This window comes from Ranitomeya variabilis, chromosome 1, assembly GCF_051348905.1.
Source record: "Ranitomeya variabilis isolate aRanVar5 chromosome 1, aRanVar5.hap1, whole genome shotgun sequence".
Lineage (NCBI taxonomy): Eukaryota > Metazoa > Chordata > Amphibia > Anura > Dendrobatidae > Ranitomeya > Ranitomeya variabilis.
This window is the reverse complement of record NC_135232.1, coordinates 658,598,710-658,740,846: the sequence shown is the minus strand read 5'-3', so window position 1 is coordinate 658,740,846 and position 142,137 is coordinate 658,598,710. Positions and strand designations below refer to the sequence as shown.

Below are 142,137 nucleotides of genomic sequence, written 5' to 3'. Positions count from 1 at the left end.
CTCTACTGTTCCAACCTCTGAACCTATGCAAGTGGATCGAGTTAAAATGGCGGAACAACGCCGCAAAGAGAGACGCACCCAGGGCCTCTGCTTCTATTGTGGTAGTGCAACCCATGTACTCCGCAGTTGCCCTGACAGACCGGAAAACTCTTCCGCCTAGGACAGGTAAGAGAGGCCTCCCTAGGTGCCCGCGTTTCCTCTCAACCTTTGACTCTTTCCATTCTTTTTTTCTCTAACCAGCATCAATCTTCCGAGGTGGCGTATGTGGATTCTGGAGCGGCAGGCAATTTTATCAGTCTTGAGGCGGTTCGGAGGCTTCGCGTACCAGTAATCTCTTTGGACACCCCCCGTCTAATCGCCTCTGTGGATGGAAGACCTTTACAAGATGCAATTTCCCTCGTCACTGAAGAGGTGGAGATACAAATTGGGGCCCTTCATCGCGAGAAGATCGCTTTTTATGTTCTGCCTAACCTTTCCTACGCCTTCCTGCTGGGTCTCCCTTGGCTTCGACTACATGAGCCCACACTGAATTGGCGCACTGGAGATGTACTTCGGTGGGGTCCTTCGTGCCATGATCGTTGCCTTCGGTCTGTATGTCCGGTTTCTCGTACCCAGCCTGCTGAAGTTCCTGACGGGTTACCTTCTCCTTACTGGTCTTACGCTGACGTCTTCAACAAGCGAGAGGCTGAGAATCTTCCTTCCCATCGTTCTTACGATTGTCCTGTGGAGCTTCTTCCCGGCCGTTCTCCACCTAGGGGAAGGATTTACCCGCTTTCTGCAGCTGAGACCAAATCTATGTCTGAGTACATACAAGAGAACCTAGCTAAAGGATTCATCCGGAAATCCTCCTCCCCTGCTGGAGCAGGGTTCTTCTTTGTGAAGAAGAAGGACGGTTCCTTAAGACCTTGTATAGACTATCGGGGTTTGAACAGCATCACGATTAAGAATCGGTATCCTCTGCCCCTTATACCGGAGCTCTTCGATCGCCTCCGTGGCGCTCGTATTTTTACTAAGTTGGATTTACGAGGCGCTTACAATTTGGTCCGGATCCGCTCTGGTGATGAGTGGAAAACAGCTTTTAACACCCGGGATGGACACTACGAGTATTTAGTCATGCCTTTCGGTCTCTGCAACGCTCCTGCGGTTTTCCAAGAGTTCGTTAACGATGTGTTCCGGGATCTTCTGTACTCTTGTGTTTTGGTTTATTTGGATGATATCCTTATTTTTTCTTCTGATCTTCCGTCACATCGCAGGAGTGTCCGCGAGGTCTTGCAACGCCTAAGAGAAAACCACTTGTATGCCAAGATAGAGAAGTGCTTGTTTGAGCAAACCTCACTACCTTTCCTTGGTTACATTGTCTCTGACTCCGGCCTTAAGATGGACCCTGAGAAGGTGAATGCCATTATTAACTGGCCACGGCCCTGCGGAGTGAAAGCCATTCAACGCTTCATCGGATTCGCTAATTACTACAGGCAATTCATCCCACATTTCTCCTCCATGATTCGTCCTCTCTCTTCTCTCACTCGCAAAGGTTCCTGCTCCAAGGATTGGTCTCCTGAGGCCGAGAAGTCCTTTGTCCTTCTCAAGAGATCTTTTTCTTCTGCCCCAGTCTTGCATCACCCGGAGGTGAACAAGCCTTTTATTCTGGAAGTTGACGCCTCCTCTACCGGAGCTGGAGCTGTGCTCTCACAAAAGACTCCTGAGGGTCTAACGGCACCGTGCGGCTTCTTCTCAAAAGCCTTTTCACCCTCTGAACGAAATTACACAATTGGAGATCGAGAATTGCTGGCCATCAAATTGGCTCTAGGCGAGTGGAGATATCTACTGGAGGGCTCGGTGCACCCGTTTGTAATCTTCTCCGATCACAAGAATCTTACTTACCTACAGACTGCGCAAAGATTGAATCCACGTCAAGCTAGATGGTCCTTGTTCTTTGCTCGCTTTGAGTTCGAACTTCGTTTTCGGCCCGACAACAAAAACATAAGAGCTGACGCCCTGTCCAGGTCCTTCCAATCGTCAGATACCGTAGAGGAGCCAGCTTACATCATTGACCCTACTAAGATGGTCACCGTAGCCCCTTTACGGATGTTCCAACCTCCTCCGGGCAAAACTCTTGTCTTGGATGAAGACACTAAGAGGGTCTTATCTTGGGGCCATTCTTCCAAATTGGCTGGTCATGCCGGTATTAGAAAGACTTTTCTTCTCATTTCGCGTTACTATTGGTGGCCTACTTTACGTCAAGACGTAAAGGACTTCGTAGCCTCTTGTCCTTCTTGTGCCAGAAACAAGGTACCCAGGCGACTACCGCATGGAAATCTCCTTCCTCTTCCTGTTCCATCCGCACCTTGGCAACACATCGCAATGGACTTCATCACCGATCTACCTTGCTCTTCCGCCTGCACGGTCATCCTCGTCGTTGTGGACAGATTCTCTAAGATGGCTCACTTCATTCCATTATCCGGTTTACCTTCAGCTCCTGAGTTGGCTAACATTTTTATTCTTAACATCTTCAAATTCCATGGTCTTCCTCAGCACATCGTGTCAGACAGAGGGGTTCAATTTACTTCCCGCTTTTGGAGAGCTTTGTGCAAACTTTTAAAGGTGAATCTGGACTTCTCTTCCTCGTATCACCCTCAAACTAACGGTCAAGCAGAACGTACCAACCAAACCTTGGCTGCTTATCTTCGGCATTTTTCTAATGCTCACCATAATGACTGGGTCGAACTACTTCCTTGGGCGGAGTTTGCCTATAACAACCATTCCAGCGAATCTTCCGCAAAGTCTCCATTTTTTGTTGTTTTTGGATGGCATCGAAGTGTTCCCCTACCGGTTTCTCCTGCCTCTGGTGTTCCAGCTGCTGACTCTACGGCTCTCAACTTTTCTTCCATCTGGAGCGAGGTCAAAGGGACCTTAAATCTAGCTTCTTCTAGAATGAAGAGACAAGCAGACAAGAGGCGTTTAGACTCTCCTCCTTTTTCTCCTGGTGACAAAGTTTGGCTTTCTTCAAAATTCATCAGACTCAAGATTCCTTCCTACAAGCTTGGTCCACGGTTCATCGGTCCTTTTGAGATTCTACGTCGAGTCAACGATGTCGCCTACAAGCTGAAATTGCCTGCTTCGCTGCGTATACCCAATACGTTTCATGTCTCTCTTCTCAAACCAGCCGTCTTTAACCGTTTTCATTCTCCCTCTTGTTCCTCTTCTCAACCTGCCAGCACGGACAACATTTTTGAGGTTAAGGACATTTTGGCTGTTAAAAAGGTTCGGGGAAAAGAGTTTTTTCTGGTGGACTGGAAGGGTTTTGGTCCGGAGGAGAGGTCCTGGGAGCCCTTGGAGAACATTGATGCTCCTCGTATTCTCAATAGGTTTTTTGCTACTCTTCGTAAAGGGGGGTATAAGAAGGGGGGTACTGTTACATCCTCCGCTACGCTCCAGCGTCCTCGTTCCATCGCTCCAGCGTCCCGGTCTGCACGCTCCAGCGTCGCCGTTTCCACCGCTCCAGCGTCCCGGTCTGCACGCTCCTCTGCAGGTGTTCTTTCTCTGCGCAGGCGCTCTAGCTTCCCTGTAGCTCGCAGGCCCAGCGTCTCTGTTACCTCCTCCTGAAGTCACATGTTCTTTCCACCCAATCCTGTTCCTGCTCCTCCTATAAAAGGTAGTTCTTCCTGCTTCCTGGTGCCTGATTGTTTTAGCACGTTTGCTATTACGTTTGGCCCTTCATATTCCCTGCTCAAGTACCTGCACTCTGTGCCTTACCGTGCTACCTTCCGGTTCTCTCTGGTTCACTCCGTTTCCTCCTTGTTGTTACCTGCAGTCCCCGTTCTTCTTTTCCTGTAGTTTACCTATGGTCTTTGTTTTGTTTTCCTTCCCTCAGCTCAGCTCCATTCCTGCCTCCCAGCCCTCCGGGCTCTCTAGCTGCTTCCCGTATTCTTCCTCAGTATCCTGCCTTCGTTTATCTCTCTTCCTGGAGCCGTCCCTACTGGTATCTCACCGTGGGTAAGTGACCTCTGGGCTTGCTCCTTGCGGTCCCTGTATAGGGGTCGTTATCTCCTAGGTCGCTCGCCCAGGGGTAGGGCTCCCCACGGTCCAGAGGGTCCACTCTTGTCTCTCCTAGTTCGCTATAACGGTCAACCAGGCTGCGCAAGTCCTGCCGGTCCGATGGCACCTCCAGAATTTCCTTTGCAGGTGGAAATCTGTGCCTACCTTCTAGCGCTTGTGTGTTGTGGTCCTCCCCTGCTGTGCTTACGGGATAGTCCCCACAACTGTTGTGTCTGTTTCTCGTGTTCCCTCACAACTCGATTCTGATGTTCCTCTTCGTCCCCCAGATGATATGGCTAGGACGCACCCGTATGACGGGTAGGCTCGGAGCTCTTCCTGGACCCTAGTGTCGCCCTGCTCCTGTTGTTGCCCCCTGTGTCTTCGTAGGTGATTTGTGTGAGACAGCCCGCCTATAGCTGACTGTCCTGCCGTAGGTTTGAAGTATTGCTTGGAGCCTAGTACTTCTTCGGCGTTCCGGCCACCGGCTACGCGCCTCAGTAGGATGTTGCCTCGTCTTACAGCACGACTCCTACTGGTATTTCTCCTTGTTGCGTTGATCTCGTTTCTCACTCAGCACAATATACCTCGCTTATTGTCCTTTCTTAGGGTACCACCGCGATCAAGTGCAGGCGCGGTCCCATAACGTTGTCTCTGTGCGCTAGGCCTCTGTCAGGATCCCACCCCTGACAGGGACCCCCCCTGAGTCTCTCCCAGCAACACCCTCTGCCACAGGGTGTTGCCTGTTCGATTCCCAGTCAGCTTCTCCCTAACTTCCTATCCAACCCCCAGTTTTACCAGATTGTGAGGAGTGGCCTAATACATAGCACCCTTAGCTCCCCCTGGAGGCCAGACTGTGAAGTGTATTGGTGACTGTGATACCTGGTCAGGTGAACTCCTTCAGTGCCATCAGATGTACCATAGCCCCCCTTAGCGGCGGAGCATCAGTACTGCAACGACCAGGACTCTGGGGCGCTGCACTCCCCCCCCGGTTAAATCCAGTACTCCTGGACTGGGAAGAAAACAACAATACATGTCAGCAAAAAGACATACAATTTTGGAAATGCAATAACAATAAGTAAATTTGAACAGAGCTTCCCTTTATGGGAGGTGAGGACACTTGAACGTTACAAACATGGTTAAATACTTTAAATAACATACTATAAATAACTTTTCTTACACAACCGGGTATTCTACTTAGTGCAAATTTCTGAACAATAATTTAACATTGCCTTTAAGGACGTATACGCTGAATCCACTAAAGACCTTCTTATAAAACATTATAAGGCTAATCAACTTTTTCTTCATTTTCCATCTTTACATCTGCAGGACCGCCTGTCTATCTGCCCCAGGCCTACTGCCTCTCGTTCTGTTGCAGGACCGCCCCTTTCCGCCCGGGCCTACTGCCTTTCTGCTACTATACACAGTATAGAACATATCATCCATCTCTCAGTTCAAGATCTCTGAGCCATCTCTGTATGGCTCCTAGGAGGACTCACCGATTAACCCCGTATGGGTTCACTTCCTGTCCTCATTCTTCTAGCAACATCATTAAACATTTCTCACAATTAACTAGCTCACTACATATAACTTTTTATACGTAAGCATTATTAATACTTTCTTTTAAAGCATCATCATTCTTTAAGTGCTATCGATGAACGTTCCCTTTAAGAAGGAACCAAGTCTCTATGAGGTAGTGCAACTTCTCAAGCTGCAAGTCCGTACGCAGCAAGGACTCCGGTACTGCTTCCAGGAACAGTTTCTTCGCAAAGAGTCCTTTCTTTTATAAAACCAGTAGAGGGCACCTTTAAGAAGGTGCAAACTATTTACAAGGAGTTTGTAATCATGCAGTGTTCATGATCCAGCAGTTCTTTCAACAATGATAAAACAGGAAACAAAAACAAAAAGCAGAAGAAGGGATCCCGGGTAAACAAAGGGATCCCTTTAAGAGTTACCCTGATCGGGTCATAGCAGCAAGAGGACAAACAGTTAACTATTTACATTCGATGAAGCATTCTTGCTTACTCAGTTTCTGGCTGGACAGGAGGCGGCCTCCTTCCGGGCCTCACCGGACAAACGGGTCGTGATGGTGTAGCAAAGACCGGTCCCAGTAACGATAGGATCCCTCGTCGGGACACCCTCCTCGCTCGTGGGTGAGCACGACCCGTAGCCACACGGTGGGCCTGGATTCCCTGGGGTTCCGCGGGGGCAGGTTCCGGCACCTTCCCTGCAGGAGGCTCGTCCTCCGACGTTCCGGCAGCAGCCTGGAGTGCGACGCACCATTGGACGCCCCGAGCTATCCAGACAGTTTCCCTCCTCCATCGCGTGTAGGTTACTGCATCCCCGGGCTCCAGGTCGCGGCCATACCTTCCTCCGCAGGGCTCCACTTCTTTCCGGTCAACACGGACCTGCAGTGGCTCTCCAATTTCTTGGATGACTCCCCTTCCTTCCCGGGAGTTGAAGAACACCACCACACCCCAGTGTGATGGCGGAGCCTCCTCACAACTCGTCAGGTCGACCTGGGCTGCAGGTTGGGGTCTGTTCCGCCATGCCGCCATCAGGCGCCGCAGGTGTTCTGCCTCCGGCAGGATCCTCAGGCCCTGTGCCTTCAGCTCACACTCTGCCGCGGCCGGGATGGAGGAAGCAGGGGACACCGGAGTTAGGCGGACCTCCGTAGGCTGGCCCAGTCGAGCGGTCACAGGAGCGTCGGCCTCAAGGCGACGTGCTATCTGCCGGGCCTCGGCTATGGCCACACACTCCTCAGACGGCGGCCAGTTGGGTCTGCCCATTGGTAGCTCCGTAAGGGCCAGTCCCTGCAACGATGGCGCATCTGGGGCTGTGTCGGGTGGTGCAACCTCATGCTGGGTCGGGTCGTCCCCACGCGGTGCTCCCGGCGTCGCCATCTTTGCTTCCTCTCCAGTGTCTTCTTCCCGCGGTCTCTTTCGTGGGCGGCCCCATCTCCATGGTCCCCACTCTCCAAAGAGGATGAGAAGGCGGACCTCGGCTGCTGACGGACACGTCCTCAAGATGCAAAAATGTTTGGACTGGGCGGCCATTGTCTTTCGCGCTCTTCAGCTGGTCCACGCCTACTCCACGCCCCTCTTCTCCTCCCGCGCTCTCCTCAGCGCTGTAATGGCTGTTTTTTGGCGGCAAGTGGCACTGCACAGTCTTTGCAATAAATCACAGTCCAAGCACAATAAAGCACAGTTCCAAGGCACACATGACCCGATTCTTCAGGCTTAAGTAGATCCTGTTTGTGACGCCAAGTTGTAGCGCCCCCACTGCCGCAGGGCCGAGGGGTACCCGGTACCGGGCCTCTGAGTCTCTGCTCTGGGATTGTCACGGTGGCTAGACCCGGTCCGTGACCCTGCTGAGGGGCGCTCAATAATAGGTGTGGATGGTGGTGGTAGTGCAGTGCAGTGCCGGTCACAGTAAATAACGAGGACACCAGGTTGCAGTCTCTTTACCTCTTTACTGAAGGCTTCAGGATCCTCAGTCCGGAATACGGTCAACCAGGCTGCGCAAGTCCGGCCGGTCCGATGGCACCTCCAGAGTTTCCTTTGCAGGTGGAAATCTGTGCCTACCTTCTAGCGCTTGTGTGTTGTGGTCCTCCCCTGCTGTGCTTACGGGATAGTCCCCACAACTGTTGTGTCTGTTTCTCGTGTTCCCTCACAACTCGATTCTGATGTTCCTCTTCGTCCCCCAGATGATATGGCTAGGACGCACCCGTATGACGGGTAGGCTCGGAGTTCTTCCTGGACCCTAGTGTCGCCCTTCTCCTGTTGTTGCCCCCTGTGTCTTCGTAGGTGATTTGTGTGAGACAGCCCGCCTATAGCGGACTGTCCTGCCGTAGGTTTGAAGTATTGCTTGGAGCCTAGTACTTCCTCGGCGTTCTGGCCACCGGCTACGCGCCTCAGTAGGATGTTGCCTCGTCTTACAGCATGACTCCTACTGGTATTTCTCCTTGTTGCGTTGATCTCGTTTCTCACTCAGCACAATATACCTCGCTTATTGTCCTTTCTTAGGGTACCGCCGCGATCAAGTGCAGGCGCGGTCCCGTAATGTTCTCTCTGTGCGCTAGGCCTCTGTCAGGATCCCACCCCTGACAGGGACCCCCCTGAGTCTCTCCCCGCAACACCCTCTGCCACAGGGTGTTGCCTGTTCGATTCCCAGTCAGCTTCTCCCTAACTTCCTATCCAACCCCCAGTTTTACCAGATTGTGAGGAGTGGCCTAATACATAGCACCCTTAGCTCCCCCTGGAGGCCAGACTGTGAAGTGTATTGGTGACTGTGATACCTGGTCAGGTGAACTCCTTCAGTGCCATCAGATGTACCATAGCCCCCCTTAGCGGCGGAGCATCAGTACTGCAACGACCAGGACTCTGGGGCGCTGCATAGACATCCCCTTTAATGCTCCTAACAGAAATAAAAACATGAAAGTTAGTCAGTATCACAAATAACATTTATATCCAGGTACCTTTATAGATGACGTCTTCTCTGGAGCCGTTCTCCTTCTTTTCTTCATCTTGTCCAGACCCCATGATGAGTTTTCTCATCTACAGCCGTCTCTGCAGATTTCCATCTTCTCCGCTCTTTTGCAGAAAATTTCCACATGATACCCCTAAAGATACAAGTGTCATTAAAATGCTCCTGAATAAAAAATTGCCCCTCACTATATTGTCTGCACAAAATATGACCCCCACACTGTCCCTCTTATGGTACATGCTCTTCACACTGTCCTCTCACACTGTGTTCCCCCTATGGGGCTCAGTATTTATACTGTACTCTCTCAACACACTCCCCCTCCTTGGTATACTATCCCGTCCTGGCTGTGCCCTTACACTGTCCCTCCATGCTACGCCCTCACTACTCAGTTTCTATTTTGTGCCCACTCACTTTTCTCCAAACATCCTGGCGCCCTAAGAACCTGCCCTCAAGTGCCTAGTGAACTGATAATTTTGTGGGGGCACCACAGAAAATAGTACCCTGGGATCCTATCCTTGACCTAAAAAATGCATAAGCACTAAGAAACAAGACACAGAATAGGCCATACAAAATGGGGATCACCAGAACGCAAGGATTAGACCAAAACAAAACAACTTTATTACAATATCACACAGGACATGAACATTTAAAATCAATTAAAACATTTAAATACACAAAGCCTGCAATAAGGCAAGCACCTGTGCTAGACACATGGGGAAAATAGTTTAGGATATCATGGGCTTCTATATGGACAGCATACTCATAATGTGCAAAAAGATATAGCAGCAACAATAGCAGAATATAACTCAAAAATTACATAAAAGCCTAGTACATATAGACAAGAGCAGATATATAGGCTCTAAAAATGAAAACCGATGTAAACAGTGTAAGCCTAACAGACTCTGTCAACCAAAGACCTAGTTATCACCAATACAGCACCTGGGTCCCTGTTAGACCCATAAAAATGATGTAAAGATTGGGACCCCTCTAGCAGATAATACAGCTATAATGCCAAGTTGCACAAGAACACAATATTGGTCTATACAAATACAGTTATTGAAAGCAGATGGTCCCCCAGCATTTTAAGATTATAAAGGAATAGTAGACACAGTAATTATATTAATATACGTCTATATCTTTAAACCAGACCTATGCATGTAATACACTAACTAATACACCAGCCAATACCATAGCCCAAAATGTTTATACATAATACCCCATACTCGCAAGACCAGGCACTAAGAAAGCGGATGCCCAACGCGTGTCGCCACACAGCGGTGGCTTCGTCAGGGGTTCTATTCTGCCAGGAATGCCTGTGTATAAATATCTGAATCCATCATTGAACATGTAATGCAGCTGTGCTGTTAGTCTTAGCCACGTGGAAAGCCATGGAAGGTGTAACGCCATTATGCCAGGAACATCGGTAGATGCGCATGCGCCGACGTCTATGCACCGGAAATGACTCGCGCCTAGCAACAAGTATACACATACATGCAGGCGCAGAAGCGGCGCCTGCGCGTGAGACAAGGTCAAGATGGCAATTGAACACACATTGTCATCGGTACAGGCGCATTCGCCGGCGTCCATGTACCGGAAATAGCTGGCGCCTAGCAACAAGTGTAAATTGAAGGGCACAAAATCAGTGCCTATGCATAAACCAGAGGCCTAATAGCCTCAATGAGCGGCTTACACCAGCGCAAAAAATCACCCAGCAATAAAGCAGCTCTATTGCTACCCTCTTTGATAACATAAGAAATACATATAGATTAAGATACCATCACAGCTGTCACCTCAATAGGCAAATACTTAACATAGTTAACATAGCAACAAGTTAGGCACCAAGGCCAAGATGAAAGCGCATGCGCAGTGACCAGTTTTCTTCCTTAGAATAATGTATACTAACACTATAAAGAGGGACTTGTCTATGAGGTGCAGGTAACCAACCATGTACTCCCTGCTAATAGATCATTTCTAGATCCCATATACACCACACATATAAGGAGGGTTAGCCAGACACTTTTCGTGACAAATAATTATGTTGAAAGCATAGGTGAGTATACATATGTACATTGATATATTCCCCATATGGTGATATTAAACACCACGCATTTTCACCGTTCCTTATTATACACATAATGGGCATAGAGATTCACAGGGCTCAGAGAAATTACCCTGCTGCGCAATATAGCAAGAATCAAGCATGCCTCCTAAATGTGGAGAAATGAAGACACCGACCAAATGCCAGTACTCACTAAACAATAGTGAGCACAGGCTAATATGCACAAATCAAGGTGTAGAGAGTTACATGCTGTACATTGCGCAGCCCACGCAGTACATTGCGCAGCCCACGTAGTACATTGCGCAGCCAACGCAGTACATTGCGCAGCCCACGTAGTATATTGCGCAGCCCACGCAGTACATTGCGCAGCCCACGCAGTACATTGCGCAGCCCACGCAGTACATTGCGCAGCCCACGCAGTACATTGCGCAGCCCACGTAGTACATTGCGCAGCCCACGTAGTACATTGCGCAGGCCACGTAGTACATTGCGCAGCCCACGTAGTACATTGCGCAGCCAACGTTGTACATTGCGCAGCCAATATGCTAAATGACTTTTTTTCATCAGTATTTACAAAAGAAAATCCCATGGCAGCCAATATGACTAGTGATAAAAATTCCCAATTAAATGTTACCTGCTTAACCCAGCAGGAAGTACGGCGGCGTCTAAAAATCACAAAAATTGACAAATCTCCGGGCCCGGATGGGATACACCCCCGAGTACTGCAGGAACTAAGTACAGTCATTGATAGACCGTTATTTTTAATCTTTAAAGAGTCCATAATAACAGGGTCTGTACCACAGGACTGGCGTATAGCAAATGTGGTGCCAATATTTAAAAAGGGGACAAAAACTGAACTCGGAAATTATAGGCCAGTAAGCTTAACCTCTACTGTGGGTAAAATCCTGGAGGGCATTCTAAGGGATGCTATACTGGAGTATCTGAAGAGGAATAACCTCATGACCCAGTATCAGCACGGGTTTACTAGGGACCGATCATGTCAGACTAATTTGATCAGCTTCTATTAAGAGGTAAGTTCCGGACTGGACCAAGGGAGCCCAGTGGATGTAGTGTATATGGACTTTTCAAAAGCTTTTGATACGGTGCCACACAAAAGGTTGATACATAAAATGAGAATAATGGGGATAGGGGAAAATATGTGTAAGTGGGTTGAGAGCTGGCTCAGGGATAGGAAACAAAGGGTGGTTATTAATGGAGCACACTCGGACTGGGTCGCGGTTAGTAGTGGGGTACCACAGGGGTCAGTATTGGGCCCTCTTCTTTTTAACATATTTATTAATGACCTTGTAGGGGGCATTCAGAGTAGAATTTCAATATTTGCAGATGACACTAAACTCTGCAGGGTAATCAATACAGAGGAGGACAATTTTATATTACAGGATGATTTATGTAAGCTAGAAGCTTGGGCTGATAAATGGCAAATGAGCTTTAATGGGGATAAATGTAAGGTCATGCACTTGGGTAGAAGTAATAAGATGTATAACTATGTGCTTAATTCTAAAACTCTGGGTAAAACTGTCAATGAAAAAGACCTGGGTATATGGGTGGATGACAAACTCATTCAGTGGCCAGTGTCAGGCAGCTGCTACAAAGGCAAATAAAATAATGGGATGTATTAAAAGAGGCATAGATGCTCATGAGGAGAACATAATTTTACCTCTATACAAGTCACCACACTTAGAATACTGTGCACAGTTCTGGTCTCCGGTGTGTAAGAAAGACATAGCTGAACTAGAGCGGGTGCAGAGAAGAGTGACCAAGGTTATTAGAGGACTGGGGGGTCTGCAATACCAAGATAGGTTATTACACTTGGGTCTATTTAGTTTGGAAAAACGAAGGCTAAGGGGTGATCTTATGTTAATGTATAAATATATGAGGGGACAGTACAAAGACCTTTCTGATGATCTTTTTAATCATAGACCTGAGACAGGGACAAGAGGGCATCCTCTACGTCTGGAGGAAAAAGGTTTAAGCATAATAACAGACGCGGGTTCTTTACTGTAAGAGCAGTGAGACTATGGAACTCTTTGCCGTATGATGTTGTAATGAGTGATTCATTACTTAAATTTAAAAGGGGACTGGATGCCTTTCTGGAAAAGTATAATGTTACAGGGTATATACACTAGATTCCTTGATAAGGCGTTGGTCCAGGGAACTAGTCTGATTGCCGTATGTGGGGTCGGGAAGGAATTTTTTTCCCCATGGTGGAGCTTACTCTTACCACATGGGTTTTTTTTGCCTTCCCCTGGATCAACATGTTAGGGCATGTTAGGTTAGGCTATGGGTTGAACTAGATGGACTTAAAGTCTTCCTTCAACCTTAATAACTATGTAACTATGTAACATTGTGCAGCCCACGTTGTACATTGCGCAGCCCACGTTGTATATTGCGTAGTCCACGTAGTATATTGCGCAGCCCACGTTGTATATTGCGCAGCCCACGTAGTATATTGCGCAGTCCACGTAGTATATTGCGCAGCCCACGTTGTATATTGCGCAGCCCACGTTGTATATTGCGCAGCCCACGTAGTATATTGCCCAGCCACGTAGTACATTGCGCAGCCCACGTAGTATATTGCGCAGCCCATGTTGTACATTGCGCAGCCCACGTTGTATATTGCGCAGCCCACGTAGTATATTGCGCAGCTCACGTAGTATATTGCGCAGTCCACGTAGTATATTGCACAGCCCTCGTTGTATATTGCACAGCCCACGTAGTATATTGCCCAGCCACGTAGTACATTGCGCAGCCCAGGCAGTAAATTGCGCAGCCCAGGCAGTACATTGCGCAGCCCACGTTGTACATTGCGCAGCCCACGTAGTATATTGCCCAGCCCACGTAGTATATTGCCCAGCCCACGTTGTATATTGCGTAGCCCACGTAGTATATTGCGCAGCCCGTTGTATATTGCGCAGTCCACTTAGTATATTGCGCAGCCCACTTAGTATATTGCGCAGCCCGTTTTATATTGCGCAGCCCACTTAGTATATTGCGCAGCCCACATAGTATATTGCCCAGCCCACGTAGTATATTGCCCAGCCCACATAGTATATTGCCCAGCCCACATAGTATATTGCACAGCCCATGTTGTATATTGCGCAGCCCATGTTGTATATTGAACAGCCCACGTCGTATATTGCGCAGCCCACGTATATAGCGATGTGCGCATGATATCCCTGTTAAAAAAATTAAAAATAAATTAAAATAAAAAATAGTTATATACTCACCTTCCATTGGCGCCTGGATCCAGGAAGCGGTTACCGACGCTTGCAGGGCCGGACTGGGACTAAAATTCAGCCCTGGCATTTGAAGTTACACAGGCCCACTTGTCACATGGTGACTGTATAATATCTTTGTTCACTTGTAGGCAGAGCCGGTTTTAGGCAAAGTGGGGCCCTACGCCTAGACAAAGTTTAAAATGGGGCCCAAAATGCTAACATATTGCACATCACACAAAAGCATTTCGGTTATATTTACATGCGCTGATCTCAGGCCGCTAAATGAGTTTGATCGACAATACTGAAGTTGTTCAACACTTGTTTCCCGGCCTCTTTCCACCAGCTGAGGAATAATGATTGGACAGAACGATCAATAATAGATCCCTAACAGATCACTATACAGTATCATGTTATCAGCTGCACATCTACAGTTTACACCGGCGATGTGCTGCTGAGTACAATGATTTTTGTTCCAGCAAAGACAATCTGAATATGCAGCATTTTACTTGTTTAGTAAAATACACCCCATAGTCCTCCATATATTATAATGTGCACCACAGTCCTCCATATAGTATAATACACTCCCTATAGTCCTCCATATATTAAAATACACTGCTCAGTCACTCATATAGCATAATACACTCCTCATAGTGCTCCATATAGTATAATGCACCGCCATAGTCTTCAATGTAGTGCAATTCACTTCCCATAGTATAATGCACCCCATAGTTCTTCATATAATATAACGAATTCCCCATAGTCCTCGATACAGTATAATGCAGTCCACATATAGTATAATGCAGCCACCACCCTACAGAATATAATGCAGCCACCCCAGAAAAAATGCAGCCACCCCATAGAATATAATACAGCCCACCTCCCCATAATATATAATGTAGCATCCATAGAATATAATGCAGCCCCCATAGTATATAACACAGCCTCCCCCATAGAATATAATACACCCACAATAGTATATAACACAGCCACATAGTATATAACACGGCCTCCCCCATAGAAAATAATACACTCCCCATAGTATATAGCACAACCCGCATAGCAGATAACACAGCCTATGTAGCAGTATACAGCACAGCCCACATAAGCAGTATACAGCACAGCCCACGTAGTATACAGCACAGCCCACTTAGCAGTATACAGCACTGCCCACACAGTAGTATGCAGCACTGCCCACACAGTAGTATACAGCACTGCCCACACAGTAGTATACAGCACAGCCCACATAGTAGTATACAGCAGAGCCCACACAGTAGTATATAGCACAGCCCACATAGTAGTATACAGCACTGCCCACACAGTAGTATACAGCACAGCCCACACAGTAGTATATAGCACAGCCCACATAGTAGTAAATAGCACAGCCCACACAGTAGTATACAGCATAGCCCACACAGTAGTATATAGCAGAGCCCACTTAGCAGTATACAGCAGAGCTCACACAGTAGTATACAGCACACCCCACTTAGCAGTATACAGCAGAGCCCACACAGTAGTATATAGCACAGCCCACATAGTAGTAAATAGCACAGCCCACACAGTAGTATACAGCATAGCCCACACAGTAGTATATAGCAGAGCCCACATAGTAGTATACAGCACTGCCCACACAGTAGTATACAGCAGAGCCCACATAGTAGTATATAGCACAGCCCACACAGTAATATACAGCAGAGCCCACACAGTATAGATAGATAGTATATAGCACAGCCCACAGAGTAGTATACAGCAGAGCCCACACAGTAGTATATAGCACAGCCGACACAGTAGTATACAGCAGAGCTCACACAGTAGTATACAGCACACCCCACTTAGCAGTATACAGCAGAGCCCACACAGTAGTATATAGCACGGCCCACATAGTATACAGCAGAGCCCACATCTCTCCTCCCTCCCTCCTAGAATGGCCCCACAGTCCAGTAAAAAAAGAAAAACACACTCCTCACCTCGTGCCCGCGTTGCTCCCTGTTTCTGTCTCGGCGGCACCGCTGCACTGCCTGGGACACAGTGAGTGCGCGCGCGTGGGGGGAAGGGTGAGTTGGTGCGCAGCGGCCCACTACTGGCATCGGCCCTTCTGGCATTTGCCTGAACTGCCGATGGCCAGTCCGGCCCTGGACGCTTGGGATCCACCGAAGCTCCGCCGAGCTGCTCGCGCCGGCCGCCATCTTCCGTTTCCAGGATGAATTGCGAAATTACCCAGAAGACTTAGCAGTCTCGCTAAGTATATGCTGTGATGGTATCTTAATCTATATGTATTTCTTATGTGAGCAAAGAGGGTAGCAATAGAGCTGCGTTATTGCTGGGTGATTTTTTGCGCTGGTGTAAGCTGCTCATTGAGGCTATTAGGCCTCTGGTTTATGCATAGGCACTGATTTTGTGCCCTTCAGTTTACACTTGTCACTAGGTGCCAGCTATTTCCGGTACATGGAAGTCGGCGCATGCGCCTGTACCAATGATAATGTGTGATTTCTTCGGTCATCTGGACCTTATCTCATGCGCAGGCGCTGCTCCTGCTATTAGGCCTCTGGTTTACATATAGGCACTGTTTTTGTGCCCTTCAGTTTACACTTGTTGCTAGGCGCCAGCTATTTCCGGTACATGGACGCCGGCGAATGCGCCTGTACCGATGATAATGTGTGTTCAATTGCCATCTGGACCTTGTCTTACGCGCAGGCGCCGCTTCTGCGCCCGCATGTATGTGTATACTTGTTGCTAGGCGCGAGTCATTTCCGGTGCATAGACGTCGGCGCATGCGCATCTACCGATGTTCCTGGCATAATGGCGTTACACCTTCCATGGCTTTCCACGTGGCTAAGACTAACAGCACAGCTGCATTACATGTTCAATGATGGATTCAGGTATTTATACACAGGCATTCCTGGCAGAATAGAACCCCTGACGAAGCCACCGCTGTGTGGCGACACGCGTTGGGCATCCGCTTTCTTAGTGCCTGGTCTTGCGAGTATGGGGTATTATGTATAAACATTTTGGGCTATGGTATTGGCTGGTGTATTAGTTAGTGTATTACATGCATAGGTCTGGTTTAAAGATATAGACGTATATTAATATAATTACTGTGTCTACTATTCCTTTATAATCCTAAAATGCTGGGGGACCATCTGCTTTCAATAACTGTATTTGTATAGACCAATATTGTGTTCTTGTGCAACTTGGCATTATAGCTGTATTATCTGCTAGAGGGGTCCCAATCTTTACATAATTTTTATGGGTCTAACAGGGACCCAGGTGCTGTATTGGTGATAACTAGGTCTTTGGTTGACAGAGTCTGTTAGGCTTACACTGTTTACATCGGTTTTCATTTTTAGAGCCTATATATCTGCTCGTGTCTATATGTACTAGGCTTTTATGTAATTTTTGTGTTATATTCTGCTATTGTTGCTGCTATATCTTTTTGCACATTATGAGTATGCTGTCCATATAGAAGCCCATGATATCCTAAACTATTTTCCCCATGTGTCTAGCACAGGTGCTTGCCTTATTGCAGGCTTTGTGTATTTAAATGTTTTAATTGATTTTAAATGTTCATGTCCTGTGTGATATTGTAATAAAGTTGTGTTGTTTTGGTCTAATCCTTGCGTTCCGGTGATCCCCATTTTGTATGGCCTTTTCTGTGTCTTGTTTCTTAGTGCTCAAGTGCCTAGTGGCAAATATAGCCCTGAGAACAGCCCATCGGAAGACACCTATCAACAAAAAGTCCTGTGTCCCAAAAACAGCCCAACATATGCATGCTATCAGGGTGTACCGGTAGTAAGCGAAATGCCGCCTCTATGTCTGTCTTTGCTAACCATGCCCCCACTCCACACAACTGTACCCAATCCATAGCTGCATCAAACTTTGTATACAACACAGAACACAGCTGAGGATCTATCCCATCATTCACTGAGGAACCGTTAGGAAAGGATAGGTGATCAATTAACCTAAATTTATTGGGCTCCTTTTTGGGAACGACACCCAGTGGAGAAACCCTCAAAATACTGAGTTGAGCCACCGTAAATGGACCTCCCTTAGCAATGCAGCCGCCGCTGCATCAGGATACCTGCTTAGATATCCCTCCATCGAGTTCAGCGAACTGGCGTCACTCCTTTTTTCAGTGACGTTGCCCCCTCTTTGTTTGCTTCATCTCAAACACTTCACTGCTCCATGTGTGCCCCCACAAGCTGAACTTGAATTCACATTTGTTACCAAATTTACATGACCCCTCATTGAACGTGAAACACAGTCCTCTTTGCATTGCCACAGAGTGTCCTGACTGACCCGAACCCCCTGTGCACCCTTTAAAAGGTTGACTGCTCTAACCCATCCAAGATGGGTCCATAACCCTCATCCACAAATCTAGGATCCCAACGTATACTAGGCCGAACTGCTTTCAGCTGACAAAACTGCTCGTCGTATCTTAATTAACCCTGGCTGCCATACACCTGATAATCCTCACCTATGGCATCCATATAACAAAAAAGGCCAGAACAATCTTCCAGGGCCTTCTCACTGATCACACTAGCTAAAATAGCTAACGCCTGTAACCGGTTAGAGAAGGTCCTGGGCAGGGCCGGCTCCAGGTTTTTGAGGGCCCCGGGCGAAAGAGTCTCAGTGGGCCCCCTCTTTAACACATACCACGATTCATGATGCACAGATACAGCACAGAAATATAGCACAGCCACGTAGCATATAACACAGCCATGTAGTATATTGCACAGGCCACGTAGCATCTAACACATCCCACATAGCATATAGCACAGCCACGTAGAATGTAACACAGCCACGTAGAATGTAACACAGCCACGTAGTATATAGCACAGCCACGTAGTATATAGCACAGCCACGTAGTATATTGCACAGCCACGTAGTATATTGCACAGCCACGTAGTATATTGCACAGCCACGTAGTATATAGCACAGCCACGTAGTATATTGCACAGCCACGTAGTATATTTCACAGCCACGTAGTATATTGCACAGCCACATAGTATATTGCACAGCCACATAGTATATTGCACAGCCCATGCAGTATACAGCACAGCCCATGCAGTATACAGCACAGCCCATATAGTATACAGCACAGCGCTTGTAGTATATATAGCACAGCCCACGTAGTATACAGCACAGCACATGTAGTATAGCACAGCCCCGTGACGTAGTATATAACATTACACCGCCCACGTAGTATAACACAGCCAGCCATTTAGAATATACAGTAGTCTATGACAAGTCCCAGCCAGCATAGCTAACATACCATATGGTAGCTGGCTGCACACAAGTCCCAGAGGACCCAGACAGTACTGTCTTGCAAGTAAGTTGCAGAGACCATCCACTCCTGCCGCCACCTGTACGGTACGGGTCGTACTCGTACCTTGTCCTCAGGAGTCGGCTCCCAGGCAGCAGGCTGCATCCCCTCGCCCCCGCAATGCGTTGGGACCGAAGACTCACTCACCCAGTCATTGCTTCACGTGGCGCCGCTGCCCCCTTTGTGCATGCACCAACCATGCTCCTGACTGCAGCTGCTGCTCGTCTTCTGCTTGGCGCTGCCGACTGCCGCCGGACCTGTCCTGGACGGTGGACGTGGAATGGATGATCCTCTTTTGAGCTCTTGTTGCCTCTTAGGATGACAAGCTCTAGATATTCTCACCCGCCCGAAAGTGACAGGACAGATGACCGCCGGCCCGGAAGTGACTCTATGTATCCATGGTGATGGCGGAGGTGAGTATTGCGCAGCGCCAGGGAAACCCTCAGAGACTCTGTGCCGCCTGCTGCCGGGGCTCCGGCGCGGCGGGGATGATTGATGTGCTGTCACCTAAAGAGTCACACACAGCAGGGATGTAGTCCAGCTGCGGGGCCCCAGGAGCGCGTGTGTGTACAGTACTTGGATGTTACTGCCATAAATGGGCCCCCCCGTCTCGCCAGGGCCCCGGCACTTGCCCGGGTACGCCGGGTGCTGACGCCGGCCCTGGTCCTGGGAATTAAACAATACCTCCTCTTCTCGTCCTCTTTTTTGTTATCCTCCCTCCTCAACCTGTCTAAATTAAAACGTTCCAATTGCAACAAAGAAAATATTTCAATATAATCCCCTTTCCATATCTTCTCCCCAACCTCTTGCTTCAGATGAGCCCCCAATGGTCCCTCGAAACACACATATAAATGCCCTTTCGCTGCATCATCCAAATGCACTGTATCCATCTTTTTCCCCGCTAGCCGCTTGACCCAAACTTGCCGAGTTACACTCAGGTGTACTAACGCCTGATACGCCACTCCTCTCTCCCACAGACAAAGAAACCCCTTCCCCTGCACCCATATTACCGTACCCACCAACACTTCCTGTTGCGTTCCCGTGTGGTCGGCGGCCGCATCAAAACAATACATTCGCATGTCCTGCATACCCAACGTTAAAGATAGGTACACGGGACACATGCAGAAATATGCAGAAGTAGGTGGGGCTTAACAGAGCCTTTCACAAAGCCCCTGAACGCGAATGTGAACTTAGCCTAACACATATATGCAGGAGTATACTGACACATATAAGTGCTTCTCACTAAATTAGAAAATCATCAAAAAAAGTTAATTTCAGTTGTTCAATACAAAAAGTGAAACTCATATGTTTATAGAGTCATTACAAACAGAGTGCTATATTGCAAGTGTTTAGTTCTTACCAAAACCCCATAGAGAAACTATGGGGAATTGTCAAAAGGAAGATGAGAGACACCAGACCCAACAATGCAGACAAGCTGAAGGCTGCGATCAAAGCAACCTGGGCTTCCATAACAACTCAGCAGTGCCACAGGCTGATCGCCTCCGTGCCACGCCGCATTGGTGTAGTAATTGATGCAAAAGCAGCCCTGACCAAGTAATGAGTGCATTTACTGAACATACATTTCAGTGGGACAACATTTTTGGATTTTAAAATGGGTTTTCATTGGCTGTAAGCCATAATCATCAACATAAACACCTGAAATAGATCACTCTGTTTGTAATGACTCTATATAATATATGAGATTCACTTTTTGTATTGAAGAACTGAAATAAATTAACTTTTCATAATATTCTAATTTAGTGAGAATCACCTGTATGTAACTGACTGTACTGTAGTTTCATCCTGCAGACACTAGATGGCGCAGTGGTTACCAGTGACGTCAGGGGTCCTGCAGCCTCTAGTCAGCAATAGCAGCAGTAAACTTTGCCGGGTGCGGTGGCGTGCGCCTGTAATCCCAGCAACTAGGGAGGCTTAGTCTGGTGGATCGCTTGAGTCCAGGAGTTCGAGGCTGGCTGCACTGGGCTATGTCAATTTGGGTGTCTGCACTAAGTTAAGCAATTAATATGGTGGCTGTTGAGAAGAGAGCTCAAAGCTTGCCAGGATATGGAAGAGGGGTGAACACCGGCCCAGGATGGAAAGGGAGCACGGTGAAACCCACATGATGATAAGTAGTGAGACTACGCCTGTGAATAGCCAGTGTATAACAGCGTGACACAGACTTTTTATGCACACAGAAAATATTCATTTTATCAGGGAATGATGTATTATCTAAATAAGACTTTTTTGGTCAATATTTTCTTTTTCCAATGTTTTTATTCCCCATATAACAATCTGTATTTAAAAATAAAAAGTAGTAATATAATAATTATTATTTATACTTAGAGCACCATTGAGTCCATGTAAGGGGTTACATACAGTGTACAAATGAAAAAAACACGGTGAGCAAACTAATAATGACAGACTGGTACAGAAAAGAGAGGGCCCTACCCTTGCAGGCCTACAGTCTCGAGGATAATGGGATGGAGACAGTAGGGTAGGGGGTCTCGGCAGCTTAGGTGGTGGTGAGGTGATAGTAGGGTCGTGTCAGGCTGTAGGCCGTCCTGGAGAGGTAGGTTTTCACGTTCCATCTGTGGCAGATAATCAAACATGTTGAGGTACAGAGTTCCAGAGGATGGGGACACTCAGGAGAAGTAGAAGGCAAAGTGAGAAACCAGCTCACCTGATGCGGCTTGCGGTGTGGAGAAGCACGAAGCATGTGTAGTTGCACGCTTATAAGATCAAACTAAAAAAGGATTGTTCCAGCTTCCAAATAGTCCAAAAAGAGTAATGCATATAAATGTAACACCTGCACTGGGAACTGTTATACTGGTATACTGGGATTTACAGACACTAAGAAGAGCTTTGCAGCTGCTGTTATACCTGGACCTACAGACATTAGCAGATTTTCCTCTGAGCTGCAGTGGACTACAATTCCCAGGGATCCTTGTTTCAGTCAGATGACACAGCCTGGATTGGAGGAGGAGGGACTTGGAGGCAGGAGCTGGGGAGAAAGTGAAACTAAGAATTCAGAGGAAGGGAAGAGCGTGGTATCTTGCTGTGAGAGACGGAGCACGGGGGACTTGCCTGGCCCCATGCTGCAGGGTTGCTGTCCCCTCGGATATACTCACGCTGCTGGAGAGAGTGCGACTTTGTTTTACCCTCTGGAGCAAGTTGGATCAAGAACTTGGAGAGTTCTGCCTGCACTCCCACCGTATAAAGGACTGAATCCGGCCGCCCCCAGCTGGTGTCCAGAGAACCATCCGACCGTTAGAGAAGCGCCGTGAGTGACTTTCTGAGACTTGTGGTCCTACCAGCGTTATTTACAGTGAGTACATTACAGCCCAGACTATTGCCAGTTATATTCGTCTAAGTGCACCAACTGTTTTAATTTGAGCGCCAACATCTGTGGCAACTGGGCCCCAACGTTTGGACTGAGTTAAACTAGAAGAAACAAACAAAAACCCTACTACGTTATACTTGCAGGGTGGAAGTAGAATTAGAGTGAAATGTGTATATGACCTTGACAGAGCACAGTTATTTGTATTTCATGTTATTCTTTTAAATCCATCTAAGTTATGCTGCATAGCAATAAACCTGTTAAACTGTTTTACTCCTGATCCCTGTGAGTGTGTACTGAGTGTGGCAGGGGCTTCCCGAATCAGCCCCTGGCAGAAGATAATAGTCCTTCTGCAGCCCCAGAGAGAGAGCTCCAATCAAGATTCGGGTGGAGGCACTGCGCCCTTGAGAGGTGAGACCCCCCCCCATAACACCCAGTGTACCGTGGTAGCCCTAAAGGGGTGTTACATAAAAAACAGACTTGTAAAGGCAAGTTCACATGACCAAATAGCAGCGTTTAGCAGCTACACGTTTCAAACACACTGGGTGTTCTTTGTCAAAGCTATACTACAGATGAAATAACAAGTATTTAACTAGATGGGTATTTCCTGAAGGAACTACAGATAGTGCTTTGGAATGGTGCCCGGGCTGCCCCTGCAAGACTTTCACACTTGGGTGCCCCTCAGGCGGTCCGATTTGGTGGGTTGGGTCAATCTGGGTCTGATTTTGTGGGCGGGGTAAATCTAGGTCCGATTCGGTGGGCGGGGTCACTCTGGGTCCGATTCGGTGGGCGGAGCCACTCTGGGTCCGATTTGGTGGAAGGGGTCACTCTGGGTCTGATTTGGTGGAAGGGGTCACTCTGGGTCTGATTTGGTGGAAGGGGTCACTCTGGGTCCGATTTGGTGGGCGGAGCCACTCTGGGTCCGATTTGGTGGGCGGGGTCACTCTGGGTCCGATTTGGTGGGCGGGGTCACTCTGGGTCCGATTTGGTGGGCGGGGTCACTCTGGGTCTGATTTGGTGGGCTGGGCACCTCAGGGTCCGATTTGGTGGGTGGGGTCACTCTGGGTCCGATTTGGTGGGCGGGGTCACTCTGGGTCCGATTTGGTGGGCGGGGTCACTCTGGGTCTGATTTGGTGGAAGGGGTCACTCTGGGTCTGATTTGGTGGAAGGGGTCACTCTGGGTCCGATTTGGTGGGCGGAGCCACTCTGGGTCCGATTTGGTGGGCGGGGTCACTCTGGGTCCGATTTGGTGGGCGGGGTCACTCTGGGTCCGATTTGGTGGGCCGAGCCCCTCGGGGTCCGATTTGGTGGGCCGGGCCCCTCGGGTTCCGAATTGGTGAGCGGGGTAATCTACTATATAATTGTCTAAGGGCACTTCCGTCTTTCTGTCTCACAACACCGCTACGTCATCATCTCGTGAGACCGCAATGCACTCTTGGGACCGGAGCGCGCAACAAGCATCGTGTACCGGCCGCTCTAGGAGGTGCAACAACCATCAGATACCGGCCGCTCCAGGAGGTGAGTATGTAACTTTTTTATTTTAATTTTTTTTTTTTTTAACAGGGATATGCAGTATACTATGTGACTGGACAATATACTACGTGACTGGGCAGTATAACTACGTGGCTCTGCGCTGTATACTGCGTGGCTCTGCGCTGTATACTGCGTGGCTCTGCGCTGTATAGTACGTGGCTCTGCGCTGTATACTACGCGGCTCTGCGCTGTGTACTGCGCGGCTCTGCGCTGTGTACTACGCGGCTCTGCGCTGTGTACTACGCGGCTCTGCGCTGTATACTGCGCGGCTCTGCGCTTTGTACTGTGCGGCTCTGCGCTATATACTGCGTGGCTCTTCGCTGTATACTACGCGGCTCTGCGCTGTGTACTGCGCGGCTCTGCGCTGTGTACTGCGCGTGTCCGTGCTGTGTACTGCACGTGTCTGCGCTGTATACTGCGCGGCTCTGTGCTGTGTACTGCACGGCTCTGCACTGTGTACTGCACGGCTCTGCGCTGTATACTGTGGGGCTCTGCACTGTGTACTGCGCGGCTCTGTGCGGTATACTGCGCGGCTCTGCTCTTTATACTGTGCGGCTCTGCGCTGTGTACTGCGCGGCTCTGCGCTGTGTACTGCCCGGCTCTGCGCTGTGTACTGCGCGGCTCTGCGCGGTATACTGCGCGGCTCTGCGCTGTGTACTGCACGGCTCTGCGCTTTATACTGCGCGGCTCTGCGCTGTGTACTGCGCGGCTCTGCGCTGTGTACTGCGCGGCTCTGCGCTTTGCCCTGCGCCGCTCTGCGCTGTGTACTGCGCGGCTCTGCGCTGTGTACTGCGCGGCTCTGCGCGGTATACTGCGCGGCTCTGCTCTTTATACTGTGCGGCTCTGCGCTGTGTACTGCGCGGCTCTGCGCTGTATACTGTGGGGCTCTGCACTGTGTACTGCGCGGCTCTGTGCGGTATACTGCGCGGCTCTGCTCTTTATACTGTGCGGCTCTGCGCTCTGTACTGCGCGGCTCTGCGCTGTGTACTGCCCGGCTCTGCGCTGTGTACTGCGCGGCTCTGCGCGGTATACTGCGCGGCTCTGCACTGTGTACTGCACGGCTCTGCGCTTTATACTGCGCGGCTCTGCGCTGTGTACTGCGCGGCTCTGCGCGGCTCTGCGCTGTGTACTGCGCGGCTCTGCGCTGTGTACTGCGCGGCTCTGCGCTTTGCCCTGCGCCGCTCTGCGCTGTGTACTGCGCGGCTCTGCGCTGTGTACTGCGCGGCTCTGCACTGTGTACTGCGCGGCTCTGCGCGGTATACTGCGCGGCTCTGCTCTTTATACTGTGCGGCTCTGCGCTGTGTACTGCGCGGCTCTGCGCTGTGTACTGTGCGGCTCTGCGCTGTGTACTGCGCGGCTCTGCGCTGTGTACTGCGCGGCTCTGCGCTTTGCACTGCGCCGCTCTGCGCTGTGTACTGCGCGGCTCTGCGCTGTATACTGCGCGGCTCTGCGCTTTCCACTGCGCCGCTCTGCGCTGTGTACTGCGCGGCTCTGCGCTGTGTACTGCGCGGCTCTGCGCGGTATACTGCGCGGCTCTGCTCTTTATACTGTGCGGCTCTGCGCTCTGTACTGCGCGGCTCTGCGCTGTGTACTGCCCGGCTCTGCGCTGTGTACTGCGCGGCTCTGCGCTGTGTACTGCGCGGCTCTGCGCTGTGTACTGCACGGCTCTGCGCTTTATACTGCGCGGCTCTGCGCTGTGTACTGCGCGGCTCTGCGCTGTGTACTGCGCGGCTCTGCGCGGTGTACTGCGCGGCTCTGCGCTGTGTACTGCACGGCTCTGCGCTGTGTACTGCGCGGCTCTGCGCTGTGTACTGCGCGGCTCTGCGCTGTGTACTGCGCGGCTCTGCGCTTTATACTGCGCGGCTCTGCGCTGTGTACTGCGCGGCTCTGCGCTGTGTACTGCGCGGCTCTGCGCTTTGCACTGCGCCGCTCTGTGCTGTGTACTGCGCGGCTCTGCGCTGTGTACTGCGCGGCTCTGCACTGTGTACTGCGCGGCTCTGCGCGGTATACTGCGCGGCTCTGCTCTTTATACTGTGCGGCTCTGCGCTGTGTACTGCGCGGCTCTGCGCTGTGTACTGCGCGGCTCTGCGCTGTGTACTGCGTGGCTCTGCGTGGTATACTGCGCGGCTCTGTGCTGTGTACTGCACGGCTCTGCGCTTTATACTGCGCGGCTCTGCGCTGTGTACTGCGCGGCTCTGCGCTGTGTACTGCGCGGCTCTGCGCTGTGTACTGCGCGGCTCTGCGCTGTGTACTGCGCGGCTCTGCGCTTTATACTGCGCGGCTCTGCGCTGTGTACTGCGCGGCTCTGCGCTGTGTACTGCGCGGCTGTGCAATATACTACGTGGACATGCATATTCTAGAATACCCGATGAGTTAGAATCGGGCCACAGTCTAATAATCATAAGACTACGGATAGTGGTTTGTAATTGTGCTGTACTGTCACTTTAAGAGCTGATATTATCTGACAAAACTTGTGACCTGGTGAGCTGATAGACTTTATAGGCATTGGCATAGTAACTGGGTCTCACTGCGCATATCAATGAGCTAATCAGCCAGGTGGCAGTTATTTTTAGAAATTGCCTCAGAAATCAGGCCCATTATAAACGTATTGGAAAATTTCTCTATTGAAATGCATTGAAACACTTTTTTCAAACACAAATTGCGCAAAAACTACAAATCCGATCGGCACGAAAAATACTTAGCACACCTCTCAGGAACGCTGGCTTCGAAATGACACCTCACTGGAGTCTGTGAGTGAAGCGGTTCGGGCCGCATTACGTGCGGACTGAATAATAATAATAACTAGATGGGTATTTCCTGAAGGAACTACAGATAGTGCTTTGGAATGGTGCCCGGGCTGCCCCTGCAAGACTTTCACACTTGGGTGCCTCTCAGGCGGTCCGATTTGGTGGGTTGGGTCAATCTGGGTCTGATTTTGTGGGCGGGGTAAATCTAGGTCCGATTCGGTGGGCGGGGTCACTTTTGGTCCGATTCTGTGGGCGCGGCCACTCTGGGTCCGATTCGGTGGGCGGAGCCACTCTGGGTCCGATTTGGTGGGCGGGGCACCTTAGGGACCAATTTGGTGGGTGGGGTCACTCGGTCCGATTTGGTGGGCTGGGCACCTCAGGGTCTGATTTGGTGGGCTGGGCACCTCAGGGTCCGATTTGGTGGGTGGGGTCACTCTGGGTCCGATTTGGTGGGCGGGGTCACTCTGGGCCCGATTTGGTGGAAGGGGTCACTCTGGGTCCGATTTGGTGGAAGGGGTCACTCTGGGTCTGATTTGGTGGAAGGGGTCACTCTGGGTCCGATTTGGTGGGCGGAGCCACTCTGGGTCCGATTTGGTGGGCGGGGTCACTCTGGGTCTGATTTAGGGGGCGGGGTCACTCTGGGTCCGATTTGGTGGGCCGGGCCCCTCGGGGTCCGATTTGGTGGGCCGGGCCTCTCGGGTTCCGAATTGGTGAGCGGGGTAATCTACTATCTAATTATCTAAGGGCACTTCCGTCTTTCTGTCTCACAACACCGCTACGTCATCATCTCGTGAGACCGCAATGCACTCTTGGGACCGGAGCGCGCAACAAGCATCGGGTACCGGCCACTCCAGGTGCAACAAGCATCGTGTACCGGCCGCTCTAGGAGGTGCAACAACCATCAGATACCGGCCGCTCCAGGAGGTGAGTATGTAACTTTTTTATTTTAATTCTTTTTTTTTTTAACAGGGATATGCAGTATACTATGTGACTGGACAATATACTACGTGACTGGGCAGTATAACTACGTGGCTCTGCGCTGTATACTGCGTGGCTCTGCGCTGTATACTGCGTGGCTCTGTGCTGTATACTGCGTGGCTCTGCGCTGTATACTACGCGGCTCTGCGCTGTATACTACGCGGCTCTGCGCTGTATACTGCGTGGCTCTGCGCTGTGTACTGCGCGGCTCTGCGCTGTGTACTGCACGGCTCTGCGCTGTGTACTGCGCGGCTCTGCACTGTGTACTGCGCGTTCTGCGCTGTATACTGCGCGGCTCTGCGCTGTATACTGCGCAGCTCTGCGCAGCTCTGCGCTTTGTACTGCGCGGCTCTGCGCTATATACTGCGTGGCTCTTCGCTGTATACTACGCGGCTCTGCGCTGTGTACTGCGCGGCTCTGCGCTGTGTACTGCGCGTGTCCGTGCTGTGTACTGCGCGTGTCTGCGCTGTATACTGCGGGGCTCTGCACTGTATACTGCGCGGCTCTGCGCTGTATACTGCGCGGCTCTGCGCTTTCCACTGCGCCGCTCTGCGCTGTGTACTGCGCGGTTCTGCGCTGTGTACTGCGCGGCTCTGCACTGTGTACTGCGCGGCTCTGCGCGGTATACTGCGCGGCTCTGCTCTTTATACTGTGCGGCTCTGCGCTCTGTACTGCGCGGCTCTGCGCTGTGTACTGCCCGGCTCTGCGCTGTGTACTGCGCGGCTCTGCGCTGTGTACTGCGCGGCTCTGCGCTGTGTACTGCACGGCTCTGCGCTGTGTACTGCGCGGCTCTGCGCTGTGTACTGCGCGGCTCTGCGCTGTGTACTGCGCGGCTCTGCGCTGTGTACTGCACGGCTCTGCGCTGTGTACTGCGCGGCTCTGCGCTGTGTACTGCGCGGCTCTGTGCTTTGCACTGCGCCGCTCTGCTCTGTGTACTGCGCGGCTCTGCGCTGTGTACTGCGCGGCTCTGCGCTGTGTACTGCGCGGCTCTGCGCTGTGTACTGCGCGGCTCTGCGCTGTGTACTGCGCGGCTCTGCGCTGTGTACTGCGCGGCTCTGCGCTTTGCACTGCGCCGCTCTGCGCTGTGTACTGCGCGGCTCTGCGCTGTGTACTGTGCGGCTCTGCACTGTGTACTGCGCGGCTCTGCTCTTTATACTGTGCGGCTCTGCGCTGTGTACTGCGCGGCTCTGCGCTGTGTACTGCGCGGCTCTGCGCTGTGTACTGCGCGGCTCTGCGCTGTGTTCTGCGCGGTGTACTGCGCGGCTCTGCGCTGTGTACTGCACGGCTCTGCGCTTTATACTGCGCGGCTCTGCGCTGTGTACTGCGCGGCTCTGCGCTGTGTACTGCGCGGCTCTGCGCTTTGCACTGCGCCGCTCTGTGCTGTGTACTGCGCGGCTCTGCGCTGTGTACTGCGCGGCTCTGCACTGTGTACTGCGCGGCTCTGCGCGGTATACTGTGCGGCTCTGTTCTTTATACTGTGCGGCTCTGCGCTGTGTACTGCGCGGCTCTGCGCTGTGTACTGCGCGGCTCTGCGCTGTGTACTGCGTGGCTCTGCGTGGTATACTGCGCGGCTCTGTGCTGTGTACTGCACGGCTCTGCGCTTTATACTGCGCGGCTCTGCGCTGTGTACTGCGCGGCTCTGCGCTGTGTACTGCGCGGCTCTGCGCTGTGTACTGCGCGGCTCTGCGCTGTGTACTGCGCGGCTCTGCGCTTTATACTGCGCGGCTCTGCGCTGTGTACTGCGCGGCTCTGCGCTGTGTACTGCGCGGCTCTGCACTGTATACTGCGTGGCTGTGCAATATACTACGTGGACATGCATATTCTAGAATACCCGATGAGTTAGAATCGGGCCACAGTCTAATAATCATAAGACTACAGATAGTGCTTTGTAATTGTGCTGTACTGTCACTTTAAGAGCTGATATTATCTGACAAAACTTGTGACCTGGTGAGCTGATAGACTTTATAGGCGTTGGCATAGTAACTGGGTCTCACTGCGCATATCAATGAGCTAATCAGCCAGGTGGCAGTTATTTTTAGAAATTGCCTCAGAAATCAGGCCCATTATAAACGTATTGGAAAATTTCTCTATTGAAATGCATTGAAACACTTTTTTCAAACACAAATTGCGCAAAAACTACAAATCCGATCGGCACGAAAAATACTTAGCACACCTCTCAGGAACGCTGGCTTCGAAATGACACCTCACTGGAGTCTGTGAGTGAAGCGGTTCGGGCCGCATTACGTGCGGACTGAATAATAATAATAACTAGATGGGTATTTCCTGAAGGAACTACAGATAGTGCTTTGGAATGGTGCCCGGGCTGCCCCTGCAAGACTTTCACACTTGGGTGCCCCTCAGGCGGTCCGATTTGGTGGGTTGGGTCAATCTGGGTCTGATTTTGTGGGCGGGGTAAATCTAGGTCCGATTCGGTGGGCGGGGTCACTTTTGGTCCGATTCTGTGGGTGCGGCCACTCTGGGTCCGATTCGGTGGGCGGAGCCACTCTGGGTCCGATTTGGTGGGCGGGGCACCTTAGGGACCAATTTGGTGGGTGGGGTCACTCGGTCCGATTTGGTGGGCTGGGCACCTCAGGGTCTGATTTGGTGGGCTGGGCACCTCAGGGTCCGATTTGGTGGGTGGGGTCACTCTGGGTCCGATTTGGTGGGCGGGGTCACTCTGGGCCCGATTTGGTGGAAGGGGTCACTCTGGGTCCGATTTGGTGGAAGGGGTCACTCTGGGTCTGATTTGGTGGAAGGGGTCACTCTGGGTCCGATTTGGTGGGCGGAGCCACTCTGGGTCCGATTTGGTGGGCGGGGTCACTCTGGGTCTGATTTAGGGGGCGGGGTCACTCTGGGTCCGATTTGGTGGGCCGGGCCCCTCGGGGTCCGATTTGGTGGGCCGGGCCTCTCGGGTTCCGAATTGGTGAGCGGGGTAATCTACTATCTAATTATCTAAGGGCACTTCCGTCTTTCTGTCTCACAACACCGCTACGTCATCATCTCGTGAGACCGCAATGCACTCTTGGGACCGGAGCGCGCAACAAGCATCGGGTACCGGCCACTCCAGGTGCAACAAGCATCGTGTACCGGCCGCTCTAGGAGGTGCAACAACCATCAGATACCGGCCGCTCCAGGAGGTGAGTATGTAACTTTTTTATTTTAATTCTTTTTTTTTTTAACAGGGATATGCAGTATACTATGTGACTGGACAATATACTACGTGACTGGGCAGTATAACTACGTGGCTCTGCGCTGTATACTGCGTGGCTCTGTGCTGTATACTGCGTGGCTCTGCGCTGTATACTACGCGGCTCTGCGCTGTATACTACGCGGCTCTGCGCTGTATACTGCGTGGCTCTGCGCTGTGTACTGCGCGGCTCTGCGCTGTGTACTGCACGGCTCTGCGCTGTGTACTGCGCGGCTCTGCGCTGTGTACTGCGCGTTCTGCGCTGTATACTGCGCGGCTCTGCGCTGTATACTGCGCAGCTCTGCGCAGCTCTGCGCTTTGTACTGCGCGGCTCTGCGCTATATACTGCGTGGCTCTTCGCTGTATACTACGCGGCTCTGCGCTGTGTACTGCGCGGCTCTGCGCTGTGTACTGCGCGTGTCCGTGCTGTGTACTGCGCGTGTCTGCGCTGTATACTGCGGGGCTCTGCACTGTATACTGCGGGGCTCTGCACTGTATACTGCGGGGCTCTGCGCTGTATACTACGCGGCTCAGCGCTGTATACTGCGCGGCTCTGCGCTGCATACTGCGTGGCTCTACGCTGCGTACTGCGCGGCTCTGCGCTGTATACTGGGTGGCTCTGCGCTGTGTACTGCGCGGCTCTGCGCTGTGTACTGTGCGGCTCTGCACTGTGTACTGCGCGGCTCTGCGCTGTGTACTGTGCGGCTCTGCGCTTTATACTGTGCGGCTCTGCGCTCTGTACTGCGCGGCTCTGCGCTGTGTACTGCGCAGCTCTGCGCTGTATACTGCGCGGCTCTGCGCTGTGTACTGCGCGGCTCTGCGCTGTGTACTGCGCGGCTCTGCGCTGTGTACTGCGCGGCTCTGCGCTGTGTACTGCGCGGCTCTGCGCTGTGTACTGCGCGGCTCTGCGCTGTGTACTGCGCTGTGTACTGCGCGGCTCTGCGCTGTGTACTGCGCGGCTCTGCGCGGTATACTGCGCGGCTCTGCGCTTTATACTGTGCGGCTCTGCGCTCTGTACTGCACGGCTCTGCGCTGTCTACTGCGCGGCTCTGCGCTGTTTACTGCTCGGCTCTGCGCTGTGTACTGCGCGGCTCTCCGCTTTATACTGCGCGGCTCTGCGCTTTATACTGCGCGGCTTTGCGCTGTGTACTGCATGGCTCTGCGCTGTGTACTGCGCGGCTCTGCGCTGTGTACTGCGCGGCTCTGCGCTGTGTACTGCACGGCTCTGCGCTTTATACTGCGCGGCTCTGCGCTGTGTACTGCACGGCTCTGCGCTGTGTACTGCGCGGCTCTGCGCTGTGTACTGCACGGCTCTGCGCTTTATACTGCGCGGCTCTGCGCTGTGTACTGCACGGCTCTGCGCTGTGTACTGCGCGGCTCTGCGCTGTGTACTGCGCGGCTCTGCGCTTTATACTGCGCGGCTCTGCGCTTTATACTGCGCGGCTCTGCGCTGTGTACTGCACGGCTCTGCGCTTTATACTGCGCGGCTCTGCACTGTGTACTGCACGGCTCTGCGCTGTATACTGCCGGGCTCTGCACTGTATACTGCGGGGCTCTGCGCTGTATACTACGCGGCTCTGCGCTGTATACTGCGCGGCTCTGCGCTGTATACTGCGTGGCTCTACGCTTTATACTGCGCGGCTCTGCGCTGTGTACTGCGCGGCTCTGCGCTGTGTACTGCGCGGCTCTGCGCTGTGTACTGCGCGGCTCTGCGCTGTGTACTGCACGGCTCTGCGCTTTATACTGCGCGGCTCTGCGCTGTGTACTGCACGGCTCTGCGCTGTGTACTGCGTGGCTCTGCGCTGTGTACTGCGCGGCTCTGCGCTTTATACTGCGTGGCTCTGCGCTGTGTACTGCGCGGCTCTGCGCTGTGTACTGCGCGGCTCTGCGCTGTGTACTGCACGGCTCTGCACTGTATACTGCGTGGCTGTGCAATATACTACGTGGACATGCATATTCTAGAATACCCGATGAGTTAGAATCGGGCCACAGTCTAATAATCATAAGACTACGGATAGTGGTTTGGAATTGTGCTGTACTGTCACTTTAAGAGCTGATATTATCTGACAAAACTTGTGACCTGGTGAGCTGATGTAGATTTCATAGGAGTTGGCATAGTAACTGTGTCTGACTGCGCATATCAATGAGCTAATCAGCCAGGTGGCAGTTATTTTTAGAAATTGCCTCAGAAACCAGCCCATTATAAACGTATAGGAAAATTTCTCCATTGAAACGCATTGAAAGACTTTTTTCAAACACAAATTGCGCAAAAACTACAAATCCGATCGACACGAAAAATACTTAGCACACCTCTCAGGAACGCTGGCTTCGAAATGACACCTCACTGGAGTCTGTGAGTTTAGCGGTTCGGGCCGCATTACGTGCGGACTGAATAATAAGAATAAGAAGAAGTTTACCACGGTGGAATAACAGTATAGTGCTTTGTTCCAAAGCACTATAACTAGATGGGTATTTCCTGAAGGAACTACAGATAGTGCTTTGGAATGGTGCCCGGGCTGCCCCTGCAAGACTTTCACACTTGGGTGCCCCTCAGGCGGTCCGATTTGGTGGGTTGGGTCAATCTGGGTCTGATTTTGTGGGCGGGGTAAATCTAGGTCCGATTCGGTGGGCGGGGTCACTTTTGGTCCGATTCTGTGGGCGCGGCCACTCTGGGTCCGATTCGGTGGGCGGAGCCACTCTGGGTCCGATTTGGTGGGCGGGGCACCTTAGGGACCAATTTGGTGGGTGGGGTCACTCGGTCCGATTTGGTGGGCTGGGCACCTCAGGGTCTGATTTGGTGGGCTGGGCACCTCAGGGTCCGATTTGGTGGGTGGGGTCACTCTGGGTCCGATTTGGTGGAAGGGGTCACTCTGGGTCTGATTTGGTGGAAGGGGTCACTCTGGGTTCGATTTGGTGGGCGGAGCCACTCTGGGTCCGATTTGGTGGGCGGGGTCACTCTGGGTCCGATTTGGTGGGCGGGGTCACTCTGGGTCCGATTTGGTGAGCCGGGCCCCTCGGGGTCCGATTTGGTGAGCGGGGTAATCTACTATATAATTGTCTAAGGGCACTTCCGTCTTTGTCTCACAACACCGCTACGTCATCATCTCATGAGACCGCAATGCACTCTTGGGACCGGAGCGCGCAACAAGCATCGGGTACCGGCCACTCCAGGTGCAACAAGCATCGTGTACCGGCCGCTGTAGGAGGTGCAACAACCATCAGATACCGGCCGCTCCAGGAGGTGAGTATGTAACTTTTTTATTTTAATTCTTTTTTTTTTTTTTAACAGGGATATGCAGTATACTATGTGACTGGACAATATACTACGTGACTGGGCAGTATAACTACGTGGCTCTGCGCTGTATACTGCGTGGCTCTGCGCTGTATACTGCGTGGCTCTGCGCTGTATACTACGCGGCTCTGCGCTGTATACTACGCGGCTCTGCGCTGTATACTGCGCGGCTCTGCGCTTTGTACTGCGCGGCTCTGCGCTATATACTGCGTGGCTCTTCGCTGTATACTACGCGGCTCTGCGCTGTGTACTGCGCGGCTCTGCGCTGTGTACTGCGCGTGTCCGTGCTGTGTACTGCGTGTGTCTGCGCTGTATACTGCGCGGCTCTGCGCTGTGTACTGCGCGGCTCTGCACTGTGTACTGCACGGCTCTGCGCTGTATACTGCCGGGCTCTGCACTGTATACTGCGGGGCTCTGCGCTGTATACTACGCGGCTCTGCGCTGTATACTGCGCGGCTCTGCGCTGTATACTGCGTGGCTCTACGCTTTATACTGCGTGGCTCTGCGCTGTGTACTGCGCGGCTCTGCGCTGTGTACTGCGCGGCTCTGCGCTGTGTACTGCGCGGCTCTGCGCTGTGTACTGCACGGCTCTGCGCTTTATACTGCGCGGCTCTGCGCTGTGTACTGCACGGCTCTGCGCTGTGTACTGCGTGGCTCTGCGCTGTGTACTGCGCGGCTCTGCGCTTTATACTGCGTGGCTCTGCGCTGTGTACTGCGCGGCTCTGCGCTGTGTACTGCGCGGCTCTGCGCTGTGTACTGCACGGCTCTGCACTGTATACTGCGTGGCTGTGCAATATACTACGTGGACATGCATATTCTAGAATACCCGATGAGTTAGAATCGGGCCACAGTCTAATAATCATAAGACTACGGATAGTGGTTTGGAATTGTGCTGTACTGTCACTTTAAGAGCTGATATTATCTGACAAAACTTGTGACCTGGTGAGCTGATGTAGATTTCATAGGAGTTGGCATAGTAACTGTGTCTGACTGCGCATATCAATGAGCTAATCAGCCAGGTGGCAGTTATTTTTAGAAATTGCCTCAGAAACCAGCCCATTATAAACGTATAGGAAAATTTCTCCATTGAAACGCATTGAAAGACTTTTTTCAAACACAAATTGCGCAAAAACTACAAATCCGATCGACACGAAAAATACTTAGCACACCTCTCAGGAACGCTGGCTTCGAAATGACACCTCACTGGAGTCTGTGAGTTTAGCGGTTCGGGCCGCATTACGTGCGGACTGAATAATAAGAATAAGAAGAAGTTTACCACGGTGGAATAACAGTATAGTGCTTTGTTCCAAAGCACTATAACTAGATGGGTATTTCCTGAAGGAACTACAGATAGTGCTTTGGAATGGTGCCCGGGCTGCCCCTGCAAGACTTTCACACTTGGGTGCCCCTCAGGCGGTCCGATTTGGTGGGTTGGGTCAATCTGGGTCTGATTTTGTGGGCGGGGTAAATCTAGGTCCGATTCGGTGGGCGGGGTCACTTTTGGTCCGATTCTGTGGGCGCGGCCACTCTGGGTCCGATTCGGTGGGCGGAGCCACTCTGGGTCCGATTTGGTGGGCGGGGCACCTTAGGGACCAATTTGGTGGGTGGGGTCACTCGGTCCGATTTGGTGGGCTGGGCACCTCAGGGTCTGATTTGGTGGGCTGGGCACCTCAGGGTCCGATTTGGTGGGTGGGGTCACTCTGGGTCCGATTTGGTGGAAGGGGTCACTCTGGGTCTGATTTGGTGGAAGGGGTCACTCTGGGTTCGATTTGGTGGGCGGAGCCACTCTGGGTCCGATTTGGTGGGCGGGGTCACTCTGGGTCCGATTTGGTGGGCGGGGTCACTCTGGGTCCGATTTGGTGAGCCGGGCCCCTCGGGGTCCGATTTGGTGAGCGGGGTAATCTACTATATAATTGTCTAAGGGCACTTCCGTCTTTCTGTCTCACAACACCGCTACGTCATCATCTCATGAGACCGCAATGCACTCTTGGGACCGGAGCGCGCAACAAGCATCGGGTACCGGCCACTCCAGGTGCAACAAGCATCGTGTACCGGCCGCTGTAGGAGGTGCAACAACCATCAGATACCGGCCGCTCCAGGAGGTGAGTATGTAACTTTTTTATTTTAATTCTTTTTTTTTTTTTTAACAGGGATATGCAGTATACTATGTGACTGGACAATATACTACGTGACTGGGCAGTATAACTACGTGGCTCTGCGCTGTATACTGCGTGGCTCTGCGCTGTATACTGCGTGGCTCTGCGCTGTATACTACGCGGCTCTGCGCTGTATACTACGCGGCTCTGCGCTGTATACTGCGCGGCTCTGCGCTTTGTACTGCGCGGCTCTGCGCTATATACTGCGTGGCTCTTCGCTGTATACTACGCGGCTCTGCGCTGTGTACTGCGCGGCTCTGCGCTGTGTACTGCGCGTGTCCGTGCTGTGTACTGCGTGTGTCTGCGCTGTATACTGCGCGGCTCTGCGCTGTGTACTGCGCGGCTCTGCACTGTGTACTGCACGGCTCTGCGCTGTATACTGCCGGGCTCTGCACTGTATACTGCGGGGCTCTGCGCTGTATACTACGCGGCTCTGCGCTGTATACTGCGCGGCTCTGCGCTGTATACTGCGTGGCTCTACGCTGTGTACTGCGCGGCTCTGCGCTGTATACTGCGCGGCTCTGCGCTGTATACTGGGCGGCTCTGCGCTGTGTACTGCGCGGCTCTGCGCTGTATACTGCGCGGCTCTGCGCTGTGTACTGCGCGGCTCTGCGCTGTGTACTGCGCGGCTCTGCGCTGTGTACTGCGCGGCTCTGCGCTGTGTACTGCGCGGCTCTGCGCTGTGTACTGCGCGGCTCTGCGCTGTGTACTGCGCGGCTCTGCGCTGTGTACTGCGCGGCTCTGCGCTTTGCACTGCGCGGCTCTGCGCTTTGCACTGCGCGGCTCTGCGCTGTGTACTGCGCGGCTCTGCGCTGTGTACTGCGCGGCTCTGCGCTGTGCACTGCACGGCTCTGCGCGGTATACTGCGCGGCTCTGCGCTCTGTACTGCGCGGCTCTGCGCTGTGTACTGCGCGGCTCTGCGCTGTATACTGCGCGGCTCTGCGCTTTATACTGCGCGACTCTGCGCTTTGTACTGCGCGGCTCTGCGCTGTGTACTGCGCGGCTCTGCGCTGTGTACTGCGCGGCTCTGCGCTTTATACTGCGCGACTCTGCGCTTTGTACTGCGCGGCTCTGCGCTGTGTACTGCGCGGCTCTGCGCTGTGTACTGCGCGGCTCTGCGCTGTGTACTGCGCGGCTCTGCGCTGTGTACTGCGCGGCTCTGCACTGTATACTGCGTGGCTGTGCAATATACTACGTGGACATGCATATTCTAGAATACCCGATGAGTTAGAATCGGGCCACAGTCTAATAATCATAAGACTACAGATAGTGCTTTGTAATTGTGCTGTACTGTCACTTTAAGAGCTGATATTATCTGACAAAACTTGTGACCTGGTGAGCTGATGTAGACTTCATAGGCGTTGGCATAGTAACTGTGTCTGACTGTGCATATCAATGAGCTAATCAGCCAGGTGGCAGTTATTTTTAGAAATTGCCTCAGAAATCAGGCCCATTATAAACGTATGGGACAATTTCCCTATTGAAACGCATTGAAAGACTTTTTTCAAACACAAATTGCGCAAAAACTACAAATCCGATCGGCACGAAAAATACTTAGCACACCTCTCAGGAACGCTGGCTTCGAAATGACACCTCACTGGAGTCTGTGAGTTTAGCGGTTCGGGCCGCATTACGTGCGGACTGAATAATAAGAATAAGAAGAAGTTTACCACGGTGGAATAACAGTATAGTGCTTTGTTCCAAAGCACTATTATACTGCGTGGCTGTGCAATATACTTCGTGGACATACATATTCTAGAATACCCGATGAGTTAGAATCGGGCCACAGTCTAATAATCATAAGACTACAGATAGTGGTTTGGAATTGTGCTGTACTGTCACTTTAAGAGCTGATATTATCTGACAAAACTTGTGACCTGGTGAGCTGATGTAGACTTCATAGGCGTTGGCATAGTAACTGTGTCTGACTGCGCATATCAATGAGCTAATCAGCCAGGTGGCAGTTATTTTTAGAAATTGCCTCAGAAATCAGGCCCATTATAAACGTATGGGACAATTTCCCTATTGAAACGCATTGAAAGACTTTTTTCAAACACAAATTGCGCAAAAACTACAAATCCGATCGGCACGAAAAATACTTAGCACACCTCTCAGGAACGCTGGCTTCGAAATGACACCTCACTGGAGTCTGTGAGTTTAGCGGTTCGGGCCGCATTACGTGCGGACTGAATAATAAGAATAAGAAGAAGTTTACCACGGTGGAATAACAGTATAGTGCTTTGTTCCAAAGCACTATAATAACTAGATGGGTATTTCCTGAAGGAACTACAGATAGTGCTTTGGAATGGTGCCCGGGCTGCCCCTGCAAGACTTTCACACTTGGGTGCCCCTCAGGCGCTGGCTTGGTAGTTGTAGCCCCTAAAGGGGTGAGGCCACTCTGGGTCCGATTTGGTGGGCGGGGTCACTCTGGGACCAATTTGGTGGGCGGGGTCTTTCTGGGACCGATTTGGCGGACGGCGCCACTCTGGGTCCGATTTGGCGGGCGGCGCCACTCTGGGTCCGATTTGGCGGGCGGCGCCACTCTGGGTCCGATTTGGTGGGCGGCGCCACTCTGGGTCCGATTTGGCGGGCGGCGCCACTCTGGGTCCGATTTGGTGGGTGGTGCCACTCTGGGTCCGATTTGGCTGGCGGCGCCACTCTGGGTCCGATTTGGCGGCCCAGGTCACTCTGGGTCCGATTTGGCGGCCCGGGTCACTCTGGGTCCGATTTGGTGGGCCGGGTCACTCTGGGTCCGATTTGGTGGGCCGGGTCACTCTGGGTCCGATTTGGTGGGCCGGGCCACTCTGGGTCCGATTTGGTGGGCCGGGCCACTCTGGGTCCGATTTGGTGGCCCGGGTCACTCTGGGTCCGATTTGGTGGCCCGGGTCACTCTGGGTCCGATTTGGTGGCCCGGGTCACTCTGGGTCCGATTTGGTGGCCCGGGTCACTCTGGGTCCGATTTGGTGGCCCGGGTCACTCTGGGTCCGATTTGGTGGCCCGGGTCACTCTGGGTCCGATTTGGTGGCCCGGGTCACTCTGGGTCCGATTTGGTGGCCCGGGTCACTCTGGGTCCGATTTGGTGGCCCGGGTCACTCTGGGTCCGATTTGGTGGCCCGGGTCACTCTGGGTCCGATTTGGTGGCCCGGGTCACTCTGGGTCCGATTTGGTGGCCCGGGTCACTCTGGGTCCGATTTGGTGGCCCGGGTCACTCTGGGTCCGATTTGGTGGCCCGGGTCACTCTGGGTCCGATTTGGTGGCCCGGGTCACTCTGGGTCCGATTTGGTGGCCCGGGTCACTCTGACTGACAGCAGGATAAGGGAATGGCTGATAACAGAGAATAGACTGACAGCAGGACAAGGGAATGGCTGATAACAGAGAATAGACTGACTGCAGTACGGGGAATGGCTGATAACAGAGAGAAATAGACTGACTGCAGTACGGGGAATGGCTGATAACAGAGAGAAATAAACTGACAGCAGGACGGGGAATGGCTGATAACAGAGAGAATAGACTGACAGCAGGACAGGGAATGGCTGATAACAGAGAGAATAGACTGACAGCAGGACAGGGGAATGGCTGATAACAGAGAGAAATAGACTGACAGCAGTACGGGGAATGGCTGATAACAGAGAGAAATAGACTGACAGCAGTACGGGGAATGGCTGATAACAGAGAGAAATAGATGGGTATTTCCTGAAGGAACTACAGATAGTGCTTTGGAATGGTGCCCGGGCTGCCCCAGCAAGACTTTCACACTTGGGTGCCCCTCAGGCGCTGGTTTGGTAGTTGTAGCCACTCTGGGTCCGATTTGGTGGGTGGGGCCCCTCAGGGGCCGATTTGGTGGGCGCTGTATACTGCGCGGCTCTGCGCTGTATACTGCGCGGCTCTGCGCTGTATACTGCGGGGATCTGCGCTGTATACTGCGCGGCTCTGCGCTTTATACTGCGCGGCTCTGCGCTGTGTACTGCGCGGCTCTGCGCTGTGTACTGCACGGCTCTGCGCTTTATACTGCGCGGCTCTGCGCTGTGTACTGCACGGCTCTGCGCTGTGTACTGCGCGGCTCTGCGCTGTGTACTGCACGGCTCTGCGCTTTAAACTGCGCGGCTCTGCGCTGTGTACTGCACGGCTCTGCGCTGTGTACTGCGCGGCTCTGCGCTGTGTACTGCACGGCTCTGCGCTTTATACTGCGCGGCTCTGCGCTGTGTACTGCACGGCTCTGCGCTGTGTACTGCGCGGCTCTGCGCTGTGTACTGCGCGGCTCTGCGCTTTATACTGCGCGGCTCTGCGCTGTGTACTGCGCGGCTCTGCGCTGTGTACTGCGCGGCTCTGCGCTGTGTACTGCACGGCTCTGCACTGTATACTGCGTGGCTGTGCAATATACTACGTGGACATGCATATTCTAGAATACCCGATGAGTTAGAATCGGGCCACAGTCTAATAATTATAAGACTACGGATAGTGGTTTGGAATTGTGCTGTACTGTCACTTTAAGAGCTGATATTATCTGACAAAACTTGTGACCTGGTGAGCTGATGTAGATTTCATAGGAGTTGGCATAGTAACTGTGTCTGACTGCGCATATCAATGAGCTAATCAGCCAGGTGGCAGTTATTTTTAGAAATTGCCTCAGAAACCAGCCCATTATAAACGTATAGGAAAATTTCTCCATTGAAACGCATTGAAAGACTTTTTTCAAACACAAATTGCGCAAAAACTACAAATCCGATCGACACGAAAAATACTTAGCACACCTCTCAGGAACGCTGGCTTCGAAATGACACCTCACTGGAGTCTGTGAGTTTAGCGGTTCGGGCCGCATTACGTGCGGACTGAATAATAAGAATAAGAAGAAGTTTACCACGGTGGAATAACAGTATAGTGCTTTGTTCCAAAGCACTATAATAAGAAGAAGTTATCCACGATGGAATAACAGTATAGTGCTTTGTTCCAAAGCACTATAACTACACTGAGACCAATGAGAATCAGTCAAAAGGTCATGTGACAAACACTAATTAAAATCACAATCAACATATGTGAGAACAACCACAATGCAACAAAACAAAGTAATTCATACAAAATGTATAAATATGTTAACAACAAATTACATTAAATTGCATTAAATGACACCGTTAACCTAGTTTCTAATAATGGTACATGATTTCAGGGCCTGAGCTGTGCATTACAATAGTGTATTTTGTGGACCCCCGTTCCCCACCTATGCTGCCGAAATACGTTACCAAAGTAGTCGTTTTCGCCTGTCAATCAGGCTGGTCAGGTCGGATGGGCGTGGTGTCTTCCCCCAGATCTTGCGTAGTTTTCCGTTGGTGGCGTAGTGGTGTGCGCATGTCCAAGGTCCCGAATCCTGCACAGGGGTGTGAAAATAGCAGCGATGTCCGTTATTCCATTGGTGATCGGTGGGCGCGGGCATCCGCGCGTGCGCAGATGGCTATCGCGGCGGCCATTTTCCTGAAGCCGCGGCCAGCAGAGCGCCGCTTCTGCGCACGCGCGGCCAAAGCAAGATGGCCGCGCCCACCGATCACCAATGGAATAACGGACATCGCTGCTATTTTCACACCCCTGTGCAGGATTCGGGACCTTGGACATGCGCACACCACTACGCCACCAACGGAAAACTACGCAAGATCTGGGGGAAGACACCACGCCCATCCGACCTGACCAGCCTGATTGACAGGCGAAAATGACTACTTTGGTAACGTATTTTGTCAGCATAGGTGGGGAACGGGGGTCCACAAAATACACTATTGTAATGCACAGCTCAGGCCCTATTTAACAGTATTTTTATCTCATACCGAAAAAACGAGGTGACAGGTTCCCTTTAAGTGCAGAGATGTTTCTTTGATGGTGGGACACAAAGTGCCTACATGCAGAATACATCGTTCGGTTGAGACTATTAAGAGAAATAATATCAGTGATGTGTTCTGAAATTCTAGTTTTCAGATTGCAGGTAGTACACCCCACATAAAACAAATGGTGTCATTTAATGTAATTTAATATAATTTGTTAATGTATTTATACATTTTTTATGAATTATTATGTTTTGTTGTATTGTGGTTGTTCTCGCATATGTTGATTGTGGTTTTAATTAGTGTTTGTCACATGACTTTTTGACTGATTCTCATTGGTCTCAGTTTAGTTAAATACTTGCTATTTCATCTGTAGTATAGCTTTGACAAAGAACACCCAGTGTGTTTGAAACACGTAGCTCCTTTATGCTGCTATTTGGTAATGTGAACTTGCCTTTAGGCTGTGTGCACACATTCAGGATTTTTCACATTTTTTTTTTAGTTTTTTCCGCTATGAAAAAACGCGATAAAACCGCAAAAAAACGCATACATTAAGCATCCTATTATTAGAATGCAATCGACAATTTTTGTGCACATATTGAGTTTTTTCCACGGCGGAATTGCATTCCAGAAAAAAAGCAGCATGTTCATCTCGGGGATTCCGCACACATAGGAATGCATTGATCCGCTAACTTTCCACATGGGGCTATGCCCACCATGCGGGAAGTAAGCGGATCATGTGTGGTTGGTACCCAGGGTGGAGATGAGGAGACTCTCCTCCAGGCCCTGGGAACCATGTAATTGTTAAAAAAAAGAATTAAAATAAAAAATCATGATATTCTCACCTTCCGGCATCCCCGGCAGTCTTCCCGCTCCTCGCGATGCTCCCGTTCCCAATAATGCCTTGCGGCAATGACCTGTGATGATGTAGTGGTCTCGCGACGGAAAAGTCTTGGAGGCAATTCGGGGAGGAATTTATGAGTGTGTAGAATAGAAGGAGGTCTTAGGAGGACCGGGAGTTGGAAGATATCAGGAGATTAGCTCGGAGATATACAGAGGAGACAGATTATGTATGGCTTTGTGGGTCAGTGTTAGCAGATTTAACTAGATTCGCTGGTGAATTGTCATGCTGTGATGTGGTCTTCGATAAGGAAGGGGGCGTCACACTGTCTCTGCAAGAGGGAACCCAACTATTCGTGTCCTGGGGATACTCTAAAAGGTAGAAAGGCCAAAGTCTCTGACCTTACTATGCTCCTGTTAGTGTCCTAATCTGTCCCCTCCCCCAGGAGGCCTGGGACAGATATGTTAGTCTATAAAACTATAAGACAAACAGGAATAACAAAACGCAACGTACATACAAAAAACTCTCACCATGGATAGAGAGGAATAAAGGAAAGGATAGAAATGTACAAACCAACTGAGAATTGGATAAAGGAGAAAGCATACACCCAAAAACAGCAAACAACAATCTCCAGAAGCAACTACGAACTCCAACTTCAGCACACCAACTCCGCAAGCCAGGAAGTAAACTTTCACAGGCAGGTATGATAATATCTGGCCAGGTTTTATAGAGAGGGAAAAAGAGCAGGTCAGGAGCATCTGTGAGAGGGAGGTGCATGTCTCCAACCAGCATACAAAGACTTGGTAACCTCTTCAGCGCCAATGGAAACGAAGTCCATTTAATATGAGGAACAAAACACACAGGCTAAATGGAAGACCTGTGGTTCAAAACACGAAGATCGCCTAACCCCAATTCTGCTGGTGTCTGATGGTCCCAGCACTCATCCTGGTCTCAGATTTTACCAGAACCCATGCCACAGATGTGACCCAGGCCTCAGATAACAGAACAAAGCAGACGCTTATGCCGAGTCTGAACAGAGAGTTTGTGATTTAGAAATGACAAACCACCCTCATACAGAAGTGTAAGCTACACCAGGTACAATGGGAGGCCGCCCAGTAGCTGAGCCATGTCCATCAGACAGCGAGCACAGTACGCTGCCCAAAGCTTACTCCGTAGTTATATACACACACATAGGTGTATACATGCTAACAGGTATAAACTAACACATACATGCAGCTCTATACTGACTTATGTTACTGACTTTATAGCAGTTTCATCCTGCAGACACTAGATGGCGCTGTGGTTCCCGATGACGTCACGGCTCCTGCAGCCTCTAGTCAGTAATAGCAGCAATAGACATTGCTGGGTGCGGTGGCGTGCGCCTGTAATCCCAGCTACCAGGGAGGCTGAGGCTGGAGGAGCGCTTGAGTCCAGGAGTTCTGGGCTACCCTGTGCTATGTCGATCGGGTGTCCGCACTAAGTTCGGCATCAATATGGTGACTCTGGGGGAGCTCGGAGCTACCAGGTTGTCCTAATGAGGGGTGAACCGGCCCAGGTCGGAAACGGAGCAGGTCAAAACCCCCGTGCCGATCAGTAGTGGGACCGCGCCTGTGAATAGCCAGTGTAGAGCAGCCTGGACAACACAGCGTGACACAGACTTTTGATACAAGCAGAAAATATTCAATTTATAGCACAAAATCATCATTATATCATTACTCTCAGTCACATCTGGAACAATTATTATCGATTGGAAGCTCGAGATAATAAACTGTACAAAACTTTTACATTTTTCATAAAATACGTATCTATCCATGTATTTGTACTTTCTCACTATTTCTCCATATTCTGCTTTTCTGCCTCCCGATCTCTATGTGATGCCGTTACCCTGAGTGCTACTGACACCTACTGGTAGAACTTAGAAAATGCTTCTATCCGTGTGCAGTACTGGTTATTATCAATAGAGACCGCTCCGCTCCAAACCTTCAGAACAGAACAGTAATCACTGATACTGAGCAATTCCCGTTATAATAAGGTTGCAGTGCCGCCATCATCATGGAATAATGTATTGTCTAAATCAGGATTTTTTGGTCAATCTTTCTCCCCATATAACAATCTGTGTTAAAAATAAAAAGTAGTAATATAATATTATAGTTATTATTTATGCTTAGAGCACCATTGAGTCCATGTAAGGGGTTACATACAGTACAAATAAAAAAAACACGGTGAACAAACTAATAATGACAGACTGGTACAGAAAAGAGAGGGCCCTACCCTTGCAGGCCTACAGTCTCGAGGATAATGGGATGGAGACAGTAGGGTAGGGGGTCACGGCAGCTTAGGTGGTAGTAGGGTCGTGTCAGGCTGTAGGCCTTCCTGGAGAGGTAGGTTTTCAAGTTCCGTCTGAAGGTTCCGACTGTGGCAGATAATCAAACGTGTCGAGGCACAGAGTTCCAGAGGATAGGAATGTACAAACCAACTGGAAATTGGATAAAGGAGAAAACATACACCCAAAAACATCAAACAACAATCTCGAGCAGCAACTACGAACTCCAACTTCAGCACACCAACTCCAGCAAGCCAGGAAGTAAACTTTCACAGGCAGGTATGATAATGTCTGGCCAGGTTTTATAGAGAGAGAAAATGAGCAGGTCAGGAGCATATGTGAGGCCGGCGTCACACTAGCGAGTTTTATGGACGTATGAGAGGCGCTGAAAATACGGATTGCATACGGTACAATGATTCTCTATGGCCCAGCTCCTATCTGCCGTATTTTACGGATCCGTATTATACGGTCTTGTACGGCCGTAGAAAATCGCAGCATGCTGCGTTTGTCACCGTATTGCGCAAAAAAAATCGTCAATGAAAGTCTATGGGGGCGAGAAAAATACGGATTACACACGGACCAGCAGTGTGACTTGCGAGAAATATGCCAGACATCTCCAGACAACTCCAGGTGCCCGGAATTGTGCCAAGCCCTCAATCAGGAAGTTCAGACATGCTAATTAGCTGAAAAAGCCAGACAGACATCCCGGAAGTCTGGCGCTCGCCTCCACGGAGTTCCAAGCAGCATGGCCAGCATAATCAATGTGGATATACTCCTCATCCTTGTCCAAGAAAGACCAGAAATCTGGGACCAGCCGGATCCAAATTATTCCAACCGGTCCAGGAAAGAGGCAGCTTGGAGGACCATCTGTGGGATCCTATTCCCAGATTATGCCCAACGGCCAGGTGCGGAGCAGACACAACTTTGTAAGTACACTCATGTTGCGACATTAATTAACATTGAAAAATGCTTTACCAACATGATTACAGGAAGAATATTTTTTGCCTTAGTATGGTATTTTTTGTTTAAGAAGTTTTTTATTGAAGGATATAATATTCATGTTCACAAATTATGCAATACCTTAATCAATGTATTAGTATGCAGTTCTACATCTCTTGGGCATCATATAATTAAAACATGTAAAATTGCAGTCAGGGTCCATGAGATCAAAAGGTCAACAGTATTACACAATCAAAAAGGAAATGACCTTCATTTTTAACTTATTTTGTTTCTTTTTGTTTTTTAAACACCAAAATAAAGATTATAGAACAAACAAATAACTTTTCATTATTGAAATCACATTAATCTACTGGTAACAATTATTAAGTGTATTGTCGCTTCAGTCACACCCTAACATGTCCTCCATTTCGGATCGGAGGATCTCCTGCCAGTATCCTATTAATATACCAAGGGGACTGTTCGAAGCAAGCTATAAGGTGGGTTCTCATCTCCTCAGAGAACATATCAATGAAACTCTCCCAAGTATCAAAAAAACGGGACACCATGCGATCTTCCCCCAACTGCGCCTCTATCCATTCCATACGAAACACATGTTTTAATTTATTTAAGAACATTGTCAGCGTAGGAGGCTCTGCCATTATCCATTGTTGTAAGATACATTTTTTCCCCACCATGGACACAATAGAAATCAAACGTTTGGCCCCTCTTGTGATTCTTGATCCCTCCCCCGGCCATATTCCCAATATCGCCCACTCTGGCGTATAAGGCAAATAATTTAGGAGATGGTCTAGACAAAAGTTTTCCACCTCGCTCCAAAATCCCCTAATCTCCGCACAATCCCAAAACTGGTGGTAAAGGTCAGCCCCAGGAACCTCACATTTCAAACAATTAGCCGATTGGGATAAGCCCATGAGAAACGAACGGTGTGGGGAAACATATGTGCCATGGTACAATCTAAGCAACATGTCCCTATAAGAAGAGGCCGGCAGAGCCTTCCAAGCATAAGACATTGCCTTGAGGATATGTTCTAAAGTTAAATCTGGAAAACGAGTAAGCCATCTTGGAAGGCCTGTTTTTCGTTTAGTATAGTCCATCTCCCCTCTCAACAAGCTATAGAATCTGGAGGTAGAGTGAAATAATAAAGACCCGTTTCGTAACATGGTGTCCAATGGGTTCTCCCAATCAAGCTCCGATAACCGCTCTCCTACCCCTGTAGCGTAAACCTCCAAGATTGCACAATTCGCAAGACAACCCATTGTCAAAGGAAGGTATCTCCGAGTGTATGTCCAGGAGTGTGGTCTACGTGTCGAAGAATCCATTATAGAACCCACTGTCACCGCCCGAAACCTAGTGCTCCAATTCTCCACCCCACGTCTCAACCCCACGTCTCGATTCCCAAAAATTGGCAAGAAAAGTGAGGAATGTGCATTAAGTAAAAATTTATGACGTAGCCTATGCCATATCATCCACATCACCATTATCAAAGGATTATCCGTCACTGAGGAGGGTAACAGTTCCTTGTGTGTATGTAGGAGATATAACAAGTTGGTATGAGGTATCAAATTCTGGTCTAATTGAGTGTTAGTGTATATGGAAGTATCTTGAATCCAGTCTTTAAGATAACGAAGCAGCGCCGCTAGGTTGTAATTTTCCAAATTTGGAAAATTAATGCCTCCGTTTGATATGCGCTGTTCCAATATAGCCATGCTAATAGCATGATGCTTCTTTCCCCAGATGAAAGTGCGAAACATACCATTTATTAGCCGCAAATCACTAGAGGAAAGCAATATTGGAAGAGACTGTATAAAATATAAAATCTGCGGGATAACCACCATTTTCAACAAATATGCCCGACCTAAATATGTAAGCGTTAAATGCTGCCATCCTTCTAGTTCCCTTTTGATTTTTTGGATAAGAGGAAAGAGGTTACTTCTCTGGAGATCATGAGGATTCCTAGTTATAAGAACCCCCAAATAAGGCAAAGCTTCCCTACACCATTCGAAGGTATACAACCCTGCCCATGGTGGTTTGCGCGCAGCGCGTAAAGTAAGTGCCTTAGATTTGGTTGGATTAATCGAATATCCAGACATAGTCCCCAACTTATTTATGAGGGCCATAATTTCAGGAAGAGCCTCCTCTGGATTAGCAATGTATAGCAAGATGTCATCAGCAAATGCCGTGAGCTTCAAGCTCAGTCTCCCTACCCGTATTCCTCTAAACAATGGCAGGGACTCCAAAGCCCGTATAAGAGGATCAAGGGCAAGGTTGAATAAAATAGGGGAAAGTGGGCAACCCTGACGAGTGCCTCTAGTTAACTCCACCCCCTCTGTTAATTGTTGATTAACTATAATTTTGGACGTAGGTGAATTATATAATAATCTGACCAATGCCGCAAATCTCTCGCCAAATCCCTGCTTATCTAACACCGCATGTATCCAATGCCACTCTACACTATCAAACGCAGCCTCTGCGTCCAGGCTCAGCAAGATGTTGGGAGAGTTCTTATTTCTAGCTGAAACTATAGTGGCCGCAATTGCCGTACGAACAGCAATAGTCGAGTGTCTGTTCCGGGTGAAACCGTATTGATTAGGTGACAGAATCTCAGTGAGAAACGTCTGTATTCTATTAGCCATAATCTTTGTCAACAATTTATAATCCAGATTTAACAAGGATATGGGTCTGTATGATGTTATCTGTGTTGGGCTCCTACCCGGCTTTAAAATTAGGGAAGTCAATGCAGAATTAAAAGAAGTTGGGGATGCGCCCCCATACAAATAATAATTAAATAGGTCCTTGAGGAGAGGAACTATATCAGGAGAGAGCAATTTATAATATTCTGCAGGTAAACCATCCGGTCCTGGTGACTTATAATTTGCCATTGCTTTAATAGCAGAGCTTATTTCCATTAGTGTGATAGGCATCTCCAAAGTTGCACGCTGAGAGTCTGTCAACATAGGTAATTGCAAAGAATTTAAAGAATGTGTCATGGAGGAGATGTCTCCTCCCCTTGTGGAGTAGAGTGCCGTATAATGAGCATGAACCGCCTGTAATATGTCTTTGCTATTAGTCAGGTGGGACCCCAATATGGGATCCACTAAAAGCGGAATTTTCTGTCTGGGACCTTTTGGATTTGCCAGCCTAGCTAGTAAGGTTCCTATTTTATTACCCCATCTAAAGAAATGTTGTCTGTTAAAGTCCACTTTCTGTTGGGCTATCTTAGTCAAATGTGCATTTAATAACGATAAAGCATCTTGCCATTGTGACCAATCCTCTGGAGCATTAGATCCCAGGTACCGTCTATAGGCCAATATGGCCAATCCCTGGAGGTCTCTCGTTTCTTGTCCCGCTTTGCGCTTTTTCCCTGCCACAAATGCAATAATTCTCCCTCTCATAACTGCCTTGCCCGTCTCCCACATAAGTACAGAGTCATCCCAATGCTGTATATTGTCATCCACAAAATTACCCCACTCTTGTTTGAGGAATGTCTCAAACTCCCTGCTTTTAGACAAGTAGGCTGGGAATCTCCATGAGCCCGGCTGACGTGGGTCACGGCCACAGCGGAGGAGTAAAGTGATAGGAGTATGATCAGAAATCCCAGCATCCCCTATAACTGCCTCCATCACCCCCGACAAAAGAGACTCACCTACCAGAAACATGTCAATACGTGAGAGGGACTTATGTGCCTTAGATATGCAGGTGTAGTCCCTTTCCGTCGGATGTAGTACTCGCCATATATCTACCAAAGGAATGTCACGCATGAGATTAGTCAAGCCAGGTCCCGGTCCGAAGTAGGGAGTGGGCAAGACCGCAGACCTATCTAATTGCGGGTCCAGCACAGCATTAAGGTCACCCCCCACCACCAAGTTAGGCAAGTCCATTGTTAAAATCATCTGGGAGACAGATGCAAAAAAGGCGGCATTATCAACATTGGGGGCATAAATGTTTAACAACGAGTAAGGGGTATCCTCAATAATCACTTTCATAAGAAGGAACCTACTCTGAGGGTCAGTCACCACGTCCCCCGGAGTCACCCGTAAATGTCTAGCAAAGGCTATGGCCACACCCCGCTTTTTAGAAGAATATGTGGTAGCATAAGTTTGGCCCAACCAGTTATCTTTCAAATGTAATGTATCCCTATGTGACCAATGGGTTTCTTGTAAAAATATAACATCAGGCTTAGCTCGTTTGAGTGCCTGTAATACACGACGCCGTTTTACCGGCGAGTTAAGGCCCGCTACATTCCATGATAAGATTTTTAAAGGATTACCTGTCTCTTTTCGGCCAGACATGCGCGAAGTTGTCATCATGGCGGATAGAAGTGACATTGAGGCAGAGCATTTCCAATGTATAGAAGCACATAGGGTTTCGGAGTCCCAGCTGCTCCGCTACCCTCTAAAGTAGATAGGTGTGTGACATCATTAGCAACAATACACTTATGCAAAAATACAACAACCAGTTTCTTATTTTCATACAAAATAAATTTTAACCAAAGTATAGTCAATATCACTATGTAACTCATATTCCTTATCATTTTGACTTATTAAAGAAGGATCTATTAGTTTTATATCTAGTCTCACCCTAGATGTTAAAATGTGTTTTCAAGTGTCTGGGGGAGCAAGGTCTCGTCTCAGCTGATCTAAAGCAATCTTAGGGTCATCAAATAACTTTGTCTCTGTACCCAGTGTTACTCGGAGCCTAGCCGGGTAAGCCAAAGCAAAACGGACCCCTTGATCAATGAGGAACCGACAAACCGGGCCAAACTCCTTTCTCCGCCGGGAGACAGCTGCTGAGAAATCCTGAAACACCAGGATCTTTGACCCTTGGATAGTGACATCTCTAAGGTTTCTGGCTGCTGCCAAAACTCTCTCCTTGTCATGATAGTGGAAATATTTAGTAATGACCGGGCGAGGTCTCGCACCAGACTCCCTCCTCTCCGGTCCCACCCGGTGTGCTCTCTCAATTTGTCTGGAAGAACTAGGCTCCAACCGAAGGGCCTCCATCAGGTCAACCGTTAAGAACCGAATAAGATCCGTACCCTTGCAACTCTCAGGAATGCCGATAAACCTGAGGTTGGATCTCCTGCTACGATTCTCAAGGTCTTCAACCTTATCTAACAAAGAACCAATGAGAATCTTTTGTGCCTCCACCGTAGTTTGTGTATTCACTACAGTGTCCTCCATATCACTAATTCGCTGCTCAGCTTCTGTAATCCGAGATGTATTTGCCGACACAGCTGTCACTGTTGCCTCAAGGGCCTTATTCCAAGTTTCACATTTTTTGTCAAAATATGGGAGAAGAATATTTGATACTGCTTGAGCCGTAGCAGTGTGAGATTCAGGTGGGAACTGTGAATCAGAGGTGTCCTGCGACCCCTCTCCCGGCCACATCCGATCCAGAGACCCTCCAGCTGAAGACCCGCCCTCCGTTCTACTTTTATTCTTATGTTTGGTGCGTCTAGATGTAGTCCCTTTCTGTAAAGGAGCCTGTGTTTTTTCCAGGTATTTTTCCATGATGTGGTAGCACAAAAACTTCCCCACCACCCAGGGCCCCAGTAGCAAGCTTTGATTTTGGACCCACTATTCTCAGCTCTCACTATCACCTAGGCTTGTGAGATTGAGGTCCAGAATCCGTGAAAGTGAGATACCGCAGCAAGAATGAAAAGACTATGTATATGATAAACTGACTCCTAGAGAGTCCCAGCAAATGTGAACAACCTGTGACTATGGGTAGTATAGCAAATGTTATTGAGTATGTATATTATAACCAAAAGAAAGAGGAAAATAACATTAGGTACAATAATTTTGTGCAATGTAATGACAAAGAGTTGTAGTACCACTAGATGGCGTTATTTGGTTGCAAATCTCAAAATTGTGGCTCCAAGCATTGTCCATAGAAAGAAAAAGGAGGGAAAAGCAGAATTAATTATAAGCTAACAACCAATATCCTCCTGCTTCTCCTGCTAGTCTGCCATATTGCGGGGTATAGAAGGGTTGTTCCGTCCTCTTCCTTCCCCTCAAAGCCCCACTCCACTGAGTCACCGAAAAAATGAAATTGTAAGTGGGGAAAATTATAACCAAATAAGCTTGAGGAGAAGAAGAAAATAAAAATAAAAATTTAAAGAATGAGTACAATAAAAATAAGATTGACTCTGCCTGCGCTTCCCAATACTAAGGAAGTCCTTGTCCTCTCACCAGGGAAGTTCCAAGAAGATTTCACTTCACACTGAGACAAAGTCTCAGCAACAACAGTGGGGTCTAAGGGCCACACTGCCCGCAACCAGCAAGGGCCCAGCAAAACCGGAGGATTGTTCAGTCACTGGGGCTACAATAACCAGCCCGACATAGCAGACGACTCCGCTCACCTCCGCCCTGACAGCCACTTCCTCTCCGTTGTTATCGGCTGCCAAATCAGAGGGCCAGTGATCCAGCTCCAAACCGAGGCCAAGTATGGCGGGAAGGTGTCTCTGCACCGCAGCCGCGATGTTCCGATGCCGTCAGACCGGACCGAGCCCCCTACTGCCAGCTCGTCCGTCAGGTGCACTGCTCCACTGGGCTCGTCCAAGGCTGTCCGGATCCGACCAGTAAGTGCAACAATCAGGGGCAACACCCTCGTGTCTTCCAACTCCCGCTCGTCACTCCATAGAACCGCAACCTCTCCGCGGCTCTCTCCGTCGCCCTCCAGCCGCAACCAGAGCAGGAGCTTTCCGGGGTCTCGAATCCTGTCTTCCGGCTAGGTATCTCCAGACACCTCTAGCAATACGGTCAGGGTGGCTGCAGTTTGCCTCAGCGCCTCGTGGTCCACCTGCAGGCCACAGGTTAGGACTCCTCCCCCCGAAAGGACAACAAACGGCAGGGACTCCCGGGCATAATAATACGCATATCCCTGTAATCCCCTTCTCAAGGGGAATCACATCCAGTATAATCAGCCCGCAATTGAAGACTGTAATCGAGGATGGCTTCAGATTAGGTCTCTCACTCGCAAGGGAGTGCTTCTAAAACGCGGCCATCTTAGTTGGCTCCGCCCCCGGAAGTCCTAGTATGGTATTTTTTGATTTGTTTAGGAAAAGACAAAGATGATTAACATGATAAAGTGTTTATTACGTACATAGCTAATATTGATGTTGCGTTGGTTAATATTTTTGTTTACGCCAAACTGGTACAGAGGGGTGTGGACCCTGTCCTTTTTTTTTAAATATTTTGTTTGTTTTTTAAGCAATTGTAACTTTACGCAAATCATTTAAGAAGTCATTTTATTATCATCGTTCAAATATGATCTATCAATGCCAACTGGTTTAAGCAATGTGCAGAATGAGCTTAAACAATATTTGTTACCATGTCATTGCAGTGGATGATGTTATGACACGATGGCGCAGCATCAGGGAGCAGTACCGGCGGGAAAGGCAGCAGCGGGCAAGAAGTGGGTCAGCAGCACCACCCACAAAAAGGAAATACATTTACTACGATCGTCTGTCCTTTTTGGATGCCAGTATGGATCTAACGCAGTAAGTCAAAACAACACAACACATTTTTGTTTGAAAATATGATTTTTAATATTATTTGTTCTGGTTATTCCATGGTGCTTTACATGTAAGGAGGGGTAAACATTTTCTAAAAAATATTCAAAAAAATAATTAAAAAAAAAGGTCCAGGAGGAGAGAGGACCCTGCCCGCAAAGCCTCACAAGCTCCAACAAGGGATGAGTTAGAATACAGTAGGCGAGGGTAGAGCTGTTCATGCAGTGGTTTGATCGATCGGTGGTTACAGCAGGTTATCTGATTGTTGGAAGAGGTGGGTCTTCATGCTCTTTTTGTAGCTTTCAATGGTAGGCGAGAGTCTGATGTGTTGTGGTAGTGGTTTCCACAGTAGGGGTGATACACGAGATAAATCTTGTATCCGATTGTGGGAAGAGGAGATAAGAGGGGAGTAGAGAAGGAGATCTTGTGAGGATCGGAGGTTGTGTGTTTGTAATTATCGGGAGATGAGGTCACAGATGGCTAATAAAATTATGTTACCAAATGACTCAACTATTAATGTTTTGTTTTTTGCTTTTTTGTTTAATAACAGAACACAGTCCTACCTCACAGAGAGGGAGACCGGGTCTGATTCGGAGGCTGTAATTGATCCCATTAATGTGGAAGAAGAGGTGGCAGGCCCATCTTTGGCCTCTTCTACCTCCATCCTTCAAGGTCCATCAGCTTCGGCATCACTACAGACAGCAGCAAGTGTCGAAGATGCAGCACAACCACCCTCAGCAGCACCTGATCATGTAAGCCAGGAAGAGCATGGCCACAGCAGCAGCCCTACTGGCCCACTGGTGTCCTCCCAACAGGCAGCTGGGGCTTTACGCAGAGGCTGCAGAAGGGGAGAGCTGCAAGCCACTAGGAGGGATGTGGACGCTGGGGTCCTCAATTATTTGCCCAGGGCAGCCACGGATGATGGAGAGGAGGCCTTTGCTCGCAGCCTTGCCCAGTACCTTCGTCCCCTTCCCCGTGAGGTGAGGCTACGTGTGAGAGGGTGTATTCAAATCCTGATTGATTTAAGCACCCCTCCAAATAACCCCTATGAGGTGTTTGAATTTCTTGAGAGAAGGCAGCTTTCACAAGCTAACCTCTTGCGCCTTCAAATAACGCAACAGGTGCATGGTCAATCAGGATTTGAAGCACCTCCTCTACGTATGTCTACACCTCAACCCCTCCCAACCCAAAATCAACAAAGGCCAGCACCGTACCAAATGGCAGCCTACAACCCACCTTCCCAATATGGCCACTTTTCCAGACGCAGTGCTGTAGGCTGGTCACAACCTGGGTTTGGACAACATGGCCATTTTGGGGTTGGGTATGAGTCCAGCCAAAATGTCCGTCAGCATGAGGGCCAGAGACAATTCCCTTATGGCCAACACCAAACTGGCCAATATGGACAAGGCCTGTATTTGGCTCAGCAACCCACAGCCATCAGCACAGGGTGAAGGACAATTGGCCCAACAAAGGCCCCCTGAACAGGACCCTGAGCTGCCGCCATCTCCACCGCCAACTTACAGGGATCTGTAAGGCAATTATTTTTGTTTTTTATTCTGTTTGTTATGCAAAACCATGTTTTTGGTTTTTTTGTGCAGTATTTGCACTTTGTTGTGTTTTGTTGTTGGTAAAAAATACCAAAAAGAGAAAAAAAACAAACCATATGCCAAACATATGGTTAAAAGTTAACAACAAAAGGCTTTTGCTCATAGTAAAAAATGTTGTCAAATGCCAAATGATGTTTGTGGACCAATCATTATTACATCACACACATATGCTCTGTTCATAATCATATGGTAATTAAGTATGCAAATTGCCTCTTCTGAGAAAAAGAGCACTTAAACTCTATAGCGCCACCTGTTGGAAGTAGTGATCCTACAAGTCACAATCAACCCTTTAAAGAGTCGTACAATATGACTTAGGATAAAAGCCAAATCAGTATCTCAATTCGCAGACACGGTGTTTTGGGCTGTTGGCCCTTGTCAGTGCGAAGCATGAGAACTGATTTGGCTAGGTGAGAGGCTCTGGACTGGGGTCTAAGGGGTAACGTTTCTCCTTAAAAAATTCAACACACAGAGTACTGTTTCTTTGGCAACAAAAATTATATTTTGACAATATATTTATAAAAGAAGGAAATCACAACTGAGAAACAGCATAATCTTGCCAGGGAGTAGCACCCTGCGGAGAAATGAAATAATTTGTGAAAACATCCCTAACTTTTATGCCAGAAAGGGGATGGCGCAGAGGAGGGCCATGTGGTGTAGGCCTAATCACATTGCTCAACATGTGTTCAGCAATATCAGCTGAGGAGCAATCATGTATGCGGGTATAATTGTGCAAAATTACAGAGGCTTTTATGACTTCATTCACTGTATCCTCACAGCTGAATGGCAGACTGGAGGACACGCCATTTGGCCACCAGAATACCAAAGGCGCACTCCACCAGTCTCCGCATCCTAGAAAGACGCAAATTAAAGATCCTCCCCCGGTCGTCGAGGTTGCGCCGGGGATAAGGCCTCATGACGTGTCTCGTCAGTTGGAACGCCTCATCTTCAACAAGAACAAAAGGCACTGCTTCCACATTGGAGTCTGGGAATTGTTGTGGTGGTGGGAGGTCTAACTGGTTGTCACGTAGCCGCCGACCCATAATGGACGAATTGAAGACCCTAGAGTCTCCAGTTCGGCCATAGGCCCCAATGTCTACAATTATAAACCTGTAGTTACTGTCAACTACAGCTAACAGAACTACAGAGAAAAACAGCTTATAATTGTAGAATTGGGAGCCAGAGTTCGGCGGCTTACGTACCCTGATATGTTTCCCATCCACGGCTCCAATGCAGTTTGGGAAGTCACAATTGTCCTGGAACCCAAGGGCTATTTTGAGCCAATCTGCCTGTTTTGGCTCAGGCATCACAAGTTCCTCGAGTTTATCCCATATTTGAATACAGGTTGCCCGCACAATGCCTGAAATTGTCGACCGGCCAATGAGAAACTCCAGGTGTAGTCCCGCATACGACAAGCCAGTGGACAGGAAGCTGAAAATGTAAAAAAATGAATATTAGGTATGTTACAAGAGTTCACACAAAACATGAAGAATCACAAGTAGATTGTATATTTTAAAATACATGCTTTACGCTGTAAAAGGAAAAATTTTCCAAGGGTACTTAACTATAACATTAAACCAACTTTTTAAGATCTGCTTGTGACCTAATGTACACATAGTAATAGATATAGCGTGCACTCTGTCAAAAAATTGGGGTGCAGGTGTAACGGACCAGAAGGTCTCGTAAATAACCAAATATAAATTTCACCGCACTCTCACAGGGAATATAATGGCAAATTATTAACAATTTTATTCAATGTGTTCAGGGAGCATAACAATATTTCAAAAAAAGTGATAAGAGACGTTTCGGCTCCACCGGAGCCTTCATCATACTCGCTGTGAATAATAACAGAAAACAAATAAAGGAAAACAAATAAAGAAGAGAAAACAATAAAATGATAATCAATACATGGTAGATCCTTATATCCGTAAGAGTACCCAGAGATCCAGGTCATCCTAATGGAGATAGATCAATACAGATAAGCATATGAACATCTATTTACACATATATACATATATACACAAATGGGACTTCCTATACAGTCAATCAGGGACTGGTATTCACAAGCGCATATAAGTAACATATTATTACCTTGTTCAGAGAGTTAGAACGTATAGGGAGACAAGGGATAAGGATCCCGGTGATGCTGCAGGAAATTGTTAAAGCACATTAGTCCTGGAAAGAAGAGCCAGGGAAGAGAGAGGGTTAAATAGAGGGATAGAATACCTATGGTTGCGTAGTGCCCAGGCGTATCTGCGCACTGTTGGGACAACTTTAAATCTGAAATAACAGATGTGCCATTATGTGAATATGCATGTAGCAGGAGGGCTGGGTAGGTGAAAACATCCATGTGGTCGCCAGAGTATTTACCTGGATCAAGGAAGGAGATAGCGGCGCTCCCGTGCCTAGCTGCGGTGATTGCTGCCTATCTGCCTGTAGTACAGCGTTATAAAGCGTATGACCGGAAGTGACCGGTCCGAAACCGGAAGAGACGTATCGCTAAGCTTGGGGGCTAACTGCGCATGCGCTGGCTGTTACTGCGGAGACAGGAATGCCTAACAAGCGCTAGGAATGACCGTGGAGGGAGTGGTATGAAGTATAGCCTCAGTATAGACCGGAAGTGATGTATCGCTATGTTTAAGTGTGTACTGTGCACACTGGCTGTTGTAAAGGAAGCAGGAATGTTTATACAGCGCTAGTGGTGGCCGTAAGGAGAGCAATAAGCACTAAAATATTATTGGAGCTATGGTGTAAAACGGGAATAGAGTGCTATGGACTGGGCAGAAAACTAATGTGAAAATGAAAATAATAATCCAAAATTAAAAATAAATATAAAAATAACGTGAAAAATTGTAAAAAATGGAGAAAAATGGAAAAGGGGGGGGGGGAACAGAAAAATAAATAACTGAAGTAAACTGAAAAAAAGGGGAAACTGGGAAAAATAAAAGTAAAATAATGAAAATAATGAGATAAAAAGAGTTGAAAAAATTGAAACCAAAAAAGCTGAAGTTTTAGTCATGGAGCAAGAGCAAAACTCACCTAGGGTCGCGGTATACTAGCGAGTCTGGAAAATAATAGAAAAAAATATTGATAAAATGTTCACAGGAGCCAGTCAACTTCCCTATTGAGTCCCTTTGGTGCCATTGTATCCAATTTGTGGATCCAATATGTTTCCCGTGATTTAAGCAGTCTAATGTGGTCCCCTACCTTCTGGGGCGGGGAACATGTTCGATAATTTGGAATTTTAGCTGTGCCACTGTGTGTCTGGATTTGATGAAGTGGTCTGGCAGGGGTAGCCAGGTTTTACCACACCTAATCGTTGATTTGTGGCTAGCAATTCGGTCTTTAATTCGTTGTGTGGTTTCTCCCACATAAAGGAGGCCACATGGACACTTCACTAGGTATACCACGAAATTCGAATTACAGGTAAAGAAACCCTTTACTGGGTAGGAACGTCTGGTCCTCGGGTGAGTGATGTTTTCTGACCTGATCACATTCGAACAGGCAGCGCAACTCAGGCAGGGGAACGTACCGTTACGGCGAGAAGATAATAATTTCTGTGTGGTATTAGGGCGTGTGCTCCCTATATCGGCTCTCACCAACTTGTCCTTTATATTAGATGGTCTTTTGGTACACATTAGTACAGGTTCCTGTTGTGAATTCTGTTCTTGGGCTCCCTCCGGTGGTTATCAGTGGTAGCGCTGCTGTCTGTCCTTCACAGCAGTTATCAGGTGTGTTCACTCTGGACTGGGCTATTTAGTCTGGCTTCACCCTTTAATGAGTGCCAGTTGTCAATTGTATCTGGAGGATTCACATCTCTTCATGGTCTCTCTTGCTTCCTGGTCTTTTCACCAAGATAAGTCCTGCTTGTTTTGCAGCCCACATTTTGTGGGCCTTATTGTTCAGTGCATTTCATGTTTTTTCTTGTCCAGCTTAATCTGTGTAAGAATTTATGCAGTCCAGCTGGAATCTCTGGAGAGGCAGATATACCCCTTCATGTCTTTAGTTAGATGTGAAGTTTTTGTACTTTCTGTGGTGGATATTTTATAGTATTGTATTACTGACCGCATAGTACTCTGTCCTATCTTTTCTATCTAGCTAGATTGGCCTCCTTTGCTAAATCCTGTTTTCAGCCTGTGTATGTGTTTTCCTCTCCTCTCACAGTCAATATTTGTGGGGGGCTGCCTATCCTTTGGGAATTTTCTCTGAGGCAAGATAGTTTTCCCTTTTCTATCTATAGGGTTAATTAGTTGTCCGGCTGTGTCGAGGTGTCTAGGATCAGTAGGTACATCCCACGGCTACTTCTAGTTGCGGTGTTAAGTTCAGGGTCCGCGGTCAGTATAGATACCACCTTCTCCAGAGTACGTCTCATGCTGCTCCTAGGCCACCAGTTCATAACAGTACAAGTGGCCAACAATGAGTTATCCGCATCTCAAAAGAAGGGAAAGAAAGTGCTGAGCCATTTTATTTTCTGTACTCTGTTGTGTTTTTTTCCCTCTTACCTCTGGGTGGCTCAGGAGTTAGGCGATGATATGGATGTTCAGGGACTTGCTTCTCGTGTGGATCAACTTGCTGCTAGAGTACAGGGTATTTCTGATTATATCGTGCAGACTCCTGTTTTAGAGCCTAGAATTCCTACCCCTGATCTGTTTTTTGGGGACAGGTCTAAATTTCTGAGCTTTAAAAATAAATGTAAACTGTTTTTTGCTCTGAAGCCCCGGTCCTCTGGTGATCCCATCCAGCAGGTTAAAATTGTCATATCTCTGTTGCGTGGTGACCCCCAGGATTGGGCATTTGCCCTGGAACCTGGAAATCCGGCGTTGTGTAATGTAGACACCTTTTTTCAGGCGCTTGGGTTATTATGTGATGAACCTAACTCTGTAGAGCATGCTGAGAAAACACTGTTGGCCCTGTGTCAGGGTCAAGAAGCGGCAGAATCATATTGCCAGAAATTTAGAAAATGGTCTGTGTTGACTAAATGGAATGAGGATGCTTTGGCGGCAATTTTCAGAAAGGGTCTTTCTGAATCCGTTAAAGATGTTATGGTGGGCTTCCCCACGCCTGCTGGTCTGAGTGATTCTATGTCTCTGGCCATTCAAATTGATCGGCGCTTGCGTGAGCGCAGAGTTGTGCACACTATGGCGTTGTCTTCCGAGCGGAGTCCTGAGCCTATGCAATGTGATAGGATTGTGTCTAGAGCCGAATGACAAGGATTCAGACGTCAGAATGGGTTGTGTTTTTACTGCGGCGATTCTGCTCATGTTATTTCTGATTGCCCTAAGCGTGTCAAGAGAATCGCTAGTTCCGTTACCATCAGTACTGTACAACCAAAATTTCTGTTATCTGTGACCCTGATCTGCTCATTATCGTCATTTTCTGTCATGGCATTTGTGGATTCGGGTGCCGCGTTAAATTCAATGGACTTAGAATTTGCCAGACGTTGTGGGTTTCCCTTGCAGCCTTTGCAGAGTCCTATCCCTTTGAGGGGCATTGATGCTACACCATTGGCTAAAAATAAACCTCAGTTTTGGACACAGCTAACCATGCGTATGTCGCCAGCCCATCAGGAAGATTGTCGTTTTCTGGTGTTGCAGAATCTGCATGATGCTATTGTGCTGGGGTTTCCATGGTTATAGGTGCATAATCCGGTGTTCGATTGGAAATCTATGTCTGTGACTAGTTGGGGTTGTCAGGGGGTTCATGATGACGTTTCTTTGATGTCAATTTCCTCCTCCCCCGCTTCTGAAGTTCCTGAGTTTTTGTCAGATTTCCAGGATGTTTTTGATGAGCCCAAGTCCAGTTCCCTTCCACCGCATAGGGACTGTGATTGTGCTATTGACTTGATTCCAGGCTGTAAGTTCCCTAAGGGCCGACTTTTCAATCTGTCTGTGCCAGAACATGCCGCCATGTGGAGTTATGTTAAGGAGTCTTTGGAGAAGGGGCATATTCGGCCATCTTCTTCTCCATTGGGAGCAGGTTTCTTTTTTGTTGCCAAGAAGGATGGCTCCTTGAGACCCTGTATTGATTATCGCCTCTTGAATAAGATCACGGTCAAATTCCAATACCCTTTGCCTTTGCTCTCTGATTTGTTTGCTAGGATTAAGGGGGCTAGTTGGTTTACTAAGATTGACCTTCGAGGGGCATATAATCTTGTTCGTATTAAGCAGGGCGACGAATGGAAAACTGCGTTTAATACGCCCGAGGGCCATTTTGAATATCTTGTGATGCCATTCGGACTCTCTAATGCTCCATCCGTGTTTCAGTCCTTCATGCATGATATATTTCGAAATTATCTTGATAAATTCATGATTGTATATTTGGATGATATTTTGATTTTTTCGGATGATTGGGAGTCTCATGTGAAACAAGTCAGGATGGTATTTCAGATCCTTCGTGATAATGCCTTGTTTGTGAAGGGGTCTAAATGCCTCTTTGGAGTACAGAAGGTTTCTTTTTTGGGCTTCATTTTTTCTCCTTCATCTATAGAAATGGATCCGGTTCAGGCCATTCACGATTGGATCCAGCCCACATCCGTGAAGAGCCTTCAGACATTTTTGGGCTTTGCTAATTTTTATCGCCGTTTCATTGCCAACTTCTCCAGTGTGGTTAAACCCCTGACCGATTTTATGAAGAAAGGCGCTGATGTGACGAATTGGTCCTCTGCGTCCGTTTCTGCCTTTCAGGAGCTTAAACGCCGATTTACTTCTGCCCCTGTGTTGCGTCAGCCGGATGTTTCTCTTCCTTTTCAGGTTGAGGTTGACGCTTCTGAGATTGGGGCAGGGGCCGTTTTGTCTCAGAGGAATTCTGATGGTTCCTTGATGAAACCGTGTGCCTTCTTCTCTCGAAAGTTTTCGCCTGTGGAACGCAATTATGATGTCGGTAATCGTGAGTTGTTGGCTATGAAGTGGGCATTTGAGGAGTGGCGACATTGGCTTGAAGGGGCTAAGCACCGTATTGTGGTCTTGACCGATCATAAGAATCTGATTTACCTCGAGTCTGCCAAACGGCTGAATCCTAGACAGGCTCGATGGTCCCTGTTTTTCTCCCATTTTGATTTTGTTGTCTCGTATCTTCCGGGTTCTAAGAATGTTAAGGCTGATGCCCTCTCTAGGAGTTTTTTGCCTGATTCCCCTGGGGTCCTTGAGCCGGTTGGCATTATGAAGGAGGGGGTGATTCTTTCTGCCATCTCCCCTGATTTACGACGGGTTCTTCAGGAATTTCAGGCTGATAAACCTGACCGCTGTCCAGTGGAGAAACTGTTTGTTCCTGATAGATGGACTAGCAAAGTGATTTCTGAGGTTCACTGTTCTGTGTTGGCTGGCCATCCTGGGATTTTTGGTACCAGAGATTTGGTTAGTAGGTCATTTTGGTGGCCTTCATTGTCACGGGATGTGCGTTCCTTTGTGCAGTCCTGTGGGACTTGTGCGCGGGCCAAACCTTGCTGCTCACGCGCCAGTGGGTTGCTTTTGCCTTTGCCGGTCCCTGAGAGGCCTTGGACGCATATTTCTATGGATTTTATTTCGGATCTTCCAGTTTCCCAGAGGATGTCGGTTATCTGGGTGGTTTGTGACCGGTTTTCTAAGATGGTTCATTTGGTGCCTTTGCCCAAATTGCCTTCCTCTTCTGAGTTGGTTCTGTTGTTTTTTCAGCATGTGGTTCGTTTGCATGGCATTCCGGAGAATATTGTGTCTGACAGAGGTTCCCAGTTTGTTTCCAGGTTTTGGCGGGCCTTTTGTGCTAAGCTGGGCATTGATTTGTCTTTTTCTTCCGCATTTCATCCTCAGACAAATGGCCAAACTGAGCGAACTAACCAGACTTTGGAAACTTATTTGAGATGCTTTGTGTCTGCCGATCAGGATGATTGGGTGGCTTTCTTGCCATTGGCTGAGTTTGCCCTTAATAATCGGGCTAGTTCTGCTACCTTGGTTTCACCTTTCTTTTGCAATTCTGGGTTTCATCCTCGTTTTTCTTCAGGGCAGGTTGAGCCTTCTGATTGTCCTGGGGTGGACTCTGTGGTTGACAGGTTGCAGCAAATTTGGGCTCATGTTGTGGACAATTTGGTGCTGTCTCAGGAGGAGGCTCAGCGTTTTGCTAACCGTCGGCGGCGTGTGGGTTCCCGGCTTCGGGTTGGGGATTTGGTCTGGTTGTCTTCCCGTCATGTTCCTATGAAGGTTTCTTCCCCTAAATTCAAGCATCGGTTTATTGGTCCTTACAGGATTTCTGAGATTATCAATCCAGTGTCTTTTCGTTTGGCCCTTCCAGCCTCTTTTTCCATCCACAATGTTTTTCATAGATCTTTGTTGCGGAAATATGTGGTACCCGTCGTTCCCTCTGTTGATCCTCCTGCCCCGGTGTTGATTGATGGGGAGTTGGAGTATGTTGTTGAGAAGATCTTGGATTCTCGTTTTTCAAGTCGGAGGCTTCAGTATCTTGTCAAGTGGAAGGGTTATGGCCAGGAGGATAATTCGTGGGTTGTTGCCTCTGATGTTCATGCTGACGATTTGGTTCGTGCCTTCCATTTGGCTCGTCCTGATCGGCCTGGGGGCTCTGGTGAGAGTTTGGTGACCCCTCCTCAAGGGGGGGGGTACTGTTGTGAATTCTGTTCTTGGGCTCCCTCCGGTGGTTATCAGTGGTAGCGCTGCTGTCTGTCCTTCACAGCAGTTATCAGGTGTGTTCACTCTGGACTGGGCTATTTAGCGGCCAGTGGAGTAATACTTTGGGCATGAGTGGGTGATAGGTGTGCACGAACGGAACTCTCTCGATCGTATGTCTCGGCGGAGAAGGAGATTGTGGTACTAAGGCATGTATTTTCTCTTCCTGGAGCAACTGAGTGGGGTAGTGTCTTTGTTGAAATCTCTGAGCTATTGTGTCCAATCTATCCTTACGGGTTGTCGGGTCAGAGACAATACGTGAAACCCTGTTAAAATGCGAACGTGGTAGACTGTTTTTCATGGATCTTGGGTGGCAACTGGTATAGTGGAGTAAGCTATTACAGTCCGTTGGTTTACAATACAGGTCTGTGGTAAGATGCCCCTGGATATCTAGAAGAACTCTAGTGTCTAAAAATGGTACAGATTTTTTGTCATGATGGATGGTAAACTGGAGCTCAGGAAGAATAGAATTGAGCTGAGAATGAAAAGAGATCAGTAAATCTGTTGTACCCGTCCAGATGAAGAATACATCATCAATGTAGCAATGATAACCTAGAATATGTTGCCGAAACAGATCATTGGTGTATACATGCATGATTTCAAAAAAATTCATGAAGGTGTTGGCATAGGCTGGCGCAACGTTCGAGCCCATTGCTGTGCTGCACCTCTGGACGTAAAACGTGTCCCCCCCCCAAAGAAAATAGTTTTCATAAAGTACTATGTGTAGGAGATCTGTTATAACCTGGTGGTTAAGGAGCAACATGGGACGAGCTCTGAGGAGATGGTATCTTTACTGACAGCAGTTACTGAACCTAACACAACACTAGAAGTAGCCGTGGAATGTTTGTCACTCCCTAGACATCTCGTCACAGCCGGAGAACTAGCTACCCCTAAAGATGGAAACAGGAAAGCTATCTTGCCTCAGAGAAAGTTCCCAAAGGACAGACAGCCCCCCACAAATATGGACTGTGAGTGGAGAGGGAAATGACATACACAGAATGAAAACAGGATTTAGCAAAGGAGGCCACTTCTAATTAGATAGACAGAATAGGAAAGGATACTGTGCGGTCAGTATTAAAAGCTAGAAAAATCCATCACAGAGTTTACTAAAAATCTCCACACCTGACTAACGGTATGGAGGGCAAATCTGCTTCCCCAGAGCTTCCAGCTTAACTGAATATTGAATACTGACAAGCTGGACTAGAGCAAACATAAAATGAGCTGAATGATTAAGTCCACAGCAAGAGGACAACAAATGAACATGCAAGGACTTATCTTTGCTGAACAGGACTGACTATCAAGGAAATCCAAGGAGAGATCCGAATCCAACCAAGAAAGATTGACAGCTGGCACTGGCTGAAGATCAGAGCCAGGCTAAATAGCAGAGCAGGAGAGACGATCAGTGGAAACAGCTGCTAAGCTAAATCCAAGGAGCAGCAGTTCCACTTAAAACCACCGGAGGGAGCCCAAGGGCAGAATTCACAAAAGTGCCATTTACAACCACCGGAGGGAGCCCAAGAACGGAATTCACAACAGAGATCTAAACAGAATTGGATGGCATCATTGGACATATTGGATGATTGTAATAGGTACTTAGTGGCTTCCATGCCCTTACTGTGTTGGATTGAAGTGTAGAGACTGTTGACATCTAGTGTAACCAGGGTACTGTCAGGGGGTACTGTGTCTAGTTGTCTAATGATACTGAGAAAATGTCCGGTGTCTAGGAGGAAGGATTGGGTGTTTTTGATGAGTGGCGTTAAGATTTTCTCAAGGAAGGTGGAGAGAGGAGATAACACGGATTCAGTTGAGGCTACAATAGGTCTGCCAGGAGGGTTGTGGAGTGACTTGTGGATTTTGGGTAACACATAAAAAACCGGTGTGATGGGGTGAGGATTGATTAGATATGTTGCGGTTTTTTGATCAATAGTGTGTTGTACAAGGTATGTGTTTCTCAGACTATGGATTTTTGTATTAATGGTAGTTACCGGATCTTTTGGTAAAATGCCTTAAGTATTGATGTCAGATAGTTGGCGGGTTGTCTAGTTTAACCATCAGGTCATTCCAGGTGCTCCTAACCACCAGGTCATAACAGTACAGCTGGCCCACAAAGTGTTAATGCATCTCAATAGAGGGATAAGAGAAGTTCTGAGACCATTTTTTTTTCTCTGCAGTGTGTTTTGCCTTTCTTTTCCCCTTAACCTCTGGGTGGTTCAGGACTCAGGTGTAGATATGGATATTCAAGGTCTGTCCTCATGTGTTGATCAACTCACTGCAAGGGTACAAAGCATTCAAGATTATGTAGTTCAGAATCCGATGTTAGAGCCTAGAATTCCAATTCCTGACTTGTTTTCTGGGGATAGATCTAAGTTTCTGAATTTCAAAAATAATTGCAGACTGTTTCTTGCTTTAAAACCCCGCTCCTCTGGTGACCCTATTCAGCAAGTGAAAATCATTATTTCTTTGTTACGTGGCGACCCTCAAGACTGGGCATTCTCCCTTGCACCAGGAGATCCTGCATTGCTTAATGTAGATGCGTTTTTTCTGGCGCTTGGATTGCTTTGATGAACCTAACTCTGTGGATCAAGCAGAGAAAATCTTGCTGGCTTTGTGTCAGGGTCAGGATGAAGCGGAGGTATATTGCCAGAAGTTTAGAAAGTGGTCTGTGCTTACTCAATGGAATGAGTGTGCCCTTGCAGCAATTTTGAGAAAGGGTCTTTCTGAAGACCTTAAGGATGTTATGGTGGGGTTCCCCACGCCTGCTGTTCTGAATGAATCAATGTCCTTGGCCATTCAGATCGATCGGCGCTTGCGTGAGCGCAAGGTTGTGCACCATTTGGCGGTATCCTCTGAGCAGAGGCCTGAGCCTATGCAATGTGATAGGTGTTATGACCCCAATGGCAGAGGGCCTCAGAAATAATTACTAAGTCTGCAAACACAAAAAAACAGCTCATAGGGCAGTGGTAACTGAGCTGACCATATATCTAATCCTAGCACCACAAATAGCAGCAGCCGGGGAACGTGCCTACGTTGGTTCTAGACGTCTCGCGCCAGCCGGATAACTAACTAACCCTAGAAGGGAAAAGAAAGACCTTTCTTGCCTCCAGAGGAAAGACCCCAAAAGTTGGATACAAGCCCCCAACAAATAATAACGGTGAGGTAAGAGGAAAAGACAAACATAAGAATGAGCTAGGTATTTAGCAAAGAGAGGCCCACTAGCTAATAGCAGAATATAGTAAAATGACTTATATGGTCAGCAAAAACCCTATCAAAATATCCACGCTGGATATTCAAGAACCCCCGAACCGTCTAACGGCCCGGGGGGAGAACACCAGCCCCCTAGAGCTTCCAGCAAGGACAGGAATCACATTTAGTACAAGCTGGACAAAAATGAGAGCAAGCAAGTAAGCAAAAAACAAAGAAGCAGGACTTAGCTTAATTTTGCACGAACCCGGACCAGCAGACAGGAGCAAACAGAAAGGATCTGATTACAATGATGCCAGGCACTGGACTAAGGATCCAGGAAGCTTATATAGCAACTCCCCTGGACTAACGACCCAGGTGGGTGCCAAACTGAGGAAAGACAATCCCAGAGTCATATCACTAGTAACCACAAGAGGGAGCCAAAAAGTCTAATTCACAACAGATAGGACTTTGACCAGAGCTGAACGGCAAGAACACAGACTTAAGAATGGGCTGTGTTTTTACTGTAGTGACTCCACTCATGCTATCTCTGATTGTCCTAAGCGCACTAAGCGGTTCGCTAGGTCTGTCACCATTGGTACTGTACAGCCTAAATTTCTTTTGTCTGTTACTCTGATTTGCTCTTTGTCGTCCTACTCTGTTATGGCATTTGTGGATTCAGGCGCTGCCCTGAATTTGATGGACTTGGAGTTTGCCAGGCGCTGTGGTTTTTTCTTGGAGCCCTTGCAGTATCCTATTCCATTGAGGGGAATAGATGCTACGCCTTTGGCCAAGAATAAACCTCAGTATTGGACTCAGTTGACCATGTGCATGGCTCCTACACATCAGGAAGATATTCGTTTTTTGGTGTTGCATAATTTGCATGATGTGGTCGTGTTGGGTTTGCCATGGCTACAGGTCCATAATCCAGTATTGGATTGGAAATCAATGTCTGTGTCCAGTTGGGGTTGTCAAGGGGTACATGGTGATGTTCCGTTGTTGTCAATTTCTTCCTCTACTCCTTCTGAAGTCCCTGAGTTTTTGTCGGATTACCGAGATGTATTTGATGAGCCCAAATCCAGTGCCCTACCTCCTCATAGGGATTGTGATTATGTGAAGGAAGAAATTAAGAAAGAATCTCCATTTTGTGCTTTTCGACTCCATTTTGTTGTTTTGATATAAATTTTGTTAGTAGGCTACAGTTTACAGCTGTTATGAGACCTTGATTGTTGCAATCTAAACAGAATAGGAGACTGAGGGTGTTTTGTTCTATGAAGCTTTGACGCACAGATTGTTCCTGCATTCTTATAGGCTAAGAACTGTGAGCGTGTTCTTATGCTGATTGGTTGAAGTATAATTTCTATGACTATGAAAACTCATACTCATTAAACGGGGGCTAGAGAGATCAGCTTGATCCCCCCCCCCCCCCCCCCCAAACAGAGACACACGTCTCCGTCTGGTCATTTTCAGTTGCCGGCAACACCTTGTATATTAATTTGGAAATCACTGGGTTAACCGTGAAGGATCAATTTAGATCCTCCCTCAACAGTTGGCGCCCTTGAACGTGGGGCTCCAAGCAGGAACGCCTCTGACCCCCGGTGGACAACAAGACAAAGGATCCTCGGACCGGACACAGGCACTGGAAAATTGGGACTGATCATCCCCCACAACAACCACGGTAAGTTGGCAGTTATACTGTCCAGACTGACCGTTTGGTGTGGTTTTCCTGTGTTTGTTGCTGCAAAGAGGATCTGAGGTTTGTCCCCGGAGATGGGATGATTTTTGGGTGGAATCATATAGAGGTGTAGTTCCATTGGAAGCCCAGTGCTCAAACCGTACCTCATAAGGGACGGACACCCCGGATTGACCAGTGATGTAATTCTCTTTATAGTCAAAATATCCTGAATTCCTGATCACTGTTAGAATCAGGCGCGGTGAGGAGATCGAAGATTGGGTAGGATGCGTAACTCAGGAATCATATATTTATATATGTCCAGGGGTGTCCGGAGGGAAAGTCTAAGACGCCTTCCTCCTTTCACTGAGTACCGCGATTTTGGGTTATCCCAGCGGGGGACAGGTAAAAACCCTAGTGGAATAGACTATACGGCCGCTCTAGTACTATGCACGACTAAGTAAGGGTATTTAACTCTAAAGGAGAATCAGTTTCCGTGGTAGAAGAAGATTTTGAATTGTGTGATGAATTTGATATTGTTAGCTCAAAGACGGGGAAAGAAATCTGTCAGGAATGCAGGGAAAATATTCTCAATTATTGTTTTTTTTCCTAAGGTGTCCTGGTATGTGAATTGTGCGATGAAGATTTTGTAGAAATTAATTAAGTCTGAGAACTGCTGTATTCTGTGTTTATCTCTAAAATATCCGATGGGAGGGGGCAGCAGCATGTGGCTGCGCTCTTGAGTCTCTCTGTATTTTCTTGGTGTAGTACACGCCGCTGGTAGATCTGTGTTTTGTTTAAGGCGACAATATTGTTTTGAAGTACAAAGAAATATTGTAAATTGAAAGTGAAATCTAGTGTCTAGTTTTAGAAGGAAACTTGTAACCCTCAATCCCAAAGCACCAATATATACTGGGTTGCCAAAACTTAGTGCGCCCCCACTCTATGATCCTGCTGGGTGGATTTGTGATGTATGCGGAGTTACTAATTCTCAGTGTAGAGAGGTCTGTTACAATTGTGGAGCGAGGAGATCCGGGGTTGTAGCCCCCACCTTTCCCTTGCTAAACGCTGACGGCACCTATCGGCCACCGCCAGCACCAGCTCCTGTTATGCCTAAGTATTGCTAGTGATTATGAGTATCCGCCCCCACCTACCTTAGTCACTCGGTCAGAGACAGGATATACAGAGGAGATAGAAGATTTCCAGGAAATGTATTCTAATGTTATTCCTGGACCCCACCGTCATGATGTGCTCTTTAGGATAGGGACAGGGGATCTCACAAAACAACATGTTGGGGCCATAGTAAATGCCGCAGATAACCAGCTCCGCCATGCTGGAGGACTGGCTGCAGTGATTTCACAGAAAGGTGGACCCATGATACAGGAAGAATCTAATTCCTATATACAAACTTATGGCCAGGTAGAAACAGGACAGGTCGCAGCAACCAGAGCAGGACAGCTGCCGTGTCAATATGTAATACATGCAGTGGGGCCACGGTATAAACCTACCCAGGGCCGGCTCCAGGTTTTTGAGGGCCCCGGGCGAAAGAGTGTCAGTGGGCCCTCCCCTTTAACACATACCACGATTCATGATGCACAGATACAGCAGAGAAATATAGGTATAGTGCAATGCCAGATTTCACTTCTTACACTACATGAGTGGGGCTTCATAGCCGGCGCTCCTCTGCTGGTTTGTGACGACCTGCTGCACAGACTCATGGCCAAAGCCGCTAATTACAAGCTATGCCTGACCCCTGTGGCATGTTGTTATGCTGCAATCACCAGTGAGATTGTGGTTTTTTGTGTTTCTTTTTTATATACCTGCAAAATCCCTTTAAGTTTTAATACTATGAACCCTAAAAAAAATTGCGTTCATGTCAGTTCCTTAAAATAAGAAAGCTACTGTCACCAGCTACCATCCAGATGTCAATACCATGCACAGGAGTATTTAAAGGACCTTTATTTGTGTATACAGATAGTAAAGGGAGGATTTCAGGCAATAAATCTGCATTATGGGATTGTTAGTTAAGCAATTACCTAACTTCAAACTAGAGTTTCTTGTAGAATTACACAGAGCTATAGGGGCGAAACTACTTTAACCTATGTGCATAGCAACTGTGATAGCGCGACACTCCCAGCCAGGCACCGCCACAGAGCTGGATGCAGTACACGCTTTTTGCAGGGGGCCATATCGCAGGTGTGCAGGGGGGCCATATCACAGGTGTGCAGGGGGGCCATATCACAGGTGTGCAGGGGGGCCATATCGCAGGGGGCCATATCACAGGTGTGCAGGGGGCCATATCACAGTTGTGCAGGGGGCCATATCACAGGTGTGCAGGGGGCCATATCACAGGTGTGCAGGGGGCCATATAGCAGCATCACATGGCACAATATCCCACATGTCAGTGACTGCAATGTGCCCACTAGTGACATGGCAGCAGCCTTCACTGGTGGCTCCTGGGATGCAGGTTTTATGGAGAATGAACGCTCAGCACTGAGCTCATAGAAGCTTAGCTGGTACCTACCCGGCCTCTCCTCTCACTGGCAAACTTTGCGGCCGGCTCCTGGCAGGTCGGCTGGTGTGCAGGCAGTGCCGGCGGACAGACACTCCGCTCCCGAGTGCGGCTCTCTGCACGTTCCTAACCGTCTTCATTGGGGGCCCACTCACGCTGCCTGGGATACAGCGTGCTCAGACTACACGGTGACCATCCGCCGGACTGTGTGATGTTAGGTGGAGGAGAGCGCTGAGGCTGGAGAAACCAGGAAATGGGCAGGAGGATCATGAACAGTGCCTGCAGGCAGACACTCCGCTCCCGAGTGCGGCTCTCTGCACATTTCCAACCGCTTCATTGCAGTGGAGAGACGGGGGGCCCACTCACGCTGTCTGGGATACAGCGTGCTCAGAGTACGTGGTGACCATCCGCCGGACTGTGTGATGTCACGTGGAGGAGAGCGCTGAGGCTGGAGAAACCAGGAAATGGGCAGGAGGATCATGAACAGTGCCTGCGGGCAGACACTCCGCTCCCGAGTGCGGCTCTCTGCACGTTTCCAACCGTCTTCATGATCCTCCTGCCCTTTTCCCGGTGTCTCCAGCTTCAGCGCTCTCCTCCTCCACCTGACATCACACAGTCCGGCGGACAGTCACCAAGTAGTCTGCGCACGCTGTATCCCAGACAGCGTGAGTGGGCCCCCCCGTCTCGCCAGGGCCCCGGCACTTGCCCGGGTGCGCCGGGTGCTGACGCCGGCCCTGAACCTACCAACATTCCCAGGTTCCAACAGTTACTTACTGAGGCTGTCCAGAACGCAATCCTGTATGCCTCCTCTGTTCCTCCCGGTACGATGCCTCAACGTACAATGGCCATACCATTAATCTCTGCCGGTATCTTCCAATATCCCAGGAAGGATGCCGCCATGGTTATAGTATCAGCAATAGAGCGCTGTATACAGGAAAACCCCATAAAATTGGAGGAGGTCCGATTCAGGCAATACAATCTCTAACTGTAACAGAGCCTCCTGCCCCGCTTCCGCAGCAGATGCCTCTTGTACCGCCACCTCCTCCCGCCCCCGAGTCAGTAATATCAGAGTTTGAAGATGATGTGAAAACTACTCCTGACAGGCCAAAGTATACCCCCTTTTCTCCATCGCAGATAGACACCCTTTATAACCAGTTACCCGATCCAGAAACCTCCCCTGCTAGAACCTCCCTCACAGATGTCACACAGGACAAGGGGGAGACTGCCGAGAAGTTTTATGGGCGTCTTATGGTAGTGTTTAAAGATTTGGGATTCTCATTGTAAAGTAAAGCCCATTCACACCTTTATGTAGTAGCTTTAATGTCCGGCCTTAAATCTGAATTGAAAGAGGCAATAATGTCAGTTAAATCTGATATCGAGACTTCCACTCCAGATGATGCATTGAAAATAGTAAAGAGTTTTCAAAAGAATTTAGCCCAGCAGGAAAGGCAAGGGTTAAACCAGTAGCCACAGCAATTCCAGCTCCAAACACTGCTCTAGCCCCCACCGCAGTACAAGGACATTCCTTATCAGTGGCCCACAGACTTCAGCTCCAGCCCTCCCCACCTTACACAAATCCAATATCTTTTTTAACCCTATGTCTGGGAATCTCACTCCCCAGCCCCGCCATGCAAATTCTCAGATCAAGAGCTTGTTTTAATTGGAGTAGATGGCAGGCCCAATAAACATACTCTTTTGTCCCAGATATCTAAGGATGCTGGTTGGTTCACAGTTATCGATCTTGCCAATGCCTTCTTCAGCATTCCATTATACCCAGATTGCCAGTTTCTGTTTGCATTCACATATCAGGGATGACAATTGACGCGGACAGTTATGCCACAAGGGGCCCAAAATAGTCCCAATCAGTTTGCAAAAAAAAAAAAAATATGGGCGAGTGTCTTTTACCCTGGCAATTAGAACACCCCTATGTCACGCTGCTTCAGTATGTGGATAATCTTTTGTTGTGTGCACAGACAGAGCAGGAAGCCATTGTTGCCACTGTTAGCCTTCTCAAGTATCTGGCAGATCTGAACTGTCGGGTTTCGGCCTCGAAACTTCGGTTCTGCCTTGGTCAAGTGATATTTTTGGGTCACTGTCTCCTTCAGGGTGCCAGACACCTCACAAAAGAAAGAAAAATAGCCGTCAGCTCCCTTCCTTTACCAAAAGATGAGACTGAACTCCAGCGTTTTCTTGGACTATGTACTTATTGTTGTCAGTGGATACCGGACGCATCCCGTATAATGCAACCTTTCTACAATGCCCTGAAAGACGGTTCAAGATGTGCTGATGATTTTGGCAGATTCCACACCGGATACGCTGTTACTACGGAAGATACTGTAGTGCACTGAGCTGCACTCCCTCCCTCCCTCCCTCCCTCACTGTCAGCACAAGAAGCAGAACTTCAGGCTCTGTCTACTGTATGTGTTCTGGCCAAAGACAGGCAGGCTAATATATACACGGACTCACAGTATGCATTTGGTATTGCTCATGATTTCGGAGCCCTATGGGCCAATCGAGGGTTTATTACTACCGCCGGGACTCCAGTGAAGAATGCTGAAGCTGTTAAAACCCTCATGGACTCAATCAAATTACCTACAAAGGTGGCCATTATCAAAATTAAGGCACACGGTCCTAGGAACAGTCCACACACTGTTGGTAACGTCTTTGTGGATATGCAAGCAAAAGCTGCTGCTCTCCTACCTATTGACCTGACCATACCAGCTCTGGTGACCACACGCTCTCAGCGTAAACAGTTACAAGAAACACTGACTCTACAGGAACCTGATGATCCACGACAGACTGAGGTTTTCTGTCGGACCCCGCGAGACCGCTTAATGACGCTGCAGAGAATGTCCCCAAAGGAAGAAGTGAAGCAGTGGAAGGCTGATGGAGCACGTATGGACAATGGTCTCTGGAAAAAGGACCAATTTCTGTGTCTCCCTAAGCGGATGTATCCTGCTATTGCCATGTGGGCACATGAGCCCACACATCGAGGAAAAAAACCAGGCCCTAGCCCTGGTACAAAAATTCTACTGGGCTCCAGGTATTTCTCCAGTCCTGACAGCACTCAACCGTGCATGTAATATCTGTCAGATCTGCAATCCCGGTCAACTTCAACGCGTACCCCAGAAGCACCTTGCTAAGCCCGACTATCCTTTCCAAAGGCTCCAAGTGGACCACATCACGTTGCCTAAGTCTGGAAGGTATGAATATTGTCTGGTGGTTGTCGACATGTTCTCCAGTTGGCCGGAAGCATTCCCCGTTACCAACATGACTGCAAAAACCACAGCAAAGAAACTGGTGATGGAAGTTATATGCAGATATGGTGTTCCAGAAGTTGTCGAAAGTGACCAAGGCCTGGCCTTTTCTTCTCATGTGTATCAGGAGGTTTTGACAATGTTTGGATCCACTGTAGCCCTCCATACTATCCACAATCCAGTGGGAAAGTTGAGAGGCTGAATGGCATACCGAAGGGACAATTGACCAAAATGATGCAGGAGACTACGGCTCCATGGCCAGAGCTCCTACCCATTGTACTGTACCACATTCGTACTACCCTTACGGCAAAACATGGCCTGTTGTTGTGAATTCTGTTTGTGGGCTCCCCCGGTGGTGTTTTATGGTAGTGCCACTTATTTGCCTTCTTCTATCCTTGATCACCTGTTGCCACCCATTAGGGGAGTTTCCTATTTAAGGCTGCTTGGCTGCTGGTCTTATGCCGGCCAACAATGTATCAGTAGCATTCTGTTGCATTCTCCTGCCTCAAGCTCCTGTTCAGCTAAGTTGAATTTTGTTTCTTGTTTATGCTATTTTTGTCCAGCTATCTGCAATGTGACTCTCTGTAGCTGGAAGCTCTCGTGGACTGAAATTGCCACTCCAGTGGCATGAGTTGTCACTGGAGTTTTAAAGTAATTTCAGGATGGTGTTTTTGAGTAGTGTTTTGAAGTTGACCGTGAAGTAACTCTTTCCTGTACTTCTGCTATCTAGAAAGCGGACCTCACTGTGCTAAATCTGCTGTTCATCCTACGTATGTCTTTTCCTCTTGACTCACCGTCAATATTTGTGGGGGGCTGCTATCTCCTTTTGGGGTTCATCTCTGGAGGTAAGGCAGGCCTGTATATTCCTCCGATAGGGGTAGTTAGATCTCCGGCTGGCGCGTGGTGTCTAGGGCATCGTAGGAAACACTCCCCGGCTACTTCCAGTGTTGTGTCAGGTTCAGGTCACGGTTACTTTAGTTCCCATCACCCGAGAGCTAGTCCGTTCGTTATTTTGATTTCCCTGCCATTGGGGAAATCATGACAGTTTGGCCGGCCCAATGTGTTAAAACTATGCACTAAAGCAGGAAAGGATATGAAAAGGTTTTTTTTTTCCCTTCTGTGTTTGGAATGTGCTCATTTGTACTCCTTGCTTAAACTGCAGTCTTCAGCCTTTTTTTTTTTTTTTTCCTCTCCTCTTAATCTCTGAATGGCTTTGGTTACACCTGTTTGAATCATGGATCCACAGAGTTTGGTTGCAGGTTTGAATAACCTGGCTACAAAGGTCCAGAACTTACAAGATTTTGTTATACGTGCTCCAATGTCTGAACCTAAGATCCCTATGCCTGAATTTTTTACCGGAGACAGATCCCGTTTTTTGAATTTCAGAGAGAATTGTAAATTGTTTTTGTCTCTGAGATCTCACTCTGCTGGTGATCCTGCACAACAGGTTAAAATTGTTATTTCTCTATTACGGGGTGACCCAAAAAGTTGGGCATTTGCATTGTCGCCAGGGGATCCTGCGTTATTAAATGTAGATGCGTTTTTTCTGGCTCTGGGGTTGCTTTATGAAGAACCTAATTTAGAGATTTTGGCTGAGAAAGCCTTGATAGCTCTTTCCCAAGGGCAAGATGAAGCTGAGATATACTGCCAAAAATTTCGTAAATGGTCGGTGCTTACTAAATGGAATGAGTGCGCTCTAGCAGCTAATTTCAGAGAAGGTCTCTCTGATGCCGTGAAGGATGTCATGGTGGGGTTCCCTGTGCCTACAGGTCTGAATGATTCCATGAAATTGGCTATCCAGATTGATCGGCGTTTACGGGAGCGCAAAGCTGTGCACCATATGGCGGTATCTTCTGAGCAAAAATCTGTGCACCATATGGCGGTATCTTCTGAGCAAAAGCCTGTGCACCATATGGCGGTGTCTTCTGAGCAAAAACCTGTGCACCATATGGCGGTATCTTCTGAGCAAAAACCTGTGCACCATTTGGCGGTGACCTCTGAAAAGGCACCAGAGCATATGCAATGCGATAGTGTTTTGTCTAGAGGCGAACGACAGAATTACAGGCGCAAAAATGGGTTGTGCTTCTATTGTGGAGATCCAGCTCATGTTATATCAGCATGCTCTAAACGCATAAAGAAGGTTGATAAAAAGGTTGATAAATCTTTTTCTATGGGTACCTTGCAGTCTAAATTTCTTTTGTCCGTGACATTGATTTGTACTTTATCATCTGTTACTGTGGATGCTTATGTGGATTCTGGCGCCGCTCTGAGTCTCATGGATTGGTCCTTTGCCAAGCGTTGTGGGTTTGATTTAGAGCCTCTGGAGGTTTCTATTCCCTTAAAGGGTATTGATTCTACACCTTTGGCTAGCAATAAACCACAATATTGGACACAAGTGACTATGCATCTTACCCCAGACCATCAGGAGATTATTCGTTTCCTTGTGTTATATAATCTACATGACGTGTTAGTACTTGGATTACCATGGTTACAAATTCATAATCCAGTCTTGGACTGGAGATCAATGTCTGTGCTGAGCTGGGGATGTCGGGGGATTCATGGGGATGCACCTTTGGTTCCCATTTCTTCATCTACTCCCTCTGAGATCCCAGCATTTCTGTCAGATTTTTATGATGTCTTTCAGGAGCCTAAAATTGATTCTCTCCCTCCTCACAGAGAGTGTGACTGCGCTATTGAGTTGATTCCCGGTAGTAAATTTCCTAAGGGTCGCTTGTTTAATTTGTCTGTACCTGAACATACTGCTATGCGGGAGTATATCAGAGAATCTTTGGAAAAGGGTCATATTCGCCCCTCTTTGTCTCCACTGGGGGCAGGGTTTTTCTTTGTGGGCAAAAAGGATGGTTCATTGAGACCTTGTATCGACTATCGACTTCTGAATAAGATTACAGTTAAATACCAGTATCCGTTACCTTTACTGACTGATCTGTTTGCTCGCATAAAGGGGGCGAAATGGTTCACTAAGATCGATCTACGTGGTGCGTATAATTTGGTGCGGATTAAGCAGGGGGATGAGTGGAAGACCGCATTTAATACGCCTGAAGGCCATTTTGAGTATTTGGTAATGCCTTTCGGTCTCGCGAATGCCCCTTCCGTTTTTCAGTCCTTTATGCACGATATTTTCCGTGAATATCTGGATAAATTTATGATTGTGTATTTGGACGATATTTTGATTTTTTCGGAGGACTGGGAATCTCATGTTCAACAGGTCAGGAGAGTTTTTCAGGTTTTACGAGCTAATTCTCTTTTTGTGAAAGGCTCAAAGTGTATTTTTGGGGTTCAGAGAATTTCCTTTCTGGGATATATTTTTTCCCCTTCATCTATGGAGATGGACCCTGTTAAGGTTCAGGCTATTTGTGATTGGATACAACCTACTTCTCTAAAAAGTCTTCAGAAATTCTTGGGATTTGCTAATTTCTATCGCCGATTCATAGCGGGTTTTTCTGCCATTGCTAAACCTTTGACTGATTTGACCAAGAAGGGTGCTGATGTTGCTAATTGGTCCTCTGCGGCTGTGGAGGCCTTTCGGGAGCTTAAGCGTCGCTTTTCTTCTGCTCCTGTGTTGCGCCAGCCTGATGTGTCGCTCCCGTTCCAGGTTGAAGTAGATGCTTCCGAGATCGGAGCAGGTGCAGTTTTGTCGCAGAAAGGTCCTGACTGCTCAGTGATGAGACCATGTGCGTTTTTCTCTCGAAAGTTTTCGCCCGCTGAGCGAAATTATGATGTTGGAAATCGGGAGCTCTTGGCCATGAAGTGGGCATTTGAGGAGTGGCGTCATTGGCTTGAGGGTGCTAGACACCAGGTGGTGGTCTTGACTGACCACAAGAATCTAATTTATCTTGAGTCAGCCAGGCGTCTGAATCCTAGACAGGCGCGCTGGTCGTTGTTTTTCTCTCAATTTAACTTTGTGGTTTCATATCTGCCTGGGTCTAAGAATGTGAGGGCGGATGCCCTCTCTAGGAGTTTTGAGCCTGACTCGCCTGGTGATTCCGAACCTACTGGCATCCTGAAGGATGGGGTGATATTGTCAGCTGTCTCCCCAGACCTGCGGCGCTCTTTGCAGGAGTTTCAGGTGGATAGGCCTGATCGCTGTCCGCCTGGTAGACTGTTTGTCCCTGATGACTGGACCAGTAGAGTTATTTCGGAGGTTCACTCTTCCGCGTTGGCAGGTCATCCTGGAATTTTTGGCACCAGGGATCTGGTGTCTAGGTCCTTCTGGTGGCCTTCCTTGTCTCGAGATGTGCGTATTTTTGTGCAGTCTTGTGATGTTTGTGCTCGGGCTAAGCCCTGCTGTTCCCGGGCCAGCGGGTTGTTGTTGCCCTTGCCTATTCCTAAGAGGCCTTGGACGCACATCTCTATGGACTTTATTTCTGACCTTCCTGTTTCTCGTAGGATGTCCGTCATCTGGGTGGTGTGTGACCGTTTTTCCAAGATGGTTCACTTGGTACCTTTGCCCAAATTGCCCTCCTCCTCTGAGCTGGTCCCTCTATTTTTTCAGAATGTGGTGCGTTTGCATGGTATTCCTGAGAATATAGTGTCTGACAGGGGCACTCAGTTTGTGTCTAGATTTTGGCGGGCGTTCTGTGCCAGGATGGGCATCGACTTGTCTTTTTCGTCTGCATTCCATCCTCAGACTAATGGCCAGACTGAGCGTACTAATCAGACCTTGGAGACTTACTTGAGGTGTTTTGTGTCCGCTGATCAGGACGATTGGCTTGATTTTTTGCCATTGGCAGAGTTTGCCCTTAACAATCGGGCTAGTTCTGCCACTTTGGTTTCTCCATTTTTTTGTAATTCAGGGTTTCACCCTCGCTTTTCGTCCGGTCAATTGGAGTCTTCGGATTGTCCTGGAGTAGATGCTGTGGTTGATAGAATGCATCAGATTTGGGGACAGGTTGTGGACAATCTGAAGTTGTCCCAGGAGAAGACTCAACAGTTCACTAATCGTCATCGGCGTGTCGGTCCTCGTCTTTGTGTTGGGGACCTGGTTTGGTTGTCTTCTCGATTTGTTCCTATGAAGGTCTCGTCTCCTAAGTTTAAGCCTCGGTTTATCGGCCCTTATAGGATTCTGGAGGTTCTCAATCCTGTGTCCTTTCGTTTGGACCTCCCAGCATCTTTTGCTATTCATAATGTTTTTCATCGGTCGTTATTGCGGAGGTATGAGGTGCCGGTTGTTCCTTCTGCTGATCCTCCTGCTCCTGTGCTGGTTGAGGGTGAATTGGAGTATGTGGTGGAAAAGATCTTGGACTCCCGTGTTTCCAGACGGAAACTTCAGTATCTGGTTAAGTGGAAAGGCTATGGTCAGGAGGATAATTCTTGGGTGACAGCATCTGATGTTCATGCTCCTGATTTGGTTCGTGCATTTCATAGTGCTCATCCAGATCGCCCTGGTGGTTCTGGTGAGGGTTCGGTGCCCCCTCCTTAAGGGGGGGTACTGTTGTGAATTCTGTTTGTGGGCTCCCCCGGTGGTGTTTTATGGTAGTGCCACTTATTTGCCTTCTTCTATCCTTGATCACCTGTTGCCACCCATTAGGGGAGTTTCCTATTTAAGGCTGCTTGGCTGCTGGTCTTATGCCGGCCAACAATGTATCAGTAGCATTCTGTTGCATTCTCCTGCCTCAAGCTCCTGTTCAGCTAAGTTGAATTTTGTTTCTTGTTTATGCTATTTTTGTCCAGCTATCTGCAATGTGACTCTCTGTAGCTGGAAGCTCTCGTGGACTGAAATTGCCACTCCAGTGGCATGAGTTGTCACTGGAGTTTTAAAGTAATTTCAGGATGGTGTTTTTGAGTAGTGTTTTGAAGTTGACCGTGAAGTAACTCTTTCCTGTACTTCTGCTATCTAGAAAGCGGACCTCACTGTGCTAAATCTGCTGTTCATCCTACGTATGTCTTTTCCTCTTGACTCACCGTCAATATTTGTGGGGGGCTGCTATCTCCTTTTGGGGTTCATCTCTGGAGGTAAGGCAGGCCTGTATATTCCTCCGATAGGGGTAGTTAGATCTCCGGCTGGCGCGTGGTGTCTAGGGCATCGTAGGAAACACTCCCCGGCTACTTCCAGTGTTGTGTCAGGTTCAGGTCACGGCTACTTTAGTTCCCATCACCCGAGAGCTAGTCCGTTCGTTATTTTGATTTCCCTGCCATTGGGGAAATCATGACAGCCTGTCCCCATATGAGATATTGTTTGGTGCTAGGCCCACAGTTGCAAATTTCCAGTCTCAGTAGTTGTCAGAAGAAACTGACCGTGCTGTTCAATATGTTATTCAGCTTAGTAAAAATCTTGCTAACACCTATGTTTTAGTTTCTTCTTCCCTTCCAGATTCAGCAGAAACCGATTTGTTACAACTTAAAGTCTGGTGATTTTGTGGTTGTGAAAAGCTATGTCAGAAAACACGGACTAGAACCCTTGTATGACGGTCCCTACCAAGTCCTCAGTATCACTCCTATGTCAGTAAAGCTGGAAGGAAGGCCGACGTGGATCCACGCATCACACTGCAAGCTGGTCAAACAGACTAGTAGCAAATAAGGGGACATAATGTTTTGGTTTTTCGTATTTCCATATAATAATATTGGTAACCACATGGGACAGCCTAAATTCCCCAATATCCTTGAATAATAAGTTTGTACAATATCATGAAAGATTAGTAGTACAGATGGGTATAGCCAATAAAATTGTCAGTTCTATTTCCATTTACCCTATGATTACACAAATGTGGGATAAATTGCTTAGGGCCACAGACTATCTAGATGATCAAATTTGGGATATATTGGATATACTTAATACTACGATTGTTGTCCAAAACCAATTTATCATAGTCACTAATCAACATACTGTAGTACTGGATTACTTAACAGCAGCACAGGGTGGTATGTGTCAGGCTATTGGACCTGCATGCTGTCATTATATAGATCCCAATAGCACTATGAAGTTAAAGTTAAAGGACATTCAAAGACTCAGAGATCAATATAATAAAGACAATGACCGTAATAAGGACAGTTGGTGGGCAGACACCTTCTCCTTTTTTAATCCAGCAAATTGGTTTAAGAGATTTGGAGCTGGATAGCTGGAATCTTGCAAAGTTTGTTACATATCGCTGCCTTTATCCTTGTTATGTATGTAATACTAAAACTTGTTCTTTGGTGTATTTCTGTGTGTATTAGGAAATTCTGCACTAAGACGACTAATGATGAAACCAAAAGCGTTGCCACCTCTGCTCTTCTCTACACCGATTTCACAAAGTTACCTGATGAAGATGTTGAAGCCAAGCGCATGGCTATCTTCAAAAGATCCCCACTACTATTATCAATAATTGTTATTCGTAAATTCTAGTATACAGGGGGGACGGGTACGCCGCAACAGCCATGGCTGGTAACAAGGCACCAGCCATGTGAAGACCAGTACCCCTCGAGCTTATAGCTTGGGATAGTACCTCTGATGCTGGACATTAATTAACAAAATTTATCTAGGGGGGAATGTGAAGGAAGAAATTAATAAAGAATCTCCATTTTGTGCTTTTCGACTCCATTTTGTTGTTTTGATATAAATTTTGTTAGTAGGCTAAAGTTTACAGCTGTTATGAGACCTTGATTGTTGCAATCTAAACAGAATATGAGACTGAGGGTGTATTGTTCTATGAAGCTTTGACGCACAGATTGTTCCTGCATTCTTATAGGCTAAGAACTGTGAGCGTGTTCTTATGCTGATTGGTTGAAGTATAATTTCTATGACTATGAAAACTCATACTCATTAAACGGGGGCTAGAGAGATCAGCTTGATCCCCCCCCAAACAGAGACACACGTCTCCGTCTGGTCATTTTCAGTTGCCGGCAACACCTTGTATATTAATTTGGAAATCACTGGGTTAACCGTGAAGGATCAATTTAGATCCTCCCTCAACAATTATGCTATTAATTTGATCCCTGGTAGTAAATTTCCTAAGGGACGACTTTTCAATTTATCTGTGCTGGAACACGCCGCTATGCGGAGTTATATAAAGGAGTCCTTGGAGAAAGGGCATATTCGCCCGTCGTCGTCACCGTTGGGAGCAGGGTTCTTTTTTGTGGCCAAGAAGGATGGTTCTCTGAGACCTTGTATAGATTACCGCCTTCTCAATAAAATCACGGTCAAATTTCAATACCCTTTGCCTCTACTGTCTGATTTGTTTGCTCGGATTAAGGGGGCTAGTTGGTTCACCAAGATAGATCTTCGAGGGGCGTATAATCTTGTGCGTATTAAACAGGGTGATGAATGGAAAACCGCATTTAATATGCCCGAGGGCCATTTTGAGTACCTGGTGATGCCATTCGGGCTTTCTAATGCTCCATCTGTGTTTCAGTCCTTTATGCATGACATCTTCCGAAAGTATTTGGATAGATTCATGATTGTATATTTGGATGATATTTTGGTCTTTTCGGATGATTGGGAGTCTCATGTGAAGCAGGTCAGAATGGTGTTCCAGGTCCTTTGCGTTAATTCTTTATTTGTGAAGGGGTCTAAATGTCTCTTTGGAGTTCAGAAGGTTTCCTTTTTGGGCTTCATTTTTTCCCCTTCTACTATCGAGATGGATCCTGTTAAAGTTCAGGCCATTTTTGATTGGACTCAGCCTACATCTGTGAAGAGCCTTCAGAAATTCCTGGGCTTTGCTAATTTTTACCGTCGCTTCATCGCTAATTTTTCTAGTGTTGTTAAACCGTTGACTGATTTGACCAAGAAAGGTGCTGATGTGGTGAATTGGTCCTCTGCGGCCGTTGAGGCTTTTCAGGAGTTGAAACGTCGTTTTTCTTCGGCCCCTGTGTTGTGTCAGCCAGATGTTTCGCTCCCTTTTCAGGTCGAGGTTGATGCTTCTGAGATTGGAGCAGGGGCTGTTTTGTCTCAAAGAAGTTCTGATGGCTCTGTGATGAAGCCATGTGCTTTCTTTTCTAGAAAGTTTTCGCCTGCTGAGCGTAATTATGATGTTGGCAATCGGGAGTTGTTGGCTATGAAGTGGGCATTCGAGGAGTGGCGACATTGGCTTGAGGGAGCCAAGCAACGCGTGGTGGTCTTGACGGATCACAAGAATCTGACTTATCTCGAGTCTGCCAAGCGGTTGAATCCTAGACAGGCTCGATGGTCGCTGTTTTTCTCCCGTTTCGATTTTGTTGTTTCGTACCTTCCGGGTTCTAAGAAAGTGAAGGCCGATGCCCTTTCAAGGAGTTTTGTGCCTGATTCTCCGGGAGTTTCTGAGCCGGCTGGTATTCTCAAAGAGGGGGTAATTCTGTCTGCCATCTCACCTGATTTGCGGCGGGCGCTGCGGAAGTTTCAGGCTGATAGACCTGACCGTTGTCCAGCGGAGAAACTGTTTGTCCCTGATAGATGGACTAGTAGAGTTATCTCTGAGGTTCATTGTTCGGTGTTGGCTGGTCATCCTGGGATTTTTGGTACCAGAGATTTGGTGGCTAGGTCCTTTTGGTGGCCTTCCTTGTCACGGGATGTGCGTTATTTTGTGCAGTCTTGTGGGACTTGTGCTCGGGCCAAGCCCTGCTGTTCTCGTGCCAGTGGGTTACTTTTGCCCTTGCCAGTCCCGAAAAGGCCTTGGACGCATGTTTCCATGGATTTTATTTCAGATCTCCCTGTCTCTCAAAGGATGTCGGTCATCTGGGTGGTTTGTGATCGCTTCTCTAAGATGGTCCATTTGGTACCCTTGCTTAAATTACCCTCCTCCTCTGATTTGGTTCCATTATTTTTCCAGCATGTGGTTCGTTTGCATGGCATTCTGGAGAACATCGTGTCTGACAGAGGTTCCCAGTTTGTTTCAAGGTTTTGGCGGTCCTTTTGTGCTAAGATGGGCATTGATTTGTCTTTTTCTTCGGCTTTCCATCCTCAGACAAATGGCCAAACCGAATGAACTAATCAGACTTTGGAGACCTATCTGAGATGCTTTGTTTAATAATCGGGCTAGTTTGGCTACTTTGGTTTCGCCTTTTTGTAATTCTGGTTTCCATCCTCGTTTTTCTTCAGGGCAGGTTGAGCCTTCGGACTGTCCTGGTGTAGATTCTGTGGTGGACAGGTTGCAGCAGATTTGGACTCATGTGGTGGATAATTTGACATTGTCCCAGGAGAAGGCTCAGCGTTTCTCCAACCGCCGTCGCTGTGTTGGTCCCCGATTTCGTGATGGGGATTTGGTTTGGTTGTTGTCTCATTATGTCCCCATGAAGGTTTCTTCTCCAAAGTTTAAACCTCGTTTCATTGGTCCTTATAAGATTTCTGAAATTCTCAATCCTGTGTCATTTCGTTTGGCCCTTCCAGCTTCTTTTGCCATCCATAATGTGTTCCATAGGTCGTTGTTGCGGAGATATGTGGCGCCTATGGTTCCCTCCATTGACCCTCCTGCTCCGGTGTTGGAGTATGTGGTGGAGAAGATTTTAGATTCTCGTATTTCGAGACGGAAGCTTCAGTACCTGGTCAAATGGAAGGGCTATGGTCAGGAGGATAATTCCTGGGTTGTTGCCTCCGATGTCCATGCTGCCGATTTGGTTCGTGCCTTTCATTTGGCTCGTCCTGATCGGCCTGGGGGCTCCGGTGAGGGTTCGGTGACCCCTCCTCAAGGGGGTGGTACTGTTGTGAATTCCGTTCTCGAACTCCCTCCTGTGGTCATGAATGGTACTTCGGCGAGTTCTGTCCGTGGACTCCCTCTGGTGGCTGCGAGTGGAACTGCTGGCTCTGAGGTTGCTTCATCAGCTGACCTCGTTTGCGGCTAGGCTGGCTTCTCTATTTAACTCCACTCAGATCGTTACTTGATGCCAGCTGTCAATGTATCAGTACTGGTTCAGATCGCTCTCGGATCTTTCTGATGACCTGTCTACTCCAGCAGAAGCTAAGTCCCTGCTAGTTCTTTTGTTGTTCATTGTGTACTTAATATCTTTATTAGTACTTGCTAAATTCTAGTCCAGCTTGCTAACATGATATTGCCTTGCTAGCTGGAAGCTCTGGGGTGCAGAGTGGCACCTCCGCACCGTGAGTCGGTGCGGGGGTCTTTTTGCACGCTCTGCATGGCTTTTTGTAGTTTTTTGTGCTGACCGCATAGATTCCTTTCCTATCCTCAGTCTATTTAGTAAGTCTGGCCTCCTTTGCTGAAACCTGTTTCATTCTTGTGTTTGTGACTTTCCTCTTAACTCACAGTCAATATTTGTGGGGGGCTGCCTTTTCCTTTGGGGAATTTCTCTGAGGCAAGGTAAGGCTATATTTTCTATCTTTAGGGGTAGTTAGCTCTTAGGCTGTGAAGAGGCGTCTAGGGAGAGTTAGGTACGCTCCACGGCTATTTCTAGTGTGTGTGATAGGATTAGAGTTTGCGGTCAGCAGAGATCCCACTCCCCAGAGCTTGTCCTGTCGTCTAGTTTAACCATCAGGTCATTCTAGGTGCTCCTAACCACCAGGTCATAACAGCCCTCCCCTGTGACCCTTGGCTAAAAAATGCTGGCGACCCGACGTAGTGGAGGAGTTGCTCCCCGAGCTGAAAGATCCATCCTTTCATGAAGATCTTTGCCGACGCCAGGAATTTCTGGTGGTAGAGGAGTCGGTCCATTTGTAGACCCAGTTGTTGGAGTAGTCCTCCGAATCGCGTTGAAATTTCTGTCGTTTGCGTTCTTGTAGATTCTTCCGATGTTCTGCTAGGGCCTTTTCTGTTTTCTCCTTGAGAGTAGTCCACTCGGCAGAAGATAAGGTAGCTGTAAGCTGTGTTTCTATTGTTTGAATGTTCTGTTTAGTCTCAGCAATCGCTTTTTGTAAGTATTCCACAGTAAGTACTATAATGTCTAGGGAGCACTTATTGAGGATCTTTTTATATTTCTCACAGTATTCAGGGTTGTCGGAGAAAAGGGTACACATATACATGAATAAACCTGCTAGAACACAACACATAAAAAAAAATGATCAACATACAGTATGTGAGGATGTTGAATACATACCGTAAGATAAGGAGAAGACGCTCCTCTGCGGATATGGCTTTGCGCATCCTTGTGTCCTGATAGGTGATACCTGGACGTAATATCTCCAACAATATATCAAAGGTTCTGATGGTCATGCGACAGTACAGATAGAACTTGTCAGGATGTTCCCGCAGAGCTGTATAGAGCCTCTGAAAATGGCCTTTAGTGAGGCGTTTAGACAGAAGAGGATGCACCCACATTCTTCTCCTCCTCCTTCGCGGATCTACAATCACAGGGTATGGCTGGCCAAACCAATGCGACAAGACCCAGTTAAACAAAACCCACTTAGTTGGGGTGAAGTGCAGTAGGTCAGACATGGTGCAAACGTTACCACAACACAACAACAGATGCACAACCACAAAATGGCCATATGGGAGGGTGCCAACTGTTGCAGAGGCCTTAAATAGGGTTGATGATGGTGATTTAAATCAATTTTAGCCTCAAAATCCGTTAAATGTCCATTTTGTCAGATTGCGTGAAAAATACGCATTACGGATGTCATACGGATTACATACACAACATTACATGCGCAAAATACGTGACCACACCTTGCCAACGGATTACATACGGATCACCATTTCTGGAATTTTGTGGTTTATTACGGACATATAATACGGACCGTATTTCCATACGCTGAGTGTGACGCCGGCCTGAGAGGGAGGTGCATGTCTCCAACCACCATACAAAGACTTAGTAACCTCTTCAGCGCCAATGGAAACGAAGTCCATTTAATATGAGGAACAAAACACAAAGGCTAAATGGAAGACCTGTGGTTCAAAACACGAAGATCACCTAACCCCAATTCTGCTGGTGTCTGATGGTCCCGGCACTCATCCTGGTCTCAGATTTCACCAGAACTCATGCCACAGATGTGACCGGGGCGTCAGATAACACATCAAAGCAGACGCTTATGCCGAGTTTGAACAGAGAGTTTGTGCTTTAGAAATGACAAACCACCCTCATACAGAAGTGTAAGCTACACCAGGTACAACGGGAGGCCGCCCAGTAGCTGAGCCATGTCCATCAGACAGCGAGCACAGTACGCTGCCCAAAGCTTACTGCATAGTTATATACACACACATGTAACAGGTATAAACTAACATACATGCAGCTCTATACTGACTTATGTTACTGACTTTATGGCAGTTTCATCCTGCAGACATTAGATGGCGCTGTGGTTCCTGATGACGTCACGGCTCCTGCAGCCTCTAGTCAGTAATAGCAGCAATAGACATTGCCGGGTGCGGTGGCGTGCGCCTGTAATCCCAGCTACCAGGGAGGCTGTCATGAATCCCCAATGGCTAGGGATAGCACAGGACAAGCAAAGAATAACAAATATCGGACGAGCTCTAGGGTGATGGAAACTGGGCTGACCGCTGCCCTACGCCTGACAAACGCAACTAGAGATAGCCAGGGAGCGTGCCTACGTTGGTTCTAGACGCCACGCACCAGCCTAAGAGCTAACTAGTTCTGCAGAGAAAACAAAGACCTCACTTGCCTCCAGAGGAATTAACCCCAAAAGGTATAGTTGCCCCCCACATGTATTGACGGTGAAATGAGAGGAAGGCACACACATAGAGATGATGTATATAGCTTTAGCAAATTGAGGCCCGCTGAAAACTAGAAAGCAGAGTGATACAAAAGGGGACTGAGCGGTCAGCAAAAAACCCTAATTGAAAAAACCATCCTGAGATTACAAGAACCCATGTGCCAACTCATGGCACATGGGGAGAACCTCAGCCCACTAGAGCAACCAGCTAGCATAGAGACATTCTAAGCAAGCTGGACCAAAAACCAAACAACTGAAAATCAGCACTTAGCTTATCCTGAAAGATCTGGGAGCAGGTAGGCAGGAACCAAGCAGAGCACATCTGAACACATTGATAGCCGGCAAGGGAAATGACAGAAAGGCCAGGTAAAATAGGAAACACCCAGCTTCTGATGGACAGGTGGAAACCAAAGGCCGCAACCCACCAAAGTCACCCAGTACCAGCAGTAACCACCAGAGGGAGCCCACAAACAGAATCCACAACAGTACCCCCCCCTTGAGGAGGGGTCACCGAACCCTCACGAGAACCCCCAGGGCGATCAGGGTGAGCTCTATGGAAGGCGCGGACCAAATCAGTCGCATGAACATCGGAGGCGACCACCCAGGAATTATCCTCCTGACCATAACCCTTCCACTTAACCAAATACTGGAGTTTGCGTCTGGAAACACGAGAATCCAAGATCTTTTCAACAACATACTCCAATTCTCCCTCCACCAGCACCGGAGCAGGAGGCTCGACCGAAGGAACAACGGGCACCTCATACCTCCGCAACAACGACCGATGGAACACATTATGAATAGCAAACGATGCTGGGAGATCCAGACGAAAAGATACAGGATTAAGAATCTCCGAGATCCTATAAGGACCAATGAACCGAGGCTTGAACTTAGGAGAAGAGACCTTCATAGGGACAAAACGAGAAGACAACCACACCAAGTCCCCAACAAGAAGTCGGGGACCCACGCGGCGACGGCGATTAGCAAACTGCTGAGTCTTCTCCTGAGATAACTTCAAATTGTCCACCACCTGATTCCAAATCTGATGTAGCCTGTCCACCACCACGTCCACTCCAGGACAATCCGAAGATTCCCCCTGACCAGAGGAAAAACGAGGATGAAACCCCGAATTACAAAAAAAAGGAGAGACCAACGTGGCAGAACTAGCCCGATTATTAAGAGCAAATTCGGCCAGTGGCAAAAAAGCAACCCAGTCATCCTGATCAGCAGAAACAAAACACCTCAAATAAGTTTCCAAGGTCTGATTAGTTCGCTCCGTCTGGCCATTCGTCTGAGGATGGAATGCAGACGAGAAAGACAACTCAATGCCCATCTTGGCACAAAACGTCCGCCAAAATCTAGACACAAACTGGGATCCCCTGTCAGAAACGATATTCTCCGGAATCCCATGCAAACGAACCACGTTCTGAAAAAACAAAGGAACCAACTCAGAGGAGGAGGGCAACTTAGGCAAGGGCACCAAATGAACCATCTTAGAAAATCGGTCACACACAACCCAGATAACGGACATTTTCTGTGAAACCGGGAGATCAGAAATAAAATCCATGGAAATGTGCGTCCAAGGCCTCTTCGGGATGGGCAAAGATAACAACAACCCACTAGCCCGTGAACAGCAAGGCTTAGCTCGAGCACACACTTCACAAGACTGCACAAAGGCACGCACATCCCTAGACAAGGAAGGCCACCAAAAAGACCTGGCCACCAAGTCTCTTGTACCAAATATTCCAGGATGACCAGCCAACACAGAAGAATGGACCTCGGAGATGACTCTACTGGTCCAATCATCCGGAACAAACAGTCTTTCTGGTGGACATCGATCCGGTTTATCCACCTGAAACTCCTGCAATGCGCGTCGCAAGTCTGGGGATACGGCGGACAATATTACCCCATCCCTAAGAATACCAGCAGGCCCAGTGTCTCCAGGAGAGTCAGGCACAAAACTCCTGGAAAGAGCATCTGCCTTCACATTCTTTGAACCTGGCAGGTATGAAACCACGAAATTGAAACGAGAAAAAAATAACGACCAACGAGCCTGTCTAGGATTCAAACGCCTGGCAGACTCAAGGTAAATGAGATTCTTGTGATCAGTCAAGACCACCACACGATGTTTAGCACCCTCAAGCCAATGACGCCACTCCTCAAATGCCCACTTCATGGCCAAAAGCTCCCGATTACCCACATCATAATTGCGCTCGGCGGGCGAGAATTTTCTAGAGAAGAAAGCACATGGCTTCATCACCGAGCCATTAGAACTTCTCTGTGACAAAACCGCCCCCGCTCCAATCTCGGAAGCATCAACCTCCACCTGAAAAGGAAGTGAAACATCTGGTTGACACAACACAGGAGCAGAAGAAAACCGGCGCTTAAGTTCCCGAAAGGCCTCCACGGCCGCAGGAGACCAATCAGCAACATCAGCACCCTTTTTAGTCAAATCAGTCAAAGGTTTAACAATACTGGAAAAATTAGCAATGAACCGACGATAAAAATTAGCAAACCCCAAGAACTTCTGAAGGCTCTTAACAGATGTAGGTTGTGTCCAGTCACAAATAGCCTGAACCTTAACGGGATCCATCTCAATAGTAGAAGGAGAAAAAATGTACCCCAAAAAAGAAATCTTCTGGACTCCGAAGAGACACTTCGAGCCCTTCACAAACAGAGAATTGGTCCGCAAAACCTGAAACACCTTCCTGACCTGTAGAACTTGAGACTCCCAGTCATCAGAAAACACCAAAATATCATCCAAATACACAATCATAAACTTATCCAGATATTCACGGAAAATATTGTGCATAAAGGACTGAAAGACTGACGGAGCATTGGAGAGTCCAAAAGGCATTACCAAATACTCAAAATGGCCCTCAGGCGTATTAAATGCGGTTTTCCACTCATCACCCTGTTTTATCCGCACCAGATTATACGCACCACGAAGATCTATTTTAGTGAACCACCTAGCCCCCTTAATGCGAGCAAACAAATCAGTAAATAATGGCAATGGATACTGGTATTTGACTGTAATCTTATTCAGAAGGCGATAATCTATACAAGGCCTCAGGGAACCATCTTTTTTTGCCACGAAAAAAAAACCTGCTCCCAGAGGGGACGAAGATGGACGAATATGTCCCTTTTCCAAGGACTCCTTAATATAATTCCGCATAGCAGTATGCTCTGGCAGTGACAGATTAAATAAACGACCCTTAGGGAACTTACTGCCAGGAATCAATTCTATAGCACAGTCACACTCTCTATGAGGAGGGAGCGAATTGAGCTTAGGCTCCTCAAAAACATCTCTATAATCCGACAAAAACGCAGGGATCTCCGAAGGAGTAGATGAAGCGATAGAAATCGGAGGTGCATCATCATGAACCCCCTGACATCCCCAGCTTAGCACAGACATTGTTTTCCAGTCCAGGACAGGATTATGAGTTTGTAACCATGGCAGACCAAGCACTAGTACATCATGTAAATTATACAGTACAAGGAAGCGAATCACCTCCTGATGAACGGGAGTCATGCGCATGGTCACTTGTGTCCAATACTGCGGTTTATTCATAGCCAATGGTGTAGAATCAATTCCCTTCAGAGGAATAGGAACTTCCAGAGGCTCTAGACTAAAACCGCAGCGTTTAGCAAATGACCAATCCATAAGACTCAGGGCAGCGCCTGAATCCACATAGGCATCGACGGAAATGGAAGACAGTGAAAAAATCAGAGTCACAGACAAAATGAACTTAGACTGCAGAGTATCAATGGCAAAAGATTTATCAACCCTTTTTGTGCGTTTAGAGCATGCTGATATAACATGAGCTGAATCACCACAATAAAAACACAAACCATTTTTCCGCCTATAATTTTGCCGTTCACTTCTGGACTGAATTCTATCACATTGCATAGTGTCAGGTGCCTGTTCAGAAGACACCGCCAACTGGTGCACAGGTTTGCGCTCCCGTAAACGCCGATCAATCTGAATGGCCATAGCCATAGACTCATTCAGACCTGTAGGCGCAGGGAACCCCACCATAATATCCTTAATGGCCTCAGAAAGACCATTTCTGAAGTTTGCAGCCAGGGCGCACTCATTCCACTGAGTAAGCACCGACCATTTCCGAAATTTCTGACAATATATTTCCGCTTCATCATGCCCCTGAGAGGGCTAATAAAGCCTTTTCAGCCTGAATCTCTAGGTTAGGTTCCTCATAGAGCAATCCCAATGCCAGAAAAAACGCATCCACACTGAGCAATGCAGGATCCCCTGGTGCCAATGCAAATGCCCAATTCTGAGGGTCGCCCCGTAGGAACGATATAACAATCTTGACCTGTTGAGCAGGGTCTCCAGAGGAGCGAGATTTCAAAGAGAGAAACAATTTACAATTGTTCCTGAAATTCAGGAAGGTAGATCTATCTCCAGAAAAAAACTCTGGAATAGGAATACTAGGTTCAGACATGGGAATGTGAACAACGAAATCCTGTATGTTTTGAACCTTCGCCGCGAGATTACTCAGGCTGGAAGCCAAACTCTGGACATCCATGATAAACAGCTAAGATCAGAGCCATTCAAGGGTTAAGAGGAGGTAAGAAGCAGCTAGACAGCAATTAAGGGCTAGGCAGCAAAACTCTGAAGGAAAAAAAAAATTTCCCTTGAACACTTCTTTTTCTCCTGCTTCAGCCCAAACAATTAACACTTTGTGGGCCGGCTATACTGTCATGAATCCCCAATGGCTAGGGATAGCACAGGACAAGCAAAGAATAACAAATATCGGACGAGCTCTAGGGTGATGGAAACTGGGCTGACCGCTGCCCTACGCCTGACAAACACAACTAGAGATAGCCAGGGAGCGTGCCTACGTTGGTTCTAGACGCCACGCACCAGCCTAAGAGCTAACTAGTTCTGCAGAGAAAACAAAGACCTCACTTGCCTCCAGAGGAATTAACCCCAAAAGGTATAGTTGCCCCCCACATGTATTGACGGTGAAATGAGAGGAAGGCACACACATAGAGATGATGTATATAGCTTTAGCAAATTGAGGCCCGCTGAAAACTAGAAAGCAGAGTGATACAAAAGGGGACTGAGCGGTCAGCAAAAAACCCTAATCGAAAAAACCATCCTGAGATTACAAGAACCCATGTGCCAACTCATGGCACATGGGGAGAACCTCAGCCCACTAGAGCAACCAGCTAGCATAGAGACATTCTAAGCAAGCTGGACCAAAAACCAAACAACTGAAAATCAGCACTTAGCTTATCCTGAAAGATCTGGGAGCAGGTAGGCAGGAACCAAGCAGAGCACATCTGAACACATTGATAGCCGGCAAGGGAAATGACAGAAAAGCCAGGTAAAATAGGAAACACCCAGCTTCTGATGGACAGGTGGAAACCAAAGGCCGCAACCCACCAAAGTCACCCAGTACCAGCAGTAACCACCAGAGGGAGCCCACAAACAGAATCCACAACAGGAGGCTGAGGCTGGAGGAGCGCTTGAGTCCAGGAGTTCTGGGCTACCCTGTGCTATGTCGATCGGGTGTCCGCACTAAGTTTGGCATCAATATGGTGACTCTGGGGGAGCTCGGAGCTACCAGGTTGTCCTAATGAGGGGTGAACCGGCCCAGGTCGGAAACGGAGCAGGTCAAAACCCCCGTGCCGATCAGTAGTGGGACCGCGCCTGTGAATAGCCAGTGTAGAGCAGCCTGGACAACACAGCGTGACACAGACTTTTGATACTAGCAGAAAATATTCAATTTATAGCACAAAATCATCATATCATTACCCTCAGTCACATCTGGAACAATTATTATTGATTGGACGCTCGAGATAATAAACTGTACAAAACTTTTACATTTTTCATAAAATACGTATCTATCCATGTATTTGTACTTTTTCACTATTTCTCCATATTCTGCTTTTCTGCCTCCTGATCTCTATGTGATGCAGTTACCCTGAGTGCTACTGACACCTACTGGTAGAACTTAGAACATGCTTCTATCTTTGTGCAGTACTGGTTATTACCAGTAGAGACCGCTCCGCTCCAAACCTTCAGAACAGAACAGTAATCATTGACACTGAGCAATTCCCGTTGTAATAAGGTTGCAGTGCCGCCATCATCAAAGAATAATGTATTGTCTAAATCAGGATTTTTTGGTCAATCTTTTTCCCCATATAACAATCTGTGTTAAAAATAAAAAGTACTAATATAATATTATAATTATTATTTATGCTTAGAGCACCATTGAGTCCATGTAAGGGGTTACATACAGTGTACAAATAAAAAAAACACGGTGAGCAAACTAATAACTAGATGGGTATTTCCTGAAGGAACTACAGATAGTGCTTTGGAATGGTGCCCGGGTTGCCCCAGCAAGACTTTCACACTTGGGTGCCCCTCAGGCGCTGGTTTGGTAGTTGTAGCCACTCTGGGTCCGATTTGGCGGGCGGGGCCACTCCGGGTCCGATTTGGCGGGCGGCGCCACTCTGGGTCCGATTTGGCGGGCGGCGCCACTCTGGGTCCGATTTGGCGGGCGGCGCCACTCTGGGTCCGATTTGGTGAGCGGGGCAATAATTATAATAAGACTACAGATAGTGCTTTGAAATTGTGCTGTGCTATCACTTTAAGAGCTGATATTATCTGGCAAAAAAAACTGTGCTGGTGTGGTCATGTACAGTTCGCAGGCGTTGGCATAGTAACTGGGCCTGACTGCGCATATCAATGAGCTAATCAGCCAGGTGGCAGGTGGCAGGTACATTTCAAATTGCCTCAGAAACCCGGCCATTATAACCTATGGGAAAATTTCCCTATTGAAATGCATTACAATGAGGGGAAAAAACATTTTCAAACGCAAATTGCGCCAAAACTACAAATCCGATCGACGCAAAAAATACTTAGCACACCTCTTGGGGACGCTGGCTTCGAAATGACACCTCACTGGAGTCTGTGAGTGAAGCGCTTCGGGCCGCATTACGTGCGGACTGAATAATAATAAGAACTAGATGGGTATTTCCTGAAGGAACTACAGATAGTGCTTTGGAATGGTGCCCGGGTTGCCCCAGCAAGACTTTCACACTTGGGTGCCCCTCAGATGCTGGTTTGGTAGTTGTAGCCCCTCAGGGTTGAGGATTTGGTGTGCGGGGCCACTCTGGGTGCGATTTGGGGGGCGGAGCCACTCTGGGTCCGATTTGGTGGGCCGGGTCACTCTGGGTCCGATTTGGTGGGCCGGGCCACTATAGGTCCGATTTGGTGGGCCAGGCCACTCTGGGTCCGATTTGGTGGGCCGGGTCACTCTGGGTCCGATTTGGTGGGCCGGGTCACTCTGGGTCCGATTTGGTGGGCGGGGCCCCTCAGGGGCCGATTTGGTGGGCCGGGCCACTCTGGGTCCGATTTGGTGGCCCGGGCCACTCTGGGTCCGATTTGGTGGCCCGGGTCACTCTGGGTCCGATTTGGTGGCCCGGGCCACTCTGGGTCCGATTTGAGGGCCCGGGCCACTCTGGGTCCGATTTGGTGGCCCGGGTCACTCTGGGTCCGATTTGGTGGCCCGGGTCACTCTGGGTCCGATTTGGTGGCCCGGGTCACTCTGGGTCCGATTTGGTGGCCCGGGTCACTCTGGGTCCGATTTGGTGGCCCGGGTCACTCTGGGTCCGATTTGGTGGCCCGGGTCACTCTGGGTCCGATTTGGTGGCCCGGGTCACTCTGGGTCCGATTTGGTGGCCCGGGTCACTCTGGGTCCGATTTGGTGGCCCGGGTCACTCTGGGTCCGATTTGGTGGGCCGGGTCACTCTGGGTCCGATTTGGTGGGCCGGGTCACTCTGGGCCCGGTTTGGTGGGCCGGGTCACTCTGGGTCCGATTTGGTGGGCCGGGTCACTCTGGGTCCGATTTGATGGGCCGGGTCACTCTGGGTCCGATTTGGTGGGCCGGGTCACTCTGGGTCCGATTTGGTGGGCCGGCTCACTCTGGGTTCGATTTGGTGGGCCGGGTCACTCTGACTAACAGCAGGATAAGGGAATGGCTGATAACTTGAGAATAGACTGACAGCAGGACAAGGGAATGGCTGATAACAGAGAGAATAGACTGACAGCAGGACAGGGGAATTGCTGATAACAGAGAGAAATATACTGACAGCAGGACGGGGAATGGCTGATAACATAGAGAATAGACTGACAGCAGGACAGGGGAATGGCTGATAACAGAGAAAAATAGACTGACAGCAGTACGGGGAATGGCTGATAACAGAGAGAAATAGACTGACAGCAGTACGGGGAATGGCTGATAACAGAGAAATAGACTGACAGCAGTACGGGGAATGGCTGATAACAGAGAGAATAGACTGACAGCAGGACAGGGGAATGGCTGATAGAGAGAATAGACTGACAGCTGGACAGGGGAATGGCTGATAACAGAGAGAAATAGACTGACAGCAGTACGGGGAATGGCTGATAACAGAGAGAAATAGATGGGTATTTCCTGAAGGAACTACAGATAGTGCTTTGGAATGGTGCCCGGGCTTCCCCAGCAAGACTTTCACACTTGGGTGCCCCTCAGGCGCTGGTTTGGTAGTTGTAGCCACTCTGGGTCCGATTTGGTGGGTGGGGCCCCTCAGGGGCCGATTTGGTGGGCGCTGTATACTGCGCGGGTCTGCGCTGTATTCTGCGCGGCTCTGCGCTGTATACTGCGGGGCTCTGCGCTGTAATACTGCGGGGCTCTGCGCTGTATACTGCGGGGCTCTGCGCTGTATACTGCGGGGCTCTGAGCTGTATGCTGCGGGGCTCTGAGCTGTATGCTGCGGGGCTCTGCGCTGTATGCTGCGCGGCTCTGCGCTGTATGCTGCGCGGCTCTGCGCTGTATGCTGCGTGGCTCTGCGCTGTATGCTGCGCGGCTCCGTGCTGTATAATGCGCGGCTCCGCGCTGTATACTGCGCGGCTCCGCGCTGTATACTGCGCGGCTCTGCGCTGTATACTGCGGGGCTCTGCGCTGTATGCTGCGGGGCTCTGCGCTGTATGCTGCACGGCTCTGCGCTGTATGCTGCGCGGCTCTGCGCTGTATACTGCGCGGCTCTGCGCTGTATGCTGCGCGGCTCTGCGCTGTATACTGCGCGGCTCCGCGCTGTATGCTGCGCGGCTCCGCGCTGTATGCTGCGCGGCTCTGCGCTGTATAATGCGCGGCTCTGCGCTGTATGCTGCGCGGCTCCGCGCTGTATGCTGCGCGGCTCCGCTCTGTATGCTGCGCGGCTCCGTGCTGTATAATGCGCGGCTCCGCGCTGTATACTGCACGGCTCTGCGCTGTATACTGCGCGGCTCTGCGCTGTATACTGCGGGGCTCTGCGCTGTATACTGCGGGGCTCTGCGCTGTATGCTGCGGGGCTCTGCGCTGTATGCTGCGCGGCTCTGCGCTGTATGCTGCGCGGCTCTGCGCTGTATGCTGTAATAATAATATGACTACAGATAGTGCTTTGAAATTGTGCTGCTTGGCTCTGCGCTGTATGCTGCGCGGCTCTGCGCTGTATGCTGCGCGGCTCTGCGCTGTATACTGCGCGGCTCTGCGCTGTATATTGCGGGGCTCTGCGCTGTATACTGCGGGGCTCTGCGATGTATGCTGCGGGGCTCTTCGCTGTATGCTGCGCGGCTCTGCGCTGTATGCTGCGCGGCTCTGCGCTGTATGCTGCGGGGCTCTGCGCTGTATGCTGCGCGGCTCCGCGCTGTATGCTGTAATAATAATATGACTACAGATAGTGCTTTGAAATTGTGCTGCGGGGCTCTGCGCTGTATGCTGCGCGGCTCTGCGCTGTATGCTGCGCGGCTTTGCGCTGTATAATGCGCGGCTCTGCGCTGTATGCTGCGCGGCTCTGCGCTGTATGCTGCGTGGCTCTGCGCTGTATAATGCGCGGCTCTGCGCTGTATGCTGCGCGGCTCCGCGCTGTATGCTGCGTGGCTCCGCGCTGTATGCTGCGCGGCTCCATGCTGTATAATGCACGGCTCTGCGCTGTATACTGCGCGGCTCTGCGCTGTATACTGCGGGGCTCTGCGCTGTATACTGCGGGGCTCTGCACTGTATGCTGCGGGGCTCTGCGATGTATGCTGCGGGGCTCTGCGCTGTATGCTGCGCGGCTCTGCGCTGTATGCTGCGGGGCTCTGCGCTGTATGCTGCGCGGCTCCGCGCTGTATGCTGTAATAATAATATGACTACAGATAGTGCTTTGAAATTGTGCTTTGCTGTCACTTTAAGAGCTGATATTATCTGACAAAACTGTGACCTGGTGGAGTTGGCAGGCGTTGGCATAGTAACTGTGTCTGACTGCGCATATCAATGAGCTAATCAGCCAGGTGGCATTTGGCAGTTAAGTTATTTTTAGAAATTGCCTCAGATACCAGTCCATTTTAAACGTATTGGAAAATTTCCCTATTGAAATGCATTGAAACAATGCTTTCCAATGAGGGGGAAACAATTTTCAAATGCAAATTGCACCAAAACTACAAATCCGATCGACATGAAAATATCTTAGCACACCTCTCGTGGACGCTGGCTTCGAAATGACACCGCACTGGAGTCTGTGCGTTCAGCGGTTCGGGCCGCATTAACTGCGAAAAAAAGCCTAATAATAATAATAATAAGAAGAAGAAGTTTACCACGATGGAATAACAGTATAGTGCTTTGTTCCAAAGCACTATAACTAGATGGGTATTTCCTGAAGGAACTACAGATAGTGCTTTGGAATGGTGCCCGGGTTGCCCCAGCAAGACTTTCACACTTGGGTGCCCCTCAGGCGCTGGTTTGGTAGTTGTAGCCACTCTGGGTCCGATTTGGCGGGCGGGGCCACTCCGGGTCCGATTTGGCGGGCGGCGCCACTCCGGGTCCGATTTGGCGGGCGGCGCCACTCCGGGTCCGATTTGGCGGGCGGCGCCACTCCGGGTCCGATTTAGCGGGCGGCGCCACTCCGGGTCCGATTTGGCGGGCGGCGCCACTCCGGGTCCGATTTGGTGGGCGACGCCACTCCGGTTCCGATTTGGCGGGCGGCGCCACTCTGGGTCCGATTTGGCGGGCGGCGCCACTCCGGGTCCGATTTGGCGGGCGGTGCCACCCTGGGTCCGGTTTGGCGGGCGGTGCCACTCTGGGTCCGGTTTGGCGGGCGGCGTCACTCTGGGTCCGGTTTGGCGGGCGGCGCCACTCTGGGTCCGGTTTGGCGGGCGGCGCCACTCTGGGTCCGATTTGGCGGGCGGCGGCACTCTGGGTCCGATTTGGCGGGCGGGGGCACTCTGGGTCCGATTTGGCGGGCGGGGGCACTCTGGGTCCGATTTGGCGGACGGGGGCACTCTGGGTCCGATTTGGCGGGCGGGGGCACTCTGGGTGCGATTTGGTGGGCAGGGTCCGATTTGGTGAGCGGGGCAATAATTATAATAAGACTACAGATAGTGCTTTGGAATTGTGCTGTGCTATCACTTTAAGAGCTGATATTATCTGGCAAAACTGTGCTGGTGTGGCCATGTACAGTTCGCAGGCGTTGGCATAGTAACTGGGCCTGACTGCGCATATCAATGAGCTAATCAGCCAGGTGGCAGGTACATTTCAAATTGCCTCAGAAACCCGGCCATTATAACCTATGGGAAAATTTTCTATTGAAATGCATTACAATGAGGGGAAAAAAAAATTTCAAACGCAAATTGCGCCAAAACTACAAATCCGATCGACACGAAAAATACTTAGCACACCTCTTGGGGACGCTGGCTTCGAAATGGCACCTCATTGGAGTCTGTGAGTGAAGCGGTTCGGGCCGCATTACATGTGGACTGAATAATAATAATAACTAGATGGGTATTTCCTGAAGGAACTACAGATAGTGCTTTGGAATGGTGCCCGGGTTGCCCCAGCAAGACTTTCACACTTGGGTGCCCCTCAGATGCTGTTTTGGTAGTTGTAGCCCCTCAGGGTTGAGGATTTGGTGGGCGGGGCCACTCTGGGTGCGATTTGGGGGGCGGAGCCACTCTGGGTCCGATTTGGTGGGCCGGGTCACTCTGGGTCCGATTTGGTGGGCCGGGCCACTCTGGGTCCGATTTGGTGGCCCGGGCCACTCTGGGTCCGATTTGGTGGCCCGGGTCACTCTGGGTCCGATTTGGTGGCCCGGGCCACTCTGGGTCCGATTTGAGGGCCCGGGCCACTCTGGGTCCGATTTGGTGGCCCGGGTCACTCTGGGTCCGATTTGGTGGCCCGGGTCACTCTGGGTCCGATTTGGTGGCCCGGGTCACTCTGGGTCCGATTTGGTGGCCCGGGTCACTCTGGGTCCGATTTGGTGGCCCGGGTCACTCTGGGTCCGATTTGGTGGCCCGGGTCACTCTGGGTCCGATTTGGTGGCCCGGGTCACTCTGGGTCCGATTTGGTGGCCCGGGTCACTCTGGGTCCGATTTGGTGGCCCGGGTCACTCTGGGTCCGATTTGGTGGGCCGGGTCACTCTGGGTCCGGTTTGGTGGGCCGGGTCACTCTGGGTCCGATTTGGTGAGCCGGGTCACTCTGGGTCCGATTTGGTGGGCCGGGTCACTCTGGGTCCGATTTGGTGGGCCGGGTCACTCTGGGTCCGATTTGGTGGGCCGGCTCACTCTGGGTTCGATTTGGTGGGCCGGGTCACTCTGACTGACAGCAGGATAAGGGAATGGCTGATAACAGAGAATAGACTGACAGCAGGACAAGGGAATGGCTGATAACAGAGAGAATAGACTGACAGCAGGACAGGGGAATTGCTGATAACAGAGAGAAATATACTGACAGCAGGACGGGGAATGGCTGATAATAGAGAGAATAGACTGACAGCAGGACAGGGGAATGGCTGATAACAGAGAAAAATAGACTGACAGCAGTACGGGGAATGGCTGATAACAGAGAGAAATAGACTGACAGCAGTACGGGGAATGGCTGATAACAGAGAGAAATAGACTGACAGCAGGACGGGGAATGGCTGATAACAGAGAGAATAGACTAACAGCAGGACAGGGGAATGGCTGATAGAGAGAATAGACTGACAGCTGGACAGGGGAATGGCTGATAACAGAGAGAAATAGACTGACAGCAGTACGGGGAATGGCTGATAACAGAGAGAAATAGATGGGTATTTCCTGAAGGAACTACAGATAGTGCTTTGGAATGGTGCCCGGGCTTCCCCAGCAAGACTTTCACACTTGGGTGCCCCTCAGACGCTGGTTTGGTAGTTGTAGCCACTCAGGGGCCGATTTGGTGGGCGCTGTATACTGCGCGGGTCTGCGCTGTATACTGCGCGGCTCTGCGCTGTATACTGCGGGGCTCTGCGCTGTATACTGCGGGACTCTGCGCTGTATACTGCGGGGCTCTGCGCTGTATACTGCGGGGCTCTGCGCTGTATACTGCGGGGCTCTGCGCTGTATACTGCGGGGCTGAGCTGTATGCTGCGGGGCTCTGAGCTGTATGCTGCGGGGCTCTGTGCTGTATGCTGCGCGGCTCTGCGCTGTATGCTGCGCGGCTCTGCGCTGTATGCTGCGCGGCTCTGCGCTGTATGCTGCGCGGCTCTGCGCTGTATGCTGCGTGGCTCTGCGCTGTATGCTGCGCGGCTCCGTGCTGTATAATGCGCGGCTCCGCGCTGTATACTGCGCGGCTCCGCGCTGTATACTGCGGGGCTCTGCGCTGTATGCTGCGGGGCTCTGCGTTGTATGCTGCGCGGCCCTGCGCTGTATGCTGCGCGGCTCTGCGCTGTATACTGCGCGGCTCTGCGCTGTATGCTGCGGGGCTCTGCGCTGTATGCTGCGCGGCTCCGCGCTGTATGCTGTAATAATAATATGACTACAGATAGTGCTTTGAAATTGTGCTGCTTGGCTCTGCGCTGTATGCTGCGCGGCTCTGCGCTGTATGCTGCGCGGCTCTGCGCTGTATACTGCGCGGCTCTGCGCTGTATGCTGCGCGGCTCCGAGCTGTATAATGCGCGGCTCTGCGCTGTATACTGCGCGGCTCTGCGCTGTATACTGCGCGGCTCTGCGCTGTATATTGCGGGGCTCTGCGCTGTATACTGCGGGGCTCTGCGCTGTATGCTGCGGGGCTCTGCCCTGTATGCTGCGCGGCTCTGCGCTGTATGCTGCGCGGCTCTGCGCTGTATGCTGCGCGGCTCCGCGCTGTATGCTGTAATAATAATATGACTACAGATAGTGCTTTGAAATTGTGCTGCGGGGCTCTGCGCTGTATGCTGCGCGGCTCTGCGCTGTATGCTGCGCGGCTCTGCGCTGCATAATGCGCGGCTCTGTGCTGTATGCTGCGCGGCTCTGCGCTGTATGCTGCGTGGCTCTGCGCTGTATAATGCGCGGCTCTGCGCTGTATGCTGCGCGGCTCCGCGCTGTATGCTGCGTGGCTCCGCGCTGCATGCTGCGCGGCTCCGTGCTGTATAATGCGCGGCTCTGCGCTGTATACTGCGCGGCTCTGCGCTGTATACTGCGGGGCTCTGCGCTGTATACTGCGGGGCTCTGCGCTGTATGCTGCGCGGCTCTGCGCTGTATGCTGCGGGGCTCTGCGCTGTATGCTGCGCGGCTCCGCGCTGTATGCTGTAATAATAATATGACTACAGATAGTGCTTTGAAATTGTGCTTTGCTGTCACTTTAAGAGCTGATATTATCTGACAAAACTGTGACCTGGTGGAGTTGGCAGGCGTTGGCATAGTAACTGTGTCTGACTGCGCATATCAATGAGCTAATCAGCCAGGTGGCATTTGGCAGTTAAGTTATTTTTAGAAATTGCCTCAGATACCAGTCCATTTTAAACGTATTGGAAAATTTCCCTATTGAAATGCATTGAAACAATGCTTTCCAATGAGGGGGAAACAATTTTCAAATGCAAATTGCACCAAAACTACAAATCCGATCGACATGAAAATAACTTAGCACACCTCTCGTGGACGCTGGCTTCGAAATGACACCTCACTGGAGTCTGTGCGTTCAACGGTTCGGGCCGCGTTAACTGCGAAAAAAAGCCTAATAATAATAATAATAATAAGAAGAAGAAGTTTACCACGATGGAATAACAGTATAGTGCTTTGTTCCAAAGCACTATAACTAGATGGGGATTTCCTGAAGGAACTACAGATAGTGCTTTGGAATGGTGCCCGGGCTGCCCCTGCAAGACTTTCACACTTGGGTGCCCCTCAGGCGCTGGTTTGGTAGTTGTAGCCCCTCAGGGTTGAGGCCACTCTGGGTCCGATTTGGTGGGCCGGGTCACTCTGGGTCCGATTTGGTGGGCCGGGTCACTCTGGGTCCAGTTTGGTGGGCCGGGTCACTCTGGGTCCGATTTGGTGGGCCGGGTCACTCTGGGTCCGATTTGGTGGGCCGGGTCACTCTGGGTCCGATTTGGTGGGCCGGGTCACTCTGGGTCCGATTTGGTGGCCCGGGTCACTCTGGGTCCGATTTGGTGGCCCGGGTCACTCTGGGTCCGACTTGGTGGGCCGGGTCACTCTGGGTCCGACTTGGTGGCCCGGGTCACTCTGGGTCCGATTTGGTGGCCCGGGTCATTCTGGGTCCGATTTGGTGGCCCGGGTCACTCTGGGTCCGATTTGGTGGCCCGGGTCACTCTGGGTCCGATTTGGTGGCCCGGGTCACTCTGGGTCCGATTTGGTGGCCCGGGTCACTCTGGGTCCGATTTGGTGGCCCGGGTCACTCTGGGTCCGATTTGGTGGCCCGGGTCACTCTGGGTCCGATTTGGTGGCCCGGGTCACTCTGGGTCCGATTTGGTGGCCCGGGTCACTCTGGGTCCGATTTGGTGGCCCGGCGCCACTCTGGGTCCGATTTGGCGGGCGGCGCCACTCTGGGTCCGATTTGGCGGGCGGCGCCACTCTGGGTCCGATTTGGCAGGCGGCGCCACTCTGGGTCCGATTTGGCGGGCGGCGCCACTCTGGGCCCGATTTGGCGGGCGGCGCCACTCTGGGTCCGATTTGGCGGGCGGCGCCACTCTGGGTCCGATTTGGCGGGCGGCGCCACTCTGGGTCCGATTTGGCGGGCGGCGCCACTCTAGGTCCGATTTGGTGGGCGGCTCCACTCTGGGTCCGATTTGGCGGGCGGCGCCACTCTGGGTCCGATTTGGCGGGCGGCGCCACTCTGGGTCCGATTTGGCGGGCGGCGCCACTCTGGGTCCGATTTGGCGGGCGGCGCCACTCTGGGTCCGATTTGGTGAGCGGGGCAATAATTATAATAAGACTACAGATAGTGCTTTGAAATTGTGCTGTGCTATCACTTTAAGAGCTGATATTATCTGGCAAAAAAAACTGTGCTGGTGTGGTCATGTACAGTTCGCAGGCGTTGGCATAGTAACTGGGCCTGACTGCGCATATCAATGAGCTAATCAGCCAGGTGGCAGGTGGCAGGTACATTTCAAATTGCCTCAGAAACCCGGCCATTATAACCTATGGGAAAATTTCCCTATTGAAATGCATTACAATGAGGGGAAAAAACATTTTCAAACGCAAATTGCGCCAAAACTACAAATCCGATCGACGCAAAAAATACTTAGCACACCTCTTGGGGACGCTGGCTTCGAAATGACACCTCACTGGAGTCTGTGAGTGAAGCGCTTCGGGCCGCATTACGTGCGGACTGAATAATAAGAACTAGATGGGTATTTCCTGAAGGAACTACAGATAGTGCTTTGGAATGGTGCCCGGGTTGCCCCAGCAAGACTTTCACACTTGGGTGCCCCTCAGATGCTGGTTTGGTAGTTGTAGCCCCTCAGGGTTGAGGATTTGGTGTGCGGGGCCACTCTGGGTGCGATTTGGGGGGCGGAGCCACTCTGGGTCCGATTTGGTGGGCCGGGTCACTCTGGGTCCGATTTGGTGGGCCGGGCCACTATAGGTCCGATTTGGTGGGCCAGGCCACTCTGGGTCCGATTTGGTGGGCCGGGTCACTCTGGGCCCGATTTGGTGGGCCGGGTCACTCTGGGTCCGATTTGGTGGGCGGGGCCCCTCAGGGGCCGATTTGGTGGCCCGGGCCACTCTGGGTCCGATTTGAGGGCCCGGGCCACTCTGGGTCCGATTTGGTGGCCCGGGTCACTCTGGGTCCGATTTGGTGGCCCGGGTCACTCTGGGTCCGATTTGGTGGCCCGGGTCACTCTGGGTCCGATTTGGTGGCCCGGGTCACTCTGGGTCCGATTTGGTGGCCCGGGTCACTCTGGGTCCGATTTGGTGGCCCGGGTCACTCTGGGTCCGATTTGGTGGCCCGGGTCACTCTGGGTCCGATTTGGTGGCCCGGGTCACTCTGGGTCCGATTTGGTGGCCCGGGTCACTCTGGGTCCGATTTGGTGGGCCGGGTCACTCTGGGTCCGATTTGGTGGGCCGGGTCACTCTGGGTCCGATTTGGCGGGCGGCGCCACTCTGGGTCCGATTTGGCGGGCGGCGCCACTCTGGGTCCGATTTGGCGGGCGTTGCCACTCTGGGTCCGATTTGGCGGGCCCAATTTGGCGGGCGGCGCCACTCTGGGTCCGATTTGGCGGGCGGCGCCACTCTGGGTCCGATTTGGCGGGCGGCGCCACTCTGGGTCCGATTTGGCGGGCGGCGCCACTCTGGGTCCGATTTGGCGGGCGGCGCCACTCTGGGTCCGATTTGGCGTTCGGCGCCACTCTGGGTCCGATTTGGCGGCCGGCGCCACTCTGGGTCCGATTTGGCGGGCGGCGCCACTCTGGGTCCGATTTGGCGGGCGGCGCCACTCTGGGTCCGATTTGGCGCGCGGCGCCACTCTGGGTCCGATTTGGCGGGCGGCGCCACTCTGGGTCCGATTTGGCGGGCGGCGCCACTCTGGGTCCGATTTGGTGAGCGGGGCAATAATTATAATAAGACTACAGATAGTGCTTTGAAATTGTGCTGTGCTATCACTTTAAGAGCTGATATTATCTGGCAAAAAAAACTGTGCTGGTGTGGTCATGTACAGTTCGCAGGCGTTGGCATAGTAACTGGGCCTGACTGCGCATATCAATGAGCTAATCAGCCAGGTGGCAGGTGGCAGGTACATTTCAAATTGCCTCAGAAACCCGGCCATTATAACCTATGGGAAAATTTCCCTATTGAAATGCATTACAATGAGGGGAAAAAACATTTTCAAACGCAAATTGCGCCAAAACTACAAATCCGATCGACGCAAAAAATACTTAGCACACCTCTTGGGGACGCTGGCTTCGAAATGACACCTCACTGGAGTCTGTGAGTGAAGCGCTTCGGGCCGCATTACGTGCGGACTGAATAATAATAAGAACTAGATGGGTATTTCCTGAAGGAACTACAGATAGTGCTTTGGAATGGTGCCCGGGTTGCCCCAGCAAGACTTTCACACTTGGGTGCCCCTCAGATGCTGGTTTGGTAGTTGTAGCCCCTCAGGGTTGAGGATTTGGTGTGCGGGGCCACTCTGGGTGCGATTTAGGGGGCGGAGCCACTCTGGGTCCGATTTGGTGGGCCGGGTCACTCTGGGTCCGATTTGGTGGGCCGGGCCACTATGGGTCCGATTTGGTGGGCCAGGCCACTCTGGGTCCGATTTGGTGGGCCGGGTCACTCTGGGTCCGATTTGGTGGGCCGGGTCACTCTGGGTCCGATTTGGTGGGCGGGGCCCCTCAGGGGCCGATTTGGTGGGCCGGGCCACTCTGGGTCCGATTTGGTGGCCCGGGCCACTCTGGGTCCGATTTGGTGGCCCGGGTCACTCTGGGTCCGATTTGGTGGCCCGGGCCACTCTGGGTCCGATTTGAGGGCCCGGGCCACTCTGGGTCCGATTTGGTGGGCCGGGTCACTCTGGGTCCGATTTGGTGGGCCGGGTCACTCTGGGCCCGGTTTGAGGGCCCGGGTCACTCTGGGTCCGATTTGGTGGGCCGGGTCACTCTGGGTCCGATTTGGTGGGCCGGGTCACTCTGGGCCCGGTTTGGTGGGCCGGGTCACTCTGGGTCCGATTTGGTGGGCCGGGTCACTCTGGGTCCGATTTGGTGGGCCGGGTCACTCTGGGTCCGATTTGGTGGGCCGGGTCACTCTGGGTCCGATTTGGTGGGCCGGCTCACTCTGGGTTCGATTTGGTGGGCCGGGTCACTCTGACTAACAGCAGGATAAGGGAATGGCTGATAACAGAGAATAGACTGACAGCAGGACAAGGGAATGGCTGATAACAGAGAGAATAGACTGACAGCAGGACAGGGGAATTGCTGATAACAGAGAGAAATATACTGACAGCAGGACGGGGAATGGCTGATAACAGAGAGAATAGACTGACAGCAGGACAGGGGAATGGCTGATAACAGAGAAAAATAGACTGACAGCAGTACGGGGAATGGCTGATAACAGAGAGAAATAGACTGACAGCAGTACGGGGAATGGCTGATAACAGAGAGAAATAGACTGACAGCAGTACGGGGAATGGCTGATAACAGAGAGAATAGACTGACAGCAGGACAGGGGAATGGCTGATAGAGAGAATAGACTGACAGCTGGACAGGGGAATGGCTGATAACAGAGAGAAATAGACTGACAGCAGTACGGGGAATGGCTGATAACAGAGAGAAATAGATGGGTATTTCCTGAAGGAACTACAGATAGTGCTTTGGAATGGTGCCCGGGCTTCCCCAGCAAGACTTTCACACTTGGGTGCCCCTCAGGCGCTGGTTTGGTAGTTGTAGCCACTCTGGGTCCGATTTGGTGGGTGGGGCCCCTCAGGGGCCGATTTGGTGGGCGCTGTATACTGCGCGGGTCTGCGCTGTATTCTGCGCGGCTCTGCGCTGTATACTGCGGGGCTCTGCGCTGTATACTGCGGGGCTCTGCGCTGTATACTGCGGGGCTCTGCGCTGTATACTGCGGGGCTCTGCGCTGTATACTGCGGGGCTCTGAGCTGTATGCTGCGGGGCTCTGAGCTGTATGCTGCGGGGCTCTGCGCTGTATGCTGCGCGGCTCTGCGCTGTATGCTGCGCGGCTCTGCGCTGTATGCTGCGCGGCTCCGTGCTGTATAATGCGCGGCTCCGCGCTGTATACTGCGCGGCTCTGCGCTGTATACTGCGGGGCTCTGCGCTGTATGCTGCGGGGCTCTGCGCTGTATGCTGCACGGCTCTGCGCTGTATGCTGCGCGGCTCTGCGCTGTATACTGCGCGGCTCTGCGCTGTATGCTGCGCGGCTCTGCGCTGTATCCTGCGCGGCTCTGCGCTGTATGCTGCGCGGCTCCGCGCTGTATGCTGCGCGGCTCTGCGCTGTATAATGCGCGGCTCTGCGCTGTATGCTGCGCGGCTCCGCGCTGTATGCTGCGCGGCTCCGCGCTGTATGCTGCGCGGCTCCGTGCTGTATAATGCGCGGCTCCGCGCTGTATACTGCGCGGCTCTGCGCTGTATACTGCGCGGCTCTGCGCTGTATACTGCGCGGCTCTGCGCTGTATACTGCGGGGCTCTGCGCTGTATACTGCGGGGCTCTGCGCTGTATGCTGCGGGGCTCTGCGCTGTATGCTGCGCGGCTCTGCGCTGTATGCTGCGGGGCTCTGCGCTGTATGCTGCGCGGCTCTGCACTGTATGCTGTAATAATAATATGACTACAGATAGTGCTTTGAAATTGTGCTGCTTGGCTCTGCGCTGTATGCTGCGCGGCTCTGCGCTGTATGCTGCGCGGCTCTGCGCTGTATACTGCGCGGCTCTGCGCTGTATGCTGCGCGGCTCCGAGCTGTATAATGCGCGGCTCTGCGCTGTATACTGCGCGGCTCTGCGCTGTATGCTGCGCGGCTCTGCGCTGTATATTGCGGGGCTCTGCGCTGTATACTGCGGGGCTCTGCGCTGTATGCTGCGGGGCTCTGCCCTGTATGCTGCGCGGCTCTGCGCTGTATGCTGCGCGGCTCTGCGCTGTATGCTGCGCGGCTCCACGCTGTATGCTGTAATAATAATATGACTACAGATAGTGCTTTGAAATTGTGCTGCGGGGCTCTGCGCTGTATGCTGCGCGGCTCTGCGCTGTATGCTGCGCGGCTCTGCGCTGTATAATGCGCGGCTCTGTGCTGTATGCTGCGCGGCTCTGCGCTGTATGCTGCATGGCTCTGCGCTGTATAATGCGCGGCTCTGCGCTGTATGCTGCGCGGCTCCGCGCTGTATGCTGCGTGGCTCCGCGCTGCATGCTGCGCGGCTCCGTGCTGTATAATGCTCGGCTCTGCGCTGTATACTGCGCGGCTCTGCGCTGTATACTGCGGGGCTCTGCGCTGTATACTGCGGGGCTCTGCGCTGTATGCTGCGCGGCTCTGCGCTGTATGCTGCGGGGCTCTGCGCTGTATGCTGCGCGGCTCCGCGCTGTATGCTGTAATAATAATATGACTACAGATAGTGCTTTGAAATTGTGCTTTGCTGTCACTTTAAGAGCTGATATTATCTGACAAAACTGTGACCTGGTGGAGTTGGCAGGCGTTGGCATAGTAACTGTGTCTGACTGCGCATATCAATGAGCTAATCAGCCAGGTGGCATTTGGCAGTTAAGTTATTTTTAGAAATTGCCTCAGATACCAGTCCATTTTAAACGTATTGGAAAATTTCCCTATTGAAATGCATTGAAACAATGCTTTCCATTGAGGGGGAAACAATTTTCAAATGCAAATTGCACCAAAACTACAAATCCGATCGACATGAAAATAACTTAGCACACCTCTCGTGGACGCTAGCTTCGAAATGACACCTCACTGGAGTCTGTGCGTTCAGCGGTTCGGGCCGCATTAACTGCGAAAAAAAGCCTAATAATAATAATAATAAGAAGAAGAAGTTTACCACGATGGAATAACAGTATAGTGCTTTGTTCCAAAGCACTATAACTAGATGGGTATTTCCTGAAGGAACTACAGATAGTGCTTTGGAATGGTGCCCGGGCTGCCCCTGCAAGACTTTCACACTTGGGTGCCCCTCAGGCGCTGGTTTGGTAGTTGTAGCCCCTCAGGGTTGAGGCCACTCTGGGTCCGATTTGGTGGGCCGGGTCACTCTGGGTCCGATTTGGTGGGCCGGGTCACTCTGGGTCCAGTTTGGTGGGCCGGGTCACTCTGGGTCCGATTTGGTGGGCCGGGTCACTCTGGGTCCGATTTGGTGGGCCGGGTCACTCTGGGTCCGATTTGGTGGGTCGGGTCACTCTGGGTCCGATTTGGTGGCCCGGGTCACTCTGGGTCCGATTTGGTGGCCCGGGTCACTCTGGGTCCGACTTGGTGGGCCGGGTCACTCTGGGTCCGATTTGGTGGCCCGGGTCACTCTGGGTCCGATTTGGTGGCCCGGGTCACTCTAGGTCCGATTTGGTGGCCCGGGTCACTCTGGGTCCGATTTGGTGGCCCGGGTCACTCTGGGTCCGATTTGGTGGCCCGGGTCACTCTGGGTCCGATTTGGTGGCCCGGGTCACTCTGGGTCCGATTTGGTGGCCCGGGTCACTCTGGGTCCGATTTGGTGGCCCGGGTCACTCTGGGTCCGATTTGGTGGCCCGGGTCACTCTGGGTCCGATTTGGTGGCCCGGGTCACTCTGGGTCCGATTTGGTGGCCCGGGTCACTCTGGGTCCGATTTGGTGGCCCGGCGCCACTCTGGGTCCGATTTGGCGGGCGGCGCCACTCTGGGTCCGATTTGGCGGGCGGCGCCACTCTGGGTCCGATTTGGCAGGCGGCGCCACTCTGGGTCCGATTTGGCGGGCGGCGCCACTCTGGGCCCGATTTGGCGGGCGGCGCCACTCTGGGTCCGATTTGGCGGGCGGCGCCACTCTGGGTCCGATTTGGCGGGCGGCGCCACTCTGGGTCCGATTTGGCGGGCGGCGCCACTCTAGGTCCGATTTGGCGGGCGGCGCCACTCTGGGTTCGATTTGGCGGGCGGCGCCACTCTGGGTCCGATTTGGTGGGCGGCGCCACTCTGGGTCCGATTTGGCGGGCGGCGCCACTCTGGGTCCGATTTGGCTGGCGGCGCCACTCTGGGTCCGATTTGGCAAGAGGGGGCACTCTGGTCCGATTTGGTGGGCTGGGTCCGATTTGGTGAGCGGGGCAATAATTATAAGACTACAGATAGTGTTTTGGAATTGTGCTCTACTGTCACTTTAAGAGCGGACATTATCTGACAAAACTTGTGACCTGGTGGGCTGGTAGAGTTTATAGGCGTTGGCATAGTAACTGGGTCTCACTGCGCATATCAATGAGCTAATCAGCCAGGTGGCAGTTATTTTTAGAAATTGCCTCAGAAATCAGGCCCATTATAAACGTATTGGAAAATTTCCCTATTGAAACGCATTGAGACACTTTTTTCAAACGCAAATTGCGCCAAAACTACAAATCCGATCGACACGAAAAATACTTAGCACACCTCTCAGGAACGCTGGCTTCAAAATGACACCTCACTGGAGTCTGTGAGTTTAGCGGTTCGGGCCGCATTACGTGCGGACTGAATAATAAGAAGAATAACTAGATGGGTATTTCCTGAAGGAACTACAGATAGTGCTTTGGAATGGTGCCCGGGTTGCCCCAGCAAGACTTTCACACTTAGGTGCCCCTCAGGCGCTGGTTTGGTAGTTGTAGCCACTCTGGGTCCGATTTGGCGGGCGGCGCCACTCTGGGTCCGATTTGGCGGGCGGCGACACACTTGGTCCGATTTGGCGGGCGGCGCCACTCTGGGTCCGATTTGGTGGGCCGGGTCACTCTGGGTCCGATTTGGTGGGCCGGGTCACTCTGGGTCCGATTTGGTGGGCGGCGCCACTCTGGGTCCGATTTGGCGGGCGGCGCCACTCTGGGTCCGATTTGGCGGGCGGCGCCACTCTGGGTCCGATTTGGCGGGCGGCGCCACTCTGGGTCCGATTTGGTGAGCGGGGCAATAATTATAATAAGACTACAGATAGTGCTTTGAAATTGTGCTGTGCTATCACTTTAAGAGCTGATATTATCTGGCAAAAAAAACTGTGCTGGTGTGGTCATGTACAGTTCGCAGACGTTGGCATAGTAACTGGGCCTGACTGCGCATATCAATGAGCTAATCAGCCAGGTGGCAGGTGGCAGGTACATTTCAAATTGCCTCAGAAACCCGGCCATTATAACCTATGGGAAAATTTCCCTATTGAAATGCATTACAATGAGGGGAAAAAAACATTTTCAAACGCAAATTGCGCCAAAACTACAAATCCGATCGACGCAAAAAATACTTAGCACACCTCTTGGGGACGCTGGCTTCGAAATGACACCTCACTGGAGTCTGTGAGTGAAGCGCTTCGGGCCGCATTACGTGCGGACTGAATAATAATAAGAACTAGATGGGTATTTCCTGAAGGAACTACAGATAGTGCTTTGGAATGGTGCCCGGGTTGCCCCAGCAAGACTTTCACACTTGGGTGCCCCTCAGGCGCTGGTTTGGTAGTTGTAGCCACTCTGGGTCCGATTTGGCGGGCGGGGCCACTCCGGGTCCGATTTGTCAGGCGGCGCCACTCCGGGTCCGATTTGGCGGGCGGCGCCACTCCGGGTCCGATTTGGCGGGCGGCGCCACTCCGGGTCCGATTTGGCAGGCGGCGCCACTCCGGGTCCGATTTTGCGGGCGGCGCCAGTCCGGGTCCGATTTGGTGGGCGACGCCACTCCGGGTCCGATTTGGCGGGCGGTGCCACTCTGGGTCCGATTTGGTGGGCGGCGCCACTCCGGGTCCGATTTGGCGGGCGGCGCCACCCTGGGTCCGGTTTGGCGGGCGGCGCCACTCTGGGTCCGGTTTGGCGGGCGGCGCCACTCTGGGTCTGGTTTGGCGGGCGGCGCCACTCTGGGTCCGATTTGGCAGGCGGCGGCACTCTGGGTCCGATTTGGCGGGCGGCGGCACTCTGGGTCCGATTTGGCGGGCGGGGGCACTCTGGGTCCGATTTGGCGGGCGGGGGCACTCTGGGTCCGATTTGGCGGACGGGGGCACTCTGGGTCCGATTTGGCGGGCGGGGGCACTCTGGGTGCGATTTGGTGGGCTGGGTCCGATTTGGTGAGCGGGGCAATAATTATAATAAGACTACAGATAGTGCTTTGGAATTGTGCTGTGCTATCACTTTAAGAGCTGATATTATCTGGCAAAACTGTGCTGGTGTGGTCATGTACAGTTCGCAGGCGTTGGCATAGTAACTGGGCCTGACTGCGCATATCAATGAGCTAATCAGCCAGGTGGCAGGTACATTTCAAATTGCCTCAAAATTTTCTATTGAAATGCATTACAATGAGGGGAAAAAAAAATTTCAAACGCAAATTGCGCCAAAACTACAAATCCGATCGACACGAAAAATACTTAGCACACCTCTTGGGGACGCTGGCTTCGAAATGACACCTCACTGGAGTCTGTGAGTGAACCGGTTCGGGCCGCATTACATGCGGACTGAATAATAATAATAACTAGATGGGTATTTCCTGAAGGAACTACAGATAGTGCTTTGGAATGGTGCCCGGGCTGCCCCTGCAAGACTTTCACACTTGGGTGCCCCTCAGGCGGTCCGATTTGGTGGGTTGGGTCAATCTGGGTCTGATTTTGTGGGCGGGGTAAATCTAGGTCCGATTCGGTGGGCGGGGTCACTTTTGGTCCGATTCTGTGGGCGCGGCCACTCTGGGTCCGATTCGGTGGGCGGAGCCACTCTGGGTCCGATTTGGTGGGCGGGGCACCTTAGGGACCAATTTGGTGGGTGGGGTCACTCGGTCCGATTTGGTGGGCTGGGCACCTCAGGGTCTCATTTGGTGGGCTGGGCACCTCAGGGTCCGATTTGGTGGGTGGGGTCACTCTGGGTCCGATTTGGTGGAAGGGGTCACTCTGGGTCTGATTTGGTGGAAGGGGTCACTCTGGGTTCGATTTGGTGGGCGGAGCCACTCTGGGTCCGATTTGGTGGGCGGGGTCACTCTGGGTCCGATTTGGTGGGCGGGGTCACTCTGGGTCCGATTTGGTGAGCCGGGCCCCTCGGGGTCCGATTTGGTGAGCGGGGTAATCTACTATATAATTGTCTAAGGGCACTTCCGTCTTTCTGTCTCACAACACCGCTACGTCATCATCTCATGAGACCGCAATGCACTCTTGGGACCGGAGCGCGCAACAAGCATCGGGTACCGGCCACTCCAGGTGCAACAAGCATCGTGTACCGGCCGCTCTAGGAGGTGCAACAACCATCAGATACCGGCCGCTCCAGGAGGTGAGTATGTAACTTTTTTATTTTAATTCTTTTTTTTTTTTTTAACAGGGATATGCAGTATACTATGTGACTGGACAATATACTACGTGACTGGGCAGTATAACTACGTGACTCTGCGCTGTATACTGCGTGGCTCTGCGCTGTATACTGCGTGGCTCTGCGCTGTATACTACGCGGCTCTGCGCTGTATACTACGCGGCTCTGCGCTGTATACTGCGCGGCTCTGCGCTTTGTACTGCGCGGCTCTGCGCTATATACTGCGTGGCTCTTCGCTGTATACTACGCGGCTCTGCGCTGTGTACTGCGCGGCTCTGCGCTGTGTACTGCGCGTGTCCGTGCTGTGTACTGCGTGTGTCTGCGCTGTATACTGCGTGGCTCTGCGCTGTGTACTGCGCGGCTCTGCACTGTGTACTGCATGGCTCTGCGCTGTATACTGCGGGGCTCTGCACTGTATACTGCGGGGCTCTGCGCTGTATACTACGCGGCTCTGCGCTGTATACTGCGCGGCTCTGCGCTGTATACTGCGTGGCTCTACGCTGTGTACTGCGCGGCTCTGCGCTGTATACTGCGCGGCTCTGCGCTGTATACTGGGCGGCTCTGCGCTGTGTACTGCGCGGCTCTGCGCTGTATACTGCGCGGCTCTGCGCTGTATACTGCACGGCTCTGCGCTGTGTACTGCGCGGCTCTGCGCTGTGTACTGCGCGGCTCTGCGCTGTGTACTGCGCGGCTCTGCGCTGTGTACTGCGCGGCTCTGCGCTGTGTACTGCGCGGCTCTGCGCTGTGTACTGCGCGGCTCTGCGCTGTGTACTGCGCGGCTCTGCGCTGTGTACTGCGCGGCTCTGCGCTGTGTACTGCGCGGCTCTGCGCTTTGCACTGCGCGGCTCTGCGCTTTATACTGCGCGGCTCTGCGCTGTGTACTGCGCGGCTCTGCGCTGTGCACTGCACGGCTCTGCGCGGTATACTGCGCGGCTCTGCGCTCTGTACTGCGCGGCTCTGCGCTGTGTACTGCGCGGCTCTGCGCTGTATACTGCGCGGCTCTGCGCTGTGTACTGCGCGGCTCTGCGCTGTGTACTGCGCGGCTCTGCGCTGTGTACTGCGCGGCTCTGCGCTGTGTACTGCGCGGCTCTCCGCTTTATACTGCGCGGCTCTGCGCTGTGTACTGCGCGGCTCTGCGCTGTGTACTGCGCGGCTCTGCGCTTTATACTGCGCGGCTCTGCGCTTTGTACTGCGCGGCTCTGCGCTGTGTACTGCGCGGCTCTGCGCTGTGTACTGCGCGGCTCTGCGCTGTGTACTGCGCGGCTCTGCGCTGTGTACTGCGCGGCTCTGCGCTGTGTACTGCGCGGCTCTGCGCTGTGTACTGCGCGGCTCTGCGCTGTGTACTGCGCGGCTCTGCGCTGTGTACTGCGCGGCTCTGCGCTTTATACTGCGCGACTCTGCGCTTTGTACTGCGCGGCTCTGCGCTGTGTACTGCGCGGCTCTGCGCTGTGTACTGCGCGGCTCTGCGCTGTGTACTGCGCGGCTCTGCGCTGTGTACTGCGCGGCTCTGCGCTGTGTACTGCGCGCCTCTGCGCTGTGTACTGCGCGGCTCTGCGCTTTATACTGCGCGACTCTGCGCTTTGTACTGCGCGGCTCTGCGCTGTGTACTGCGCGGCTCTGCGCTGTGTACTGCGCGGCTCTGCGCTGTGTACTGCACGGCTCTGCGCTTTATACTGCGCGACTCTGCGCTTTGTACTGCGCGGCTCTGCGCTGTGTACTGCGCGGCTCTGCGCTGTGTACTGCGCGGCTCTGCGCTGTGTACTGCGCGGCTCTGCGCTGTGTACTGCGCGGCTCTGCGCTGTATACTGCGCGGCTCTGCTCTGTGTACTGCGCGGCTCTGCGCTGTGTACTGCGCGGCTCTGCGCTTTATACTGCGCGACTCTGCGCTTTGTACTGCGCGGCTCTGCGCTGTGTACTGCGCGGCTCTGCGCTGTGTACTGCGCGGCTCTGCGCTTTATACTGCGCGACTCTGCGCTTTGTACTGCGCGGCTCTGCGCTGTGTACTGCGCGGCTCTGCGCTGTGTACTGCGTGGCTCTGCGCTGTGTACTGCGCGGCTCTGCGCTGTGTACTGCGCGGCTCTGCGCTGTGTACTGCGCGGCTCTGCACTGTATACTGCGTGGCTGTGCAATATACTTCGTGGACATACATATTCTAGAATACCCGATGAGTTAGAATCGGGCCACAGTCTAATAATCATAAGACTACAGATAGTGGTTTGGAATTGTGCTGTACTGTCACTTTAAGAGCTGATATTATCTGACAAAACTTGTGACCTGGTGAGCTGATGTAGACTTCATAGGCGTTGGCATAGTAACTGTGTCTGACTGCGCATATCAATGAGCTAATCAGCCAGGTGGCAGTTATTTTTAGAAATTGCCTCAGAAATCAGGCCCATTATAAACGTATGGGACAATTTCCCTATTGAAACGCATTGAAAGACTTTTTTCAAACACAAATTGCGCAAAAACTACAAATCCGATCGGCACGAAAAATACTTAGCACACCTCTCAGGAACGCTGGCTTCGAAATGACACCTCACTGGAGTCTGTGAGTTTAGCGGTTCGGGCCGCATTACGTGCGGACTGAATAATAAGAATAAGAAGACGTTTACCACGGTGGAATAACAGTATAGTGCTTTGTTCCAAAGCACTATTATACTGCGTGGCTGTGCAATATACTTCGTGGACATACATATTCTAGAATACCCGATGAGTTAGAATCGGGCCACAGTCTAATAATCATAAGACTACAGATAGTGGTTTGGAATTGTGCTGTACTGTCACTTTAAGAGCTGATATTATCTGACAAAACTTGTGACCTGGTGAGCTGATGTAGACTTCATAGGCGTTGGCATAGTAACTGTGTCTGACTGCGCATATCAATGAGCTAATCAGCCAGGTGGCAGTTATTTTTAGAAATTGCCTCAGAAATCAGGCCCATTATAAACGTATGGGACAATTTCCCTATTGAAACGCATTGAAAGACTTTTTTCAAACACAAATTGCGCAAAAACTACAAATCCGATCGGCACGAAAAATACTTAGCACACCTCTCAGGAACGCTGGCTTCGAAATGACACCTCACTGGAGTCTGTGAGTTTAGCGGTTCGGGCCGCATTACGTGCGGACTGAATAATAAGAATAAGAAGAAGTTTACCACGGTGGAATAACAGTATAGTGCTTTGTTCCAAAGCACTATAACTAGATGGGTATTTCCTGAAGGAACTACAGATAGTGCTTTGGAATGGTGCCCGGGTTGCCCCAGCAAGACTTTCACACTTGGGTGCCCCTCAGATGCTGGTTTGGTAGTTGTAGCCCCTCAGGGTTGAGGATTTGGTGGGCGGGGCCACTCTGGGTGCAATTTGGGGGGCGGAGCCACTCTGGGTCCGATTTGGTGGGCCGGGTCACTCTGGGTCCGATTTGGTGGGCCGGGCCACTGTGGGTCCGATTTGGTGGGCCAGGCCACTCTGGGTCCGATTTGGTGGGCCGGGTCACTCTGGGTCCGATTTGGTGGGCCGGGTCACTCTGGGTCCGATTTGGTGGGCCGGGTCACTCTGGGTCCGATTTGGTGGGCGGGGCCCCTCAGGGGCCGATTTGGTGGGCCGGGCCACTCTGGGTCCGATTTGGTGGCCCGGGCCACTCTGGGTCCGATTTGGTGGCCCGGGCCACTCTGGGTCCGATTTGGTGGCCCGGGTCACTCTGGGTCCGATTTGGTGGCCCGGGTCACTCTGGGTCCGATTTGGTGGCCCGGGTCACTCTGGGTCCGATTTGGTGGCCCGGGTCACTCTGGGTCCGATTTGGTGGCCCGGGTCACTCTGGGTCCGATTTGGTGGCCCGGGTCACTCTGGGTCCGATTTGGTGGCCCGGGTCACTCTGGGTCCGATTTGGTGGGCCGGGTCACTCTGGGTCCGATTTGATGGGCCGGGTCACTCTGGGTCCGATTTGGTGGGCCGGGTCACTCTGACTGACAGCAGGATAAGGGAATGGCTGATAACAGAGAATAGACTGACAGCAGGACAAGGGAATGGCTGATAACAGAGAGAATAGACTGACAGCAGGACAGGGGAATTGCTGATAACAGAGAGAAATATACTGACAGCAGGACGGGGAATGGCTGATAACAGAGAGAATAGACTGACAGCAGGACAGGGGAATGGCTGATAACAGAGAAAAATAGACTGACAGCAGTACGGGGAATGGCTGATAACAGAGAGAAATAGACTGACAGCAGTACGGGGAATGGCTGATAACAGAGAGAAATAGACTGACAGCAGGACGGGGAATGGCTGATAACAGAGAGAATAGACTGACAGCAGGACAGGGGAATGGCTGATAGAGAGAATAGACTGACAGCTGGACAGGGGAATGGCTGATAACAGAGAGAAATAGACTGACAGCAGTACGGTGAATGGCTGATAACAGAGAGAAATAGATGGGTATTTCCTGAAGGAACTACAGATAGTGCTTTGGAATGGTGCCCGGGCTTCCCCAGCAAGACTTTCACACTTGGGTGCCCCTCAGGCGCTGGTTTGGTAGTTGTAGCCACTCTGGGTCCGATTTGGTGGGTGGGGCCCCTCAGGGGCCGATTTGGTGGGCGCTGTATACTGCGCGGGTCTGCGCTGTATACTGCGCGGCTCTGCGCTGTATACTGCGGGGCTCTGCGCTGTATACTGCGGGGCTCTGCGCTGTATACTGCGGGGCTCTGCGCTGTATACTGCGGGGCTCTGAGCTGTATGCTGCGCGGCTCCGTGCTGTATAATGCGCGGCTCCGCGCTGTATACTGCGCGGCTCTGCGCTGTATACTGCGCGGCTCTGCGCTGTATACTGCGGGGCTCTGCGCTGTATACTGCGGGGCTCTGTGCTGTATGCTGCGGGGCTCTGCGCTGTATGCTGCGCGGCTCTGTGCTGTATGCTGCGGGGCTCTGCGCTGTATGCTGTGCGGCTCCGCGCTGTATGCTGTAATAATAATATGACTACAGATAGTGCTTTGAAATTGTGCTGCTTGGCTCTGCGCTGTAAGCTGCGCGGCTCTGCGCTGTATGCTGCGCGGCTCTGCGCTGTATACTGCGCGGCTCTGCGCTGTATATTGCGGGGCTCTGCGCTGTATACTGCGGGGCTCTGCGCTGTATGCTGCGCGGCTCTGCGCTGTATGCTGCGGGGCTCTGCGCTGTATGCTGCGCGGCTCCGCGCTGTATGCTGTAATAATAATATGACTACAGATAGTGCTTTGAAATTGTGCTGCGGGGCTCTGCGCTGTATGCTGCGCGGCTCTGCGCTGTATGCTGCGCGGCTCTGCGCTGTATAATGCGCGGCTCTGCGCTGTATACTGCGCGGCTCTGCGCTGTATGCTGCGTGGCTCTGCGCTGTATAATGCGCGGCTCTGCGCTGTATGCTGCGCGGCTCCACGCTGTATGCTGCATGGCTCCGCGCTGTATGCTGCGCGGCTCCGTGCTGTATAATGCGCGGCTCTGCGCTGTATACTGCGCGGCTCTGCGCTGTATACTGCGGGGCTCTGCGCTGTATACTGCGGGGCTCTGCACTGTATGCTGCGGGGCTCTGCGCTGTATGCTGCGGGGCTCTGCGCTGTATGCTGCGCGGCTCTGCGCTGTATGCTGCGGGGCTCTGCGCTGTATGTTGCGCGGCTCCGCGCTGTATGCTGTAATAATAATATGACTACAGATAGTGCTTTGAAATTGTGCTTTGCTGTCACTTTAAGAGCTGATATTATCTGACAAAACTGTGACCTGGTGGAGTTGGCAGGCGTTGGCATAGTAACTGTGTCTGACTGCGCATATCAATGAGCTAATCAGCCAGGTGGCATTTGGCAGTTAAGTTATTTTTAGAAATTGCCTCAGATACCAGTCCATTTTAAACGTATTGGAAAATTTCCCTATTGAAATGCATTGAAACAATGCTTTCCAATGAGGGGGAAACAATTTTCAAATGCAAATTGCACCAAAACTACAAATCCGATCGACATGAAAATAACTTAGCACACCTCTCGTGGACGCTGGCTTCGAAATGACACCTCACTGGAGTCTGTGCGTTCAGCGGTTCGGGCCGCATTAACTGCGAAAAAAAGCCTAATAATAATAATAAGAAGAAGAAGAAGAAGTTTACCACGATGGAATAACAGTATAGTGCTTTGTTCCAAAGCACTATAATAAGAAGTTTACCACGGTGGAATAACAGTATAGTGCTTTGTTCCAAAGCACTATAATAATAAGAATAAGAAGAAGTTATCCACGATGGAATAACAGTATAGTGCTTTGTTCCAAAGCACTATAATAATAATAAGAAGAAGTTTACCACGATGGAATAACAGTATAGTGCTTTGTTCCAAAGCACTATAATAATAAGAATAAGAAGAAGTTTACCACGATGGAATAACAGTATAGTGCTTTGTTCCAAAGCACTATAACTAGATGGGTATTTCCTGAAGGAACTACGGATAGTGCTTTGGAATGGTGCCCGGGCTGCCCCTGCAAGAGTTTCACACATGTGTGCCCCTCAGGCACTGATTTGGCAGTTGTAGCACCTCAGGGTTGAGGATTTGGTGGGCGGGGCCCCTCGGGTCCGATTTTTTTGGGCAGGGCCCCTCGGGGTCCGATTTTTTGGGCGGGGCCCCTCGGGGTCTGATTTGGTGGGCCGGGTCACTCTGGGTCCGATTTGGTGGGCCGGGTCACTCTGGGTCCGATTTGGTGGCCCGGGTCACTCTGGGTCCGATTTGGTGGGCCGGGCCACTCTGGGTCCGATTTGGTGGGCCGGGCCACTCTGGGTCCGATTTGGTGGGCCGGGCCACTCTGGGTCCGATTTGGTGGGCCGGGTCATTCTGGGTCCGATTTGGTGGGCCGGGCCACTCGGGGTCCGATTTGGTGGGCGGAGTCACTCTGGGTCCGATTTGGTGGGTGGGGCCACTCGCGGTCCGAATTGGTGAGCGGGGTAATCTACTATATAATTGTCTAAGGGCGCTTCCGTCTTTCTGTCACCGTTATTTGTTCGCTGATTGGTCTCGGCAGCTGCCTGTCATAGCTGCCGCGACCAATCAGCGATGCGCACAGTACGGAAGAAAATGGCCGCTCCTTACTCCCCGCACTCACTGCCCGGCGCCCGCATACTCCCCTCCGGTCAGCGCTCACACAGGGTTAATGGCAGCGTTGACCGCGGTGTAACGCACTCGGTTAACGCTGCTATTAACCCTGTGTGACCACCTTTTTACTATTGATGCTGCTTATGCAGCACGAATAGTAAAAATATCTAATGTTAAAAATAATAAAAAAAATAGTTACATACTCACCCTCCGGTGGCCCCTCCGGATCAGGAACCGGCCTTTCCCGCTCCGCGCGACGCCCCGGTCACCGCTGCATGCATTGCGGTCTCGCGAGATGATGACGTGCGGTCTCACGACACCGCTACGTCATCATCTCATGAGACCGCAATGCACTCTTGGGACCGGAGCGCGCAACAAGCATCGGGTACCGGCCGCTCCAGGAGGTGCAACAAGCATCGTGTACCGGCCGCTCCAGGAGGTGCAACAAGCATCGTGTACCGGCCGCTCTAGGAGGTGCAACATGCATCAGGTACCAGCCGCTCCAGGAGGTGCAACAAGCATCGTGTACCGGCCGCTCCAGTAGGTGAGTATGTAACTATTTTTTATTTTAATTCTTTTTTTTTTTAACAGGGATATGCAGTATACTATGTGACTGGCAGGGCCGGTTTTAGGCAAAGTGGGGCCCTAGGCAAAAGTTTAAAATGGGGCCCCAAATACTAACATATTGCACATCACACAGAAATAGTAAAAAGATCTAATGTTAAAAATAATAATAAAAAAAAAAAACCTGCTATTCTCACCTTCCGTCATCCGCCAGTGCGCGCGGCTGCCGCCAGCTTCCGTTCACAGAGATGCATTGCGAAAGTACCCAGAAGACTTAGCGGTCTCGCAAGACCGCTAAGTCATCTGGGTAATTTCGCAATGCATCTCTGGGAACGGAAGCTGGCGGCAGCAGCGCGTGCATCGGGACAGCTTCGCTGGACGCCGGAGGTGAGTATATAACTATTTTTTATTTTAATTATTTTTTTTAACATGGATATGGTGCCCACACTGCTATATACTACGTGGGCTATGTTATATACTGCGTCGCTGCTATATACTACGTGGCCAGTGTTATATACTGCGTGGGCTGTTATATACTACGTGGGCTGTGCTATATATTACGTGGGCTGTTATATACTGCATGGCTGCTATATACTATGAGGGCAGTGTTATATACTATGTGGGCTGTGTTATACACTGCGTGGCCACTGTTATATACTGCGTGGCCTGTATTATATACTGCGTGGACTGTGTTATATACTGCGTGTCTGCTACAGTATATACTATGTGGCTGCTATATACACACATACATACATATTCTAGAATACCCGATGCGTTCGAATCGGGCCACCATCTAGTAGATTACATAACCACGATATGTCTGGTATCTGCTCTACATATACCATACATACATACATATACACATATAAATACAGTATATGCAAACACATACATATACCATACATACACACAGATACACATACATATACTGTCATACATACACATAGCGTACATACACATGCATATACCGTACATTCACACACATACCGTACATACATATACCGTACATACATATACATGCATATACTGTACATACCTACACACATACCGTACATACATATACACGTACTGTACATACACACATACAGTTATGTACACATATTGTATACACATACCGTACATACATATACCATACATACACACATATACACATAAATACAGTATACCGTACATACATACACATACCATACAGAGATACACCGTGCATACACAGATGCACACATATACCGTACATACAGATACACATGCATGTACCGTACATACACACAGTATATACACATATAGTATAAACATACCACACACATATACATACTGTATGTACATGCACATAAACATACATATACCATATATACATACAAATTTATTGCACATACACAGATACACATACATATACTGTGCAGACATACACATACTGTACATGCATACACAGCCATACAAATATACCATACATACACACATGTACCGTACATATATACACAGATACACACAGATAGAAACATACACATAGATACACACACATACAAGCATATACATACACACATACCAATCTGTGATATCAGCTCACAGGTGATCAGAGGAGCCCTGGATGAGGTCACATAATAATAATAATAATAATAATAATTTTATTTATATAGCGCCAACATATTCCGCAGCGCTTTACAACTTATAGAGGGGACTTATACAGACAACAGACATTACAGCATAACAGAAATCACAGTTCAAAACAGATACCAGGAGGAATGAGGGCCCTGCTGCTCGCAAGCTTACAATCTATGAGGAAAAGGGGAGACACAAGAGGTGGATGGTAACAATTGCTTTAGTTATTTGGACCAGCCATAGTGTAAGGCTCGGGTGTTCATGTAAAGCTGCATGAACCAGTTAACTGCCTAAGTATGTAACAGTACAGACACAGAGGCTATTAACTGCATAAAGTGTATGAGAACATGATGGAGGAACGTGATTATGTTGTTGTTTTTTATTAATAGGCCACACAGGGATAATTAGGTTAATGCGTTGAGGCGGTAGGCCAATCTGAACAAATGAGTTTTTAGTGCACGCTTAAAACTGTGGGGATTGGGGATTAATTGTATTAACCTAGGTAGTGCATTCCAAAGAATCGGCGCCGCACGTGTAAAGTCTTGGAGACGGGAGTGGGAGGTTCTGATTATTGAGGATGCTAACCTGAGGTCATTAGCAGAGCGGAGGGCACGGGTAGGTTGGTCACATAGTTCAGCAGGAGAGGGCTGCAGAACCCACTACTGTGGGGGATGGGGCACAGAGCAGGCAGGACTGATATCAGCCCCCTGGTGCTGCCGTGTTGTGTGTTGTCCCGTGCAGTGAGCCTCCTCCCCAATCTCTTCTCTGTGAGGTGCAGCCTGCTCTGATTAGAACAGTGGGGGGAGCAGAAGACACACACTAAGTCCTGCTCTTCCTCCATGATGGCTCTATGTGCTGTGCTGTGGGGCCCCTGACTGTAGGTGAGCACTCACCATTAGGACACGCCATGCAGGAGGACAGACGGCAGCCAGTGAGCGCTCTCCTCAGTCTGGTCACTGTGAGGTAAGGAAAGCGTTCATTGGCCAGCGTCTCTCCCTGCATGACACGCCCCCTTTTTAATCTCCTGCACTTCGCGCCCCGCTCTCTCCCCGGCACCCGGTGTTCCATGATTACAGGAGGGAGTGAGAGGGGCCCGATCCTGCATGATACCGGGCCTGCCTCCAGGGCCCCCCCTCCACCTCTGGGCCCCGGAGCAGTGCCATCAGCAGTATGTCCAACCCTGGCTGGGGGCCCCTAGGCAGCTGCCTAGTCTGCCTGCCCCTAACGCTGGCCCTGGTGACTGGACAATATACTACGTGACTGGGCAGTATAACTACGTGGCTCTGCGCTGTATACTGCGCGGCTCTGCGCTCCATACTACGCGGCTCTGCGCTCCATACTGCGCGGCTCTGTGCTCCATACTGCGCGGCTCTGCGCTGCATACTGCGCGGCTCTGCGCTGTATACTGCACGGCTCTGCGCTGTATACTGCGCGGCTCTGCGCTGTATACTGCGCGGCTCTGCGCTCCATACTGCGCGGCTCTGCGCTGCATACTGCCCGGCTCTGCGCTGTATACTGCACGGCTCTGCGCTGTATACTGCGCGGCTCTGCACTGTATACTGCGCGGCTCTGCGCTCCATACTGCGCGGCTCTGCGCTCCATACTGCGCTGCATACTGCGCGGCTCTGCGCTGTATACTGCGCGGCTCCGCGCTGCATACTGCGCGGCTCCGCGCTGTATACTGCGCGGCTGTGCAATATACTACGTGGACATACATATTCTAGAATGCCCGATGCGTTAGAATCGGGCCACCATCTAGTAATAATAATAATAAGACTACAGATAGTGCTTTGGAATTGTGCTGTACTGTCACTTTAAGAGCTGATATTATCTGACAAAAGCTGTGATCTGGTGGGCTGATGTAGAGTTCATAGGCGTTGGCATAGTAACTGTGTCTGACTGCGCATATCAATGAGCTAATTGGCCAGGTGACAGTTGGCAGTTATTTTTAGAAATTGCCTCAGAAATCAGGCCCATTATAAACGTATGGGGAAATTTCCCTATTGAAATGCATTGAAACACTTTTTTCAAACGCAAGTTGCGCCAAAACTACAAATCCGATCAACACGAAAAATACTTAGCACACCTCTTGGGGACGCTGGCTTCGAAATGACACCTCACTGGAGTCTGTGAGTGAAGCGGTTCGGGCCGCATTAACTGCGGACTGAATAATAATAATAAGAAGTTTACCACGATGGAATAACAATATAGTGCTTTGTGCCAAAGCACTATAATAATAAGAAGTTATCTACGATGGAATAACAGTATAGTGCTTTGTGCCAAAGCACTATAATGACAGACTGGTACAGAAAAGAGAGGGCCCTACCCTTGCAGGCCTACAGTCTTGAGGATAATGGGATGGAGACAGTAGGGTAGGGGGTCACGGCAGCTTAGGTGGTGAGGTGATAGTAGGGTCGTGTCAGGCTGTAGGCCTTCCTGGAGAGGTAGGTTTTCACGTTCCATCTGAAGGGTCCGACTGTAGCAGATAATCAAACGTGTCGAGGCACAGAGTTCCAGAGGATGGGGGACACTTATGAGTAGTCTTGGAGGCAATTGGGGGTGAAATTTATGAGTGTGGAGAATAGAAGGAGGTCTTGGGAAGACCGGAGGTTGCGTGTTGGAAGATATCAGGAGATTAGTTCGGAGATACATGGAGGAGACAGATTATGGATGGCTTTGTGGGTCAGTGTTAGCAGATTTAACTAGATACACTGGTGAATTGTCATGCTGTGGTGGTCTTCGGTAAGGAAGGGGGGCCTCAGACTACCCCTGGAAATGGGACCCTAACTATCCCTGTCCTGGGCATACTCTAAAAGGCAGAAAAGCCCAAGTCTCTGACCTTACGATGCTCCTGTTAAGGCCCCATCACACTTAGCGACGCTGCAGCGATACAGACAACGATGCCGATCGCTGCAGCGTCGCTGTTTAGTCGCTGTGTGGTCGCTGGAGAGCAGTCACACAGACCGCTCTCCAGCGACCAACGATGCCGAGGTCCCCGGGTAACCAGGGTAAACATCGGGTTGCTAAGCACAGGGCCGCGCTTAGTAACCCGATGTTTACCCTGGTTACCAGTGTAAAATGTAAAAAAAACAAACAGTACATACTCACCTTCGCGTCCCCCGGCATCCGCTTCCTGCACTGACTGAGTGCCGGCCCTTACAGCAGAGCGGTGACGTCACCGCTGTGCTGTATTTTCACTTTACGGCCGGCAGTCAGTCAGTGCGGGAAGCAGACGGCAAGGGACCTGACGGACACCGGAATGTGAGTATGTACTGTTTGTTTTTTTTTACATTTACGCTGGTAACCAGGGTAAACATCGGGTTACTAAGCGCGGCCCTGCGCTTAGTAACCCGATGTTTACCCTGGTTACCAGTGAAGACATCGCTGAATCCGTGTCACACACACCGATTCAGCGATGTCAGCGGGACCTCAACGATCAAAAAAAGGTCCAGGCCATTCCGACACGACCAGCGATCTCACAGCAGGGGCCGGGTCGCTGGTACGTGTCAAACATAGCGAGATCGCTACTGAGGTCGCTGTTGCGTCACAAAAGTTGTGACTCAGCAGCGATCTCGCTAGCGACCTCGCTTAGTGTGACGGGGGCTTTAGTGTACTAATCTGTCCCCTCCCCCAGGAGGCCTGGGACAGATATGTTAGTCTATAAACTTGTAAGACAAACAGGAATAACAAAAAGCAACTTACATACAAAAAACTGTCACCATGGGTAGAGCGGAATAAAGGAAAGGATAGGAATGTACAAACCAACTGGGAACTGGATAAAGGAGAAAGCATACACCCAAAAACAGCAAACAACAATCTCCAGCAGCAACTACGAACTCCAACTTCAGCACACCAACTCCGCAAGCCAGGAAGTAAACTTTCACAGGCAGGTATGATAATATCTGGCCAGGTTTTATAGAGAGGGAAAATGAGAAGGTCAGGAGCATCTGTGAGAGGGAGGTGCATGTCTCCAACCAGCATACAAAGACTTGGTAACCTCTTCAGCGCCAATGGAAACGAAGTCCATTTAATATGAGGAACAAACACACAGGATAAATGGAAGACCTGTGGTTCAAAACACAAAGATCGCCTAACCCCAATTCTGCTGGTGTCTGATGGTCCCAGCACTCATCCTGGTCTCAGATTTTACCAGAACCCATGCTACAGATGTAACCCAGGCCTCAGATAACAGAACAAAGCAGACGCCTATGCTGAGTCTGAACAGAGAGTTTGTGCTTTAGAAATGACAAACCACCCTCATACAGAAGTGTAAGCTACACCAGGTACAACGGGAGGCCGTCCAGTAGCTGAGCCATGTCCATCAGACAGCGAGCACAGTACGCTGCCCAAAGCTTACTCCGTAGTTATATACACACACATAGGTGTATACATGCTAACAGGTATAAACTAACACATACATGCAGCTCTATACTGACTTATGTTACTGACTTTATAGCACTTTCATCCTGCAGACACTAGATGGCGCTGTGGTTCCTGATGACGTCACGGCTCCTGTAGCCTCTAGTCAGTAATAGCAGCAATAGACATCGCCGGGTGTGGTGGCGTGCGCCTGTAATCCCAGCTACCAGGGAGGCTGAGGCTGGAGGAGCGCTTGAGTCCAGGAGCTCTGGGCTACCCTGTGCTATGTCGATCGGGTGTCCGCACTAAGTTCGGCATCAATATGGTGACTCTGGGGGAGCTCGGAGCTACCAGGTTGTCCTAATGAGGGGTGAACCGGCCCAGGTCGGAAACGGAGCAGGTCAAAACCCCCGTGCCGATCAGTAGTGGGACCGCGCCTGTGAATAGCCAGTGTAGAGCAGCCTGGACAACACAGCGTGACCCAGACTTTTATACATGCAGAAAATATTCAATTTATAGCACAAAATCATCATTATATCATTACCCTCAGTCACATCTGGAACAATTATTATTGATTGGAAGCTCGAGATAATAAACTGTACAAAACTTTTACATTTTTCATAAAATACGTATCTATCCATGTATTTGTACTTTTTCACTATTTCTCCATATTCTGCTTTTCTGCCTCCTGATCTCTATGTGATGCAGCTACCCTGAGTGCTACTGACACCTACTGGTAGAACTTAGAACATGCTTCTATCTTTGTGCAGTACTGGTTATTACCAGTAGAGACCGCTCCGCTCCAAACCTTCAGAACAGAACAGTAATCATTGACACTGAGCAATTCCCGTTATAATAAGGTTGCAGTGCCGCCATCATCAGGGAATAATGTATTGTCTAAATCAGGATTTTTTGGTCAATCTTTCTCCCCATATAACAATCTGTGTTAAAAATAAAAAGTAGTAATATAATATTATAATTATTATTTATGCTTAGAGCACCATTGAGTCCATGTAAGGGGTTACATACAGTGTACAAATAAAAAAAACACGGTGAGCAAACTAATAATGACAGACTGGAACAGAAAAGAGAGGGCCCTACCCTTGCAGGCCTACAGTCTCGAGGATAATGGGATGGAGACAATAGGGTAGGGGGTCACGACAGCTTAGGTGGTGAGGTGATAGTAGGGTCGTGTCAGGCTGTAGGCCTTCCTGGAGAGGTAGGTTTTCACGTTCCATCTGAAGGGTCCGACTGTGGCAGATAATCAAACGTGTCAAGGCACAGACTTCCAGAGGATGGGGGACACTTATGAGTAGTCTTGGAGGCAATTGGTGAAATTTATGAGTGTGGAGAATAGAAGGAGGTCTTGGGAAGACCGGAGATTGCGTGTTGGAAGATATCAGGAGATTAGTTCGGAGATACATGTGCGGAGCGCCCCCACACCGCCGCAGGGCCGAGGGGTACCCGGAGCCGGGCCTCTGGGATCTCAGTCCTGGGGTTGTCACGGTGGCTAGACCCGGTCCGTGGCCCTGTCTGTCAGTGGGGGACGTCCGTTGCAAATAGGTGCTGTTAACGGTGGTATAGCGGTGCAGTTGTGGGGTGCAGGTCGCGGTAAATAACGAGGACACCAGGTTGCAGTCTCTTTACCTCTTTACTGGAGATCTCTCGGTCCTCAGTCCAGAATCCGGTCCACCAGGCTGCGCAAGTCCGGCCGGTTCAATGGCACCTCCAGAGTTCTCCTCACAGGTGGAAATCAGTGCCTTCCTTCTTAGCGCTTTGTGTTGTAGTCCTTCCCTGCTGTGCTTACGGAAAGTACCCCACAACTGTTGTGTCTGTTTCTCAAGTTCCCTCACAACTCGATTAACTGATCTGCTAATCTTCCGTCCCTTCCTGATGTTACAGTAAGAACGGCACCCGTTTGTCAGGTAGGCCTGGAGTTCTTCCGGGACCCTAGAGACGCCCCTCTCCCGCAATTGCCCCCCAAGACTTCATAGGTGATATGTGGTAGACAGCCCGCCTGAGACTGACTGTCCTGCCGCTGTTTGGAGTATGGCTTAAAGCTGTATATTATTCCACTCCCTCGGCGTTCCGGCCACCGGTAATGCGCCTCAGCAAGGTGCTGCCTCTTTCAACAAAACCCCTGCTGGTATTCTCCTTCTGCTCGATTTCGTTTCTCACTCAGCACAATCTATCTCGCTTCTAATCCTTTCTTAGGGCACCGCCGCTATTCTGAGCAGGCACGGTCCCGTTACGTTCTTTCAATGCCAAGCCTCTGCCAGGATCCCACCCCTGGCAGAGACCCTACTGTCTCTTCCTCCACAACACCCTCTCTCACTAGGTGTTGCTTCGTTCGATCCAGTCAGCTTTCTCTACTAACTTCCTGCCTGACCCCCAGTTTACCCACTATGGTGGGGAGTGGCCTAATGAATAGCACCCTTAGCTCCCCCCGGAGGCCCAGCTGTGAAACATATTGGTGTCTGTGATACCTGATTGGAGGAACTCCTTCAGTGCCATCGAACGCACCGTGGCTCCCCTTAGTGGCGGAGCCACAGTACTGCAGCGACCAGGACTCTGGGGCGCTGCACATGGAGGAGACAGATTATGGATGGCTTTGTGGGTCAGTGTTAGCAGATTTAACTAGATACGCTGGTGAATTGTCATGCTGTGGTGGTCTTCGGTAAGGAAGGGGGGCCTCAGACTACCCCTGGAAATGGGACCCTAACTATCCCTGTCCTGGGCATACTCTAAAAGGCAGAAAAGCCCAAGTCTCTGACCTTACGATGCTCCTGTTAAGGTACCTTCACACGAAGCGACGCTGCAGCGATAGCGACAACGATGCCGATCGCTGCAGCGTCGCTGTTTGGTCGCTGGAGAGCTGTCACACAGACCGCTCTCCAGCGACCAACGATGCCGAGGTCCCCGGGTAACCAGGGTAAACATCGGGTTGCTAAGCGCAGGGCCGCGCTTAGTAACCCGATGTTTACCCTGGTTACCAGCGTAAAAGTAAAAAAAAAAACAAACACTACATACTCACCTGCGCGTCCCCCAGCGTCTGCTTCCTGACACTGACTAAGCTCCGGCCCTAACAGCACAGCGGTGACGTCACCGCTGTGCTTTCACTTTCACTTTAGGGCAGGCGCTCAGTAAGTGTCAGGAAGCAGATGCCGGGGGACGCGCAGGTGAGCATGTACTGTTTGTTTTTTTTACTTTTACGCTGGTAACCAGGGTAAACATCGGGTTACTAAGCGCGGCCCTGCGCTTAGTAACCCGATGTTTACCCTGGTTACCAGTGTAAAACATCGCTGGTATCGTTGCTTTTGCTGTCAAACACAACGATAAACGGCGATCGGACGACCAAATAAAGTTCTGAACTTTATTCAGCGACCAGCGACATCACAGCAGGATCCTGATCGCTGCTGCGTGTCAAACTAAACGATATCGCTAGCGAGGACGCTGCAACGTCACGGATCGCTAGCGATATCGCTACAAAGTCGTTTCGTGTGAAGGTACCTTTAGTGTCCTAATCTGTCCCCTCCCCCAGGAGGCCTGGGACAGATATGTTAAGTCTATAAACTTGTAAGACAAACAGGAATAACAAAAAGCAACTTACATACAAAAAACTGTCACCATGGGTAGAGAGGAATAAAGGAAAGGATAGGAATGTACAAACCAACTGGGAATTGGATAAAGGAGAAAGCATACAACCAAAAACAGCAAACAACAATCTCCAGCAGCAACTACGAACTCCAACTTCAGCACACCAACTCCAGCAAGCCAAGAAGTAAACTTTCACAGGCAGGTATGATAATATCTGGCCAGGTTTTATAGAGAGGGAAAATGAGCAGGTCAGGAGCATCTGTGAGAGGGAGGTGCATGTCTCCAACCAGCATACAAAGACTTGGTAACCTCTTCAGCGCCAATGGAAACGAAGTCCATTTAATATGAGGAACAAACACACAGGATAAATGGAAGACCTGTGGTTCAAAACACAAAGATCGCCTAACCCCAATTCTGCTGGTGTCTGATGGTCCCAGCACTCATCCTGGTCTCAGATTTTACCAGAACCCATGCTACAGATGTGACCCAGGCCTCAGATAACAGAACAAAGCAGACGCCTATGCTGAGTCTGAACAGAGAGTTTGTGCTTTAGAAATGACAAACCACCCTCATACAGAAGTGTAAGCTACACCAGGTACAACGGGAGGCCGCCCAGTAGCTGAGCCATGTCCATCAGACAGCGAGCACAGTACGCTGCCCAAAGCTTACTCCGTAGTTATATACACACATGTAACAGGTATAAACTAACACATACATGCAGCTCTATACTGACTTATGTTACTGACTTTATAGCACTTTCATCCTGCAGACACTAGATGGCGCTGTGGTTCCTGATGACGTCACGGCTCCTGCAGCCTCTAGTCAGTAATAGCAGCAATAGACATTGCCGGGTGTGGTGGCGTGCGCCTGTAATCCCAGCTACCAGGGAGGCTGAGGCTGGAGGAGCGCTTGAGTCCAGGAGTACTGGGCTACCCTGTGCTATGTCGATCGGGTGTCTGCACTAAGTTCGGCATCAATATGGTGACTCTGGGGGAACTCGGAGCTACCAGGTTGTCCTAATGAGGGGTGAACCGGCCCAGGTCGGAAACGGAGCAGGTCAAAACCCCCGTGCCGATCAGTAGTGGGAACCGTGCCTGTGAATAGCCAGTGTAGAGCAGCCTGGACAACACAGCGTGACACAGACTTTTATACATGCAGAAAATATTCAATTTATAGCACAAAATCATCATTATATCATTACCCTCAGTCACATCTGGAACAATTATTATTGATTGGAAGCTCGAGATAATAAACTGTACAAAACTTTTACATTTTTCATAAAATACGTATCTATCCATGTATTTGTACTTTTTCACTATTTCTCCATATTCTGCTTTTCTGCCTCCTGATCTCTATGTGATGCAGTTACCCTGAGTGCTACTGACACCTACTGGTAGAACTTAGAACATGCTTCTATCTTTGTGCAGTACTGGTTATTACCAGTAGAGACCGCTCCGCTCCAAACCTTCAGAACAGAACAGTAATCATTGACACTGAGCAATTCCCGTTATAATAAGGTTGCAGTGCCGCCATCATCAGGGAATAATGTATTGTCTAAATCAGGATTTTTTGGTCAATCTTTCTCCCCATATAACAATCTGTGTTAAAAATAAAAAGTAGTAATATAATATTATAATTATTATTTATGCTTAGAGCACCATTGAGTCCATGTAAGGGGTTACATACAGTGTACAAATAAAAAAAAACACGGTGAGCAAACTAATAATGACAGACTGGTACAGAAAAGAGAGGGCCCTACCCTTGCAGGCCTACAGTCTCGAGGATAATGGGATGGAGACAGTAGGGTAGGGGGTCACGGCACCTTAGGTGGTGAGGTGATAGTAGGGTCGTGTCAGGCTGTAGGCCTTCCTGGAGAGGTAGGTTTTCACGTTCCATCTGAAGGGTCCGACTGTGGCAGATAATCAAACGTGTCGAGGCACAGAGTTCCAGAGGATGGGGGACACTTATGAGTAGTCTTGGAGGCAATTGGGGGTGAAATTTATGAGTGTGGAGAATAGAAGGAGGTCTTGGGAAGACCGGAGGTTGCGTGTTGGAAGATATCAGGAGATTAGTTCGGAGATACATGGAGGAGACAGATTATGGATGGCTTTGTGGGTCAGTGTTAGCAGATGTAACTAGATACGCTGGTAAATTGTCATGCTGTGGTGGTCTTCGGTAAGGAAGGGGGGCCTCAGACTACCCCTGGAAATGGGACCCTAACTGTTGTGAATTCCGTTCTCGAACTCCCTCCTGTGGTCATGAATGGTACTTCGGTGAGTTCTGTCCGCCGACTCCCTCTGGTGGCTGTGAGTGGAGCTGCTGGTTCTGAGATTCCTTCCCCAGCTGCCCTCGTTTGGGGCTAGGCTGGATTCTCTATTTAACTCCACTCAGATCATTACTCCTTGCCAGCTGTCAATGTTCTAGTACTGGTTCAGATCTCTCCTGGATCTTTCTGAGGACCTGTCTACTCCAGCAGAAGCTAAGTTCCTGCTTGTTCATTTGTTACATATGTTTTTTCTTGCTATGTTTTAGTCCAGCTTGCTATCATGAAACTGCCTGGCTAGTTGGAAGCTCTGGGGGTGCAGAGTGGCACCACCGCACTGTGAGTCGGTGCGGGGGTATTTTTTGCACACTCTGCGTGGTTTTTGTAGTTTTTTGTGTTGACCGCAAAGTTCCCTTTTCTGTCCTCAATCTGTTTAGTTAGACTGGCCTCCTTTGCTAAAACCTATTTCATCCTGTGTTTGTGATTTCCTCTTAACTCACAGTCAATACTTGTGGGGGGCTGCTTTTACCTTTGGGGAAATTTCTCTGAGGTAAGTGAGGCTTTGTTTCCTTTCGTTAGGGGTAGTTAGCTCTTAGGCTGTGAAGAGGCGTCTAGGCAGAGTCAGGCACGCTCCACGGCTATTGCTAGTTGTGTTGATAGGAGTAGGGTTTGCGGTCAGCAGAGTTTCCATTTCCCCAGAGCTCGTTCCTATTCCGTGTGTAACTATCAGGTCATTCCGGGTGCACCTAACCACCAAGTCATAACAGTACAGCTGGCCCAGAAAGTGTTAATGCATCTCAATAGAGGGAAAAGAGAAGTTCTGAGACCATTTTTTTTTTCCTCTGCAGTGTGTTTTGCCTTTCTTTTCCCCTTAAACTCTGGGTGGTTCAGAACTCAGGTGTGGATATGGACATTCAAGATCTGTCCTCTAGTGTAGATCAACTTGCTGCAAGGGTACAAAACATTCAAGATTATGTAGTTCAGAATCCTATGTTGGAGCCTAGAATTCCAATTCCTGATTTATTTTCTGGGGATAGATCTAAATTTCTGAATTTCAAAAACAATTGTAAACTGTTTCTTGCTCTGAAACCCCGCTCTTCTGGTGACCCTATTCAGCAAGTAAGAATCATTATATTTCTTTGTTGTGTGGCGACCCTCAAGACTGGGCATTCGCCCTGGCGCCAGGAGATCCTGCATTGCGTAATGTAGATGCGTTTTTTCTGGCGCTGGGATTGCTTTATGATGAACCGAATTCTGTGGATCAGGCAGAGAAAATTTTGCTGGCTTTGTGTCAGGGTCAGGATGAAGCGGAGGTATATTGCGAGAAGTTCAGAAAGTGGTCTGTACTTACTCAGTGGAATGAGTGTGCCCTGGCAGCAATTTTCAGAAAGGGTCTTTCTGAAGCCCTTTAGGTATGTTATGGTGGGGTTCCCCACGCCTGCTGGTCTGAATGAATCAATGTCCTTGGCCATACAGATCGATCGGCGCTTACGTGAGCGCAAAACTGTGCACCATTTGGCGGTATCCTCTGAGCAGAGGCCTGAGCCTATGCAATGTGATAGGACTTTGACCAGAGCTGAACGGCAAGAACATAGACGTCAGAATGGGCTGTGTTTTTACTGTGGTGACTCCACTCATGCTATCTCTGATTGTCCTAAGCGCACTAAGCTGTTGTGAAATTCGATTCTGGGCTCCCCCGGTGGCCACTTGTGGAATTTAACTTGTGTGCATCATCCCCTCTGTTCACCTGCTCCTATCAGGATGTGGGAGTCGCTATATAACCTTGCTCCTCTGTCAGTTTCATGCCGGTCAACAATGTAATCAGTAGCCTTTCTGTGCATGTTCCTGCTACTAGACAACTCCCAGATAAGTTGGACTTTTGTCCTTGTGTGTTTTTGCATTTTGTTCCTGTTCACAGCTGCTGTTTCGTTACTGTGTCTGGAAAGCTCTTGTGAGCGGAAATTGCCACTCTGGTGTTATGAGTTAATGCTAGAGTCTTAAAGTAATTTCTGGATGGTGTTTTGATAGGGTTTTCTGCTGACCATGAAAGTGCCCTTTCTGTCTTCATGCTATCTAGTAAGCGGACCTCGATTTTGCTAAACCTATTTTCATACTACGTTTGTCATTTCATCTAAAATCACCGCCAATATATGTGGGGGCCTCTGTCTGCCTTTTGGGAAAATTTCTCTAGAGGTGAGCCAGGACTGTCTTTTCCTCTGCTAGGATTAGGTAGTTCTCCGGCTGGCGCTGGGCATCTAGGGATAAAAAAAGTAGGCATGCTACCCGGCCACTTCTAGTTGTGCGGCAGGTTTAGTTCATGGTCAGTATAGTTTCCATCTTCCAAGAGCTAGTTCTCATATATGCTGGGCTATGTTCTCTCGCCATTGAGAATCATGACAGTTTGACCGGCCCAAAAAAGGGTTAAATTACTGGCTGAGAAAGGAGAGAAAAAAGAAGTCTGCTACAATTTTTTTTTTTTTTTCCTCTGGTTCTGAGTGTGCTCTTAATTGGATCACTTGCTGGTCTGCCTATGCTGCAGCCTTCCTCTCTTCCTCTCCTTCTAATCCTTGAATGGCTCTGTGTTCACCTGTTTCAAATGGATCTTCAGAGTGTAGCTACAGGTTTGAATAATCTCGCCACAAAGGTACAAAATTTGCAAGATTTTGTTGTTCATGCACCTATGTCTGAGCCTAGAATTCCTTTGCCTGAATTCTTCTCGGGGAATAGATCTCACTTTCAAAATTTTAAAAATAATTGCAAATTGTTTTTGTCCCTGAAGTCTCGCTCTGCCGGAGACCCTGCACAGCAGGTCAGGATTGTAATTTCCTTGCTCCGGGGCGACCCTCAAGACTGGGCTTTTGCATTGGCACCAGGGGATCCTGCGTTGCTCAATGTGGATGCGTTTTTTCTGGCCTTGGGGTTGCTTTATGAGGAACCTCATTTAGAGCTTCAGGCGGAAAAGGCCTTGATGTCCTTGTCTCAGGGGCAAGATGAAGCTGAAATATACTGCCAAAAATTCCGCAAATGGTCTGTGCTTACTCAGTGGAATGAGTGCGCCCTGGCGGCGATTTTCAGAGAAGGTCTCTCTGATGCCATTAAGGATGTTATGGTGGGGTTCCCTGTGCCTGCGAGTCTGAATGAGTCCATGACGATGGCTATTCAGATCGATAGGCGTCTGCGGGAGCGCAAACCTGTGCACCATTTGGCGGTGTCTACTGAGAAAACGCCAGAAAATATGCAATGTGATAGAATTCTGTCCAGAAGCGAGCGGCAGAATTTTAGACGAAAAAATGGGTTGTGCTTCTATTGTGGTGATTCAACTCATGTTATATCAGCATGCTTTAAGCGTACTAAGAAGCCTGACAAGTCTGTTTCAATTAGCACTTTACAGTCTAAGTTTATTCTATCTGTGACCCTGATTTGTTCTTTGTCATCTATTACCGCGGACGCCTATGTCGACTCTGGCGCTGCTTTGAGTCTTATGGATTGGTCCTTTGCCAAACGCTGTGGGTATGATTTGGAGCCATTGGAGGCTCCGATACCTCTGAAAGGGATTGACTCCACCCCATTGGCTAGTAATAAACCACAATACTGGACACAAGTGACTATGCGTGTTAATCCGGATCACCAGGAGGTTATTCGCTTTCTGGTGCTGTATAATCTACATGATGTTTTGGTGCTGGGATTGCCATGGCTGCAATCTCATAACCCAGTCCTCGACTGGAGAGCTATGTCTGTGTTAAGCTGGGGATGTAAAGGAACTCATGGGGACGTACCTTTGGTTTCCATTTCATCATCTATTCCCTCTGAGATTCCTGAATTCTTGTCTGACTTTCGTGACGTTTTTGAAGAACCCAAGGTTGGTTCACTACCTCCGCACCGGGAGTGCGATTGTGCCATAGACTTGATCCCGGGTAGTAAATACCCTAAGGGTCGTTTATTTAATCTGTCTGTGCCTGAACACGCTGCTATGCGAGAATATATAAAGGAGTCCTTGGAAAAGGGACATATTCGTCCTTCGTCATCTCCCTTAGGAGCCGGTTTTTTCTTTGTGTCTAAGAAAGACGGCTCTTTGAGGCCGTGTATTGATTATCGACTTTGAATAAAATCACGGTTAAATATCAATATCCGTTACCACTGCTTACTGATTTGTTTGCTCGTATAAAGGGGGCCAAGTGGTTCTCTAAGATTGATCTCCGTGGGGCGTATAATTTGGTGCGAATCAAGCAGGGGGATGAGTGGAAAACCGCATTTAATACGCCCGAGGGCCATTTTGAGTATTTGGTGATGCCTTTTGGTCTTTCAAATGCCCCTTCAGTCTTCCAGTCCTTTATGCATGACATTTTCCGCGATTATTTGGATAAATTTATGATTGTGTATCTGGATGATATTCTGATTTTTTCGGATGACTGGGACTCTCATGTCCAGCAGGTCAGGAGGGTTTTTCAGGTTTTGCGGTCTAATTCCTTGTGTGTTAAGGGTTCTAAGTGTGTTTTTGGGGTTCAGAAGATTTCCTTCTTGGGATACATTTTTTCCCCCTCTTCCATCGAGATGGATCCTGTCAAGGTTCAGGCTATTGGTGATTGGACGCAACCCTCTTCTCTTAAGAGTCTTCAGAAATTTTTGGGCTTTGCTAACTTTTATCGTCGATTTATTGCTGGTTTTTCTGATGTTGTAAAACCATTGACTGATTTGACTAAGAAGGGTGCTGATGTTGCTGATTGGTCCCCTGATGCTGTGGAGGCCTTTCGGGAGCTCAAGCGCCGCTTTTCTTCCGCCCCAGTGTTGCGTCAGCCTGATGTTGCTCTTCCTTTTCAGGTTGAGGTCGACGCTTCTGAAATGGGAGCTGGGGCGGTGTTGTCGCAGAGAAGTTCCGACTGCTCCGTGATGAGACCTTGTGCTTTTTTTTCCCGTAAATTTTCGCCCGCCGAGCGGAATTATGATATTGGGAATCGGGAGCTTTTGGCCATGAAGTGGGCTTTTGAGGAGTGGCGTCACTGGCTTGAGGGGGCCAGACATCAGGTGGTGGTATTGACTGACCACAAAAATTTAATTTACCTTGAGTCTGCCAGGCGCCTGAATCCTAGACAAGCGCGCTGGTCGTTGTTTTTCTCTCGGTTTAATTTTGTGGTGTCTTACCTACCGGGTTCTAAGAATGTTAAGGCGGATGCCCTTTCTAGGAGTTTTGAGCCTGACTCCCCTGGTAATTCTGAGCCCACAGGTATCCTTAAAGATGGAGTGATATTGTCTGCCGTTTCTCCAGACCTGCGGCGGGCCTTGCAGGAGTTTCAGGCGGATAGACCTGATCGTTGCCCACCTGGTAGACTGTTTGTTCCTGATGATTGGACCAGTAGAGTCATCTCTGAGGTTCATTCTTCTGCGTTGGCAGGTCATCCTGGAATCTTTGGTACCAGGGATTTGGTGGCAAGGTCCTTCTGGTGGCCTTCCCTGTCACGAGATGTGCGAGGCTTTGTGCAGTCTTGTGACGTTTGTGCTCGGGCCAAGCCTTGTTGTTCTCGGGCTAGTGGATTGTTGTTACCCTTGCCTATCCCGAAGAGGCCTTGGACGCACATCTCGATGGATTTTATTTCGGATCTGCCTGTTTCTCAGAAGATGTCTGTCATCTGGGTGGTGTGTGACCGTTTCTCTAAGATGGTCCATCTGGTTCCCTTGCCTAAGTTGCCTTCTTCTTCCGAGTTGGTTCCTCTGTTTTTTCAAAATGTTGTTCGTTTGCATGGTATTCCGGAGAATATCGTTTCTGACAGAGGGACCCAATTCGTGTCTAGATTTTGGCGGGCATTCTGTGCTAGGATGGGCATAGATTTGTCTTTTTCGTCTGCTTTCCATCCTCAGACTAATGGCCAGACCGAGCGGACTAATCAGACCTTGGAGACATATTTGAGGTGTTTTGTGTCTGCGGATCAGGATGATTGGGTTGCTTTTTTGCCTTTGGCGGAGTTCGCCCTCAATAATCGGGCCAGCTCTGCCACCTTGGTGTCCCCGTTTTTCTGTAATTCGGGGTTTCATCCTCGATTTTCCTCCGGTCAAGTGGAATCTTCGGATTGTCCTGGAGTGGATGCTGTGGTGGAGAGGTTGCATCAGATTTGGGGGCAGGTGGTGGACAATTTGAAGTTGTCCCAGGAGAAGACTCAGCTTTTTGCCAACCGCCGTCGTCGTGTTGGTCCTCGGCTTTGTGTTGGGGACTTGGTGTGGTTGTCTTCTCGTTTTGTCCCTATGAGGGTTTCTTCTCCTAAGTTTAAGCCTCGGTTCATCGGCCCGTACAAGATATTGGAGATTCTTAACCCTGTGTCCTTCCGTTTGGACCTCCCGGCATCCTTTTCGATTCATAATGTTTTTCATCGGTCATTGTTGCGCAGGTATGAGGTACCAGCTGTGCCTTCCGTTGAGCCTCCTGCTCCGGTGTTGGTTGAGGGTGAGTTGGAGTACGTTGTGGAAAAGATCTTGGACTCTCGTGTTTCCAGACGGAAACTCCAGTATCTGGTCAAATGGAAGGGATACGGTCAGGAGGATAATTCTTGGGTCACTGCCTCTGATGTTCATGCCTCCGATCTTGTCCGTGCCTTTCATAGGGCTCATCCTGATCGCCCTGGTGGTTCTGGTGAGGGTTCGGTGCCCCCTCCTTGAGGGGGGGGTACTGTTGTGAAATTCGATTCTGGGCTCCCCCGGTGGCCACTTGTGGAATTTAACTTGTGTGCATCATCCCCTCTGTTCACCTGCTCCTATCAGGATGTGGGAGTCGCTATATAACCTTGCTCCTCTGTCAGTTTCATGCCGGTCAACAATGTAATCAGTAGCCTTTCTGTGCATGTTCCTGCTACTAGACAACTCCCAGATAAGTTGGACTTTTGTCCTTGTGTGTTTTTGCATTTTGTTCCTGTTCACAGCTGCTGTTTCGTTACTGTGTCTGGAAAGCTCTTGTGAGCGGAAATTGCCACTCTGGTGTTATGAGTTAATGCTAGAGTCTTAAAGTAATTTCTGGATGGTGTTTTGATAGGGTTTTCTGCTGACCATGAAAGTGCCCTTTCTGTCTTCATGCTATCTAGTAAGCGGACCTCGATTTTGCTAAACCTATTTTCATACTACGTTTGTCATTTCATCTAAAATCACCGCCAATATATGTGGGGGCCTCTGTCTGCCTTTTGGGAAAATTTCTCTAGAGGTGAGCCAGGACTGTCTTTTCCTCTGCTAGGATTAGGTAGTTCTCCGGCTGGCGCTGGGCATCTAGGGATAAAAAAACGTAGGCATGCTACCCGGCCACTTCTAGTTGTGCGGCAGGTTTAGTTCATGGTCAGTATAGTTTCCATCTTCCAAGAGCTAGTTCTCATATATGCTGGGCTATGTTCTCTCGCCATTGAGAATCATGACAGTTTGACCGGCCCAAAAAAGGGTTAAATTACTGGCTGAGAAAGGAGAGAAAAAAGAAGTCTGCTACAATTTTTTTTTTTTTTTTTTTTCCCCTCTGGTTCTGAGTGTGCTCTTAATTGGATCACTTGCTGGTCTGCCTATGCTGCAGCCTTCCTCTCTTCCTCTCCTTCTAATCCTTGAATGGCTCTGTGTTCACCTGTTTCAAATGGATCTTCAGAGTGTAGCTACAGGTTTGAATAATCTCGCCACAAAGGTACAAAATTTGCAAGATTTTGTTGTTCATGCACCTATGTCTGAGCCTAGAATTCCTTTGCCTGAATTCTTCTCGGGGAATAGATCTCACTTTCAAAATTTTAAAAATAATTGCAAATTGTTTTTGTCCCTGAAGTCTCGCTCTGCCGGAGACCCTGCACAGCAGGTCAGGATTGTAATTTCCTTGCTCCGGGGCGACCCTCAAGACTGGGCTTTTGCATTGGTACCAGGGGATCCTGCGTTGCTCAATGTGGATGCGTTTTTTCTGGCCTTGGGGTTGCTTTATGAGGAACCTCATTTAGAGCTTCAGGCGGAAAAGGCCTTGATGTCCTTGTCTCAGGGGCAAGATGAAGCTGAAATATACTGCCAAAAATTCCGCAAATGGTCTGTGCTTACTCAGTGGAATGAGTGCGCCCTGGCGGCGATTTTCAGAGAAGGTCTCTCTGATGCCATTAAGGATGTTATGGTGGGGTTCCCTGTGCCTGCGAGTCTGAATGAGTCCATGACGATGGCTATTCAGATCGATAGGCGTCTGCGGGAGCGCAAACCTGTGCACCATTTGGCGGTGTCTACTGAGAAAACGCCAGAAAATATGCAATGTGATAGAATTCTGTCCAGAAGCGAGCGGCAGAATTTTAGACGAAAAAATGGGTTGTGCTTCTATTGTGGTGATTCAACTCATGT

At 49.9% G+C, this 142,137-nt stretch overlaps 1 protein-coding gene across 4 annotated transcripts; it reads left to right on the top strand.

The window, feature by feature from the left end:
- The first annotated feature begins 21,856 nt into the window (after nt 1-21,856).
- LOC143774979 (uncharacterized) lies at nt 21,857-82,759 on the top strand. 4 transcript variants are annotated; one of them, XM_077262796.1, is made up of 3 exons: nt 21,857-22,460; nt 53,638-53,794; nt 54,357-56,637. In XM_077262796.1, coding segments are annotated over exons 1-3 (1,059 nt in total). In that variant the 5' UTR covers nt 21,857-22,459; the 3' UTR covers nt 55,258-56,637. The 4 variants fall into 4 exon arrangements, 1 of the variants encoding a protein (XP_077118911.1); XR_013215572.1 differs by lacking the exons at nt 53,638-53,794; nt 54,357-56,637 and adding an exon at nt 81,856-82,759; XR_013215573.1 differs by lacking the exons at nt 53,638-53,794; nt 54,357-56,637 and adding an exon at nt 80,996-82,759.
- Nucleotides 82,760-142,137: the final 59,378 nt, after the last annotated feature.

Excerpts from the sequence above, each read along its gene's own strand:
- LOC143774979 (XM_077262796.1), top strand. Across the intron at positions 53,795-54,356 it reads GCCAGTATGGATCTAACGCA|AACACAGTCCTACCTCACAG; the intron begins GTAAGTCAAAAC and ends GTTTAATAACAG.